General features: G+C 52.2%; 7 protein-coding genes across 16 annotated transcripts; 4 read left to right on the plus strand and 3 right to left on the minus strand.

Annotated features, from left to right (window-relative positions):
* Positions 1-1,092: 1,092 nt before the first annotated feature.
* On the plus strand, positions 1,093-14,376 carry MAP2K2 (mitogen-activated protein kinase kinase 2). Of its 2 annotated transcripts, XM_082331423.1 has the most exons (12): positions 1,093-1,213; positions 2,526-2,736; positions 4,167-4,313; positions 4,982-5,059; positions 5,508-5,559; positions 5,655-5,779; positions 7,172-7,385; positions 8,276-8,340; positions 9,796-9,857; positions 10,545-10,590; positions 12,068-12,199; positions 14,276-14,376. In XM_082331423.1, exons 1-11 carry the CDS (start codon positions 1,128-1,130, stop codon positions 12,176-12,178), a joined length of 1,197 nt encoding a protein of 398 aa, XP_082187549.1. In that variant the 5' UTR covers positions 1,093-1,127; the 3' UTR covers positions 12,179-12,199; positions 14,276-14,376. The 2 variants fall into 2 exon arrangements, with proteins under 2 accessions (XP_082187549.1, XP_082187548.1); XM_082331422.1 differs by lacking the exon at positions 14,276-14,376 and having other exon boundaries at positions 12,068-14,272.
* A 111-nt stretch (positions 14,377-14,487) lies between these two features.
* Positions 14,488-38,655, plus strand: ZBTB7A (zinc finger and BTB domain containing 7A). 8 transcript variants are annotated; one of them, XM_082331421.1, is made up of 4 exons: positions 14,488-14,569; positions 15,786-15,864; positions 31,586-32,790; positions 35,622-36,216. In XM_082331421.1, the coding sequence occupies exons 2-4, from the start codon at positions 15,799-15,801 to the stop codon at positions 35,839-35,841; spliced, it is 1,491 nt and encodes a 496-aa protein (XP_082187547.1). In that variant the 5' UTR covers positions 14,488-14,569; positions 15,786-15,798; the 3' UTR covers positions 35,842-36,216. The 8 variants fall into 8 exon arrangements, with proteins under 8 accessions (XP_082187547.1, XP_082187541.1, XP_082187545.1 ...); XM_082331418.1 differs by lacking the exons at positions 14,488-14,569; positions 15,786-15,864; positions 35,622-36,216 and adding exons at positions 19,843-21,067; positions 21,230-21,464; positions 36,714-38,655; XM_082331415.1 differs by lacking the exons at positions 14,488-14,569; positions 15,786-15,864; positions 35,622-36,216 and adding exons at positions 16,519-16,636; positions 36,714-38,655.
* Positions 38,656-47,230: 8,575 nt separating this feature from the next.
* PIAS4 (protein inhibitor of activated STAT 4) lies at positions 47,231-69,059 on the minus strand. The gene is made up of 11 exons (XM_082331088.1): positions 68,993-69,059; positions 65,228-65,663; positions 59,101-59,185; positions 57,310-57,351; positions 56,803-56,893; positions 56,294-56,422; positions 56,101-56,206; positions 52,634-52,707; positions 52,312-52,472; positions 48,568-48,698; positions 47,231-47,629 (listed from the first exon to the last, which is right to left on the minus strand). The coding sequence occupies exons 1-11, from the start codon at positions 69,017-69,019 to the stop codon at positions 47,424-47,426; spliced, it is 1,488 nt and encodes a 495-aa protein (XP_082187214.1). The 5' UTR covers positions 69,020-69,059; the 3' UTR covers positions 47,231-47,423.
* Positions 69,060-72,005: 2,946 nt separating this feature from the next.
* Positions 72,006-81,518, plus strand: EEF2 (eukaryotic translation elongation factor 2). Its single transcript, XM_082330976.1, has 15 exons — positions 72,006-72,138; positions 72,943-73,157; positions 73,877-74,058; positions 74,146-74,357; positions 75,254-75,432; positions 75,821-75,926; positions 76,242-76,355; positions 76,535-76,673; positions 77,101-77,296; positions 77,496-77,754; positions 78,082-78,189; positions 78,297-78,650; positions 79,587-79,769; positions 79,858-79,990; positions 80,881-81,518. The coding sequence occupies exons 1-15, from the start codon at positions 72,136-72,138 to the stop codon at positions 81,072-81,074; spliced, it is 2,577 nt and encodes an 858-aa protein (XP_082187102.1). The 5' UTR covers positions 72,006-72,135; the 3' UTR covers positions 81,075-81,518.
* A 173-nt stretch (positions 81,519-81,691) lies between these two features.
* Positions 81,692-89,412, plus strand: DAPK3 (death associated protein kinase 3). Of its 2 annotated transcripts, XR_014230286.1 has the most exons (10): positions 81,692-81,758; positions 82,362-82,505; positions 84,094-84,454; positions 84,663-84,792; positions 84,973-85,021; positions 85,179-85,205; positions 85,306-85,458; positions 86,092-86,137; positions 86,360-87,056; positions 88,685-89,412. XR_014230286.1 is itself a non-coding variant. In XM_082331013.1 (9 exons), the coding sequence occupies exons 2-9, from the start codon at positions 82,444-82,446 to the stop codon at positions 86,900-86,902; spliced, it is 1,371 nt and encodes a 456-aa protein (XP_082187139.1). In that variant the 5' UTR covers positions 81,692-81,758; positions 82,362-82,443; the 3' UTR covers positions 86,903-87,499. The 2 variants fall into 2 exon arrangements, 1 of the variants encoding a protein (XP_082187139.1); XM_082331013.1 differs by lacking the exon at positions 88,685-89,412 and having other exon boundaries at positions 86,360-87,499.
* Positions 89,413-93,089: 3,677 nt separating this feature from the next.
* On the minus strand, positions 93,090-100,110 carry NMRK2 (nicotinamide riboside kinase 2; the record flags this gene model as incomplete). The annotated part of the gene is made up of 8 exons (XM_082331015.1): positions 93,090-93,801; positions 93,906-93,991; positions 94,408-94,514; positions 95,040-95,111; positions 96,746-96,917; positions 97,114-97,162; positions 98,553-98,643; positions 100,085-100,110. 7 exons carry the CDS (start codon positions 100,108-100,110, stop codon positions 93,906-93,908), a joined length of 603 nt encoding a protein of 200 aa, XP_082187141.1. The 3' UTR covers positions 93,090-93,801.
* A 17,425-nt stretch (positions 100,111-117,535) lies between these two features.
* On the minus strand, positions 117,536-127,684 carry ATCAY (ATCAY kinesin light chain interacting caytaxin; the record flags this gene model as incomplete). The annotated part of the gene is made up of 11 exons (XM_082331516.1): positions 117,536-117,689; positions 117,867-117,902; positions 118,785-118,820; positions 119,084-119,182; positions 119,677-119,763; positions 120,189-120,320; positions 120,874-120,976; positions 121,639-121,824; positions 122,615-122,836; positions 123,198-123,262; positions 127,608-127,684. 11 exons carry the CDS (start codon positions 127,682-127,684, stop codon positions 117,536-117,538), a joined length of 1,197 nt encoding a protein of 398 aa, XP_082187642.1.
* Between the last annotated feature and the right edge of the window lie 10,155 nt (positions 127,685-137,839).

Below are 137,839 nucleotides of genomic sequence, written 5' to 3' on the forward strand. Positions count from 1 at the left end.
TGTGATTGCCCGTGAACTTTCACCCATTTTTGGGGACAACTTCCCTTTTTTTCAGACGAGTGTATTGGTGTTAATCACATTTTATAGGTATGGAGAACAACATCCGGGGAAGACATTGACTTGGACTCTACCACTTATGGCTTCCTCCACAACAAACCTCGGTCTCCTCTGCTCCCGGCGGCCGGGGCTGTCCCGGACGCCTGGGTTCTGCTGCCTGCCCATCCACTGCCTGCCGGCGGGGCTGCCTGCACCCTCCCTGCCTCAGTCTCCCCCACGGCTGTGCCGAACACGCCACGGTTCGCTGGTCGCTGTGTTCATCCCTCCCCATCGCCCCGCGGCGAGGCCGTCAGCCGCGTCGCCCCTCCAGACCAGATCCCCCGGGATCCCTGCGGATCCCCTTCCCGCAGGGAGGGGACGGCTGGGTGAGGCGGCGTGTGACGGAGGCGCGGCGCGGGGACAAGGCCGTGCCCCGTTATCGGCCGCTCGACGCCCTCTGACCGGGCGCAGCGGCGCAGGCCGCCGCCCGCCCGCCGCTCCCTGCTTTATGGCCCCCGCGGCGGAGACGGGAACCCCTGGAACCGAGCAAAGGGCGCGCGCCCGCCCGGCGCCCCCGGGGCTGCTCGGTAATTGTCCGGCCTCCCCAGGGCCCTCCGGCAGGCCCTGGGCCTGCTGCCGGGGGGCAGGCAGGAGGGCAGCGCGGGCAGGGGTGGCGCGGGCAGGGCAGGCGGGGGCTAATGCTCCTGCTAATGACTGGGTGGCTGGTTACCGACGAGGCAATGAGCGCCCGCTCCCCGGCCCAGCCCAGGGCCGCCCCCGCCCCTCCCGGCCCCGGCCCCGGCCCCGCCATGGCCGCCCCCGCCGCCGCCCTCCCTCTCCCCCTCAGCGACCTCTCGCGAGACTCCGCGGCCCCGCCCCTTCCCGCCCCCCGCCGCTCTCAGGCCACGCCCCTCCCGTCGCCACGCCCCTCATGGCCCCGCCCCCCTCGCGCGTCCCCGCGCCATGCGGCCGCGGCCCCGATAGGCCCCCCTCCGCCCGGCCCCGCCCCCTCTGGCCCCGCCCCCCCCGCGCGCCCCCGCGCCGCGCGGCCGCGCCCCCGCTAGGCCCCGCAGGCGCGGCCCGGCCCGGCCATGCCGGCCAAGAGGAAGCCGGTGCTGCCGGCCCTCAACATCGCCCCCAGCGCTGCCGAGGGGCCGAGCCCCGACGGCTCCGCCGAGTGAGTGAGTGGCGGCGGGGCCCGACCAGCCTGCGCCGCGGACGGGGGGGTACGGGGCAGGGCGGGCACCGGGCCTGAGGGGGCCTGGAAGGGCCTGGGGGACCGGGGCAGGGCGGGCACCGGGCCTGGGGAGTCGGGGGGGGGCCGGGGCAGGGCAGGCACTGGGCCTCCGGGGGACCGGGGCAGGGCGGACGCTGGGCCTGGGGGAGTCTGGGGGGCCTGGGGGAGCCGGGTCGGGCCTGGGGGAGCCGGGTCAGGCCGGGGCTGGGGCTGGATGGGCCCAGCCTGGGGGTGCCTGGGGTGGGTAAGGGGTTGGGGAGCCAGAGCCGGGATGGGGGGGTTAGGTTGGGGGTTAGAGGGACTGGGTGGGCTGGGGCCGGTGGGGATGGGCTGGGGCAGGGCTGGGGACTGGTCTGATCCCAAGGTTTGCTGGGAGGGGTGGCAGGGAAGGCAGAGGAGGCTGGGGAAAGGTGTGGGAGCAGCTGAAGCATGTGGGGACCAGGCCTGGGCACAGGGGTTGGGGCTGGGATGGGGACCTAGGCTTGGCGGGGAGGATTTGGGGCCATAGTCAGGGCTGGGTGGGCAGGCCGTGTGGGGCAAAGGGTGGTGGAGAGGGGGCATGGGCAGTGTTAGGGGACGGCAGAGCATTGCGTGGGGGTGCTGGGTGGAAGGGGTGGGGTGAGACCCTCCCAAGCTATTGCCCTGGGCTGGGGGGATAAGGGGTGGGCAGCAAATGGGAGAGAGCAGCTGGAGCCTGCGCGGGCGATGGGAGCTCGGCAGCAGGTGCTGGGGGAGCACAGACACCCCTTTGTGCTCGGGAGCGGTGGGTTTGGGAGGTGGCGGGGGGGACATAACGGAGCAGGGGGTTGCTGGACACCCTGGAAAGCCCTTCTCGTGTTTCGCAGCAAAACCCAAGCTTGGCTTCCTGTGCTGGGAGAGGGAGAGGTTGCTGGTGCTGCTGTTCTCTCTGGGCTGAGCTGTGCTGCCTCTTTAAGGGTTGAAGGATTTTCCTTACTCCTTGGCTTTCCCAAAACAGCTGACTGCACTAAAGCTCCTCTCCAGAGGAGATGTGCGTGTTGGGCAGATATTGCACCATGGGTCTTGCTGTGTGACCCTGTCAGCACTGGAGCTGAGCCCTGCCTCTCTCCAGAGCTTCGCTTTAGTCTTGCTGCTATATCAGGGGCTGAGTATGTGTCAGACGACAGTTTTCAGTTGTTTCCTTCTGCTTCCCTAAAAAAAAAAAACCCTCTTTCTCTGGCACTGCCCTCAGAGCCTCCTGACCGTCCCTCCTGTCTCCTCCTCCCCTTTCCAGGGCAAATCTGGTGGACCTTCAGAAAAAGCTTGAGGAACTGGAGCTGGACGAGCAGCAAAAGAAGCGCCTGGAAGCTTTCCTCACGCAGAAAGCCAAAGTGGGCGAGCTGAAGGACGATGACTTTGAGCGGATCTCTGAATTGGGGGCTGGCAATGGCGGTGTGGTCACCAAAGTGCAGCACAAACCTTCAGGGCTCATTATGGCACGGAAGGTAATTGAGGGCAGGGGGAGTGGGCTGTGGTGCCGTGCTGGAGCGTCTGGCACTTGCCGCGGTCCTGGGAGAGCTGGCTTTGGTGGGGATCTCTCTGCACTGACCCATCTGCACCCAAACTGCCTCGCCAGGGTCTGGACCGTGGTCCCAGATGGGTTTTAGGTGGAAGCTCTCCTACTTCGTCTCTGTGAGCGACCTGGCTGCTCTGTCTGTCTCCTGAGTCCCCTGGGAGAGGCCATGCTTTCTGCGACAGGTCCCCGAGGTTTGGAGCGCCTTGTGCAAAAACATAAGTTTATTCTTTTTTTCCAGTGAAGCTGTTTTTAATGAACTCGGCTAAACTGGATAGACGCAGATCTCTTGAGGATCCTAGGCTGTGGCTAACAAGGACTGGAAATGGCAGGTGGAGGGACAGGTGGCTGCTCCTGCATAGACAGGAGTTTGATGCACGTGTTCCTCACCCCTCACCACCCACTTAACAGATCTCCAAGGTAGTTCCAAGCAGCCGTGACAGCGATTCATCTCAGACATGTGTTATAGGTGATGCCTTTTACTGTGGTGCTCTATAATAGCAAACTAGGAGATGCTTCGTCTGCCTAGAAAAGGCAAACCGCTCATCTGTAGGACAGCTTCCTGGAAAGTCTCTGGTCTCACCTGCTGTTGGGATGGTTTAGTGAGTCTCCACAAGCAAATCCGCTTCTCTAGGTGGCTTCACTCGGAGCTGAGCTCTCGGAGTCTTCCAGGGCATTTGATTTGGGAGCACTGGGTGTCACTGAGTGGTTTTGAGACTGTTGGGAGCTCCGTGTTCAGAAACTGGAGTGAGGGCAAGCTGCAGCACTGCTGTCCCTGCAGAGACCGGCCTGTGTAGGTCTGCGGGAAGGACAGACGTCCCTGGGGTTGGGTGTCCCGGAGCTTACAGTAACAGCGGCTCTTTTTTTCTGACCTGCCATTGTATTTTCTAGCCTCTGGCTTCCCTACCCACAGCTGTGTTAACTGACTCTACGTGGAGCCCAAGGAATAAAGCAACTGCTCTTTCATGTGCATAATCTTCACCTTTTTTTATTTTTTGTGGTTTCCTTGATATCAGAGCACCTCTTCTTACAACACCTACAGAACTTGTGAAAATGTTCCTGGCTGCTGAGTCAGATCTGCATCAAACTTCTAACTTGTCTTTCCGCTCTCTATCCTGTGCGATCTTGGTGTTACGTGGCCGGCAGTTGCTTCAGTCGCTAACAGGCTGCATGGGGCCCTACCTCTCCCCTACCCTTAATCTTAGTCTGCAAATGGTAAAAAGTCTAAGCCAAAGCAGGGCTTCCCTTGACTTTGTTTCCTTCCAACGCTCAGGGCTTGCTCACATGGTTCCTGTAAGTGTGTTTTTTGTTTTTTTTTTTTCCAGGCATTACACCTTGAATATTTTTTTTCTTTCTTGGCAGCTGATTCATTTAGAAATCAAACCGGCCATCAGGAATCAGATTATCCGAGAGCTGCAGGTGCTGCATGAGTGTAATTCCCCATATATCGTGGGTTTCTATGGAGCCTTCTACAGCGACGGAGAGATCTCCATCTGCATGGAGCACATGGTGAGTCCCTGTTCCTCCTCTGCAAACCGCTGCTCCCTGGACTGTTCTGAATGGCATCACCCTGAGACTTGAAATTGCAGGTGAAATGGGTTGGGGTGCTGGCAGCCGCGGTGGCTCCTTGCTCTGGCTGCAGCAAGGCCGCTGTGCTGCTGGTAGGAGCTGCACGCTCCTGCTTAAGCGTCGAAATAACAGAGAGCTCGACTTTTTGAAAGCGGAAGCAGAGGTTTGGGGGTTGGCCAAACGGAAATGTTGTAAACCTGCCGCTCTACAGAGCTTGCTGTGAAGCACAGTGTGCGTTTTCTGTTGTCTCTGGTGGAGGATAGCATTGTCGCTCCTCCGGATCAGCGCTGACAGCATCATCTTTGCATTTATCACTGGTGGAAAGGAAGCTAAGAACTAATAGCAAGAAGTAGAGCTGATAGAAGATAGCATTAAAATAGTTTTCAGTGAGAAGCTTGAGCTCTGATCACCAGATATCTTCTTTTTTTTTTTTTTCTTCTGTAAAAGGAGTGTGCTTCATGTTGAGTTGTTGCAGACAGCTGAGCTGGGATGCTATGTACTGCTTATATACTGCTTGCCCTCCCTGGGCGTGCTTGCGGGTGCAGCCAGCTGCTCTGTTTTCCTGCCCAGGACTGGCGTGTTGGTCATTTTGATGTTCTTTATTTTAGGATGGTGGCTCTTTGGATCAAGTGTTGAAAGAAGCCAAAAGAATTCCCGAGGAGATCTTGGGGAAAGTCAGTATAGCGGTGAGTTACAGTGGCTCTTCAGGCTTCCAGAAGGGATTTGCTGGGCACGGTTTGGGAATAACGCTTGTGCTGCCTTAGGAAGCGTTCTTCGTTTCCCCATGTGCGCTTTCCTGTCCTGACCGAGGGCGAGAGGCAGTGGCGTGTGCGAGAGGGGAGGGGGAAAGCATATTCCCAGCCACTCTCCGTAACTCCGACCCCTTGCGTTGCACTGGCTGGTGTTGACTTCTCCTGGAGAAGATTTGGGAGAAGCTTTCTCGGGCGGTTAACCCAAGATCTGTGATTGACTTGGTGATAAACTGCAAACCCTGAAACACGTGGACTCTACGGGGCGGCTTTCCTCGCCACGCTGCAGTGTGGCAGCACCCGGAGTTTATGCAACGTGTCCTGCCGAAGGGAAAGCGCTTCCCTTCCCAGCTCTGCTCTCATCCTGTCTTTGGTTTCCTTCTAGGTTCTGAGAGGCTTAGCGTATCTGAGAGAGAAGCACCAAATCATGCACAGAGGTGAGAGGAGGAACCTAAAAATAACTGCCTGTAGTACAAGAGCCCTGTATTTTACCTAGAGTCACGTTTACACTCTTCTCTCTTGCTGTTGTCAGATGTGAAGCCTTCTAACATCCTGGTTAATTCTCGAGGAGAGATTAAGCTGTGTGATTTCGGGGTCAGCGGTCAACTTATTGACTCCATGGCAAACTCTTTTGTGGGAACTCGGTCCTACATGTCTGTAAGTTCCTTTCAACTTTCGGGTGGGTTTTTTTTTTCTTTTTTACAATTTGGCTTCAACTCGGCTCTTACAGATTCAGTGTGTAGCGTCCGATTCGCTCACAGTTTTGTTCTGTTTCCATCCTCATGCGGACTGCCCCGTTCCTGGTTCGTGTTGGGGGTGAGCCCAGTGCTTCGAGGCCCTGTCCTGTGCCGGAGAAGCCGACACCGCCGCATCCTCTTGAGGAGCTGGTGTCCTGTCGGCTCCAGCCTGTGCCCGGCTAGCAGTGGTGCACGTGGAAGTGCAGAGACTTGCAGGGAAAGACGTTTTGAATCCTACAAATACTTCCGTATTTTATTTTGGCGAGTGTTTGTGGGTTCAAAAACATCTTCTCTTTCTGTATGCAAAGCTCTGTCCAAAAAACTGAGTGCAGAGGGGACGCGGATACTGGTACGCGCAGCTCTGCTGCTTTGACCACGTGCACTTGCTGGCAAAATGGGGGTGAAACCAGTTGAGCGCAGCTGGGTTTTGGTACAGGCTAATGGGAAATGAAAGCCAAATTGGAGTCAGCCAGTGAGAGCGAACTGCAGGAAGAGCTGATTGTGCCTCTCCTTTAAATGAGACTCGTAATCAGCATTAGCTCAACTGCAGATAACAGAGCGCCCGTAGCAGTAAAGTCACCTCCTGGCTGGCTCCGAGTCCCCGGGTCCTGGGGCTGAAAGGCAGAGGGGAGGTGGGGGCTTTCTCCCCGCTCCGTCTGTGGCCGTGGCTGGGAAGGAGCGGTGGGCGATTAGGGAAGCCATCGGACTACGCTTCTGTGCTTAGGTCTGAGCTGCTCTCGTATTTTGGGAATGGTTATTCAAGTACAGTTATAGTTAGACAGTGGCTATTTAAAAATAATATCTCCTTTGCACTCAGCCACTGGGTCTGCACAGCTGACTCAAAGCTGCCAGTATGCATGACTTGCATCGATTTATTTATTTTTAATTTTTATTTTTCTCTCAGTGGTAAGAGCCTAGAGGGGATTCTCTGCTCCTCAAATTCCTCTTGGGTATTAACAGGAATGAGCAGGAAAAAAAAATGTTGTTAATAAATTGAGTTCATTAGGTCTCAGCATACAGAGAAACAGATTCCTACTGTGTACTCTGGACTCCGAAGTATAAGCAGCTGTAAATGCTGCTCAACTGTAGCTGTGGATTAGATGCATCCAGGTGCTTTATGTTTGCACATGATCTTTCTTTTGCATCCCCTTTACACACGACCCCTTTGGGACAGTCCTTTCCCTGGAGGGGTGGAGAGCCGAGAGGCTGTCCGGATATCGAGTCTCATCTATTTAATTTCAGTGCGTGATATTTATGACTTTGCGTATTGATACTCCGTGTCAGTGTGTGTTTTTGTGGTCTTTCCTTCCAGCCCGAGCGGTTGCAGGGCACCCACTACTCGGTCCAGTCCGACATCTGGAGCATGGGTCTGTCGTTAGTGGAGCTGTCTATCGGAAGGTACCCAATCCCCCCGCCAGACTCCAAGGAACTGGAAGCAATATTTGGCCGTCCTGTGGTGGACGGGGCAGAGGGAGAGTCTCACAGCATCTCGCCGCGGGCCAGGCCCCCAGGACGCCCCGTCAGTGGTAGGGGCTGTCGTATGCATTGGAAACAACACGCAGACGTGGGGGAGAAGGGGTCGGGTTTTGTTCGGTGTGGCTGGGTTAGCCAAAGGCCGTTTTGGATGAGGTTGTGGTGGGGAGGTGAGTGTTTCTAGGGAGGCCCCTCTCCGCAGAGCAGATGGAGCCGTGTCAATGCTCCAGCAGAATCCACTCTACCATGGAGGTTTGTCTTTCCTAATGAGCGCGGGCGGGAGTCTGGTCTTGCCTGGAGAGGTGAGGAGATTGCTCTCAGGATGCCAACCGGGGTCTATTCAGATTTTGAATAGCTCAGTTTATCTGCCGTTAGACCCTGCTGCGTCCCACGAGAAGGCTCAAGCCACACAGCAAAGCACCCCGTGCTGGGGACCGTGCAGGCTGTTGGGATGTGGACCCCTTGGAGGAGATGCTTTGAGGGACACTGTCACAGCCCATGTTGCTCCTCAGGCTCTGCCCGTGCTGCCGACAGGTTCCTTTCAAGCTAGGGGCAGCTTTTTGGTAACACCTTTGTGGGAGCTCTCGTAGAAGTACCAAACCAGCACGGGTGTTTGAAGGAGGCTCCTCTTGAGCCATTTGCTTGGAAGCAGAAGGCTCTAGAAGCGCTGCCAGCCTGCCGCAGCAGATGGTCTGGTACTCTCCAAATGCTCCAAGCTCGGAAATAAATCTGGACTATAGGCATGGTGAAAGAAATCTGAAATTTCAGAATGCGATTTGGTTTTCTCTTTGTTATTTTTTTAACCACGAGTCAGTTCCCAAGTGGGTTGCCTCTGCCTCTCCCAGCAAAAGTCCCACAGCACACGTGCTTTTCACATGAAATGAGGCCCCTCGCTGTTCCTGAACAGCCTCTCACCACTGTTTTTGTCATCTTAATCACTCAGGCCATGGGATGGACAGCCGGCCTGCGATGGCCATCTTTGAACTGCTGGATTATATAGTTAATGAGGTGGGTATTTCTCTACCGTTGGCTCTGCCGGGCTTCCCTGAGGTACCAGTGCCATGTCCTCTCTGCTGAGTCGAAGTGTGCTCCAAAACCTTTGCTTGAACAGGGGCTTTTCTACAGAGAGCCCCTCTGAGCTGCACTGACGTCTTTTCCTTCTCCCCTGTTCCCTCTTCCCATCTTTTTGTATCGCAAAAGTATCTCTGGTTTTGGAATAAGGCTGTGCAGGGGGAAGTTCAGAATAACCTTGAAAGAGGAGAGCAGTGAGGGGAGCTCTTGGCTGTAATGACCTGCTCCTTCTGCAGCCGGCCGTTCCAAACGCGCTCATCCCTAGATCAGCAAAGGAGGAACGCTCCCTCTGCGCAGATGCTGAGGCGGTACACGTTTTCTCAGATGAAGCCCTTTGAGGGTGTCGTGGTTTAACCCCAGCCAGCAACTAAGCACCACACAGCCGCTCGCTCACTCCCCCCCGGTGGGATGGGGGAGAGAATCGGAAGAGTAAAAGTGAGAAAACTCATGGGTTGAGATAAAGACAGTTTAATAGGTAAAGCAAAAGCTGCGCGCACAAGCAAAGCAAAGCAAGGAATTCATTCCCTCCTTCCCAGCGGCAGGCAGGTGTTCAGCCATCCCCAGGAAAGCAGGGCTCCATCACGTGTAACGGTTACTTGGGAAGACAAACGCCATCACCCCGAACGTCCCCCCCTTCCTTCTTCTTCCCCCAGCTTATATACTGAGCATGACGTCATATGGTATGGAATAGCCCTTTGGCCAGTCTGGGTCAGCTGTCCTAGCTATGCTCCCTCCCAGCTTCTTATGCACCTGGCAGAGCACAAGAAGCTAAAAAGTCCTTGACTAGTGTAAACTCTACTCAGCAAGAACCAAAACATCAGTGTCTTATCAACATTATTCTCATCCTAAATCCAAAACACAGCACTCTACCAGCTACTAAGAAGAAAATTAACTCTATCCCAGCTGAAACCAGGACAGAGGGTGACCAGTGCTAAAATCCCAGACTGAAATGTCCTACCAGACTTGCAAGTTAGGGTCCATCCCACCTGCAAGTGGAAAGAGCAGCTTCCCCTTTCAAGGTGGTAGGAGTTGACCCCCAGTTATCGTTTTTGGAACGGCTTCGTCCGCCGTAGGCGTTGCCAGAGCTGGGATTTGCAAGGTTGGATCCAGAACTGTGACGCTGCAATTTTGGTCTCCCAGCTTTGGCAGTGATTCAGCGTGGGGTCCCCCCAGCTGCCCGTGGTGCTGGGGCAGCGGTTTGCTGCCAGCCCAGCCACGTGCTGCCGGGGTAGGAAATGGCAGGGAGCAGCTCCCTGGTTGTAAAGGGCAGCTGCAGGAGGATGGCTGTAGAGCACAGCTTTTCTGCAGCTCATTAAAGACTGTAGGTGACAGTCTGCTTTTTGACCCATTAACACACAGTGATGCAGAAAACCCTTCTCCTTTTCTCTGCAGCCACCTCCCAAGCTGCCGAACGGAGTTTTCACGCAAGATTTCCAGGAGTTTGTAAATAAATGGTAAGGATTTCATCTTATGGCTGAAGGTGAAGGCCTGTATGTACTCCCTGACAGCTCTGCAGGCTGCCGCTCCACCCAAAACGTTCAGCGCAACGCAGTATTCTCCATGCTCTGTAGGTGATCTCTCCCTGGCTGCAGTGTGATCCCGCATCGTGCTGGGAACTCCTGCTTTGGGAAGGGTTGAAAGAAAAGCAGTTTATTTGTGGTGATGCTTTGCAGTATCCCGGCACCTTCTAAATATGAGCCTGGCAGGGGGATGGTGGAGCAGATTGCTGGGGCTGTGAGTCACCCCACAGCCTTGCAGGCACCAGGCCTACACCATCGACTTCCAGACCTTCTGATGCGGTGGGGGGACACATGAAGATGCTGCCACAGCTCCCATTAAATCACAGAGATTGGGTGTTACAAAAATCACTGATCCCTGCCAAGCGTTAGGTCCTTTTCTCCGTTTGCAGGGCACAGTCCATCCATACAGTCTAGAAGAGATGGATCCTGCAGCTCTCCCTAGGAGCTGGGCTGTTGGAGCTGATGCTTTCTGAGCTGTTTCCATGCTGCTGGGCTCCTGGGGAAAGCAGCCAGGAGGCCAAGGAGCTTTTGGTGAAGCTGGAGACCTCTCCAGCCGGATAACCAGTTTCCCACAAGAAATGTCTCAGCCTTGTTTTTGCTCTGTTGTTCTTCTCATTTCAGCTTAATTAAAAATCCAGCAGAACGGGCAGATCTGAAGATGCTGATGGTAAGTGGGGAGGGCAATTTTCTTTCTACAGTGGGGTGGCACCAGACCTGCAAACTGCTGCCCCGTCCTTCTGTGCCTCTCTTGCTCAAAACTCCCAGGCTGAACTTAAGATGAGCCAAACAGAGGCTGGGAGAGGGAGTGACTCACCTTTGATTCAAAGGCAGTGATGGTATCTGGCCCATGCGGAGCCTGGGATGGGAACCACCCGGCTGTCCTGTGTCTGTGGAGGTGCCCGGGACAAGCCTTCGCCTCCCGAGCTGGGCAGGTGGATAGGAATATGTGGGCCGGCCATGAGCCGGCGACGTGTGCTCACAGCCCGGAAAGCCAACCGTCTCCTGGGCTGCATCGCCAGCAGCGTGGGCAGCAGGGCGAGGGGGGGGATTCTCCCGCTCTGCTCTGCCCTGGGGAGACCCCCCCGGGAGCCCTGCGTCCAGCTCGGGGGTCCCCAGCATGAGAACGACATGGACCTGCTCAAGCTTCGAAGGTGATCAGGGGGCTGGAGCACCTCTCCTCTGAGGGCAGGGTGAGAGAGTTGGGGTTGTTTAGCCTGGAGAAGAGAAGGCTCCGGGGAGACCTTACAGCAGCCCGCCAGTGCTTCAAGGGGGCCTACAGGAAAGACGGGGAGGGACTCTTTATCAGGAAGTGGAGTGATAGGACGAGGGGTAACAGTTTTAAACTGAAAGAGGGTAGATTTAGATTAGATATTAGGAAGAAATTCTAATTTCTTAGAATTCCAGTGAGGCATTGGAACAGGTTGCCCGGAGAAGCTGTGGATGCCCCATCCCTGGAAGTGTTCAAGGCCAGGTTGGACGGGACTTTGAGCAGCCTGGGCTAGTGGAAGGTGTCCCTGCCACAGCAGGGGGGTTGGAACCAGATGGTCTTTAAGGTCCCTTCCAACTCAAACCCTTCTATGAGCCCAGTTTAACCATGTTGACCCTGGCTTTACTCCTCAGCATCGTGCTGAGCCCCTGAGCTACGTCTGGGTGCTCCCGTGTAGCCCTTGCAAAGGCAGTGGCTGGTGTCCTTGTGGCCCCATGCCCTTGTTGCAAGGTTGTCCTGCCCTGCCTGTGCTTCTCTGTTACCTTCAGCCCCCCGGGGAGCAGGGTTTGCTGTCCAGGGGTGAGCGAGGACCATGGGGAGCGCAGGAGCCGCAGCATCTTGCTCTGCCTGCCCATACAGAGCAGCGTTTTGGTCTGCTCGCAGGCAGGGGCCGTGCAGGCTCTGCTCTCCTTTAAATCTTCCTCGCTTCCATGCCTGCGTGTCAACTATGTGGCCAGGACGGATTAAAATCCCAGCCAGAGGGCTGCAAGGAACAAATATTTTCTCAAAATTTGCTTTCACTGCCTGAGAGCAGCCCGAGCTGTCACACCAGCATCTTCTCGACTCCCCAAGATCTTGCCCGCGGCACGGACCTGGGGCTGGGTTTTGGGAACTGGGGAGCAGCGATGCTCCTAACCCTGTTTCCCTTCACTTGCAGAGTCACACCTTCATCAAACGCTCCGAAGTGGAGGAGGTGGATTTCGCCGGCTGGCTGTGCAAAACGCTGCGGTTGAACCAGCCCAGCACGCCCACCCGCGCTGCCATGTGAGGGCCGAGCCGACCGCCTGGTGTCAGTACATCTGCCTCTGTCACCATTTCCTCTCCTTCAGTAAATGACAGAACTGCCCTCCTTCCTTCTCCCCGGCCCCTTCTCGCCTCGCGTCCCAGCGGCAAAGCACCGTCCCCTCGGAAGCGTCTTTATCGGCCGTCCCCCAGCCAAAGCGGGGTTGGTTTCTTTTGATGTGGGGGTGTTCCAGGCCTCTGCTCCAGCTCTGGAGCTCCTGACACTTGGGAAATGTGGTGCTGCTTATGTTGATTTTTCTCTTTTTTTTTTTTTTTTTTTGAAACATGTTCACTTGGGTTAAAAAAAAAAAGAAAATAATCGTGTGTGTGTGTGTGTGTGTGCACGCTTGCATGTGTGTGTGAGATGGTGGCAGGGACGAGGGGCTTCACCTCCTCCCTGGTTTTCACGTGGGCTCCAGGGAGGAGAAATCGGTGGGGCCAGGAATGGACAAACCCTGTTTAGGGTGGCCTGAAACAGTGCCACCGTCCTGCCCGGGGCGGCCGGGGACGAGGTCGGCACCCTGCCGATGTGGGCAGGAGGTCTGCGGGATGATTTATGGCTGAGCTGGAGGAGAGCGTAGCGGTGAGCTCCCTCCCGGCCTGTCTGCGGCCGGAGGAGAGGGGCGATTTGTATTTTCTTTGTTTTCTTTTTAAACCATTGCTTTAAAGCCTGTTCTTGTCACACACTGGATATTTAGTGAAGGGTCTTGATCTGTGGAGCGCAGGCTGAGCCCTCGGCTCGCAGCAGGAGGGGATCTGGTGGGAGCTGCGGGGTGGGTGCGTGAGCGGCTCCCCCGGGACCGCGGCTCCGTGGCAAGCCGTGGCTCGCACCTTTAGGTGCCGAGGCGAGGGGAGAGCACGGGCTCTCCTTCCCTGGCTCATTCCAGCACAGAGAGGCCGGAGGCAGAGCCTGGTTGTCCACTGTGGCCAGGGCAGAGCCGGGCTGGCCAGGGACTGGGGTCCCTCTCCTGACCCTGCCATCTTGGGGGACGGGGAAGGGTGAAACCCCTCCAGGCTGCAGTTTTTCCCCCTCCAGCTGCCTCTTGCTCATCCCACCAGTGGCCTCGGCCATCGTGGCTGTAGCGGAGCCCCGGGGCTCCCTGTCGGAGCCCCCCGGAGCCCCCCGCTCCCCTCGGCCAGGAGGTGCGGAGTGCCTAGGCTGGGTGTTGCAGGGTGGGGATTAAACCCACCCAGCGAGACCCGCGTTGTCCCGAGGCCACGGGGGTTTCCAAAGGCCGCCTTGGCCTGACCGTGGCTCATGGTCCCTCCCTGTCACCTCCCCTCCTGCCCGGGAAGGACCCTGCAAAACCCCCTGGGGCCCGCGGCGGCTGCGAGGGCCGAGCCCCGGCAGAGTGGCCGGATCCATCCCTGCCAGCGCCGGCTGCGCTGTGGGGATGGCGTCTCCCCGCTGTCACCTCGTTTTCCACCACATGGATGTGTTTTTGGGTGACTCGCTCCCCTGCTCCCCCCACGCAGGGCTCTGCGCTCCCCAAGCCCCCCACGAGGAGATGATTTTTGGAAGCTTGGTGGGATTATTTTTGTAGTTTTATTTCCTTTTCGGGCTGTTTTTGTTACCATGTTGGGCTGGCGGCTGACATCCCCTCTGCCTGCGCTCGGGTCCTGCCATGACAGCCCCCCAAAAGTAAGCGCCGGGACTTGGTAACCCCAAACCCCTCCTACCCCTGTCCTTTCCCCTTCCCCAGCAAAGGGGCGAAGTTGCTGCCGTGCTCGGGGCAAGCGTGGGGGGCAGCTGCATCCCCCAGGGGCAAACCTGGGGGGGGACCCCAGATTTGGGGGGGGGGGTCTGTGCTTGCTGGCTCAGCTTGTGCCTGGGCAAGGCACCCCGGAGACGTGGGGGTGCTCGTTGTTATGGTTTTTGCCTCTTAATTTAAGTGGGAGATGGGGAACGGGGACAGTTCATAAAGATTTAGGATATTTTCAGTTGGTTTCGGTGCTGGGTTTTGGAGGAGGAGGAGGAGAAAGCATATTGAGCGTTTTGTTGTTGCAATTTTTTTTTTTTTTTTTTAAACTTGATATTTTCATCATGGAAAAAAAAAAAATAAATGGCACTTTACATTTACAGGCCTTTTCTCTTCTTGGTTGTGCCCCAAGTGGCTTTAACCCCTGCAGAGCCGCAACCCTGGCGGGTCCTCCCTGGACTGGAGCCACGTCGCTGACCGGGCTTGGGGACATGGCCGTGGCGGTGCCGGGATGTGCCGGGAGCTCTCGCCGGGATGTGCCGGTGGCCGCCTCCAGCAGAAGCAGGCGCTGCCGGAATGATCTTGGCATGAGGCAGCTCCAGATGCGGGGTCTGAGGATGGTGCGATGCCCTAAATCCTGCCCCAGGGGAGCCAGGATTGGCTCTGAAATATTTGGGGTGAAATATTTGCGGCTTTTCAATGTTTGGGGTGAAAGGAAGCAGGGGGAGGTGAAGCTGGGCTCTGCCAGCCTGGGGCAGCGCTGGCCAAATCTAAATCAGGCCCAGAACTGAAAAATAACTTTATTTTGCTGAGTTCTTGTGCCCGTAGCGCTGCCAGGGCTCTGGGGAGGCACCGCTGGGCGCCCGCTGTCCCCTCCGTGGGGTCCCTGGTGCGAAGCTCCTGGGGTGGCACTTTGGGGGGTCCCGGTTTTGCTTCTCGCGGTGCTTCGGGGTCCCCCGGGGGTCTGGGCCATCCTGCAGAGAGCGGGATAAGCTCGCTCCGCGGCAGGTTTCCGTGATGTTGGTTGGGAATCTCGGTGGGGGTCCCTAGGCTGGGCGAGAGCATGGCCCCTGCAGCACGGGGGGGGTTTGGGGGTGCAGGGAGGAAGAGGGGGGGTCTGGCTGGGGCTGGAGGAAGGGAACCCCCAACCCTGCTTCTTTTGTAGGACAGGATGGGCGTGTTCGGGGTCCTGGCTCCCCCCAGACCTCCGTGGGTGCCCTCCATATCTGTGTGGCAGGCGTTTTTGGGGTGCCCCCCGAGCAGGGAGGGCTTTTGGGGGGGCTGGGGGGCCACGCTGGGGCTTCGTCTTTGGGCGGGGGGGCTCTGGGCGTGCCCCCGGCCGCGGCGGGGGAAAGCGAAAGCAGCCGGTGAGCGTGCGGCCGCCGGCACGTGGTAGGGCCTGGCCCTGGGGTGCAGCCTGGGGGGCCCCCAGCCCCCTGCACCCCACCCTGCCTCCCCCCCCTCCACGCGTGGTGTCGGAGCCCAGGATCCCCTCAATCGCCGCTTGCAGCCGCGTTTCCCCGTCCTGCCTCAGTTTCCTCACCTGCAGAATGGGGTTAACGATACCAACCCCCCCCAAAAAGCCCCCCCGGATTTCCGCCGGCCGGGGGGCGGTGGGGACGTGGGTGTTGCAGGGTGAGTGTGCGGGTAGAGCCCTCGGGGCCCCTGTGAGGAGCTGAGCGGGGTTATTTAAGGAAAAAAAGGGGAGAAATGGGGAAATTCCAGGGGTACTGGCCTGTGGGGCGGGAGCAGAGGCCCCTGGGAGCCCCGGGAGGGGTCTCTTGATCAAAGCCTTCTCTTTTCTTTCTTTCTCTTCCTTTAATTAATTTTTATAAAAATTATTATTAATTCAAAATCTTCCTTAAAACCTTGCCGGGGCTGGGTGCCCCACAGCAGCTGCTGTGCCATGCGGACGAGCCCAGCAACCTGCAGGAAACCGGCCTTAAGGAGCTGTTCACTCTGGAGCGGAATGGTGGGTATCTGGAAGAGCTCTGGCCCTCTGGTCATGGGTGGGGGCCACCCTTGTTGTTCGTGTGTCCCCTGCCTCGGGGCAGGCCTGGAGGTGGTGGCTCCGGTGGGTTTGTCCTGTCCCCGCTGGGCTGGCTCCCAGCCCACGGCTGACCTTGGGCAGAGCTTCACTCCGTGTCCCCTTCCCAGCGTGGGTGGGGGGGGTCAGGGGACAGTGGGAGGATCCTGAGGGACACGGGGGGGGGGGGGGGGCAGGAGGAGGGGTGACACGCAGGGGGGCTGGGGGCACACAGAGGTGCCCTGTGGGTGACACGGGTGGGTCTGGGGGCGCGGGGAGGGGCCCCGCGGGGGGGTGGCACGGAGGTGCCCCGTGGGGGGGCCCGCGGGGGGCCGGGGCGGTGACACGGGTACCGGGGGCGCCGAGAGCGGCCCACGCAGCGGGGGGCGAGGGGGCCGTGGGGGCTCTTAAAGGACCCCGGCTCCCCCGCCCTCCCCCTGCGTGGAGCCGCGCCCTGCGTGGCCCCCCCCCCTCCCCGGCGGGGAGGCTGCGCCCCGAGGCGGGGGGGGGCGGCGGGCGGGGGGGGGGGGGGGCGGTGCGCGGCCCCTTTAAGAGCGGGGCGGCCCCGGCCGGAGCAGGAAGGAGCCGCATACGGGCCTCGGCGAGCAGCTCCCGCGGGGCGGCCAGAGCCTGCTCCGCCCGCCCGCACGGCTCGGCCCGGCCCGGCTCGGCACGGCGCGGCCCGCTCCGCTCGCTCGGACCGCTCGGCCCCCGCCCGGTACGGGGGGGGGGGGGGGGGGGGGGAGCACCGGGAGGGGGGGGGCGGCGGCGGGCGGGGGTCGGGCCCGGGGCGGGAGGGGGGGGGGGGGGGGGAATGGAGGCCCGACCCCCCCCCCGCCCCCAGGGGCAGCACCGGGGTTGGGGGGGGGGGGAGACGGGGGTCGGGGGGGGCTGCGGGCCGGGGGGGGCTGGGGCGGGCCGGGGCAGCGGCGCCCCCCCCCCCCCGCCTGCATACGTTGTACTTGGCCGGGCCGTGCTGGGGGGGTCGCGGAGGGGGGGAAGGGCCCGGGGGGGGGTGGGGGGGGCGCGGCGCGGGGGCTCCTGGGAGTTGTAGTCCGGCATCGGCGCCGCCCCGCAGGTGCGAGGGAGAGCGCGGACTACGTTTCCCGGGTTGCCCCGCGCGCGCGGCGAGTGGGAGGCGTGTTGATGGGCAGCGGGCGGGGCCAATCGGGGCGCGCCCTCCGCCCCTGCGCGCCCGCCCGCCGCCGCCCGGTCCAATGGCGGGCGGCGCGCGGGGTGCGGGGTGGCCGAGGACAGGCGCGGCGGGGCCTGCGCTGCCTCCCCGGGCGGGCCCGCGCCCCCCGCCCCGGCCCCGGGCCCCCGCCGCGGCCCGGCCCGCCCCGCCCTCCCCTGCCCGGCCCGGGGGAGCCCGGGCGGCGGCCGCGGGGCCGGGACCTCGCCTGGGCGCCCCCTCCCCCGCCCGGCCTCCATTGGCGGCGGCCCGCCCGGGGGAAGGGGTGGGGTCGTGGCGCCCGGCCAAGGCTCCCTGTGGGCCCCGCCGCCAGCGGGCCGCGGGGGGGCGGCTCGGCCCGGCCCGACCCGGCCAGGGGAGAGAGAGAGGAGGGGGGGGCCGGCTGCTGGGTGGGGTCCCCCGGGGCGTGCGTCCTGCCAGCCCGGCCGCGGCTGGGCCGACCCGTGCGGGGGCGCCGGGCCGGGCCGCTCCCTCCCTCCCGTCCCCGCCGGGGCTCCCCCTCCTGTCCCTCAGCACCCCAAGGTCGTCACCGCGGGGAGCCGGCCGGGGGGAGGCCGGCCCGGGCTGCCGGCTGGCCCTGCCTTCGTTCTCTGGGGTTTGTTGTTTCTTGTGTTGGTTTTTTTTTTTTTTTCTCCCACCCCTTCCTTATCTCCCCCCGGCCGGCTCCGCACCCAGCCCCGTGCGCGGAGGGGGGCAGAGGGAGGTCGGGCAGCCGGCGGCGGTTCGCGGTGATAATCCCCCCTCCCTCGGTGGTTGGGGCCCTGAAAGCCGGCGGCTGGGCCCTGCCGAGGGCTGCCCTGCAAGAGCCGTGCAGGATAAGCCTCTCTCCCCGCCGCTGGAGCTGCGCAGCGGCGAAGGCCGGCGAGCTGCTGCGGAGGTTGACATGAGGGGCAGCGTGCCTTGCTCGCAGCAAAGGGGAGGCCTCTCTGCTTGGCCAGGGTTGTGAGGCTTCCCCGTCTTCACCGTCCCCCATCTCAGGGCTCTTGAGTTTGAGGCGGTGGGTCAGGAATCGAGCCTTCAGGTACCCAAAGCTCCGGTGCTGAGCTCCTGAGATAGGGCTCAAGGTTAACGCCGGCTTCCCCGGGAGCGCTGCGGTTGTGAGGCTGATGGCAGGCGACAAAGTCAGGGGCAGATTGCTGCGGTGACCATCGTCTGAAACTGGAGGGGAGCTGGTCGCTGCCCAGGGAAAGGGCTTTGTCGCTTGCGTTATTTCAGCAGTGTGGGAAAAGCCCTCGGACCCGCATGCGGAGCGGGACTCCCGGCACCTGGGCCTTCCTCTTCCCAGAACTTTTAAATCCCAGTGTTTGTGTGTTGAAAACAAGAGTTCCTGTCGTGCATCGGCAAGCGACGTGACTGCTCGTACCTCATGCGGCTCTCCCGTCTGCTCAGCCAGCCTCCCGGAGACCCTCTTGCTTGCAGGGCAGCAGGAGGCTGGGCAGCAAAAGTTTCTCTCGGCTCAAGGACTCTTGGTAAGAGTTTGCTGCTGGTCTGAGTTCAAGATTAGCCACGTTCCCCGTGCTGTTAATTGTCCTGGCTATCGAAACCATAACTTGTTATATAAGTACTTTATAGACACGGGTAGAGAAGGTCTCTGCCTGGAAGAATTTACAACCTAATGAGGGTTGAAGTTGTGCGCAGCATAGCAGCGGAGCTAAAAGGTCATCTCGTCATTTTAAAAAGCGTTGGGTTTTGTGTTGTTTTTTTTTTTTTTTTTTTTCTTTTAAGGAAATGTTTTATTTCTGAATGTTTCTGCTGGTCCTGGTTGGAAATTGCAGTATGTGGGCACTTCTGAAGGCTGATCAGGAAGAGACGGGCTGGCTTAATTCTGATGGTTTGCTGGAGAGGTTGTATTTAAACAACTTTAAAGAAAAAAAAAAAAAAAGACGGAGAGAAACTGAGCAGTTTATTAGAGAGGAGCCGTTCTTGTTTAATATTCATTCTGGCCCCTGTTTAGGCTTGTTCTGGTGAAAGAGGGAGTGAAGAGGCGCAACCCAAACATGGGTGAGATGGTGGGATTTTTCCACCAAGCCTTAATTGCGTTAGTAACTCAGGGGAGAGTTTTGCAAGCAAGAACTCTTAATAAATTTGGTGGTGAATGAAAGCAGTTGTTCATTTTCTGCTGATCTGCAAGTCTTCTTATGCCTTTATTTTTTTTTTAATTTATTTTTTGCTCATATATGCATCTTGTTGCATTGTGGTAGTGGGTCCAATGATGATCTTTAGCCCTGTCGTGGGCTTAATAAGGAGCTCTGCTTTGTGGAGGTGCCGGGCCAGCCGCGGCTGGGTGGAATTAATTTGGCACGGTGAATGCGGTGGGTTTGCTTTGTGTTTTGTGACTTTTAAAGCAGAATTGAAAATTACGGTTGTTTTCCCGGCGTGAGAATCTGGATGTCGGCATGGGACGCAAATCAGGGAAGAAATTTATGCTTATATCAAGGCGCTGCGATGGTTTGGTTGCGCTGCCTGTCCTACAGAGAGCTCGTTTGGCGGATAACGTGCTGCCTGAGCGCCGGGGTTTAACTCCGCAGAATCGAGTCTTCTGCAGGTGTCCAACCTAAAAATTGGGGGGGGGGGGGGGGGCTGTGAAATTCCTGGTCTGCATTTGAGATGGAGCCTAAATGCTTGAGAACTGTGGTTTTATCTTGATTAAAACTGACACTTGAGGGTTTTTTCCCAGTCTCAGGATGCTGCATTTATTGAAGAAGACTTCTGTGGCAAACAATTAGAATCCTACTCGTTATCTTGCATAGTCAAAGCAATAAACAGTTGCTCTTAACTATGCTCTCAACCAGCCTTAACCTCAAATTTGAAGAGACTGGTTTCAATCTGTAATTAAAAGCCTTTTGACAAGCAAAACTCAGGGAAAGGGAGAAAGACAGTCAGTCTCTAGGATGAAGAGAAGCGTTTGTACCCAATCCCATGACCCTTTGATCCAAACTGGCGCATGTTTGTGTTCGGTGCTGCCTCCCGATCGACGTGAGCCGGTTTTCTGTGTGTCCGTCCCAATACCTGTGCCTGGAGCATCCCGCCAGTCCCGGAGGAGCTCCGGTAGGACGTCAGAGCAGGAATAAACGAGGTCAGACAAGCATCGGGATCCTCTGCGAGTATCCAGGGACAATTGTTTCTCGCCCAGCTCCCTGCCCATATCGTCTTCCCTCCGCGCATAGTTTCAGTTTCCGTGCCTCCCCGGTGTCATTGCTGGCTCCTGTAGCAGAGTCCGGACGCGACTTCCCTGGAGCAAAAGTCGCTCTGTGCCTCAAATCGCGGTGGGGCTCCTTCCCCGCCGGAGACTCGGCCGTCTGAGGGACTTGTAAATCTTCCTGCGAGATCTCGGGCTGCAGGTGGAAGGAGACTGTGGGGATCAGCGTCCTCTCTTAATGTGACAAGGTGCGAGAAACTGGAAACGGGTGCGAGCTGCCCCGTGGCTGCAGGTGGGAGCCAAGGCCACGTCGGTGAGATGAGCCGCAGATCCCCTGGCAATCAGCGGCTTTCCGACGCCGTTGCTTCGCTGACCCCTTAAAAAATGCGTACAGCCGGACTGTCAGGAGCGTGATCTCCCTGACGACAGCCTTGCCGTCTCAAATACTTTTCGCCGATCTCTTCAAAGCTGGGCGCAGATCCGTGCGCCCTCCCGGGGTGCAGTGGCCCGGGCAGAAACACAGGGCGCTGGCGCTTGCTGGGTGGTTTCTTTGCCTGTGAAGGGTTAGCACCTTCGGGACCGTTTTCCTCCTGCTTTCCACCCCTGCAGTTCTGTAATACCCATCTGAAACTGCGTGAGATCCTCTCCCTGCTGCGGGGAGGACTGCTGCCCTGCTTTTTTTCACAGCAGAGGATGCTCCCAAGCATCCCAGCGCTGTGTTTTAACTCCCTCTTGCCTGCTGTTAAACTGCAGTTGTGCACGCTGTTTCCTTCCTGGTTCGTGCACCTACTTATTTCCCACCGGCAAACTGGAAACCAGTAAGTAGATTTCTCTTTTTTTTTTTTTTGTTTTGGTTTTGTTTTTTTTTTTTGTTTGTTTGCTTGAGTGCCTACCCAACACGGAGCTGGGCAAGCATCGAAGGTAGGCTTGTAGCTACAGGTTGCTGCTCTCTAGTTACTCGGAGCCTCTTGCCCCAACAGGCAGAGTACATGCGGTACCGGTTCAGCGTTCCCTCCCTTCGTCCCCGTGCTGCCCAGTCGTGCGCCGAGGAGGGAAGGAAAAGAGCTTCATGGCAGGACAGCATTGCCAGGGATGAAGCGTGTGGCATGCTTGCTCTCGGGATTCGCTTTTGCACGTCGCGTGGAGTCGAGAACGGCGAGACGAGCTGTCTGTTTATCCACAAACTAGGAATTACATAAGGGACTGCCCTGCCCGGTACGCTCTGCTTTGTCAGTAAACTCCAATCTTATTCTTTTTTTTTTTTCCTTGTTTTTTCCCCCCCTTCCTGGTGTGGAAAAGACGACCAGTCTTCGAGGTGCCATTTGAAGCAATTAGATTAATGCTAGACCTCTGGCATCGAACGCTGAAGGCAGGGGGAGCGGGGCAGGAAAGGTCAGGCTTGTCGGAGGGGGAGGACGCGGAGGCTGCGAAGGGGAACCTGTGACATGGCTGCGGGGTGGGAGAGGGACGGGTTGATTTTGGGGCTCAGGGGAGCTGGGCTCGAGAGCCGGGCACGCAGGGAGCAGGTCGGGGAACGGACGGGTGTGGGGGAGCTGCGGGAATGGGGGGATTTGGGATTTGAGCAGTTCCTATGGTCCTTTCGGTTTAGGAGATGGAGAGAAGCTGCGGCGTGGGAGGGGGATCAGGGTGCGAAAGGGGCAGGTGCTGTCGGCCTTTCTTGGGGAAAATGCCGAGGTGGTGGTGACTTGGTGGGATTTTGGCCGGAGTGGGGAGTGCAGGATTTGGCCTCTTGCTGATCTGTGATCAGGCCTGGTCTCTGAAGGGGAGGAGGATGTAAAAAATGTGACCCGCAGAAGCTCTCGTTTTCATCCAGCCTTGAGCGGCTGGACGTGCCGGTGGCCCGGCAGCCCCCGCTCAGCCCTCGTGCTTTGCCGAGCAGTGGGTTAATGCTGACGGCGGCTTCGTTTCTTCGTGATGAGTCTTCAGTCGCTCCCTTTGGCGAAGGGGCCGAATGTTGCCTTTTTGAAATATTGGCAGTTTATTTCTGCGTGGATCTCGGTGCCTCCAGGCTTACGGGGCTTTCGAGTTGAAAAAGAAACCTTCCCCTTCCATGCACGCTCTGCTCCTAGGCGAGGGCTGGTCCTTTAGCCAGGATTGAAACAGAAAGTTTCATGTTTTGTATTTTCTTGGGGTTTTTTCCCCTTTGTGTGTAACTTCTGAGGCTTTCTAAAGTATTTAGGAGAACTAGGGACTGAATAGCAAGGGCTTGGTATTCTGCAGGATCTCCCGAAAACCCCGCCGTGGTTTTGCAGGGAGCTGCTCTGTTGCTGTACGGCAGCAGCGCTATGTGGGAGAAAACCCGTCGGAGGGCTGCAGCAACAGGCGTGTGGGCACACTTGGGCTTGGCTTTTGAAGAGTTTGTTTCAGCAGTAAAACAAACAGCTTCCATTAATGCAAGGGTGGCCGGCCCTCCCGGCCCCGTAAACCATGCTTGGACGTTTTCAGCAGGCTGAGGGCTGCGTGCGTAGGCTGGAGCGGCTCGGCTGAGGAGAGGAGGGAGGCCTGGGAGCAATTCGTATGCAGCCTTGCTGGAGCGAAGGTGGGTTTTGTAGCAGGATCTGAGGGTCGCTGGGCAGCTCTCAGCCTCCTTGATGGATGGTGGCTCATTTCTTCTCAGTGTGGAGATATTCGTGCTGCCCACGGACAGCCCCAGCACCAAGACCTCACGTGATGGACTCGGGACCATCATGTTGAGAAAACCCGAGCCAGAGCAGTGGTGCCGGTGATGGGGGGCTTCTGGCACAAAAGTAAACCCCTGCACGCACCGAAGTTCAGGGGACACGCGCGGGCCTTGTGTCTGTGACTACACGGGCTTGAACCAAGGCACATTCCTGCTGGATTAAATACGGTCTCTGATGACAAAGGAGAAAATTGGCAAGGAGGTCTGGGTGGAGTAACCAGTTCAAGCTAACCTTGCAACATAAGAGAAGTTTTAGTACGTCCTGGTTGGTGCTGTCAGCGGTGAAAAGGGCCGCGTGTTGATCTGGCACGGGATGGTTTTGGAGGGGCGGCAGGTTGGGGAGGCTCTGTGCCGCGCCGCGGCCGCCTCTTTCGGATGTGCCATAACAGGTCTGGCGGAGGCTGGGCCGCGGTGCTTCGCCACATGACGTGGCAGGCGGGAGCAGACCACTGCCGTCTGTCGGGGTCTAAGCTGACTTCTGGTTTTTGCCAGTAGTTGATGCTGCAGCGGAAACCAAACTTCCCCGTGCGCCGTGCGAGGCTGTGCTGTGCCCTGGAAGGAAATCCCTTCCCAGTTACAGACATCGGTAGGGATCTGCAGTGTCGCAGAGTGTGACGTTTGGTCATCCGTCATCTGTTTTCTTGATTGTGGAAGTGAGCTGCCAGCATCTTTAGAGATAGAGCTGCACCGTGTGTCTTCTGTGTGCGGTGAATGCCGTTAGGTTTACGTGAAAGCCGTAGACCTTGTCCTGGGAGATGCAGAGTGCTTTCCTCCGTGCCCAAGCATTCAGGAGACGTCGGGAGCGGGCACTGTGCACTGCTGCAGGTGACTTTCGCTTTGCTGTTTTTTGTTTAATTCTCCTGGTCAGCAGCAGTAACACTGTCTGTGTTGCGGTTGTGCTGAGAGATCAGAGTTTGGATCGAAATACGGAGCCTGAATGGGGGCGGCAGGGAGGGGAACAGGGATGGGGTTGCTGAAGGGTCAGTCGGTTGGTCAGACCCTGGATTTGGTGTTAAAGCTGGTAGTTGGGAGCCCTTTTCCTCAGCGGCCCTTGTCCTTTCGCTCTCCATGCAACTAGAAAAAAGCCATATCTGGCATGTCCTTTCTCTTCTGGACCAACACGTGAAAAGCACTTAAATTCAAGCAGTTTTGGAAAACGAAGAGGAACAAGCCCTTTTCTTCCTGGTGCGCTCCGTAGCAGTGTCCCTAATGATTTCCTCTAGTGTGATGAGGAATCCCAGACCTCTACCATCTCATTAACAGCACCACGGAGACCAGCTCCACCTGCGTCCTCATTATCTCCGTGCTCCGTCATGGCCGCACCATCTCTTCTGCTGCTTGCTTTGCAACCTGCCGCTGCCGGCAGGGTTCGGGAGCCTGGTTCCAGTTGCTCTTGCTCCGGTTCTGGCTTGGCACGAGTGCTCGCTGTTACACCACCGACGTGTCTTGGTGAAGTTTTCCTTCGCTTCTTCCCACTGTGTCAGCAGTGGGAAGGGCTGGGAGGGGGGCAGTTCTGAACACTGAAAAGATTATAAATGGGTTGAGGTGTAAAATTTAAATTGGTCTCTTGGGGATGCCTTCAATCAGCTGCCACGGTTTGCCTGAGGTGGCAGGGAGATGGCTGAATTACCCCCAAAACCTGTCTGTCCAGGAGCTGCTCGGCGATGTGTCACCTTGATGAGAGGCTTGGTGGTCGTCCCTTCGTAGCCCGCTTCGATATCCGAGCTGAAGCGTTGGTGTAACATGGGCTTGGGACTTCTTCATCCGAATTCTTCAATGCGGCTCTTCCAGCCCGATTTAGATGCTCTGCCAAATATATCAGACCTACGCAGGCTCCTCTGAATGAGCACAGGATGCAGCCGTTCCTGAGCGAGGAAATGGCTGGCTGGCGTCTGGGGGAGGGTTGTCCTTGCTCCACCAGCTCTGCAGATCTGCCCCTTTTGGCCAGCCCGAGGAGAGGAGAGCACCACGGCAAAGCCAGCGCTTGGCACCGCTCCTACCTCTGAGGTGCTCTGCTGTGGGAGGGGATTATTATTATTATTATTTTTTTAATGCGAAGGAAAATCAAGGTTCTTTATTACTTGTGGTCATTAAAGTTCCCATGATGCTCATTGAGGGTCCGAGGAGCGTTCAATTCCAGCGCTCCGTCCAAACTTCAATGGGAGCAATTACCAGATATTCTTCCTACCAGAGTTCCCTTGGCAGCGGTAGCAGGATGTGGGATTCTCCTTTCCTGCCTGAACTTCGCTGCTGCTAAATCGTTGTGCGTCCTGCCCCAGAGACGGTTGTTTCTGTGCTGTATTAGGTGTTTCCTCCCTGTCGATACATGGCTCGTGGAGTGCTTTGGCTCTTCTAAGATGAGGGATGTGGTGTTGATCCGTGCTGGAGGATCGGAGGTTGAGGTATCTGCTGGTTTTTGGGTGGATTTCCTTTTACCTTGGGCAGCTGCTTGGTATGAAACAGTCTTAGAACGAGGGTTGACTCTGTGCTGGAGCTTCCTATGCTGCCCAGGCATATATTTCTAGACAGTTGGGAGAGGCAAACCTCCCTGGCAGGTCAGACCTGGCAGCGGCAAGGAAAGCCCCAGCTGTTTTGCGTACCTGATAGTGGTGCGAGTTCATCGAGTTGGACTGAAACGAAGGGTTGTTGCTGCAGCTGAGAAGCTCGGGCCACCTTGTCGGGTATTGTCATAGCATCTCGGTTGTTTCTTCCATTTCACATTAAATTTGAGACATTGAAGCGGGATGCTCGGAAAGCTCTGATCTTTGGAAGGATCAGAACAAAACAACCATCCCGCTTTGAGGAAACAGTAGAGCGGTAGTTTGGTCTGGTTGTGTGAACAGCCCAGTGCCTGTTTGGGAGCCGACTGAATCCTCATGATGTGGTCAGTCTCGTTCCTTAGACGAGCCTTCATGTCGTGAATCCAGCGATAAGAGCTGCGGTAACAGAGACCCTGCATTGAGAGCTGTGGCAGAGACGCTGGGGAATAAGATGCTTCCCAGAGCCGGTGCCTTCAGACGGGCATTTGTAGGGGGCTGGAGGGGATGCCCGTTTGCAGAAAACAGAGCCATATTGTCCTCAAAGAGGCCACAGATATGTGCAGGGTGCTCGTCCTGCTCTGATCTCTTCACTTCAATAGCTGCGTGATCTCAGTCATGCCATTCGTGTCCTCTGGTGTTTTATCCCAGATGCAACGACCAGTCAAGATACAAGAAAGCTCGAATTCACTCTTTTTGCTGTTGATGACTTGATTACCTGCTAAACCCAAAAGATTGCTTCCCATTGCGTTATTGAAATGGTGCGGATTTCGATTTTTTTAAAAAAAAAAAAAAAGAGTCAGCATGCTTTTATTTTATCTTATTTTTTCAAACACTGCAGTTTGTTTCGGTTGATGTGCGGGGTCTTCCTCTCAAGAACATGCGTCTGTTTTGCAGGTCCACTTAATTCGGATAGTTTGGCACTATACTGCCAACAGCGCGTTCCTTTTAGAGAGCAGTTGAATTTTAATGGCACCGTAGAGCGGTTGAAATAGTGACTTCTCCCGAGCAGGCAAAACACCCTCCTTCATTTCCTTCTGCCTACCATCTTCCCACCTTTTTGGCTGTATGCTGCTGCGTGCTAGGTGTGTTTCCTGAGGCCTCTGCATAGTTTAGGGTGGATCCTGGGCAGAGGGAGACCTGCTCGGGCTTGTCCTTGGGATGTTGCAGAGCTTGGTGTCAGCAGAGATGATGGCTCATGCTCCGCATGGCCGGAGAGCTGCCTTTTATTTCAAGGGATCCGGGCTTGCAGATGTGTCCATGCAGCTGGAAGAAGGAAGGGGGGAACTGGGATGATCGCTCCCAAAATATAAAGTGAAGAGACAAGGACTTGCATTGTGTGACCTATAATTGGGGTGAGCTATTCATAGGGAAAAAATGCCCATTTCTCCAGTCGGTGGTGAGTGAGGGCTAGGATAATGTTTGGTCCTTGGGCAGCAAACCACTGACTTGGGTTTTCTTTTTTTTATAAAGCAACATTATTTTAATAATTCTTTTCTAGCACGCAGCAGCGCTGCTGCAAAGTCTGCCCTGATACTGTCATACGTGCGTTTTCTCTAAGAAATGGGGCACAGCAACTTGTGATCTCCGTTCCTTGGGTACCTTGAGTGGCAAGAGGCCAGATAACCACGTGCCATAGCCCAAAACGCAGCTATTCCCAGGAAACCTTGCATCGCGGATTGTAGCAGTGCCCTGAAGCCATTCCGCCTCGTGCTTGGTGGAAAAGGCAATGATAATTTTCCCTTTCTACCCGGAGCGGGCACGTAGCGTTGCTCAAGTTTCTCATCCGTGCTGCTGGAGTGGGTGGCACCTCTGCGGGAGAGGCGAGCCCTGCCTTTGTAAAGCGATTTAGGATCTTTTCCGGATGAAGAGCACGTTGAAAACATTCGCTGTTACCGCCTAACCAGATGTGACTTAGCTCTCCCACCTGATACCTGCGTATTTCAGAGCCCTTCTAAGCTGCTCTGGTTCCTCAGTTCGCCCAGCTAAATTTTAAAGCAATGCGAAGAAGCAAAAGCAAAAACCACTGAGGTTATGTGGAAAACTAGTAATTAAGCAGTGTTTTGTCAGCGCTTTTGGTTGTGATCCCATCTTAATGTGGTCGTCTCATTTGAATGTAAATGTCAAATTCCAGAACTCCTGTAGGAAAGCGATAGGGTGACATCCCGCTGGACTCGAGGTGAGTAAAGTGCAAGCTCAGGGGTTTCGGTTAACGCTCTGTTCTGCTCTTTGGCAGTTCGTCTGGTACGGCTGAAAGGGACGAGTTGATAACTTGAGCTTAAGAAAATAACCTTTTAGTGCTGAGGAGCAGCATCAAACAGCAGTCGGCCTCGGTGTGAAACCAATTGGACGTGGAACAGCGGAGACTGCCGCGAGCAGCGTCTCGGGGAGGCGGGGGGCTTCCCTCGCTCGCACGGTGTTCAGCAGCACTCCTTGCACAAAAAAATGCCATTTTTTCCTGCCTGGAGTGGGGCTGTGTTTGTGTCGGGCTGAGCTGGGGAGCCAGGGATAGCCGACGCTCAGCTGCGTTGGTATTTTGGAAATGCAGAGCGGGCTCAGCACCGATGAAAGCAGTTAGCTGAGTAGTTAGGGATGTGCGTCGTGTTACGCCAGGTTTGTAAATAAGGTTTGTAAATAAATTGGAGAGCTCTGGTATTGTTGTAAACTCTCTCTTTCAAACGGACCGTATTTTAAGTTGACGGTGCCCCCTCGGCTGCTGCGAGTTACATGCGAGGGCGATTTCCTAACTTCTCAAACGCAGCCACTTTGGGATGAAATGTGGCATCTTTGCAACCCTGCAGAGACGCGCAGTCTGGGACAACAAGTGTCTAAGGCCTTTTCGGCGGTCGGGGGGTGTAGAGAGAGAAAAGAGCTGCCTGGGAAATTTAGGTCAGTAGTTGAATCTCCCCCTTGGTGGCCCATTCAGACCTTATTCTTGCCAAGGAGGGGACTAGCTGGCGGTCATGCCAGCGGCTTTTGTCGCTTGTCACCTGGCCGTCAGGAGCTGCTTTCCAAGCGGATTTCGCCCAACCCACCGGCACGGCGTTGTTCCCTGTGCCTGCTCCTGGTGGGGTTTTTTTTTCTGAACCCGTAAAGGTGGAAGGCTCCATCTCTCGTTACTAATCCCGTGAGCCACCCAGCTCTGCGCAGGCTTTAATACTCCGGCTGTTCAGCCCCCTGAAGAGGGAACAGGGTGTGATTTTTAAGGGCTGGGCGGCAGCGCTCGGGGAAGGAGCCCGGTGGTCTCTGGCCGTGGCCATTCCCGGGGGGCTCGGGGCAGCCCGTTTGCCCCTCGACGTTCTCGGCCACCGCAGATGAGGGACACAAAGGGCGTGTTGTGCGAGGAGAATGAGTTGCAAAGTTGTACAACTTTCCATGCCAGCCCTCGGCAGTCTCATGACCCTGCAGCCGTTCCCACACTGTCCGGCTGATTGTCCCGGCCCCCCTGCCTGGGGGGGTGACCTTGCCCGCACAGCCTGACTCGCTCCCCCAGGTCCCCTCGGTCCCCGGAGCTGGGCACCACAGCCGACAAAGCCCGGTTGTGTGGGTGACGAAGCTTCGCTGCCCAGAAGACTTGCTTGAAGCTTCAAAATGCTTCACGCAGCTCAAATTCTCTTTAGGGCAGGGGGAAAAGCTTTGTAAAGCATCTAATCTAGAGGGGAAAGGCGGGGGGAAGGCTCTAATGTCATTTTTGGGGCCGGGAGGTGGGGGGTGGGCAGAGGTGTCGGACCCCCTTTTCTGGGAAGCGGTGTGCTGTGGCGGTGGCTCAGACTGGGGGGGTTTGGGAGCTCTGGGGCTGCCCTGGTGGGAGTGGGGCAAGTGATGCTGAGGCAGCGGAGGCCTCCCTGGCTGTAGCCCAACAGCTCGGGAGGCCGGGGGCGTCCCTTGGACCCCCTGCGGATGCAGAGATGCGGTGACCTTGTCCAAGGTCACATCTGAAACCAGTGCCCGAATTCGGAGCAGTGCTGGCTTTCCTGGTCCCCAGGCTGCGCTCAGCCATCAAACAGCCTTTTCCTCCCTAGCGAGGACCTCTTATTTTAAAAAAAACCTGTGAAATACGGCTTCGAGTTCAAATCCTGCCGCTGCAGAAGCCGAGGAGGCGGCTCTGGAGTCGGTGCCCTTGCTCCCAGTGTCTCGGGAAGCCGCCTTGCTTCGGTGCTCGGTCCTCGTGGCAGGACTTGCACCGGCTGCCCTGTGCATCCAGCCTGGCTCCTCTGGTTCTCCCCTCCCACCCCGACCCCCCCATCGCATTTGCGTGATGAGTTTACGCAGTTTATGAGTTTACGGCTGGTTTATGGATTGCTGTTGTTTAATATTGAGGGGTTTGCTTCAGATTGGTGTTTCACGGACTCAGAACTGCCTTCTGTGTTTTCTTTGTAGAAAACAAGAAGGTGCAGAAATTCCCTTTTTTTTTTTTTCCTTGAATCAATGAAGTTTTTTAAAAAGAAGAAACGATGAAGAACTACTGAGAAATGTGCTAGCGAGCCCAGAATGGGGGTGGGGGGGGGGGGTGTGTGTCGGGAAGTGAGCGTTGTTTTGCAACCTGGTTGCTAGATCCCCATGCTACAACGCGGCGCTGGGAGTTCCTTCCTGTATAATTACTTCTGTTCTGGATGTGCTCCTGACTCATCCATCCCCACCGTCACGTGGGGCAGGCCACTTCCCACCGTGCCTCAGTTTCCCCATCTGTAAACGGGGGACTTTGGTACTTAGGCTTGTGCCACGGTATTTTATGAACCACATTCTTTGTGGGTGGATATACTGCTGGTTGTGTTAGCTCCTAATGATCCAGTCCTTGGGGTGAGGGGAGCAAATATATTGATTTATAGGCAGACAGCGTCTCTGCTGCAAGGAGTAGAGGGGTTTACTGCTTGAGACAGAGGGGAGGGAAACATTATTCCCAGTTTAGATGTCAGAAGGCTGGGCCTGGGAGAAGATAAGGGTTTTGCTCTAGACTGCGTTTGGCCTTGGTGCACCTCTCCCGGCGAAGGGGGATCCCTTCCGAACGGAGGCAAACGAGCACTGGGCTGCTCGGTTCGCTCGGGCTTTTTCAGCCTTTGGAGAGAGGATGTATTTAAAGTCGAGTGGATCCGTTTCTGCCATGCTAGCACATCAGGAGTGACTGACTGATTTATTTATCTTTCTCCAAACAAACCCTCGGCACTGGAAAGAACTGCTGCTTCTGCTGAAGCCCTTCTGAGATGCCGGGGGCTGGTGCCAGGTCTGCTGCCGGTGCTCCGTGAGACCAGTCTCCTTTCCTCTCCGGCCACCGCCGAGGCTCCTGTTCCTGGGGAAGGTGCAGTGGGTGCCTTGGGTTTAAGTGTTTAAGCTCGGCTCTTTGTAAAACGCCCCTAGCAGCAGGCTGGGGTGGTTGGAGCTCCCCCGTTCCTGCACACCAGTCCCCTCGAGCACTGAGCTTGCTGCTGTGCCCTTTGCAAAGGATGCTCGGTGCCAGCACCTTGCCCGCATCTCTCTGAGCGTGCGTGCGGACCCTGGGAGCCCAGGGACGAGCGATGGGAGCTGTTTTCCCAGTGATTACATGATTGTATCAGGAGTTCGGCTGGGCAGAGCGAGGCTGAATGAGCAGGGGACCTTTCCAGTAGAAGTGCTGGGTTTGGGAAGTACTCCCAGAGGTGGACTGGGGTCCACTGGTGAGGCTCAAGCCGCTCTAGCCCATCGCCAGGCATGCCTGCCAGCTTGGTCCAGATGCTGTCTGGCTGTATTAACCCTGGTCCTTGCCAAGGCTTGCTAGCCCTGGCCCAGATCCGTGCTAATTCAGCTGTTCTTCCAGACTTTGAGAGCACCTGGGCTGTGTTTCTCCTGCTCCTTCCCAGAGCGAAGGTAAGCGCGGGTCCATCCTCACCTGCTGATGGAGGCATGTCTTAAATGCCAGGCAGGGCGATGGACTCGACGGTGATGCGGAGAGGTGCGGAGGGCACGCAAGCCGATAGCTAGTGCTCGCTGCAGAGCACGCTGGCATCGGCGGCCAGGTACCTGCCAACGGGCAGCTCGGCGCTGGGAGTTTGCCCGTGCGATGCCAATGCCTCCGAGCAGCCGAGGCCCCTGTGACTCACTGCGCTTTCCTTCTTCTCTCATAGCCTTTTGCATCGAAGATGGCGGGTGGCGTGGACGGCCCCATAGGAATCCCGTTCCCCGATCACAGCAGCGACATCCTCAGCAGTCTGAATGAGCAGAGAAACAACGGGCTGTTGTGCGATGTGGTCATCTTGGTGGAAGGCCAGGAGTTCCCCACCCACCGCTCCGTCCTGGCGGCGTGCAGCCAGTACTTCAAGAAGCTCTTCACCTCAGGGTTAGTGGTGGACCAGCAAAACGTGTATGAGATAGACTTTGTGAGTGCGGATGCCTTGTCGGCTCTGCTGGAGTTCGCTTACACCGCGACCCTTACTGTCAGCACTTCAAATGTCAATGACATCCTCAATGCCGCCACACTGCTGGAGATCCCGGCGGTAAGGGATGTTTGCACGGATCTCCTGGACAGGAAGATTCTGGCCAAAAATGACCAGATGGATACAGTAGATCAAATTGATCAAAGGAACCATCTCAGAGCAAAAGAGTACCTGGAGTTCTTCCAGAGCAACCCCGTCAATGGCCACCAAGGCAGCTTTCCGTGGACCAACCCAGAGTTGAGAGACCTTCAGAGACTGAACTTCCGAGGCCAAGAGGAGGAGGAAGAGCCGGACTGCAATGGCATAGACTTCTACTCGCAAGCCCCCCTAAACGAAAGACCAAAGGCGAATGACTGTGATCCTGACAGCAACCCAGCCATGTGGCTGGACAGAGAGGAGGAGGCCACAGCTCCTGGCTCCTTGTTTTCACCTTCTCAGAACGGACATTACAGCGGCCGTGGCCTGGCCACACCGGGAGAAGAGGAGGGGACCCCGGGGGGGCCTCTGGACCAGCAGGAAGCCGGCGACTCCCCCAGCTTCGTTCCTCCTGGAGCGGAGACGGAGGATGATGCGAGGGAGGTGGATGACTTGGCTGCTAGCGCCCTGCTGCAGCAAATGATGAATACCGTGGGGAGACAGCAGCTCGGGGAGGATGACCGAAAGGATGACGATGGGGTCATGGATTATTACTTGAAATATTTCGGCAGTTCGAGCGAGGGCGACGTCTATCCATCCTGGTCCCAGAAGGTGGAGAAGAAAATCAGGGCAAAAGCATTCCAAAAGTGCCCCATCTGTGAGAAGGTGATCCAGGGGGCTGGCAAGCTGCCGCGCCACATCCGCACCCACACCGGGGAGAAGCCCTACGAGTGCAACATCTGCAACGTCCGATTCACCAGGTAAGGAGCAGGCGGACGCTGGAGGAGAGGGGACTATCGCACAAAACCGGCTCTTGCCTTTCACGGGGGGCCATCACAGGGCTCATCTTCTGCAGTTTTATCTTGCCTGCTCAACTAATTTCCATCTCAACAGGCGAGTTGGATATGAAGGCTAGAGTTTTCCAGAGAGACGAGCAATTTGGGTGCCTGACTCTTGAGGTATCTCAAGGGGCCTGTCTTGATAGCCAGTGTCACACCATCCTGGTGTCCTGAATTGCTGAGCTCTGCTGGAAACCTGGCCAGACCCAGGCTTCTGCAGAGGCCAAATAATGTGGTTGATGAAACAGAGCTGCAGCCCTTGGTATTTCCATTGTGGCCGAGGAGCCCGGGGCTGAGGCAGGAGTTGGAGAGTCATTTAGAAATGGCTCCATGGGGTGACTGAAGCGCCAGTGGCGGTTAGTTGGGTTGGGAAGAGACTGAACCCCACATCTCTCGCGTCCTCTCTCGGTGAACCATGATGGGCTGAGCGATGGCCGCCCTGAACAACACGTAAAACCCAGTGCCTTGGTTCGGCTCCCTGGGGGCGTTCGCCTCGGCGCTGTTTCTAATCAGGGTTCCTCTGCTCCTTCCCTCCGCCACGGGAACGCTGAAGAAAGGGGATATTGTTTGGATTCCTCCGGTTCACTCGAGTCCATGCGTTGCAGCGCCGCCTCCTCTCTCTGGTCTCTGCGGCTGTGATGGCCGAGCCGGTGCGGGGGTCCCACCCCGGTCCCCCCTGGCCCTGCCGAGGGACTGTGTGGGCTGTCTGGCAGAGGACCCAGGCTGCCTGCCCTGCCTGCTCTCTGCCTGCTGAAATATTCCCGGCTTCACAAGTGCCGACTGCTTTGCTTCCCAGGAGCCTCTTCCTTGGGGGGGGGAGGGTGGTCCGTGGGGCTGCTCCCCACCGTGGGCAGCCCGTGGACGTGGCAGGTGGCTCTGGCATGGAGCCGGTGGGGCTGGGACGTGGGCAGGAGGCCGTGTCCTGCCCCACAGCGCTGCCTGTCCCGTGGCCGGCGCCCCACCCAGCCCCATGTTGGATAGCTGAGGAATGCAGATAATGGTGGGGGCAGGATGCCAGCCCTCTGCCGCTCCCCCAGCACCCGGCCCTGCGCGGCTGGGCCCTGCGACACCGCACCTCCCTGCCCCGTGCCAGATCTGCCCCGCGTGTGCCAGGGAGCCCCTGGGTGCTGCGCACACACCCCTGTGCAGAATCCGGCCGCCGCACCTGAGCGGTCCAAGGTCCTCACATGGCTGGGAGCCAGCGGATGCGGCAACGCCGTGGGGTCCCTGGCAGCCATCGACACTGGGGGTAGAGGTGAGGGGAGGCATGGCAGTTTTTGGGCGAGGAGGGGGAGGTCGGTGGGGCAGTGCCATCTCATCGCTTTTTGATCTCGCCCTCCTCCTGTGGATTTCGAATGGGGACCTGCTCCCTGCGGGCTCCCGGGAGGGCCTGGCACTGCAGAGAACAGGGTAGAGACTCCATCCTTATCCTAGCCCCTCTAAACAAGGCCATTTCACAATATGCCAAGGCCGTGCTATTTTCCAGCCAAAACACATCCCAGAGAAGCCCAGACGGGACAGGGAGCTGCCATCGGCCTCGCTGCCCACCAGCGCTGTGCCCCATCTTGTGTCTTGCCCCACGGCATCCAGCTCCTGCTCCGACCCACAGCGTTCACACTGGTCATGGAAAATCTCCCTTGAGGCTGCTGCCCAAAATCGCAGCTGGTTCCCAGCTCCCTCGGCCCGTGGCTGGCTCCCCGGGGTGCGCCAGCCTCGTCCCCCCAGCACGGCCTGCCACGGGGTACCGCAGAGCGTGATAAACTCAAGCTGCCGGCCCAGCTCCCCTCTGCTCTGGGTTGTTTTCGGCAGCGGTGTCAGTGAGTTGCTTTTTGCTGCTTCTCCCCTAGCACCTGGGCTGTGCTCGAAGCCTTATCCCAGAGGCTCCCAATGTAAAAATGGATGCAAACCTGACCAAGCCCTCCATCATCCTTATTTTCCCCCTGATTTTATTATTCTTTTGCATTCCTTCCCCATCCTCATCCCATTGGGTGACGGTGCCGTTGCTCAAAAACAAATCTCTTCCCTGTGCCATTAAAAACGCCACGTATCGCGGTGGGCTGGGGAAGCCTGGGCGCGGGGAGCTTGCTCAGAGAGCAGCAGTCCCTGCTCTGGAAGGAGCTTTTGGGCTGAAGGCAGGAGGACGAGCCGGGACTGTTTTGCACGGGGTGTTTCCCTGCCACCCCCTTGCTGGGTGGGGACCAGAGCCCGTCGGTTTACGCTGATTTTTGCTCGCTTGTGCTTCCTGGTTCCTCTGCATTCGCGGGGGCAGGAATGGCGACGGCCCCCTCGTAATCTTCTGGAAAAAAAGGCAGAGTGGATTTATAAAAATTATAAATATTTATAAAATTTTATAAATTACAAAAAAATTTTTAAAAAGCTGGTTTGATGTGGTGCCGCGTACCATGTTGTTTTAAGCAAGGCCCACCTTCCCACCCCCTTTGGGAGCTGCGTTAAAGCCAGAGGTGGACACGTCCTTGGTGTTTTGATCCTTCCCTTAAGGTTTAGGACTTCTTGGGGCCTCGTGCTGCCAGAATTTCCCCCCGTGGGTGAAGGCAGCGGCGGCTGTGCTGCGACAGGGCGTGCAGGGCTGGGGCTTGCCTTTTCCCTGCCGGAGAGCAGAGCGGGATGGGGCCAGATCCGCCTGGCAAGAGGCGAGCGGTTCCCTTGCCCCCCGCCCGGGCAGGGCCGGTGCTCCTCGCTGCCTGCGCTGCCCTGCCACGCGCTTCGTGCCTGATTTTTTTTTTTTCCTCCAGGAAGAAGCAAGACGCAGCGGCTCACGTGGCCTTCTTGGCCCCCGGCCCGGCTGCTGCAACTGCCCTCCCCTGGCTCTGGCAAGCTGCGGCAGCACGGGCCCTGCCGGGAGCCAGCCAGCCCCGTACCGGGCGATGCTCGGCCCCGTACCGACGCTCGGCTCCATACTGTGCAGTGCTCGGCCCTGTAACGATGCTCGGCCCCGTACTGGGCAGTGCTTGACCCTGTACTGATGCTGAGCCCCATACCAGGCGATGCTCAGCCCTGTACCGGGTGATGCTCAGCCCTGTAGCGATGCTCAGCCCTGTACCGGCCGATGCTTGAGCCTGTGCTGATGCTTGACTGCGTACCGATGCTGAGCCCTGTACCGAGCGATGCTTGGCCCTGTACCAATGCTTGACCCCATACCGATGCTCAGCCCCGTACCGGGCGATGCTCGGTCCCGTACCGATGCTCAGCCCCGTACCGGGCGATGCTCGGTCCCGTGGCGATGCTCGGTCCCGTGGTGATGCTCGGTCCCGTACCGATGCTCAGCCCCGTACCGGGCGATGCTTGGTCCCGTGGCGATGCTCAGCCCCGTACCGGGCGATGCTCGGTCCCGTGGCAATGCTCAGCCCTGTACCGGGCGATGCTTGGTCCCGTACTGATGCTCAGCCCTGTACCGGGCGATGCTTGGTCCCGTGGCGATGCTCGGTCCCGTGGTGATGCTCAGCCCCGTACCGGGCGATGCTCGGTCCCGTGGCAATGCTCAGCCCTGTACCGGGCGATGCTCGGTCCCGTACCGATGCTCAGCCCCGTACCGGGCGATGCTCGGTCCCGTGGCGATGCTCAGCCCCGTACCGGGCGATGCTTGGTCCCGTACTGATGCTCAGCCCCGTACCGGGTGATGCTCAGCCCCATACGGGGGAATGCTCGGTCCCATACCAGTGCCAAGTCCCGTACTGGGCAATGCTCGGTCCCGTACCGATGCTTGGCCCTGTACCAGGTGACGCTCAACCCGTACCGGGCGACGCTCAGCCCGGTACCGGGTGCGAGGGACAAAGGCAGACCCCCAGGCTGACCTGCCCCCCTCCTGTCCTTTCTCTCCCGCGCAGGCAGGACAAGCTGAAGGTTCACATGAGGAAACACACGGGGGAGAAGCCGTACTTGTGCCAGCAATGCGGCGCCGCTTTCGCTCACAACTACGACTTGAAGAACCACATGCGCGTCCACACCGGCCTGCGGCCCTACCAGTGCGACAGCTGCTTCAAGACTTTCGTCCGCTCCGACCACTTGCACAGGCACCTTAAAAAAGATGGATGCAACGGTATTCGATCCAGGAGGGGCCGTAAACCCCGGGTGAGAGATGCCGGGGGTCTGCCTACCACCCCTACGGGGAACCCCGAAGATGGAAGTTTTCAAGCCGGTGGGGAGAGTCAAGAATCAGAGGACACCCTGCAGAGGAACGGCGAGGAGCAGCAGCACTTTGAGGATAATTCAAATAATGAAGCATCAGGATTGAATGTAGCAGGAGGGTCGTCTGAGGGTAACACGCAAGGACTCTCCTAAACCAAAAAACAAAGTGTCACAAAATCTAGTTAGTACTTTTCCTCCGATTTTTCTCTTTAAAGATGTTTCTCTCCCTTTTTTTAAAAAAAAAAACAGAAAAAAATATATATATATATTATGTTTCCAATCTTCCCATCGTAAGCAGGGCTCCCCCGAGGATCCCTCAGTAGCCAAGGACCTTTTCTTGGAAAGGCAGATGCTAGGAAGCACGGGGTGGAGATGGAAAGTGGCTCTGTCACATGGAAAAGAGCTTCCATGTAAATCCAAAGCTTTATTTTGTGTCCAAACACACGTTAAAAAAAAAAAAACCTATTGCAGAGAGAGATCTATTTAAGGAAATAAAAAAAAAAAGGCAAAAATAGGAAAAAAAAAATGTGATAGGAGTGGAAGGGCTCTTTCAGGGCGGGCGGTACACGGTGCCTCGGAGGGCCGGGGAGCGGGGCCAGCCTTCCCCCCTCCGCTTTTGGGGAAGGCGAAGCTCCAGCGGCGCGAGATGCTCGGTCGTTGCTGCGTCTCGGGGCAGAGACGGCTCCCTCCAGGGAGATCGGGGTCGGGTTTTTGGGGTAGGGGGTGCGGGTCCTTCCCACCAGCCCCGCTGCGAAGCCGAATTTGCCAGAGAGGGGAGCCGACGGCAGTGGCTGGTTGTAGAAAATTGCCGAAAATTGCCTAAAATTGCCGAAAATTGCCTAATCACGTGAGTGGACAACCAGGATTGTGCAGGGTTGCGGTCGGCAGCGGGTGTCGGACACCCTGGGGCTGGAGACACCCCTGCTTGGGGACACCCAGGGCTGGGGCCGCCGGCCGCCAGCGGATAACGCTGGGTGAGGGAGCGTCCGTCCCAGCGTCCGTCCCCGTGTCCGTCCCCGTCCCGGGGTGCCCAGCTGGTCCCGGGAAGGGGCTGAGCCAGATCCGACACAGCACGGATCCCACCGGCCCCTTCCCGGCACCCGCTGCCCCGGCAGAATTTGGGGCTGGGGGGGTCAAACCCTCCCCCCAGTATATTTTCGGCACTGGGTGGGCGCAGCAGTGCTCCCACACGCCCCGAAAGCGCCTAAAAATGGCAAATTCCTTTTAAAAAAGGTTATTTGAGGTCTCCCTTAAAGGGGCAGGAGGCCTTGGGGCGAGGGGGGGAGGCGAGCTGCGGCGGCCCCAGCTCCCCCAGCCCCGTTCCCAAAATATATATATATATATATAGATGCTATATGGCTCTAAAGGCGGGTATATAACCCTCGGGGTTAGCAGAGGGCGATAAGAAAAGGCACCTTTCAGCTGGTCACCTGTTTTCTAAATGCACATTTTTAAATGACAAAGAGATTTTAAGCCCTTTTATTTTGAAAGCACTTTTTAGATTCTCTTCCTTTTTTTTTTTTTTTTGGGGGGGCTATTTTGGGGTTTTTTTTTTTTGTTCTTTTGTTTTGTTTTTTTTTTTTTCCTTTTTGGTGTTTTGTTTTTACTCTCAAAGCAAGAGCAGGTTTGGCCGAATGTATTTTGGAGAGGGAGTGAGAGGGGAGTGTGTGCTGGGGGGGAGGGCTGAGTGGTGGGGGTGGGGGAGAGATGGATGTTTATTTAATGCAGAAAAAGCAATAAAAAATTAAAAAAAAAAAAACACATGATAAAAAATAAAAAAAAAAACAAACAAAGAAGTCTTAGCACTTTGCGATGGAACGGGTACTTTGAGATCACTTTATCTTAATTTAAAAAGCAAAAGCGAAACATGTTTACAAGTCAAAACCAACTTCTACGGAAAAAAAAAAATATTATTAAAAAAAAAAAAAGCCTAAATTTATTTTTGTAAGAAAAATGTGTATATATATATATATATTTAAAAAAAAAAAAAAACAAAAAACAAACCATAGGCAGAATCCAAGTTATATTTGATGGAGTAATAAAAGCCGGAAGGTGTCCGCTGGGAGGAACGATGCTAATTAGGTTCTGTGACATGCCCCGACGCCAGGCCCTCCGAAGGCGTTGCACTTCACGAGCGAAAAAGAAAAAAAACAAAAAAAAACAAAAAAAACAAAAATAACCCATGGAAGCTTGAATTTTAGGCAGGAATCATGGGGGTTTGGTCTGGTTTTGTGTATTGTTCATTTCTCCCCCCACCTTTTTTTTTTTTTTTTTTTCTTTTTTAAATATTGGGGTTTTTTTTTTCACTGTTTGGGTGCCGGTGCTGCTCCAGACGGCTCTCCCATCTCCCCCGGCCTGGGGGGGCCCTGATGCTCCCCACGGCTGCTGCATCCCTCCCGCTCCCGCCCCGGGCAGGCAAATTCGGATCTGGGCATCGAATCCTCCCGGGAAGGAGCCGGGGGGACCCCGGATCCCGGCGGCCGCGGGGGCTCGGGGCAGGGGGGTGCAGCAGCAACCCCCCCCCCCCCGGCCGAAGCCCCCGCCGGGCTGCGCCTCCGCTTCGCGCCGGCTGCTTCTGGCATATGCAAAAAAAAAAATAATCGAGCGTGGATTTGTAAATAGACACTGACTTGAGGTTCTTCTTTGTAATCGGAGTTGTGGTATCGCTTTTCTAGTTTGTGTTAATTTTTCTTCCCGGTTTTTCCACCCCCCCCAGCTCCTCGCTGCTGCTCTTCGCCCCCCCCCAGCCCCGAAGGAGCCTTGGAAGGGTTGGGGGGCTGCGGGCCGGCGGCCGCTGGTGGCGGGGCAGAACCTGGCAGCTGCCTGCGCCCCGGTGCTGCCTGCGCCCCGGTGGCTGCCTGCACCCCGGTGCTGCCTGCACCCCGGTGCTGCCTGCATCCCAGCGGCTGCCTGCGCCCCGGTGGCTGCCTGCGCCCCGGTGCTGCCTGCACCCCGGCGGCTGCCTGCACCCCGGTGCTGCCTGCACCCCGGTGCTGCCTGCATCCCAGCGGCTGCCTGCGCCCTGGTGGCTGCCTGCACCCCGGTGCTGCCTGCGCCCCGGTGCTGCCTGCACCCCGGCGGCTGCCTGCACCCCGGTGGCTGCCTGCACCCCGGTGCTGCCTGCGCCCCAGCCAGGCCTCGGGCAGCCGGCAGAGAGGGAAAGCAGAGGAAAAGAGGGAAAAAAGAGGAGGGGGGGAAGAGGGGAAAAAAAGGAGGAGGAGGGGAGAAGGGGGGGGGGGAGAGAAAAAAGGGGGGGAGGAAAAAGGGAAAAAAAAAAAAAGAAAAAAGAGAAAATGGCACAAAAAAGGAGAGAAAGACTTAGTCTCAGGATTCCCCGCGGCGAGAGCATCCCCACGCCTGCGACATCCCCGGCCCCCGCCCCGGCCGCTCGCCGGCCCCCGGCCCCGTCCCTTGCTGGCAACACTTTAGCACAAGTTTGAGTTTGCACTAAAAAAAAAAAAAAAAAAAAAAAAACAACAAACAAACACCAAAAAAAAGACAAAAAAAAGGCAACCCCCCCCCCAAGCCCCCGGTTTGCCCCCAGCCCGCAGCCGTCGCCTGCCCGAGGCCCCGCGCAGCCGCTCTCCCCGGTAGCTCAGCAGCGAGATTTGTTGTTGTCGTTCTTATTATTTTATTTTATTTTATTTTATTTTTAATTCAGGTTGTGATAAAGTGTTGCCAAAGATACTGCTGAGTTACACCAGGTTGGAAAAAGAAAGGAAAAAAGACATTAATAATAATGACAGGATGAAACCCAAAGGAGAAGGAGGAGGGAAAAAAAGGAAATATTAAGTTTTTGGGTACAGAAGAGGCGAAAGCGCCCGCGGCGCCAGGGCAGCGGGGCTGGCGCGGGCCCAGGCTCCAGGCAGGGTCGGGCCCCCCCGAGCGCCTGGTGCCGGGGGCGGCTGGGGACACCCCCTGCCCACCTGGGGTCTGAGGGGGGCAACGGGGGGGGGGCAGCTCCTTCCCTCCCCCCGCTGCTTGTAAAGATGCTGCATCCCCCCCCCGGGCTTGTGCCTGCCCCCCACCCCCCAAAACGGGGCTCCGGGGGTGGGGGGGGGGCCTGTCCCCCCCAGCCTGGGCGGGGGGGGGTCGTTCTTCCGCAGGAAAAGGGCTTATTTCTCCCCCCCCCCCCCCAATTCTCCTTCAGCCCCCCCACTTCGTGTCCCCCAGCCCCCCTTGGGGCGAGGGTCCCGCCGGCAGCTGGGACCCCCCCCACCCCCCCCGAGGCCTGATTCGACTATTTAAAAAGAAAAATGAAAAAAGTATATATAGCTATATATATCGTATCTATTTATATTTTCGATTTATTATGAAAAGTTTTATTTAAATAAAGAGGAACACTTTTTAAAAAAAAAAAAAAAAAAAGGCAAATCACCACGGCGTCACAAGACGGAGCTTTCGTGGGGGGGGAGCTGGGGGGCGAGGAGGAAAATGCTGCGTTTAAAGTTGTGTTTTCTAAAAATTATATATATATATATATATACACACACACACACCGAGAGCTTAAACTTCTCCCGGGGCAGGGGGGCACGCGCGAGCCCGAGCTCTGCTGGGGAACCCCGCGAGGATGCTCGAGATGGGGCCACTTCTTTTTATTTTGGGTTTCTCTTTTTCCCCCCCTTCTTTTTTTTTTTTTTTTCTGCATCTTTATATATAATCTATTAAAGAGATTCTCTATCTAAAGCACTCGCAAGGTTTCAGCGGTTTTTATGTGTAAACTACTTTTGTGGTATATCTGGGTAAAGGAGCGAGGCGAGGAAAAAAAAAAAAAGCACAGAAAAGACATTCCATAGATTGTAACTTTGATAGTTCTTTATAAAGTGTGGGAGACGAGGAAAAAAAAAAAAAATTAAAATAATAAAAATTGCACTTTGGGGGGGGGGGGCTTTAAAAAAAAAAAAAAAGAGAAAATAAACTATATATTAAAAATACGCACACAGCCGTTTGGTCTTCTTGGGAGGCGGAGAAGCTTATGGGGGGCGCCGGCCCCGGGGAGGGGGTCCCTCTCGTTCGGGGCTGGCTCCTGGGGGGTCTTTTTTCAATTGTCTGTCTTTATTTTCTTTTTTTTTTTTTGGTGGTTTGCGGGAGCCCCCGGGCGGGGGCCGCGCTGGAGCAGGGCAGGGGCTGGGGGGGGTAGGCCTGGTTTGGGGGTGTCCAGGGCTGCAGGGGGGTGGTTGGGGGGGTTCAGTCCTGGCCTGTCGCCGTGCCTCAGTTTCCCCAAACGGAGCAAACCCCCCTTGCGAAATAACGGCGAAGGGTGGGGGTCCCAGTGCAGAGCCGGGTGCCCCCTCCCAGTCTGCCCAGTACCCCCACGGCCAGATCCGGCCCCGTTAAGCTGCTCGGGGGGGCGCGGGGCCCTAATCCCGTTTGGGCACAGATTAGGGCCGGGGCAAACGCCGGCACCCAGATGGCCGTGGTTTAAGGAGCCTCTGGGTTTGGGGCGTGCACCCCCCGGCACCCCCCAAGGCCGGGACGGGGACCAGCTGCAAACGGGGAAACTGAGGCGGGCGGGGGGGGGAACGCAGGCAGCGAGGGGACCCCACGATCCAGAGCCCCAAAATCCTGCTGCCACCCTGACCCCGAGCGAGACCCAGCCTGGCCCCCACCCCGCCAGCGCTGCCGTCCCCGGAGCCCCCCCAGGCCGCGTCCCCCCCCAAGGGCACGGCCAACTTCAAGGGATTAATTTGTGTCATAAGCTTCCTAGTTTTCGGGAGCGCGAAGAGCTTTGGGGTTTTATCTCCCCGGATTTAGTGGCCGAGTCGTCTTTCTTAGCGAGACGCCCTAATGCCACTTAACACCTGGGAGCCGCGATTTTCATTAGGGGCGTCAGGGACAATTACTAAGAAAATAATTAGGGCAAGGGGCCTGGCGCTGGGGGGGTTAAGCCCCATATGTGCCTGGGGGGGGGTGGGGACCCCCCGCCCATGGGTGACACTGCTGGGGGACACGGGGCAGTGGGTGCCCTCCTGGGGCGCCTGCGAAGGTCGGACCCCGGGGAGATGGGGGGGCCCCGGGGGGTCCCCAGTGGGGCGTGGGGACGCAGGGGGTGTTGGGGGTCCCTCAGGGGGACGTGAACTCCAGGGTCTGGCCCCATCCCGGCACATGGGGGGACGGGGACACAGGCGACCCCTTGGCTTGGCGGGGGGACGCACATTGGTGATGGGGGGACACACCCAGAGCGTCCCCGAGCGGGTCCTGCCTGGAGCTGCCCCCACGTTTTGGGGGGTCCCATCTGTCCCTGAGTGGGGGGGGCTACAGGAAGGGGGGCCGGGGATGGGGAAGGATGGGGAAGGGGCCACGGGGAGCAGGGACCCGTCCCCAGCCCCAGCGCGCCCGCTCGGGCAGGCAGCGGTGGGGGGCCGCGGGCAGGGCGAGGGCAGGCAGCGCAGGCAGGGCGAGGGGGGGGCCGGGGGGCGCCGGGGGGCAGCAGGGGCAGCAGCAGCCCAGGCCGTACAGGGTGTAGGGGTGGTAGTAGCCGACGTTCACCCTGCGAGGGGAAACAGAGCACCCGGGTCAGCCCCGAGCCCCAAACCCCTCTGTGACCCCCCCAGACCCCTCCCAGCCCCGCTCACCTGCGGACGCGCCGCCGGGCCCGCCGGCGATGGTAGTCGCCTTTGGCGAAATCCTCCAGGTTGGCGGGGTGAATGGCCCAGAAGTGGCCTTTGCCGTTGTCGCTGCGGCCGGCTTTGACGAAGCACTCGTTAAGGGAGAGGTTGTGGCGGACGCTGTTGCGCCAGCTCTTCTCCTGGGCCGAGAGGCGCCGTCAGCCAGCCCGAACCCGCCAAGGCCCCGCCGTGCCCGCCCCACACTGCTCTGGGATGTCAGTAGGCACCAGAGTGAACGGCACCCGACCCGCCTGGAGAAACCAGCCCCTTGGCACCACTTGTAGCTGTCCCGAGATCCGGACGCCGGCACACGCATTTTCCCAGTGGATTGGGGTCAGCAGAGATGTGGCGAGTCAAGCCCAGCCCCGGCCCCCACCCGACACCAGCATCCAGGGCTCAGCTCCCAGTTTGCCCACCCCAAACCACCAAACCTATCCCAAAACTAGGGGGAAAAAATCCCAGAAAAGGGGTCCGCTCTGGCATCGCAGCCCCTCACCTTGTTCTTAAAGTAGGGGTAGTTGTCCATGATCCACTGGTAGATGTCGGAGAGCAGCAGCTTCTTCTCGGGGGAGGAGAGGATGGCGGTGGAGATGAGGGCGATGTAGGACTGCGATGGCTTGTCCCCGGGCTCCGGCGGGGGCCGGGGGGCTGGCGAGGGGCTGCGGGGTCCCCCGTCGCCCCGCTCCGACAGCAGGTACTCGATGGTGAAGGAGGCCCCCGGCGGGCGCCGTCCCCCGGCCACCGCGTCCCCCATGGTCCCCGCGCCGCCGCCGGCCGGAGGGGAGACCTCCCGGCCCGGCCCGGTAATTAGTGCAGATTACAGGGTTTGCTAATTGTGTTTTCACAAACGGGCTGCCTTCGCAAAGCAGGCTGTTTATCTGGCAAAGCCCCGGCTTTAGCGGGATTTGGACCTTTAAGCCTCATAAATAAAATGATTAATCCGCTGGAGGTGGAGGAATTCAAAGCGGCACCGAGGCGCCCGCGGGGACGGGGGGCAAGCGGCACCGGCCCTTGTGGCCACCTGGCTCTCGGGGCCGGCTGCCCCCCAGTTCCCAGGGGGAGCCCGTGGGGGACCCCAGGGAGAAATCCCAACAAGCCGACACTGAATTTAAATGTAAATCTTTCTTTTTATTTAACAAACACTATAATTTGAACTTTGAAGAATGTGTACTGAGGGAAAGAAAAATAATTTTCTTTTTGTTTTTTCTCTTCTCTTTACAAAAAAAGAAAAAAACAGGATATAAGAAAAAACATATGTACAGGAAGAGCTGGCCAACTCAAACAGAAAGCAGTAACAGAAGCATGATGTTTCCAAACAGTGGCTTGGCCTGGAAAATTTAAAAGCAATTAAATTAGAATACAAATATTAGAAAAAACTGGACTCTAAAGCTACTGTGCAGCCAGGGATGCGAGCCACAGAACTTTATACAGTAAAACTTAATTTTTGAGCTCTACCCAGGTTTTTTTTGTTTGTTTGTTTTAATCCCGCTTCCCACCCCCGCCCCATTTAAACCTGAAAACATATTGCTTACACGCAAACAGAAAAAGAAGAGAAGGAAAAGAAAAGCCTGTGTCGTACAAATAAAGAGTTTCTCTGTGGGAGCAAGACTGGAAACAGCGGAAGAGCGAGCGAGATGCGGCCGCCTCCCTGCCCGCTGCCCCTGCCCACGGCTGCCGGCCGGGGCACCCTCCCGAGAGGCCTGGGGAGAAAGCGGGGGTATTTTTTTTTTTTTAAACACCCCCCCCTTTTGCCTTCAAGTTGTCATTTGCTAAGACAAAATAGAGATGGGCAGGAAGGGCTGGGAGCGACGGCCGCTCCCTCTGCCAGCGCCCGCAGCCCGGTGCCCTCCCGCGCTGGGTAGGGGATTCGGGGATCCTCCAGCGCAGGCGGGAGAGCCGGGGAGAATTCGGAGAGGAAACCTCCGAACATGGCAGGTCGAAGCTTCCTGCTCAACAGCATTGAGAGGATCATTCTTTGCTTTCTTCCTAGATGCTTTTGGGCAAGTCACTAACAAGGATTTAAAATAGTTCTGGGTGGACCTTGGTGGCTTTTCTGTTGACGCGAGATCGGCCGCGCTCCGCTTTTTCTCAAACAGGACGAGCGCTTTGGAAAGCGCCGTCGCTCCGGTTCTGCCATTTCCCTGCCGTTGCCCCCTCGAGGCGAGGGCCGAAGGGAGGCAGAGGGGTTTTGGGGTGCAGGGACATCCCTGCGACTGGGCTCCGGCGGCGTCCAGTGACGCCAAGCGCCCCTGGCCCGGAGCCTGGGCAGCTTGGACGCTGCTCAGGCGGCCCTGGCTGCAGCGAGCAACGCCCCTCGCGTTGGGCACGGGGGCATTGCTCCCGCTTGCCACCCGTCCCGTGGGCACGGCCAGGGGCAGAGGCACAGGCCAGCTCCCTTCCAAAGTTTTTTCTCATCTACAGATGAGAAAAGTCAGCGAGGTCCAAAGCAAAACAGAGTTCAGAGGCGTTAGTGGGAACAGCAGAGCTGCTTACGCAAAGTTAATTACAAAAATTCTCTAAGACAAAGTCAAAAAGGTTACCATTTGGAAACTCAAAAGCAACAACATTTTGCCATCAAGAGCATAGCAGTAGCTTTGGGTCTGGGACCAAAAGTCTTGAACAGAGAAGTGGAAAGTCCAGAGGCTGTTAACACGTGGTCGCAGGGCTCCACGCATCGTCCCTCGGCTCTGTCCTCAACACCCTGCCAACAGTGCCGCCAGCAGCGCCGGTGCCGGGCCGCACACTGGTTCGTGACTGAAAGAAACCTGAATTGGAGTTTACCGAGGTAGTTGGCTAGAAACTGAGATTCCCCCACCTGGCATTTTCTCGAAGGCCCAAGCATCCCTCTCGCCCCCCGCCCCGCTCCTCCTCACGTGCCAGGTGTCCGGCTGTCCTGCAGGTCACTGCCACCGCCTCCAGAAACAAAGCCTTCTCAAAGAAAAGGGAATGCGCAGCCCTTTTAAGTCTTCAAAAACACCAAGTTATTGCACTTCAAAAATACAACAGATTTGTGGTTCGAGCCCTCCCCACCCTCCCCATGGCTTCTGCTCAACTAAAACGATTCACTACGCACAATTTCTACATTACCTTCGGGTTAGGTTAAAAGATTCAAAACGTGTCTCTTTACATGAGGTGCAGAGCTGCTGGAGCTCCTATCTAGAACAGTGCGATTCCAATCGTACATCTCTTCCCTTTCCCCCCGTGCCCCCCGTCCCCACCCCTAAAAATCCCCTCTATGCTTGCTGGGTTATACAAACCTCCCTCGCCCACCCCCCCCTCCTGTCCCTCTCCCTGCTCCCCCCCCGCCCCGCCCCGGACTCACACGTCCAGCAAAAACTTTAGATTAATTAAGGAATGGTTATTTAACAAGACAATAAAAATGCACACAGCTTTGGAGATGCACGGGAGTTAGGTGTCCTGTAGATCTGCAGGTGAACTCCACCGATTCAAACCGTCCTGGTGAAGGGCAGCAGAGACCAGCGAGCTGTGGATTCTGACTGCCTGGCTTAAGACACTTTCCTTACTTCAGACTCCAGTTCAGGGTCAGGCTTTGAGTGGGGTAGTTTTCCAACCAAGAAGCAGCTCAATGGTTTGTTTTTCCGTTTGTGTTTTGTTTTTGTGGTTTTTTTTTTTTCTTTTTCTTTTTCTCTTGTTTTAACGATTAATTTGGAACAGGAAAGTCAAAGGAGATCAGGGAGGAAGGGAGATGAGGTGGGAGAGGACATTCTCCCCCTCCTCCAGTTTAATAAGCACCAGAGTATTCAAGTCTGTCCATTCTGAGATTCAGAGCTGCTTCCGCAGTCAGCAGGCAGAAACTAAACCTTTCTCGTAAGAGCAGCGTCGTTTTGGTTGGGGTCCCTCATCATCGTCATCTTCTTCCTCATCTTCCTCCTCCTCTTCCTCCGATGATGAGCTGTCCAGTGTTAAATCCACAACGTCAGCAGTGGCCTTGCCGTTCTCACCGTTACCGTTAGGAGTGGGCAACAGCCCGTTCACGTCTGAAGAACCTGGAAGAGGCGGGGGAAGAGAGAGGATTAAGACCCTTCATGCCCAGTTGAGGGGATGCTCCAGTACTCCCGGTCTCTCATGGCTGCGTGGTACTTAGAGCAGAGTATTTCAGTTGGAAGGGACCTACAAGGATCATCTAACCCAGCTGCCCGACTGCTTCAGGGCTGACCAGAAGTTGAAGCACGTTCTTAGGGGCACTGTGCAAATGCCACTTAAACGCTGCCAGGCTTGGGGCACCGACCACCTCTCGGGGAAGCCCGTTGCAGCGTCTGACCACCCTCTCGGTAAAGAAACGCTTCCTGACGTCAAGGCTAAAAGGCAAAGGGGTGCATGAAACAAACTCCATTCAAGCAGCCGCCTAAAGATGAGCCGATGCCACAAGCGTGGTGCTCTCGGTGGGGTCAGAACTTGCTACAGCGCCCAACGGCACCCGCACCACCCGCCTGGAAGGCATCTGCCTGCGAACCAGGAACCGGCTCAGCCAAAGATACAGCAACGCTGCCAACCCCGTCAGACATCGCTGCTAGAGGAGCCGGCCTCGCGCGGGCTGCCCAACAGACAGCCCCTTCTGGTCAAAATCCTCTTTCCCCCACAAAAGCAGCACAGTGCTGTTCCGGGCTGGTCTTGCCGATGACGTCCTAGGGGTCGTTGCATATACTGACAAACTTGTTCAATGCCGCGCTGGCAACAACCCAGCTTTGCTGAAGAATTCCGTTTGGGCTGGGCCCTCCTCCGCAGGGATGCGACGCACCCTGGCAATGCTGTTCATTTCTGGAGGGGCTGAAAATGAAGGGGCTATCCAGAGGAAGCTCTCCGAGACCCAAACTCATGTTAAGGTATCACGCAGCTTTTCCCAAGCCAGGTGGGGAACTCTAGTTTTGCAATTTGTGCACACTTCCTACAGTAATTTAAAGTCTTTAGCCCCAGAGATACTCACCTAGAACTAATATCGGACACTGCGGGCTGCAGCTCCGCTCTTTCTCAGCTCTGATGGGACACCAGGAGCCATCCACCAGGTACTCTATTTCATCCGCATCTTCACATTCTGTCAGGATCTTTGACAGGAGCCTGGACAGAAGAAAAGATGCCATCTATTAAGCTCGAGGCAATCAGCAGAATGCATTTAGTGATGGGTCATCAACCTGGATCTTCACCTTAAACAGCCCTAAATTTAAAAGAAATTTGGTGTTAGCAGAAGGCTGCCAAACGGATAGCCCTTGCAGTCACGGGCTTGTTTTATTTCCCATAAAACAAGTACAGGTTTTGACAGTGCAAACCATCCCAGTCCTTTCTGACAATGTACCTAAACTGTGAACGAACATTTTAATTATGCGCAATTAGAAGACAGTCTTGCCTCTTCACCCAGTTTCCCAAGTCTGTGGTACCGCTTCCAGACAGACGTCTGATGCCCCATCTAGAGCTGTGCCAGGGCTGGAGCAGGTACATTCACACCAAGGCATCAGCAAAAGACAAAATATCCTACGACATAAGGAAATAAGCAATCCAACAAGCAGCACTTCGCTTCCTTCCTATTTTTATTTCCCAAAGCCTCCACAGCAGGCACCAAAACAGCACATGCAGCCTCCTGCAACAGAAAACCCCCCCCATGTTCACCACTGAAAATACACCCAGTGCAGACACCTCGATGTCAGCCATCTCTCGCTGCAGAGACACTAACCAGAAAGAGGCCCTTACTCTGGCTCGCTGTGCCTCAGAAACTGGGTGCTTGCTTTATCCCGATACGTCCCACCATTTGCCTGCGATGTTTATTTGGACACAGTATTGGAACCACTGTTCTGCAAGGCCTTATTCACTTCTGGATTTGAGCATTTCCCTTCAGTATAAAGGAGAGCTAACAGCAAAATCTTACAAGCTCACGAAAACTATTTGTGGCACACTAGTGGGAGAAAGTTTCTGCTTTCTCCCAGCTCACGTAGGAAATGCGTTTCCACAGACGGTCCTGTCATCCAGCAGAGCAACCGCCAAGGCTGCAATTCCAAAAAAGCTGACAAGGCCCAGAGGATCTTAGACTCAACCAACCAACTACCTTCTCAGGAGCCTACGCCCCTTTTTTGACTAACAACATCCAGCTGTGACTGCCAGGTTCCCTCTAGCTTACTTTCAGGGAGGTCTGAAGACTACCTTCATCCAACAGATCTGGCACTGAAACCCAGTCTTGAGCGCTGCAGAGCAGGGACAAAGAAATCTGCTGAGCCTTCACCAGTGACGACCTCCTCCTCCTCCTCCTCCTCATCCAGGAGGGACACGTGCATTGCTGACCTGTGGAGGTTCCACAATCCAGCCCCTCATACTTTCCCCTTCAGTCTCAGCAGCCTTGTTAGAGCTCTCGAAGGAACTGGATTTTCCTGTCGGTGTTGGCCAGAGGACAAAGCAAACAGGTTATCTATGCCTAGGCTGCTTCAGACTGCCTAAAAAGCCACAACTCCTGGATCAAATCAGTACCTACAAACACAGCAATGCTCAGAATATGATCAGCCTGGCCCTGGGAATATACCACCCAGGCGGAGACTCGTCTGCTCACTTCCTTGCCTCGTGTGCCAAGGGAGCTGGATGCACCTGAACAATTTCTCTCTAAACTCTCCCTACTTTTGAGGGAATCTGCGTTAGAGGCCAATTATACAAGCCACAAGGGTGGAGACCATTTTCCAGAAGCCAAGAACCACGCGTCTTGCTCCTCCAGTCCTCAGGGTTGCTCTCGGCTTGGCTAGCACCACTACGGATGTCAGTGGTCCCAGCCCATAAAACAGGCTCCCTGCCTTTTGAGGCTGTTGCCTCAAAGCCTCATCTGGGGGGTGGGTGGAGATTACCGTTCGCATTAATTCACTCCTTGTTCCTTCCTTTACTCCTGGAAAAAAGCCAGGCAATTTATTGTGCTCTTCTCCAGAGATAGCCTCTGGAACCCGTATTTCTGGAGCTGACAAGCATCGTCGCCAGCTTTCTGGCTTGCCTCAGGTGGCCCCTGCTGTCAGCTTAGTTCGTTCTGCAGTTTGCATGTAGGACTCCGCCTGCCAGGTCTGCAACAAGGAGAGGGAGATCGCCTGTTTTTTAGAGTAATCCTCTTGGCGCACAACTGCATTTTTAAGCTTTCCAGTATCAAACCTCACTCAGACATATGAGCATCACCTCCAACATGTTCTTGTACTGCTGAACTGTAGCACTCCTGCTCTCTTAGCTTGTGGTGAGCCCTCTGCTCTGCTCTTTGGTAAAAAGACAGAGCAACCAAACTCTAGCCCAGAGATATGGGAAACACCATTCCTATATGGACTTAAAACCAGATGACAAGTTCAGTGCCAAGTCTAAAGCAACCTTTCCCCAATTCATGGCTGGAGAACTCTTGGCAGGGCTCAGGGCATGCATTTCTTGCCTTACCCTTTTCTAAATGCTGTTTGGAATTTGCTTTGGTTTAATTCCCTCCTGTGCTTTTACAGCACTACTCCAACTATGCCACATTCAAAATGAGACAGTAGAAAGAGAACATCCCTCGTGCAGAAGAGACAGGGGCTGCCTCACTGGGAACACCGGGAATGGGGATGCTGGCGTGGCTCTGCCCTTCTGGCCCACTACAGGGCAGGCAGCAGCCCCAGGACAGAAGCCAGACCCAAACGCATGGCTGGGGCAAAACTTCGTGCTCTGCTCTTCACAAACCCACTCTAAAAGTGCTGTATCAAAAGCCCGTTCTCTCCCAGCATACCTCATTTGCCTCACAAGTGCACCAGTGTCCCCTCCCACACCAAGGGGGCTGGTGACCCCCAGCAGGGAGCCCCTGGGGCCCACTGAGCACCCCAAGGTCCTGCTGCACAGGCTCAGCCTGCTGGCAGGGACCAGCCACCACTGGGTGTCCCCAGAGGAACCAGGGTGGGAGGCCCAAGGGGCCGGGGCAGACCCACAAAACCTCCAGCCTGGACAATATATCCAAAGCATTTTAATTCTGCCCCTCCAGTGGATTTGAACCTCCTGCTTTTTCCCCCTACAGGCATGCAAAACTCAGAAATAGTCCCTACTGAGGCATCCTTCCCATCCCTGACGCTAAGGCATCCTTCCCATCCCTGACGCTAAGGCATCCTTCCCATCCCTGACGCTAAGGCATTCACAATGGCCACAGAAATTGTACTGGAACAGTCACACAGACTGTACAAAAATCTTTCCAAATACTGCATTTGTACCTCTACCTCAGGGGCTATGTTGCACGACGTTCAGTTTAACAGCTGGCAGAGAAGATCCCCCAATCAAATTTACAGCACGCCAAGAATTGCTTGTGAGCTGATGAGCACCTCACACCAACAAGAAAACAGGAACATGTTTCCTATCAAAAAAATCACCTTATCGGGTGCTTATAAAGTGGTTTATTCCATGCAGCATGATATCAGTCAACCAAGGTGGCTAGTTGCGCAGGTTCATCAGCCTGATGAAAAGAGTGAGGCAGTAAATGCGTGATTCTCAAAACGCTTTAGTGTAATCCAAAAATTAAGAATGGCAGACAAGCAGTCAGCCCTTGCTCTAACACTCCAAGACAATTAAGTCGGAATATTATGCACCAGCAGAATAAGCTTCCAGCTTTGTTTCGAGGTGAACTTCAACCAGATGCACAGACCAAAAGACGAGATGCCGCACCCAGCGGAGAAAAGAAAAGGGTTGAGGACAGAGAAGTGTATGTACTCACCCATCAATTATTAGCTGGTCATAGGGTGCTGGTTTGTCACACACAGGGCACATCCATGTGGGCTTTTTCTCATTCATCTGTAGGTAGAAGACTGCATCAAAGCACTGCAGATGTGCACACGTCTCCGCCCGGCACGGGACAGACAGCCGCATCTTCACTAGCTGTTGAACCAAAGAGCAGAAGATCAGTGATAAAACCCACCCAAGCTATCACCAGACAGTTCTGCTCCTAAGCAAAAAGGTTCGTTAGCTTGCAAAGCTGGTCTGGCAATAGAATAGGATTTCTTGACAAAAACAGACTAAAATATACTGCAAACACTTACCGGACAGATAAGAGAGACACGAACACCGGTAGTAGCAATTTCACTGTCTGGATCCAAGCGTAGCTTCTCTTTTACTGCAGTAAGAGTAGAGGGCACAAAATTTAACAGATGCAAACAAACCTCGGACACAACGTGTAGCACAGGTCAAGCAGCTCGCTGACAGCCCCTGGCTGCGCACGAGTCATTTTCCCCACAGATGACAACCTCTGCCAGTCAGGGACAGAGGACACAAACAGAAAGCTGTTGCATTGGACCAGGCTTGCGCAACCTGCAGAGCTCAGTAGAGACGCTGCTTGGCTAGCCAAAAACCTTGTGCATGATGAGGCAGTTCACGGTCTACAGGCCAGCTGGAGTAGTTATCGGCCGAGGAAGCTCACGTTTTCTTACAGATCCCCCTTCCCAATGACCCAGGTCTCCCAGCCAAATAGCACGTGCTGCCTCTCATGCAGGCAGACCAAATGAAGGAGCCGGGATGGACTCAGGTGTTGGGATGAGGGCAACTGGCTGCATACTAACTGCCAGCTACGCTGTTGATGCTCTCTTAGCAACCCTTCCGCCTCTTATTTACAAACTACAGGCTGGGCGGCTGGGGTACACAGAGGAAATCACACTGCTGACCAGCTTTTTCATGTTAATATTATACCAAGGCAGCCAACTGGGAGTTAACTTTGTCCCCCTTCGGAGGGGCCTAAGACACCCACATACCTGGACTTCCCGCAGGGGGGGAGAGAGTGGACGGATAGAGCTCTAGCACATGGCAAGACTTCTGGAACGAAGTCAGTTTAGGCTTATCTGGTCATTAGCAAAAGCACGATGGATTTTATTCCCTCCAGAGATCAGTGGCAAGAGGACAGGGTTAACTGCCTCCCCCTGCCCCTTGAAATTCAGAGAACGTCCCCCCAGAAGTGAGCAAACACAAACACCGGCTACAGTCAAATCGACGGGAAACCACATCCCATCATTTCCCCATCAAATAAACAAGCCTCCTCTTAGCGCTCCTGGGCTGTAACTCTTCAGCTTATATGCTGGCCAGCTCATTTATTCCAGCAGACTGTTTCACAGGAACCGCAAACAGACCCAGAGGTACCAGGGCGGACAGCTCAAAGAGCAAGGCAGCCATGCAAAAACAGTCACAAGCAGCGATCCAGCATATATTTGGAAAGAGACGTTAGGAAAGGAGGTAGAGAATCCTGCCCCCACTGCTGCATCCTGAAAGGAAAACCCAGAGGAGCTGCAGGCAAATCAAGAAGAGCAGCAGACGTGCAGGTCCCGCATCAAGGTGCGGAATCAACATAGAAAATTAGCTTTAAACTACTACCCAACTCCTAAAGAGTAGCTGCTGCTAACGCTGCTGTCTGCAAAGGCCTCTGACACTTCCATCACCATTTTTCTTTGGAGCAAGTCAACCATTTATTTTGACCTTTTCAGATCATAACAAGACGTCTCCAGACAATGAGGCTACATGCTGTTTTGCAACACACAGCTCTAATTAGAGAGTGACTTCTCAGATGTGAAATTCCCACAAGAATACAAGATTTGGTGTTGTTTTCTTCACATTAGGAGACTTTTCATCCAAGCTCAATTTTTCATAAAGTTCTTTGTAAGAGCAGTCTCTGCACATCAATTACTATGATGCATGGCAAGGAGAAATGGGCATTTTCTAGGACCTCCTGATTAGAATCAAGCTGGTTTAAGACTGTTTTTGGATCCACAGCCATGTATGTGAGCATATCTGTTTTCAGACAATGTTCCTATACTAAAGTCACAGAAACATACGCAAAGGAAGATGAGTCAGCCCCGAGATGCAACCGAAGTCAAAGGGTAGCTTTAGTGAGTACTGAGGGATATTGCAAGGAACATGAAATGGAATCCTTTGCAGAACAGACCAGAGCTATAAAAGCAAAGTTTACAAGCTACTTGTGCTTGCCAGTTTCAGGTGTCCAAACAACTTCCAAGCAGTAACAGGCCAGAGGAACTCAAACAAGACAACGTTCCTATTTGGTTAAATTTAAGGTCACCAAAAGCAACTCATCTCTGCCCCAAAGCCCAGCCAAAGCCGTTAGTTACCTCAGTAGAACTGGAGGCATGCACTTGTTACCAAGTGGAAAAGGCAAGAAAGCTGCTTTCAGAACCTCTGCCTGCCACTCTTGGATGGAGAGGCCATCCTGCAAGTGCTCGCTTCAAAGGGAACAGCACACACTGCTGAGCCTGGTTTCCAGAAGTGCCAGAGAAGAACGAGAGGATCCTCTGCAGTTTAGGGCAACTCAAAAACCAGCCTCTGCTCAATTCATTTAAGGTTCTGGTGAACAGCAAAAAAGGGAGCAGAGCCAGTGCCTCGGGCTTCTGCGCATGGTGGACATTTAACAAATGGAAATTTTAATTTCTTATGTCAACAGGTAAGTGCTGGCTGTCAGAGTGGTCTAATACGATCAAGACTGCCATGGACACTATTCAGTGTGGCACACAGATAGAGAAGCGTTCAGCATCTGCCACAGAAATGCTGCACTTAACATGAAGATCAAAAAAGCCTGGCTGAAGCAGCAGCGTGTCCCACAATGCACACGAGGCATCTGAAGACCGGACATACCTGAAATCATCGTCTCCCCTATGAAATACAATCTATCTTCAAGATTATGTTTCTTATACTCAGTAAGAGTTGTCTATGATCTGAATAGTATGTTTTAAAGACCATCGCGATCCATGGTGTTAGATCTCCCGTGCAGAACTAAATAGTAAGAATGCTCTCTCCGGTAACATTAAATAACTGGAAATCCTCCAGACTCTCATGAGCTGCAGGTCAGACTCTGCCTTGGAAAGGTAACTTCCCCTCATTTTCAATAATGTTTTGCATTTGCCTCATACCATGATGATTTACCTGAGCGGTCTAGGATAAGCATCTCTTGGGATCATCTCTTCTCTGAAGCTCTCAACGCATATGAAAGTGCTGGTGGTGAAATCCCACTGCCAGCCCCTAGGACTCACGGGGGGTTGGGGCAGCAGGACATTTTCACCAGGATCCCTTGCTCCAGAAATCTCCTTTGGAAATAGTGCGGGTCAAGGCCGAGGTGCTGTGGTAATGTTCGTCAACTCATAATTACTCAGGTGAAGGCATGAAGCCATTCGCATCAGAACGACACTGGCCCTCAGCGGCACTCACCACGATACGACCTGGGGACAAATTCTAAATCCAACTAAAGTGATTCAGAGCTTCTGCAGAGCCACGAGAAACGCGCGCTGCAGAAGTGCTGCACTTGCACACAGATTTGGGGCAATTTCACACGACTGACATACAGCTTAGCAAGTCTGTTCAAATAAAAAGTGTTTTTATACAACTGGAGGAAAGAAATTGTATAAAACCTGGCAGCTGTTCCCAAGCATATTTCTAGCAGCCTGGCTATTAGGAATGCTGCGGTCTGACAGGCATACAGCGCACCTCCCCGAGCCACCTCACGAGCAGACATACTCACCAAGTGCTTTGCAGAGTTCTGGATGTTTGATCCCAATGGTTTTCAACCTCTGCAGCAGCTCTGCTGAGGTCATCTGCCGCACTAAGTACAGCCCCACGGAATAGCTCTAACGAGGGAAGGAAGGGAAAGAATGAGCGAGGCTGCTCTTTTGCACTCGTTTGCGCAGTCCCGCGCGATTTCCTTTGGCACATACCTTCCCGTAATTCCCCCAGGTAATGGTGATGCGATTGGTCGCTGCAGACAAGTACATGAGATGGGTGAGGTTGATGGGACGACAGGGCCTTTTAGGTTCCACTCCAGGTTTGTTTGATGGATAGTAGCCCTAAGGCAGAAAGATTAAATATATATATATATATATACACACACATAGTTGTGTGTGGGTTTTTTTTTTCTCAAGGTGCCTCTATGTGGGTACATCTGTTCATCAGCTTCATCAAATTCAACTCACCCACAGTTTTCAAGGAGGGGGGTAGAAGGGAGCTGAACAGCAGACCAAGCACAAAGTAAAAAGGATTGAGTCTTTTTGCAAGAACAGTTTATTAACAACACAGCTAATCCATTAAAAAATTAGCTTTAAACTAAGCTGTGCACTTTTATATACTCTGGCTTCTTGTCTGCATTCATTGGGAAACCAATTTCCTTCTAAATTACACAAGTCCTTCCAAAGTGGCAACGTCACGCCTCCTGGCTGGGCTGACTTACCGGCACTGAGCAGTAACTATGATTCACTTTCACTGCAATGTTCGGAGGGTACTGATCCTCCTGAGGAGAACTAGTGTCTGTGTAACAGATTCTGTAAAGAAACGACACGTCTCTCAATATCCCCATGCTGTTTGCACGTTCAAAGCTCTCTGCACATCCAACAGCTACCAGCAGCCAACCATCACCACACCAACCCATGCTCCCTCATCTGGCCAAAGCAAAGCCAATTCCACTCGGCTCTCCCAGATCGGATGCAGGCTTGATACCTAGGCAGCAAAACCTGACACACTGCTCTTTTCTACTGCAGCACTAACTCAAGCAGCACATGCAGGAAGAGGTTAGAAAGTAGAGTTTAAGATGCTTGTATTAGGCATGTGAACAAACAATTTACAGTAAGTTATCTTTGTAGTCATGAAAACCACATTGAAAGTTAATATATTTTGGTAGTCCATTCCCTCCTCCCCTGTTCTGCACCTGATGTTAAATCAACCCCATGCTCAGACATACCTTAGCACAACCTGAACCGATTTCACACCGGGTTGCAATTCCCTAGTAAATTAAAGAAACAGAAACATCAGATTAATTATGTAAAAAAACAAAACAAACAAAAACCCAAGACACAACCCTCCCCATATCAACCGAAGTCACCTGTCACTTTTGCCAGACTCAAGAGTTTTAGTTCTTTTTTTTCATAGACCTTTAAAGAATTACTTTACAGAATTTTATTTAAATTGTGCAATTCTCTCTGCAAATATCAGTGGTCCTGTATTTTTTTTTTCCCCCCTAATGCACCATCCTACAGCCTTTCTCTGGGTTTTCAAAACCGTAGAAGTGTTGGGTGGAAGACATCAATTTGCTTGGCATCCTTTTGCTGATTTGTAAGCATTTACAAAAACTAGGTTTTAAGGTCAAGTCTACCTGACAGTGTTCTTTGAAGATTCTCTTTGTTCAATTATTCAGCTAAAGCTGTTCATGCAAACCAAGGAACCAAGTATTATGGCACCAGCAGAACAACTGTTAGCATTGCTAACTTCAGCAGCGCTATTCATAACAGGATTTCGGCTGGTATCAGGAAAGCAACGTATCCCAGAACAAGGGAATTATTTTATTAAGTCTTTATACACAGGTGTAAAACATACTCTAATTTCTGCACAGGATGCAAGGTGTTAGATAAGATCCCCAAATTAGTCTTGATTTGCCTCTGAAAGTGTTTGACATTCCAATTCAGTGTTTTAGTATAAATGTTTTGATTTTGGGGGTGGAAGGGATGGAACCTCAGCTCAGCTGACAGGCAGGAGCGGACGTGGCAGTTTTAGATCTGGGGGAAACACATCTGGTACCACCCACAAGCAGTGGAAGAAGATGGACCTGCACTGAGTGATCATTCTGGACTCCCACTGAAACCCCTGCTATGAAATATTCACGTTGTGTTACTGACAGAGGAAGTTTTCTCACACATCTGAATATATGGAGAAAAGAGCGTCAAGAATCAGCTACAACACGTGTAGTCTTTTATCACCCTTAAAGACTTCTGTGGTGTATCATTTCCTTTCTGTTAAGTCTTCAAACAGCTTCCCCTGCACTGCTGCTGTTGACCTACTGGGATCACAACAGTAATCAAGCACTGGATATTCAAGAAACGTCATCTTTCTCCGACTCTATGATAACAGTATGATTTTACTGTAAAGAGAAATATTTAAAGGTTTTACACTTCGTTTTGGAGGACCTCTTCTGCACTGCTGTCCTTCCGCAGCAGCAAGGACCAAGGGAGCAGGTCAGCAGAAGAGGAAGCTTTACCGTCTGCACTGACATCTCTTAGGCATTTCATTATTTGAATCAAAAATTGCATCACGACAGAGGTCAGGGTGAACCCGAATTGGTGCAAGATGTTTTCTTACGCAGTTACTATAGTATCCTTTACAACAAGGAAGCTTGCTTTCAGATGCAAACGGCATTACACATATAGCTTTTGAACTTTTGATGCAAAGAGAAATCTGCAAATATTCACAACACAAGCTCAACAGAGAATTTATGTCATCAACAATTTCATACTGCTTTTCCTGCCCAAATATACTATTCAAAAGCAAGATTAGAGGAGCAGAAGTGAAACTTAGATCGGTAAAATTGTACCTCCCACCTCCCCCAAAGCTATTTGCTTTACATGAGAAGCGGCCTGTCTGCTAATGACCTCAAACAAACTGTGTTTCCTTGCAGAGGACAAAAGCTTCCACAGAGAGGGAACGCAGAGGAATTATACAGCTACATCTTCTTGAACTGTTAATACCCAATGAGAAGTACCTGGAATTTCTGATCAACTCCACTTGTCTTGGTGTTAATGCAAAAATGCACGGACTTTCCTGAAGCTTCTCATTATTCTGTGGAACTGAAGAGGAAAAAAAAGACTGTACATCAAACTGATAATATCTAGCTCTTCTTACATTGCTAAGCACACGGTGATTTTTTATGTTCTGAGCTATGCTTACTTCTAAGTCTCGTTTTTTCCCATACAAGAACTCCAGCCATCACGCATTTTGGTAAATGTACTGTTGATAACAGCTTTGCTCATTTATTGCTTGCCTGTTTTGCTAGTTAGCACACTAATAGTACACAGTGGATTTGGGCCTGCTTTTTCATTTTGTCCTCCCCTCAAATAATCAATGAGCCAACAATCATGCGTTCATACAAGAACAAACCATAAGTGGCATCACAGTGTGGAGACTAGAATTCAAAGAAGCATAAGAGACCTATGCATGACATCAAAGCACAAAACCACCAGACTGATCAGACTGATTCTGGAAAAGAAAGGAAACAACAGCAGCAAAGATCAGCTTAGATAATAAAAAAGCATCACAAAAACCAGCTGTAAGAGACAAAACATGACTTACAAACACATGACCTTGAGGGTGCATTTATAGGTAGGGTGTTGCAGCAGACCACTTCCAGAAACACTTAACCGCGAACCCAGCATTAATTGTGGCCTTTTATCTATTGACAATTTTAAGATCAAATGCATTTAACACGGTTAAAATGAAGCTTGAGATACGGAAAACTTACGTTACGAGTTCCGCTTAGTCCCTTTCATTAAATTCAAACAGGTTAAATTTTATTGTCAGTACACGTTTCCAACTGAAGCCAAGGCCCTGGGCTGCTGAAAGTCACAGGATAAACGCAAAGAACGGGAAGTGATAAAACAGCTTTTATTTTTTCTTTTTAGCATGAATTGTTTTTTTTTTTCTTTGCATCACTTCAATTGCTAGTTTATTCAAAGCCAGTATACCAGAATCTGAGAAGTAGAAAAGTGTGCTTTACTGTCTATGAGTAAGATGAGATGAAGGAAGGAAGGATAAAACCTCAGCACCTCTGAGATCATGGAAGACCCGGTGACAATCTGATTCACTAACTACAGATACTTCCCTCTGGTAATTCAGCTTTAAAAATGCAAAAAGGGCTTTCAGAAATAATTAAAAAAATTAAGGTACCTTTATGGACTTTTAGTTTAATTCCAGTTTCCATCCAAATGTGTCTTGACCAAAACAACCATCGAGAAGTAAAGCGTTTCGTAAGGACTGTTATTTTTAGAAAGTGATGAATGGTAAGAACACCACCAACAACTCATCGTTTTAATATTATTGCTTAAATAACTGTCTATAGACACACTGTCCCTCGATTGTTGACCTACATGAAGACAAAGCAAACCTGATTAGGAAAACGGAGAAGTTGTTCATGTTTTATTTTGCATTTATATCAGCTCACTCTTATTCCACAAAAAAAGCGCCTGGCTGCTGAAAGCAGGCTGCCCGCAGCGCTGACCGGCACCGTCAGCGGATGCCATCAGGGATGGAAGTCAAACCCTGTGAAGTATCCAACAAATTTGCTGTCCCCTCTCCAGCAAAATATTCTAGCATTAAACCCAGCACTATTGAGTTTCAAAACAGGTAATTTGCTCATTTCTGTGACACAACAAATAGCTGCTCATCACACCAGGAGCGAGTACCGCTCCGGGGCCGAGGCTGAAAGACCACCGCTAGCTACCACGTATGGTGCACGCGGGTGAGTTTGCACAGCAGTCCTGGCTGCAAAGCACGGGCTATCGATGGGCTACACAGTTTGACTGTGCAACCACCGTTACAGAAAATAAAAAATAGTCAGGTGCCTATGTTCCTCTACAGCTACTTAGTTAACAACTCTCCTCTTTGCGTGTGAAGTAAGAGGGGTGAGCAGCAGCAGCATATGCTCCCCATTTTCTCTATTTCTCGCTGTGAGAGACCCTTCTTCGGGCAAGAATTGCGAGGTACTTCTCAACTGCGCTCACAGAAAGCTGCTGGAGAGTCACACAAAGCACTCCAGTGTTACCTGGACAAAAAAAAGAGCTGAAGGGAAAGCAAAAATCAAGAAGATAGACTGCTAAACAGACTCAGGATGTGCCCATGCATACCTTGTTGCCAAGAGCAATCAGAACTGGATGCTTTGGAATCAAGTGCAAGAGAACTTTCCCCAAAAGACTGGAAGAAAAAATGCTCCAAGACAGACCTGCATAGAGACCCAATTCTCCTTCAAAATCTTAATGCTGGAAAATAAGCCCAAACTCCAGGAGGTACACTTTTAGGGTACCTAATCAGCTATTCATTTCTTTGCTGAGCAGCCAGAAAAAAAATTACAGTTTTTTAAAACTAAATATTTTAAGGTAACTGAGTTTCATCCTTTCTCCAGGACAGATGCCTCAGCATACAACTCAGCTCCTTGACTTGTAAAACAGCTGCTGGGATCAATTTATTTTAACAGTTGACAATAGCAGGAAATCAATTTTTAAGACAGCTCGATCAGCAATTCTCAGAATCAGTCAAGGCATAAAACTTCCAAAACCCAAAAGGACTTGGCAAACCACAGTCAAGACTTCAGCCCAACGTAATTGCAATGGATTCCCATTCTGAGAAGCCAACCTCATCCGCAGCTCTCGATCTGGCAGGCTAGACCATGCCATACAAGATACGGACTACATCAATTTCAGGGTTTTAGGGTTTCCCTGCACCAAGGGGATTTTTGTTTTATTTCATTTTTTTTAAAGGTAACATCCTCACTATGACACTCGTCGGTCAAACTCACTAAAGGCATTATATACCTGCAGGGAAGAGAGATTGTATTGTCATCACCATGACTGGAGATCCAAAAGCCAGAGATGAGCTGCTGGCAGGAGGCTTCTGTAGGGCTGAGGAGCTTGTGGCAAGTCCTCAGTCACATCCCTACACCACCTCAGGGCACAATACAATATATAGGTGGTTTTTTTTTTTTTTCCTCCTCGGCTACTGGAACTACTCTGACTAGACTGAAGGTCATTTGTGTTCATGCGGGCGCCTGGGGAGGCAGGGCAAGTTGACTGTATGACATCTTTTATTTTTCTAAGCAGCGGAAGCACTCATTTTAATGCATACCACAGTTTGTTTAGGTGGATATAGCAACAGTTTGAGCACGTGCTTTTGCTAGGATTCCTTGGAGATCGCCCAACGCAGCGGTGTTTGCTCTGCAGTCGGGGAAGGCAGTTGCCTTTCCCACAAAATTGGTGGCCCTGTTTACAGCGACTAAAGTCCGGCTTCGGAGGAGGGGGTTGGAGCAGCAGCAGCTTTACTACTTCCACACGACAGAAGAGCAAGGCAGGTATTATCAAAAGGGCAAAACCAAACAAATCCTGTTTACATTGACAGTGGCAGGACCTCCCAGTCTACACGGCCTTCTGCTCCCACAGCTGCACCGCAAGATCTCTTTTGGCCTGTCTCCAGGAGAAGACCAGAAGCCTCAGTATCTGCAGTGAGTACAGGCTGTCACAGCTAACAGTCAGAACAAAAAAATCATTCAGAATTCCTTACAGCACACTATTATTGTCAAGAACTATATTCACACTGCTTTACCCAAAAAGGTGCCAGAGGATAAGTACACTCATCAGGGAGGTGCTCAGATACCAGAGCTCACATAAATACTCCGCTTGTTAGCTACTTAAAATACAACGCAGGAAAGATATTAGTATTCACTCCCTCTAAAAAGGTATCCGATCAATCTTAATTTTAAGCCTTATCTACCCAAGAGAATTGCAGCGATTTCAGTAAATTAGAAGAATTCTTTCATGTTGACATCCTCAGACTAAACCAGAAAGCTGCAGCAGAAGCTGTTTTTGTGTAGATAACTCAGATGCTAAACTCAATACTTAAATTGACTGAAATTGTGTGTGCAGTTACCAAACATGAGATATTAGCTGGTTTGCAATGGACCCAATCTATCTGCTTTTAGCTGAAGCCACCTTTGTCTACAAGTCTAACAGTAATTTGATAGTTCTTCAGGGAATCTGCTTGCCTACAGACTAAATTAGGCATCGCCCACCTCACCTTTGATCTCAAGGCAATCATCTCAAAGAGGCAAGAGAGCCTTTTCACTAATAAAGGTAATTCCAATTGAAGCCCGGAATGTATAAATTAAGCTTCCCCTACTCCCACCATGGCTATATGCTTAAAATACCTCTTTTGTAGCCTAGGGAAATGGGGTACTACAACAGCAACTGGGTGCTTCTAAATGGATCCAAGATCTTAAATCACTTCCAGGTACTTCCATGTTACGAGTTTCTGAGGTTGACAAGGAGCTTACGCTTGGTCCAAACACAGAATGTGAAATCTGGGCAACAAAGCATGAACTGGTGTAGCTTCCATATGGAAAACCACTCCATTTTCCTCAGAGTGCTTTGTTTTATCATCCTTCCACACTAAGCAGAGCCCCATACAAGCATAACTTCTAATGTCGAAGTTATTCCAGCACCTGGCTGTTCCAGGTAGCGATGGGGAGCAGCCGATACCTATGCAGTGTTGAAATAACCCCAGTTTTACAGAGAAACAAATACTTCTTTATTCACATCAGCACAGGCAGAAGGAATTATAGTTGCAGGTCACCAGGTTGGGAAAATTAAGCAAGTGTCTAGAAGACGTCGTTAGGTTCTGAACGGCTGACCGGGACAATGAAGGCTGAACATCTGTTCGTACCCAGCTACTCACCACCAATCCCCCAGCGTTATGCAGAAAACACTCTCATCAAAAGGGAAAATTAGTCAAATATGCTTTAGGGAACAAGCTGACCCAAGGGAGGTGTCAGCTAACAGAGGTGAGACACTACATTTAATGAGACCTCAGTTCTGATCTGACGTAGAAGATTTAATGTCAACTTTTAACGAAATCTGTTAATCACGGTAAGTATACCCAGGCTCTTCTCCTCTCTCCGGATGTTTCCACCTTTTGAAAATTTGTTTTCCTTCAAAATGCTACATTTGCGTTCCTGACTAACAAATGCCACCCCACATTTCAGACTGAACTAACCCATTCCCCAAAGAACATTTAAAATATTTTAGCTTTACACTGGCAGTCACCCCTCAACTATTTAAATGGTCACAGCATTAACATATTTAGTGCCTCCAAACGAAGATGAAAATTACATAAAGTCTGATGAATTAGTCCTTTTTTTTGTACCTGCACAAATCATATCTTCATCTATTTTTTTCTCCTCCAATCCACACGCACATCAAACATTTGTTTCAGCAAAGAAAGACCAGCTTGCCAAGTTCTAGGTTCATTTAGTAGTGAACCCTGATATTACCACGCTGACTTTATGAGACACCGATGCTCAGCAGACTACAATGATATTTCTCCTCTGTATACACCGTCTTTGCTACAAGAACATTCTATTTAACAACAGTGACAATACTCTTTGTTTCTCAGAATTAAAATAAAGAAAAGTCAGTCTCCTAGGCCCACGGTGGGAAAAAGCACTTCTTCCAGTTTCCCTAGTTGCCCCTCAAAATACATTAGCATCATGCACAGATAACTATGACGAGCGCAAAAAACAAGTCAGAAATACTGTTTGATGTGTGTACCACCCTCTGTCATCCATAGGAGGCTTTAGGTCAGGTAGTTCAAGCACTGAAAAATAGCATTAGCGGAGAATACGCCCGCATACTTGCTTAGCACAGGTGCGACACCAACACAGAAAGATTTTCATCAATATACTGCCAAATTACGGAGCTGGAAGACAGATTATGATTCACAGCAAAAGACTGCAACATGCCACACAGCAGCATTTCCAACGAAGGATGCGAAAGCTACAGCCAAACAAGACAGGCTTTCAAATCACATCTCAAAGTGATCACATTCCTGTTCTAAGCCAAGGGAAAAAAAACCCATATAAATACTCATCTCTAAATTCTAAGTAGGAGGGGAGAGAGGGGGGAGAGGAGGGCATCCACCACCATATTCATCAGTCTCTCCTCTGCCACATGACTTCACAAACCCTTGAAAACACCATCACCTTTTTGACAAACTTCTCACTTTTCAAACTTCTTCACTTTTCCTTCTCAGACCGAGGCCATCAAACACACATCAGCATATCGAAAACTCACCTAATTCTGTTGGCTTCAACAGTTCATCCAGGGTCGTATAGAAGGGAAGTTTCACCAGCCGAACTTCAGGCTTCGCGACTTTGGGCGGCAACCTTCCCAGTCCGTTAAGGTATTTCCCATAGAGCGCAGGATAGTCAATATTAGTAGTGGAGATAGAAGTCCGAGCAACGGTGCTCCCACGGTCGTACGATGAATGGATGGAGAGTGCCTCGGGAGACCGGTGCTGCTGCGGCTGAGGCTGCGCAACTTCAGAGCTCTTCTTGGCATAGCGAGTCTCATAGAGCTCCTTAATTTTCTTGAACACTTCAGGGCTGCAGTCAAATTGGACCAATTGCAATGCTCTGGTGACTAGTTCATGTTTAAGTCCGCTTTTACTCCTGCCAACAAAACCCAGCAACATCTGAAGATCTGAGACTCGGAAACTCATCACCATGTTCTAGGGGATAAAAAATTAAAAACGTTCTTACAGTTATAAAAATGCAAAGTGTCAGTTCTTACCATACGCTATAACTGGAATCCAAAATACTAAAAAAATCCCTTATAAGAAAGACCCCAAACCTTCTGTTCAAACCAGCTGTTATTCACCTGATTAGCATCCCATTTCTTAGGTACTTGTTTGAGCAAAGCAAATACAGAGAAGACCATCAACCGAAATATCACCAAAATCACAGAAACAACATGATAGTCATCAAATCACTCAAAAGTCATTTGTGATAAATGCTAAGCATCCTCAAGACAGTTTGACTGGAAGAGTCACACAAGAGTGACCGCAAAGGAAAGTATCTCAGACAGCAGGCCCCACACACAGAAGAGCGCATTAACTCCTCTACCACAGAGGCTCAAAGCATCCAAACTTCCCAGGTACCTTTGGGTAAGAGAGCTCCATTAAAAAACTTCATCTAAAATGGTATGGCCATAAGGTAAAGGAAGAAAAGGAATGAGAACTGGAAGGCAGATGACATTTAAGTAAACCAGGGCCACCAATCCTTTCATACTGTATTTCAGTGTACCTGTATATTATCTGTACAGGGAAAAAGAAAAACAACTCCGGAGTCCTCCCTACATATACAGGATCTTTAAAAAATATAATGTATCTTAGACTATGGAAAGATATTACAAGACTATTAAAGAGAGCAGTATGTTCCCATGAGAACAATGCCTCCAAACTCTATTTGGGTGCTTTGTCAAGCACTCCCCCATGATCACAGCCAGTAGCTGCCTTTGCTGTTGCACTGGTACTATTGATTTCAGTGTTTCGATAAGCAGTAAAAAACTATCTCCGTCTTCAAAAATTTACTCTCTTGCTGCTGTGGAAACTCAGAAGGTCTGTGACTGTCAGCAGACCATACTATACCATACGGCAACTTCCCATCAGACCAAGAACTAGAAATTATTTCTGTTAAAACTACTGCTAGAGTCTGGCGAGATTGACGTTTCAGTTCTCTCTCATGACAAAGCAGCCTTATGAACGCGCAAGACAAGCTTATCAAGTAAATGTTTCTGAAAATTCAAGCTGCCCTGAAAATATCCTTGACAGGTACCCACACGTAGTCACTCAATATCCTTCCTGGTTTGCAGAAAACACAGGAATTCAAGAAGAAACCCCAGCTGTCCCACAGTAAAAAGAAACAGAAGCAGACACCCAGCAGGTCTCTTTTCCCCAATCTATATTCCACTCTTGTTTGTGAATTAAAAAAAAAAAAAAAGCATAAAAGACAGATTTCTGTGGAAGTTAACAGTAGCCTTGTAATTTCCTGCAATAAAACAGATACAGATTTTTTTTTTTTTAAATTAAGAAAGCTACTACTGACTCCAGAAACATTTAACAACCACTTTTGCGTGTGTGGGAATTAGACTATAGAGAAAATGTCATTTTATTTTCTCCTTTTTCCATGAAATCTGTCATTTAATTTGGAAGCCCAAGAGATGTTACACAAACGTCACCAGTTGTAGTTAAAATTTCTGGCAGCGTGATGTGTCCCAAAATACCTTTGATGAGAGGAAAAAAGGCAGATAACTTTAAAGAAGAGAGAAAGGATGTTTAATTGTCAGAAAGTCAGAATTCAAGAGATCTGGATTCATGTCACTGCTTCACTAGATACCACCTGTGTGATCTTGGAGAAATCTAGTGTCTGTTTTCTCCAAAATGGAGAGCGTATTGTACTCTCTGAGGCACTTTGAGGATAAATAGCATATTTGCAAAGATAAATACATCAAGGCAGTACAAATACTTCAACAGTGCGGTACCAGGGAAGTCACAGGAGCACAGCAGACAGGTATTCCTGCACTCACTGCTCCTACACCACCGGTCACTTGGGACTGCCGGTGCACAAAGTGGAGTTTGAGCTGACAGTCTTCTGCAGTTTACATTTAGAAGGATTTAAGACGCAGAAGGATGACCAGATTTGAGCAGTAACAGAAGAACAAGCTTCAGACAAAGAAAACCTCAGTGACAGAGGCTTGGACCTGCATGATGGTACGAGCAGTAGAGAGATCACATTAACTACCGAGGTCGTTAATGCTAAAGCCTATTCCTCCCTGCGAGGAAGCCTTGCATGTGAGTGGCACTGAGCCTGCCAAACACAGGGGCAACCATGACGACTTGAAGCACATCTCCTCCTCCAGAGTCCTGGGCTCAGCTCACAACACCAAGAGGGACACAACAGTAGGGAGAGGGCCCTGCCTCCTAAAACAAGACTCTTCCAAATCTTATTTTTGCAAGCATCTAGCCACATCCTCACTGATGAGCTGATCCTGCAGGTGCTAAACACTTTCCATCCATTAGTGTCCCTCAGAAAGCACCCTCAGCACCAGCTTCCCCATGACACTGTTGGGTAAAGCCTGCTCAAAAGCTGCCTGCTGGTCCTCTGCGCTGCCATGCACCAATAGAGGGATGTGGAGAACTCCCAGCTCCTAGAGAAGTGCCAGTGAACGGGGACCCAGAGGGAAAAGGGGAAACCTGCAGCAGAACAGGGGCTCTTTCCCCCAGAAGGCTCGATGGGGTGCACGAGCCACCTTGGAAGCACAATGCAACTTCAGGCACCTTTGCTGTGAAGACACTTCACCTCACCCCACTGCGGAGGAGCCTCAGAGGCTGCCCCAAGCCTCCCCACTACCGAGAGCCGGGGGCTCTGCCCCAACACCCCCCACGCCGGGCACTGCCCGTCCCACTGCCATCCCCTCAGCCACGGCGAGGCGGGCAAAGCCGGGCCGGGGCCGCTGCGAGGGCTGCCCAGCCCCCCGCCCGCCCGGCTGGACAGCTCCGCTCCGCGCCCCCAAACCGGCCACTGGGAGCCCAGGGCAGGCCGCGGGGGGGTGGCTGGGCACCGGGCACGGCTGGCCCCCGGGGCTCCGCGGGGAAGAGGCGAGGGGCCCGGGGAGCAGGGGAAGGAGCTCTGCCGGGCGGCGGGGGAAGCCACCTGCGCTAATTAATCACTAGGAATTATCTGCGGGGGAGGCCAGGGCCCGGCCCGGCGGCCCCGGCACAGGCCCACGGGCGGGCGACTCCCCGGGGCTGCGAGCCGGGCCGGGTACCAGGCCTGGGGTCCGGCAGGGGCTGCGGCCGTGCCCGGAGGCCGGGGCGGGGCAGCCCCTGAGGTAAAAGGGCGGGGGGGGGGCGGTCCCGGGGCGCCGCCCCCCGGCTCTCACCGTCGGGGCCAGAGCCAAGGCCCTGCCGCCCGCCCACGGTCCCCGCACCGGGAGGCACCCGGCCCTACCCGGCCCGGCCGAGGCCCCGCCGGCGGGGCAGGGGCACGGCTGACTCACTTTCGCCTCCACCAGCTCCGCCGCCATCTTGGCCTCCAGCGTCCACCGCGCCGGGAGCCGCCGCCGAGTCACGTGACGCTCGCGGCGACGGGGAGGGGCCGCGAGAGGCGCGCGCCGCCCAATCCGCGCGCGCGTTCTTTTCCCCGCGGGCCGCGGCCTCGCCGCGCAGGCGCAGTGGCCCCGCCCCGCCCGGCCCTGCCTTCCCGGGTGCCTTAAAGGGACAGCGCCCCGCGAACCGGGGGGGGCGTTGGGGGGGAGCAGCCGCCCCTGGGGCCGCAGCCCGGGGGAGCGGGGCTGGAGACGTCCCCTGCAGCGAGCAAGAGATTGAGAGCAAGCGGGCGGGTGGCAGCGCAGCCCCCCGGGGAGCGATGTGTGGTGCCCCCAAAATGGCGGCAGGTGGATGCCCCAGGCCAGGCCTTCCTGCACCCGGTGTCGGCCCGGGTCAGCCCCGGGGCCCGGTGGGCTTGTCCCGGGGTCCCGTTTCCTTACACCAGCCCCTCTGCCACCCTGGAGCGTGGCCGGGCCCTGCTCACCCTCCCCGCTGAGGAGGGCAGCGCTGGGGCCAACCTGGAGGAACCGGGCCGAGGCTGCGGGCCCCGGGAGGGGAGGGCCGGGAAGGGGCTCCCCCTGCACCCCAGCCCCTGACCAAACACCGAGGTGCTTCGTTTTGCCCCAGGGTGTCTTTGGCACTGATGCCTGGGGGCAGTTGTGTCCTGAAAGCTGGAAGCACCAGATCCGATCACTTGTGGTTTGGCTGGGAAACGCTTTTGAAAAGCAGGCGGCTGTTGTAGGCTTTTCTGAAGAGAAAACACTCTGGAGAAAAAAACAAGAAAAGGGTGCTTTTGGATGTGTGCTTTCATCAGAGAAACGCAAAGGACACCGGCCTAACCATCCTCCTCCTCATCCTGTGGCAGCCTCCGCTTGAACTTGAACTTGCAAATCTCAGATTTTCCTGTTGGATCTCAGACCTCGGAGCTGCCAGACGCTCCGACATCCTCCGCTAGCGAGGGATGCCACTCACCCCTGCGTGTCTGCTTCAGGGGCCTCAAGAGCCTCCCGCCATGCCTCCCCCTCAGACACGCTCCCTGCCGGGGCACACGTGGCACCTCGTGGCCAAAACCAGCCTGCTCCGCGGCGATGGCGTCCCAGAGATCCCCCGCCCTCTGCACAGGTCAGCGTTTGTGCCCCCCGTGGGCAATTGGGGAAAAAATACCCTCTATGTAGGCAAAAATTATTTCTCCTAAGCCCGATACTGTTCCCCCTGGGATCTGGTTGCTCCATTTCTAAGCAGCAAGGGCACAGTGGTGCCCTCTCCAGCTCCAGGCTGAGTTACCAGGAGGTAACCCCAGTAGTCAGGGTGAAACGCTGCACTGGGAGAGGTTTTCCAGCACTTTCCCCTCCTTGTCATCAGCCCCACAAGCTAATTAAACAAAAAGGCAATTAGCCGGTTTCCTAGGCAGGCTGATATGTTAATCAGGCTCCCCAGTGTTCCCTTAGAGTCTGGCAAAAGCCAGTATTGGTGCTAAAAATTCAAAGGATTGCTATGGTAACCCCAACAGCTGATAACTCATCCTGTCACACCCGGAGAGACAGGGGCCAAATCCATCTTGGGTGTAGCTTTGCCTCTGTCCTGCCGGTCCCTGCCTGTGACTGGTGGAGGGGACAGACCGGGAATTTAGCAGCTGTGCCAGGAATTTAGCAGCAACTGTAGCTGCTGGGTGAGGTGGCGTGGGGACGGAGCAGCTTGGATTTGAGTGAGCGTTCTTATGCTGCAGCTGAGGGAGGTGGAGCGATGGCCTCCCGCAGTGCTGAAGAGAAGGAAGAAGCAGCAAAATATTTATGCTGTGGAGATGGAGTTACGTTCCCCCCTGCCTGGAGTCCCTCTTGCCCGCATGTGTAACCTCCCTTTAATCTGTTCCTAACTCAGGTAATGCTCTTCACTGCGTAGAGCTTCAGCTTCCCAACTCGCTGGGAGAAACCCAGGGGATTTTGGCCCTTCCTTCCTGCGCTGGGTTGGAAGGAATCCCCCCAAATCGCGCCCGGGGCCTTCCCTGGCACTGCGCAGTTGTTCTGCATCCTTCGGCCGGGTTAAACCGGCGCCGCCGGAGCACAAGGAATCACGGCACCGCCCAGGGAGGAGCGGGGCCGCTGGGCTCCCCGGAGGGACCTCGATGGCCCCCGGCGTCCCAGCCGGAGCCCGTCAGCCCAGCAGCACGGCCCGGGGCTGCAGGGGGAGGCCTCGTCCCCGGTGCACAGCGTGCAGCCCACCGGGACCCGCGGGAGGCGGTGCAGGGGTGACGAGGGCTCGGCCAGGGGACACCGCGCTGCCCCGGCCCCGCCGCGGGGTGAGGGGGCCCCGCCGGTTCCCCCCGCCCCGGCCCCGCCGCGCTCCTCCCCGCCCGCAGGGGGCGCTGCAGCGCCGGCGCCCCCCTCTGAGGCTCGGGCCGGCCGGCGCATGCGCAGCGCGGGGACCCTGCGGGGCCGGGGCGCACCGGGCCACGGCAATGCCCGACCGGGCGGGGCGGAGGGCGGCGGGGCGGGCAGGGCCCAACGGAGGCCGGTGCCCGGGCTGACACCGGGCTCTGCCCTACCGCCTCTTCCTGGGAGCAGAGATCCCGGGCTGGCCTGCCGCTCTGGTGGGGCCGGCGGCGGGGGCCCTCCCCGCTCCGACAGCACCGGCGGCGCCGCTGCCCCCGGGGATCACCGCCCGCAGGGGCCGTACCGACTCCGCCCACCCCCGGGCCGGTTCCCCACCCGAGTTACCGGCAGCGGGTGGGGAGGGCTTTCCCCCCGCTGCGGCCCGGGCAGAGCCGCGGCAGGGCGGGGCGGGAGCTGCCGGTCCCGGCTCCCCCGCAGGCCCCGGTGCAGCCCCGGTGAGCGGCCACGTGGTCCCGCCCCGGCGGAACAGCCCTCCCAACCATAGAGGGTGCCGGCCGCTGCGGGCCAGAGAGGCGCGGCTGCGCATGCGCCTTGGGTGCCGGGTGCGCAGTTCCCGCCCCCCGGCCGGCGCCGTCGTATAAGAAGGGGGCGGTTGACGTCAGCGTTCTCTTCCGCCCGCTCTGCGCTCGCCAGCGAGACAGGGCTGTTGCCGCCGCCATTGCTGTAACCCCCCCGCCCCGGAGAATCCACCGCCATCCGCCACCATGGTGAGGCCTCGCGTTCTGCCGCCGCCGCGGCGGGCCGAGCGGGCACCGCGCTCGCTGCGGCAGGAGAGATGGCTGCCCCGGGAGGGCCCGCGGGCCTGCGGCGGAGGCAGCGGCCTGTCGTGCCGGGCTGGGCCGCTGCTGAGAGGAGAGGGGTGGGGCTGGAAAGCCTACCCGGGGGGAGGGGACTGTCCCCGGGGAGACTCGGGGCCCTTGCCCGGCGCGTGGGGCTCGGTGGCCCTGGGGGCCTGTGTCAGCCCGCGTAGGGTCTTCCCCTCCCGGTGCCGGGGCTGCCGCGGCCGTGCCGGTGGGGCCCGGTGGTGCTACGGCTGCCCCGCGGGAAGGGGGAACGGCAGCGGTGATGATGTGGCGCCGGGACGGTGTTGATGCCGAGGACGGGGCCTTTGCGGTGGCTGGCGCCTGCCTTACGTAACGCTGCGGCCCGGGCGGGGGAGAAACCGACCGGGCTGTCAGCCGCCCGCCGCGGAGCAGCGACCGACCGGGGCTCCGCTTTTAGCGGGGGTTTGCCTCAAGGAGCCGTTGACGCTGCTGCAGTTTGCAGGATGCTGAGGCAGGGAGGGAGCACGCTGGGTGCTCTTGCTGCAGGCCCAGGCCCCTCTGCTTGTAACACCCGTGTCTGCAGTGCCCTTGCTGTGGGTTGTCTTGTAACGCAGGCTGCACGGGCAGAATCGATGTCAGTGTGACTATGGCAGGTATTTGTGGTGGTGGTTGGGCTTCTTAGAATTACCAAAGCCGTTTCTATATACCCTGTGTTTTTCTCTTCCCCTCCCTCTCTCATTCTTCAAGGTGAACTTCACAGTAGACCAGATACGGGCCATCATGGACAAAAAGGCCAACATCAGAAACATGTCTGTCATTGCTCACGTTGATCACGGCAAATCAACCTTGACTGATTCTCTGGTATGCAAAGCTGGTATCATTGCCTCTGCCCGCGCGGGGGAGACCCGTTTCACTGACACAAGGAAGGATGAGCAGGAACGGTGCATCACCATCAAATCAACGTGAGTTCCCTCCCTTCAGGCACCTCAGTGCTCCCGCTGCGTGGTCTGAGCTCAGGGGGGCTTTGTGTCCTCCACTGGTTTGATCGCGAGATGGAAGAAGACGGCGTCAGGCTTTCTCTAGGCTAGTTCAGAAGCTCATCTCTTGCTCGTGAGGATTGCTTAAATGAAAGAGCAAGTATTGATTGGGCTTGTGGTGAATCATAGAGCACTACCTTGGTGGCCACTGAGAAACAGATGTGCAGCAAGAGCTTCAGCCTTCCATTTTAGCCCTGGGGCTGCTGGATGTGGCTGATGTCCGCTGGATTCATGCGGATGCGGTGTGGAGACTCTTGGGAGCATCTCTGGTGGTGTACCTGGTGGCTGTGTCACCGTGGGCGGTTTGAGGACCCTGAGGGGTGTGAAAAGGGATCAAAAAGGAGGTTGGGCCTAGTAGAAGAAGCATAAATCCTTGATTGGAAGAAATGGAAGCCTCTTTGGGTACTTAAATGGCATGGAGTCAGAAGATGTTATGATTTCCGAAGAGGTTATGGTTTCAGAAAAGCGTAGGAGGGGCAGATTTTAGCCTGCACTCCTGGTTATCTCCCACACTGGCCTCCCGGGAAGATGCTTCAGGAAATCCTTAAGCCCAGGCACAGCTGTCTGTGTGGGATAAAAAGCTGTTTCTAAGCCTTGGGGAGGGGTGATGTGTAAATAATTTCAATAGCTTTCCTTTTTTTCAGAGCTATTTCCCTGTTTTACGAGCTCTCTGAAAATGATTTGGCCTTCATCAAGCAGAGCAAGGATGGTTCTGGTTTCTTGATCAACCTGATTGACTCTCCTGGGCATGTGGACTTCTCTTCAGAGGTCACTGCTGCTCTTCGTGTCACTGATGGTGCCCTGGTTGTTGTAGACTGCGTATCTGGTAAGGTTTTCTGCAGCCGTATGTAACTGGAGTGTATGTTGGGCAAGTTGGAAGACAAGGATAACTTAATTCCCCTGTGTTTGGCAGGTGTGTGCGTACAGACAGAGACTGTGCTGCGTCAGGCCATTGCTGAGAGGATCAAGCCTGTCCTGATGATGAACAAGATGGACCGAGCGCTGCTGGAGCTGCAGCTGGAGCCAGAAGAGCTGTACCAGACCTTCCAGCGCATCGTGGAAAACGTGAACGTCATTATTTCCACGTACGGAGAAGGAGAAAGTGGCCCCATGGGAAATATCATGGTAAGTGGAAGGCTGTGTTTGAAATGAGTGAGAGGGAGCAGTTGTGGCTCTTTCCAATCTCAAGTGGAGAAGTGAGAGTAGAATAACGAAGGCACCCGTACTGCCCAGGCTTGCGCTGGTTTGGAGCTCTCCTTAGCTTCCCTTCCAAATTTTCTGTTAGCTCAAGGCCTGAGTAAATAAAGACTATAAATACAAAAAAGTATTTTCTCCCTTTACAAAGGGTGCCCTTGTTTTGTAGGACACTTTCTTGCCCACGTCACATCTGTGATGTCGGGTGATGCGAGATCCTAGGCTCCTACGCAAGCGTCATTCCCCCAGCTGTCTTCTGAAATGGAAGGCCAGTAGGTGTCTGCCAGTCCCTGCGCTGCGAGCGCTCCCCGCCGGGTTCCTGGGTAGCAAGCAGGGCTGTCGGCTCTGACAGAAAGCTTGCGCTTTGTTCCCGTTGAGCACTCTCCTGCATGCTGCAGGTTTTTATGTATTGCTGATACTCCCCGTGAAAGACTGGAATCTTACCTGCACTCAAATCTACGTAGCTGTTGAGTGTCTAAATACATAGTTGGTCAAAGTGATGAAAAACGGATCTAGTTCTGCGGTACAAAGCTAAAATGGTGGGTGTGTGGCCAGGCTGTCCCAGACCTCGGAGATGGCCGCTGTCACAGAACTGCTCAAGGGTCCCATAGTCACAGAATCGTTAAGGTTGGAGAGGACCTCTGAGATCGAGTCCAACCTGTTAACCTAACGGCCTGGTCCGCTTCTAGACCATGTCCCTAAGCAAGTCCTGAAGCTCCATCTTGAAACTCTTTTCATACTTGAGCGTTGTTTGGGACTGAGTAGGCTGACTGCTGTAACGTGCCGCGGCTGTTCCTCTGTAACCCGGCTCTCCTGTTCCCTTTCAGATTGACCCTGTGCTTGGTACCGTCGGCTTTGGTTCTGGCCTGCACGGCTGGGCTTTCACTCTGAAACAGTTTGCTGAAATGTATGTTGCAAAGTTTGCTGCCAAGGGTGATGCCCAGCTGAATCCATCTGAGCGTGCCAAGAAAGTAGAAGACATGATGAAGAAGCTGTGGGGAGACAGGTGAGGAATTGGGGCTGTTGATTTTAATTCCGGATCAGCTCTGTGTGGCTGCAGCCTGACGCTGTAGAAGATCAGTAAGGAGGGAGGATGTGGTTGTGCCTGCTTACAGCCCTGTCTCAGTGACTTAGTGCATATGGTAGCAAAAGAACTGTTTCCCATGAAATCTTTACAGAATAGGAAACACGCGGATAAATGGGGAGGGGGTGGTGAGTTGGCAACATGGGTTAAATGCATTTTGGCCAGCTCTGAAAACCTGAGAGTGATGGGGGAAGGTATGAAGACTGTTCTTACTCGGCAGCTCTCGCCTCTGGCCTGAGCAGGCAGAGCAAGCCACGCTTCCGTAGCTGAACTGAGCATTGATACTTGTCTGACTTGATTCTTTCTCCAGATATTTTGATCCTGCTACCGGCAAGTTCAGCAAATCTGCTACCAGCCCCGATGGAAATAAACTGCCCAGGACCTTCTGCCAGCTCATCCTCGACCCCATCTTCAAGGTGAGCTCCTTGGTGTTCAGCCCTTGCTGCTGCCTTATGCTCTGGTTCAGTTACAGTGCGTGATGATGGAAAATTTCTTCACTTTGACCTGACTTGTCTGATTGAAGAAATTTAAATATCTGACACAAGCCTAGCTCGTTACTCTGTGCAGGCAGGGAAGCTGGTAGTGGATACTGTGCAGGCAAGTATGTGTCTGAGCCTCCAGATGGATTCAGCTGGGTGATGGGCAAGAACAGAGATTCTCTTTAGAGACATTTGTGCTGCTTCTTCAAACTGGGTCACTGGCGATGTTCATAACTGCTGCTGTTGTTCCAGGTTTTCAATGCAATCATGGCCTTCAAGAAAGAGGAGGCGGCTAAACTGATTGAGAAACTGGACATCAAGCTTGACAGTGAAGATAAGGACAAGGAGGGCAAACCCCTGCTGAAGGTGAGACTGGTCTGAATTGTTTGTGGGGAGGAGATGAGCAGTTGTGCTGCTCCAACGATAAAAACCCTGCTTGGGTGGGAAGGTGCTGTGGGCAGCTTGGAGGCTGGGGAAGCGAGGGCAGGTTAACTGCCAGGTTGTGAACAATCTGACGGGGTCTTGCTCCTCTGATCTCTGCTCAGGCCGTGATGAGGCGCTGGCTGCCTGCCGGAGATGCCCTGCTGCAGATGATCACCATTCACCTGCCTTCTCCTGTCACAGCCCAGAAGTACCGCTGTGAGCTGCTCTACGAGGGACCCCCTGATGATGAGGCTGCCATAGGTATGGTGAGCCGCTGCTTTGCTGCCAGCCATCTCCTCACTTAAGCGCTCAGTGCTCCAACACGCCCGCAGCCATCTTGTTCTCCAAGTACACAGCTTGGTAGCTACTGTAATTCTTGAGTCTGTAGCTTTTCTAGTATGGATCAAACAAGCTTATGAGCTTTACTCCGGAGGACTGAGCTAGCTGAGTAACTGGAGAGTAGCCAGGGTGTGTGCTGAAGGCTCAGGCTGAGCCTGTGTTCGTTTAAAACATCCCTTGGCAATGTGATCTGTGGTTGGGCTGTCCAGCTGTCCGGACAGAAGCAAGTGGGCTGGGACAATGGTGGGCACAGGTCTTGTGTGGGGATTTGGGGTGAGTGGGGGACAGGGCACATGTACCAAATGCGAGAAATGATACTGAACTAGTTGCTCTCTCTCCCTCCTCCCAGGTATTAAGAACTGTGACCCCAAAGGCCCCCTGATGATGTACATCTCTAAAATGGTGCCAACCTCTGACAAGGGACGTTTCTACGCTTTTGGACGTGTCTTCTCTGGTCTCGTCTCAACTGGCTTGAAAGTCAGAATCATGGGACCAAACTACACACCTGGCAAGAAGGAGGATCTGTACCTGAAGCCAATTCAAAGGTCAGTCCTGGCTGGGTGGAGTGTGCTCGGAGCCATGGTTCAGATTTGTGGTTCTAGAACTGTCTTAGGGCTCTTCTCATCTCTGAGGCCAGGCGAGACACTTGGCCGTGGACTTCAAGTCTGCTGCCACAACTCCAGGATACTGTCTGGTGGGACCGCCTCTTTCAAACTTCATTAAAACAACTTTCTCTTTCACCAGGACCATTCTCATGATGGGCCGCTACGTTGAACCCATCGAGGACGTGCCTTGTGGAAACATTGTTGGTCTGGTTGGTGTCGACCAGTTCCTTGTGAAGACTGGAACCATCACCACCTTCGAGCACGCTCACAACATGAGAGTCATGAAGTTCAGCGTCAGCCCCGTTGTGCGCGTGGCTGTGGAAGCCAAGAACCCAGCTGACCTCCCCAAGCTGGTGGAGGGACTGAAGCGTCTTGCCAAGTCTGACCCTATGGTGCAGGTGAATGTCCAAAATGGTTTTGGGGACAGGAGAAATCCTGGTCCTGCTGGCACAGGAGGCTTCTGCCTTTAATTGTGGTTGTACTGGGGATGCTGGCAGAAAAGTCTTGAGTTGAGTATTGGTCCCAGTCCTAGCAGAGTGGGAAGGAATACTGCATTTCACCTTGGGGTTGGTGCTGAGTCATCCCCAGATCAGTGGAAAGAGCATCTAAAAGTAGCTCTGTGAGTCAAAGGCTCATCGGAGACAGTCCCTAGTATTTTCTGTGCGAGAGCTTTTGTTGCATTGCAGTCAAAAACCTCACCGGTTGTGTAAATGGTTTTTTTTCAGTGCATCATTGAGGAGTCTGGGGAGCACATCATCGCTGGCGCGGGGGAGCTGCACTTGGAGATCTGCCTGAAGGATCTGGAAGAGGACCACGCGTGCATTCCTATTAAGGTAGAGGGGCTGCAGTGGCAGAGCTGCTGGTGAGCTCTGAGCAGGTATCTGGTGAGCTGCCGTTTGGTTGGTGGCTCACTGCTCTTCTCTGCTCTTTGTCACCGCAGAAATCGGATCCTGTTGTGTCCTACCGTGAGACGGTCAGCGAGGAATCCAACGTGATGTGCCTTTCCAAGTCCCCCAACAAACACAACAGGCTGTACATGAAGGCCCGGCCCTTCCCAGATGGCTTGGCTGAAGACATCGACAAGGGCGAGGTCTCTGCCCGTCAGGAGCTGAAGCAGCGCGCTCGTTACCTGGCTGAGAAGTACGAGTGGGACGTCACTGAAGCCAGGAAAATCTGGTGCTTTGGTCCCGATGGCACTGGCCCCAACATCCTGACCGACATCACCAAGGGAGTGCAGTACCTGAACGAGATCAAGGACAGCGTGGTGGCCGGCTTCCAGTGGGCGACGAAGGAGGTAAGGGGCAGCGCCTGGCTCTGGTCGCGGCGGGGCTGGGATCGCTCCGGGGCAGGCGGTGTGCGGCGTTACAAATGGCTACTGCACGTCTTCTCAAAGAAGTTTTGGAAAAACCGTCGCATACAGTGCAATGTATTTATAATTCAGAAGTATCTTTTAGGGTAAGTGAAACTCGCTGACAGCTGGAAGGGAGATGTCCTACCAGTTCAGCCACACACAAACCTCAAGACAAAAAGCTTTCTCCCAGCACTGCAGAAAAATTCATCATGGCAGCATGTACTTAAAATTTTAAAAAGCTTTTCAGAGGGCAAAATGCAACAGCAGGGATGGAAATTATTAAGATGAATAACACAACTGGGGTCAAAAGAAAATGAAAGGAACTCGGCAAAGATCTGGCCTTGTTTACCAATTATTTTTTTCAGGACTAGACAGGAGATGACTTGAGAATAACGAGTTGACAGGTAGACTGGGAACAACAACAGGAGAGGTTTTTTTCGTGTTTACTTTTTTTAAGTTAGTCTCAGTCTGAAGAAGACGATACCATGCCAACAGCTTTTTTTTTTGTCCCAGTAGTGTGAAAAACTACTTTTCCTGGCCAAACGCTTGAGTTGCAGCATCATAAATGTGTGTCAGCACTTCCGCTGCTGATGCGAACCTCGGAGCTGTTGTGTGAAGATATTGGTAAATGGTTTCGGTGCCCGAAGCCGCCTCTGAGGAGCTGTGGTGGTGGAGGCAGGAGTCGCTGCTCCTTCGGTCCTAGGCAAGGAAGGTGACTTGCCAAATGGCTCCTTGCTGTGCCAAGTGGGCTCTTGTGCTTCCCGCTCTAGGACCCACTTCCAGGGAATGCCCGTAAGCCGGGGGACCGGAGCCTTTTGGCAGGGAGCGCCAGCTGTCGCCTGACACGGCGTTGCTTGACCCCCTGCTCTGCTTTTCCAGGGGGTCCTGTGCGAGGAGAACATGCGTGGCGTGCGTTTTGATGTGCACGATGTCACCCTGCACGCCGATGCCATCCACCGCGGAGGCGGGCAGATCATTCCCACTGCCAGGAGATGCCTGTACGCCTGCGTGCTCACCGCTCAGCCCAGGCTCATGGAGCCCATCTACCTTGTGGAAATCCAGGTGAGGAACCTCTGCTCAGCCCAGAAGATGCTGTGTGAAGAGAACGTGAGCAGGCGGTTTGTGGTCCTGACACCTCTCTCTCTTGCAGTGCCCGGAGCAGGTGGTCGGTGGCATCTATGGGGTGCTGAACAGGAAGCGTGGCCACGTGTTTGAGGAGACCCAGGTGGCCGGCACCCCCATGTTCGTGGTGAAGGCCTACCTGCCTGTCAACGAGTCCTTTGGTGAGTGTCCTGGTCCTGGGCATGCGGCAGCTCCCGCGAGCTTGATACCAGCCCTGGGAAGGAAGGAGATCCTTTGTGGCCGGCTGTCTGATGGCAACGGTTGTAGAATCATTAAGGTTGGAAAAGACCCTTAAGATCATGGAGTCCAACCGTTAGCCCAGCACTGCCAAGGCCACCACTAACCCATGTCCCCAAGCACCACATCTCCCCGGCTGTTAAATCCCCCCAGGGATGGGGACTCAGCCCCTGCCCTGGGCAGCCTGGGCCAGGCCCTGGCAGCCCTTTGGGGGAAGAAGCTTTTCCCAATACCCAACCCAAACCTGCCCTGGCGCAGCTTGATGGGACCTTTCCTCCTATCGCTTGTTACTTGGGAGAAGAGACCAACATCACAGAATGGTTTGGGTTGGAAGGGACCTTTCAAGCCCATCCAGTCCAACCCCCTGCCATGGGCAGGGACATCTTCAACCAGATCAGGGTGCTCACAGCCCGGTCCAACCTGGCCTTGAGTGTTTCCAGAGATGGGGCATCCACCACCTCTCTGGGCAACCTGGGCCAGTGCTTCACCACCCTCTTAAAGAGTTTATTCCTTACATCCAGTCTGAATCTCCCCTCTTTTAATTTAAAACCATTCCCCCTTGTCCTATCGCTGCAAGCTCTACTAAAAAGTCTGTCCCCGTCTGTCTTGGAAGTCCCCTTGAAGTCCTGAGAGGCCACAGCGAGGTCTTCCTGGAGCCTCCCCGCCCTTCCTCACAGCCGAGGGGCGCGGTGGTCGCCATCTCTGGAGGCTTTTGGGTTCCTTGGCTCTAGCCACGCCGGTGGTGACCCGGAGCGCAGGTTGACACCAAATTACGCCCGTTCTTCCACCTCACCCCCTCTCTTCTTCCTCACAGGTTTTACGGCGGATTTGCGGTCCAACACGGGGGGCCAGGCTTTCCCCCAGTGCGTCTTTGACCACTGGCAGATCCTGCCCGGGGATCCCTTCGACAGCGCCAGCCGGCCCTGCCAGGTGGTGGCCGAGACCCGCAAACGCAAAGGGCTGAAGGAAGGCATCCCCGCCCTCGACAACTTCCTCGACAAACTCTAATTAAACTCGTTGGACTCTTGGGAAAGGGGGGGGGAAATTAATTAATTAGCGTTAACGCCCGTGCGAAGGGGTAGATGCCCGTGACCACCATCTCTTTGCATTGTTAATTAATCGGTTTCATAGCGATTTGAGACTTTGAATGAGGAGGAGAGAAAAAAAAAAAAAAGGCCTTATAGGTTTCTGTGTTGCACATGCCTCATCTTTGCCATTGTAACTAAAACATTTCCACTAGATTTGCCCAATTCTGTATTTATTTCACTCGAAAGCGTTTCTGCGGAAGGTGAGAAGGAGGAAACGCCCTCCTTCATTTCTCCCAAAATAAAACCGGGGTTAAAAAAAAAAAAAAAAATCGATGCAAAACGAGGAAAGGGTGTGACTTGTCCGTCGTGACCATCGCCGCCTGTGTTAGTGCCACTGGAATTAATAAAATTGGATAATGGTGAACGATGGTGCTTTGGGTGCTTTTCCCAAGCGGGAAGGGGGCGCCCCCTTGCGGGCGGGAGGACCTGGTGGCGGGGCGGGGGCAACACCAGCGCGCCCACTCTTGGCTCCGCCCACCCTCGGCGCGACGCCCCGCCCCTCGCGGGGCGGGGCGTCGCGCCGAGGGTGGGCGGAGCCTAAGGTGGGCGGGGCCGACAGCAGTGGTGGAATGCGGCGGCGGCGACGCGGGCGGCGGCGGCCCAGGTGGGGCCGGGGGGGGACCCTGTGGGGCAGGGAAGGGGCTGCGGGGTGGGGTTATGGGGCGAGGAGGGGGTTTGGGGGCCTGCGGGAGCGGGAGAGGGGCGATGAGTTGAATTTGGGGCGGGGGGGAGAGGTGGGGGGGGGCGCTGTGGGGCAGGGAGGGGCTGTGGGGCCTGTGAGGCGGGAAGGGGCTGTGAGGCGGGAAGGGGCTATGAGGGATCGGGGGGGGGGGAGCTGGGGCGGTGCTGGGTGTGGGTAGGGTTTGGGGGTCCCTTCACCACAGCTGGGTGTCGCTGGCTGCGGTGACAAGGGGTTTGGGGCCCACGCAGCCACGGCCCCTGTTCCCTCATCTCTCCCTCCAGGGCATCCCCGCCGCGGGCAGGGGGTTCCCGCAGGCCTTGGGGTGTGATGAGACATGGGGGGGGCAGGAATAATCTGCGGCTTGGCCCCAGCCACCCCATGGCATTCGGGGGCTCCCTGCCCTCTGTCCCCCCGCGGGGGATGGGGTCCCTGGGCTGGGTCCTGGCCCCAAGCTGCCGCAGTGGGTCCATTGCTGGTGTCGATGTGCGGCTCCCGGAGCATAAACCCCCTTTTCTGGTGCTGCAGGTGCTGATCCCCGGCTGCTCCCCCACGTCCTCCTCCACTGGCAGAGTCACGGTGGCTTCAGCTCTGCCAGGGCCCTGCAGCCATGTCCACCTTCCGGCAGGAGAACGTGGAGGACTTCTATGAGATGGGGGAAGAGCTGGGCAGGTGAGTGACACCTCGTATGCTTGGGGGGGCTTCCATGGCTGCACCCCCTGCCCGAGCACCGGGCCGAGAGCTTCACCCGGCTGCTGCAGCCCTCATGGTGTCTCTGTGCCAGTGGCATCCTGCTACCTCTGTGCTACCTGCAGGCGGTGGGTCTGGGGGCAGGGGGCTGTGCTGAGAGCCAGGCACCTCTAGCAGCTATATATTAAAATAAAAAGGTGTTAATTAATATTAAACTCACTCCTATATCTGGGCAGGCCTAGCAGCTCCCTGCAGAGCTCCCATCCTGTCCGTCTTTGGCCAGGGCTGCCGGGCCGGTGCTGGCAGCTTCCGGCCCTTCTCCGCCCGGCTCTGCGCCTGCGGGACAGATCTGGGGTGAATCACTGCATGCAAATGGGATTTAATCATCCGGGATGCAAAGGCGATGGCGGTGGGGGGGGTGTGGGCTGGGTTTGGATCCTCCAGCGCTGCCTCGGCCATTCCAGCCCCGTGACGGCACTGCCGGGACTTGGGGTCTGCCGCAGCCATGGCTGCCTGGGCACGGGGCTTCTCGGGCACTGGGAAATAATTGTGCCGTGGAAACATTTGGGGTGGCTTCAGCATTTTTTTTAAAAGGGGGGGAGCTTCCAGGGGCTTGCTCCGGGTCCTTTCGGGGCTGTACTGTAGCTGTGGTCTGGTGTGAGCCGTGGGGACTGAGGTGGTGCCCGGGGGCCAGATGCTGCCTGGGCAAGGCTGGTCCCTGCCCTGGGTGGGGCTGTGGGTTGCCCCGGCCATGATCGGGGACGTATAAAGGAGCGTTGGGTCCGGGCACGCGCGGAGGCCAGTGACGGGGACCGCACGTCACCGGGAGGGAGCAGCCTGGGGCCGCAGGCTGGATCTCGTCCTCAGGGGAAAGCGTTGAGGGGCCCTTGTGCATCCTGGCAGAGGGGCTGCGGGGGGCTCGGCTGGGGCGGGGAGGGACAAGGGTCAGGGTCCTGCCGTAGCAGTGATGCTGGTGTTGGCAGGACCCGGCTCCTTGAAGTGCCTGTCGATGCCCAGAGCCCTGCCTCTTCCCGGCCCCTGACCACAGCGCGCTTTGAACTAAGCTGTCGACTGCGGTTACTCTTACTTCAGGCATTTCCCCGCCCTGCCCACCTTCCCCATCAGAGCTTTGCAGTCGCCCAGGGCCGCTGGGCTTTGGGGTTTGCTCCCGGGAGCAGCCCGGGGGCTCCTGGCTGGAAATGGGGGCTGATGGACACCTCCCACCCTGGGCAATCACTGCAGCACCCGAACAGCCCGGGGAGGGTCAGCAGCTGCTGCATCCCTGGGAGGAATTCCCTTCCTCCGTCTCGGGCAGCGCTGGGCTTTCCATGCTTGCTCTGGTGGTGCCAGGGTGTGTAAACCCCAGGAGCAGGCAGGCGTCGTTGGCTGCGTGCCAGGAAGACCCCAATTCCCGACAGACCCTGGGGAAACCGTGTGTCCTCCTGTGTAGCACAACATCCCTGCCCACAGCGTCCCCCATCCTCCTGCCCGTGCTGACCCCACTGCCAAGCACATGCTGGTACGTGCGATGCAGGAGGTCCTTTCCTCACCTCCTCCCCGCATCCCGCAGCGGTCAGTTTGCCATTGTACGAAAATGCCGGGAGAGGAAAACGGGTCTGGAATATGCTGCCAAATTCATCAAGAAGCGTCGGCTGTCGTCCAGCCGTCGGGGCGTGAGCCGGGAGGAGATCGAGAGGGAGGTGGACATCCTGCGGGAGATCCAGCACCCCAACATCATCACGCTGCATGACATCTTCGAGAACAAGACGGATGTGGTGCTGATCCTGGAGCTGGTCTCGGGTGGCGAGCTCTTTGATTTCCTGGCTGAGAAGGAGTCCCTGACGGAGGAGGAGGCCACCCAGTTCCTCAAGCAGATCCTGGACGGGGTGCACTACCTGCACTCCAAGCGCATTGCCCACTTCGACTTGAAGGTGAGGTCTGGGAGGTTCAAACACCCCGTGCTCGGCAGCTGGGGAGCGGGGACAAGCATCCCGGCTCCTGCGGAGCAGTGGGGCTGGCTCTGGGATCTCTCCCTACTTGAGGGACGTGTCCTCTCCTCCGGGGAGAGGAGCCCAGGGCAGCACAAGGCTCCCACGGGCAAGTGCGTGGGGGTAAACGCCGGCTCCTCTCCCCCCGCAGCCAGAGAACATCATGCTGCTGGACAAGAACGTGCCAAACCCTCGCATCAAACTCATCGACTTTGGGATCGCCCACAAGATTGAAGCTGGGAATGAATTCAAGAATATATTTGGGACCCCGGAGTTTGTAGGTGAGAGCCGGCTGGCGGTGTTCCTGTGGGGCTGCTCTGGGCTCTGAAAGCTTTGGCTTAATCCCGGAGAGATGCCCGAAGCCCTGGTGCGGCAGGCTGGGCAGCTGCCGGGATGTGTCCATGGGGACAGGCTTCTTTCCCCCTGAATAAGCCTGTTTTCTCCCCTGTTTCCTTCTAAAGCCCCGGAAATCGTGAACTACGAACCCCTGGGGCTGGAGGCCGATATGTGGTGAGTGAGTCCCCTCCCAAGCACCTTCCAGTGGCACCAGTGGCTGGCCCCCAGCACTGGCGTCGTGCCAGTGTATGTCCCCTCTTGCTGAAAGCGCAGGGAGAGGGGATCGATGGCGCTCTGCGGGGCTTCAGTCTCATCTTCCTCTCTCTTCCAGGAGCATCGGGGTCATCACTTACATCCTGTGAGTATAAGGGGAGTCTGGGGGAGACGGGCTCTGCAGGGCGAGTCCCCCGCCTCGGGCTGTCGCCTTTTTGGGGTGTCACAGCCTGCTCTCGCTGCAGGCTGAGCGGAGCCTCCCCCTTCCTGGGGGAAACGAAGCAGGAGACCCTGACCAACATATCCGCCGTCAACTACGACTTCGACGAGGAGTATTTCAGCAACACCAGTGAGCTGGCCAAGGACTTCATCCGCCGCCTGCTCGTCAAGGACCCCAAGTGAGAGACAGGGAGCAGAGCTGGGGATTACCCTGGGAGAGGGGACGGTTCCTCCTGCCCCGACCCCCTGCGTACAGGCAGCTCCCACGTCTCCTGCCCACGCTAGGGTTTAGCTCTGAGCCTGCCTGCTGCCAGCCCATCCTTTGTCCGTCCCTGTTGTGCTGGTTGTTTATCAATCCCATTTATTCCCCCATGCCCCTCCTGCTGTTTGTAGGATTTGGTGTTGCAAAACATCTTGAAACCAAAGTCTCTCCCCCACGTCAGGCATGGGGTGAATTCTGGGACCACCCTGAGGGTGCAGCAGCTCAGCTGAAAAGGAGGGAACGGGGTTTGGAAGGGATCAAGGGCTGACTGGAGCACCCAGGACCCTGGGCTGGGGCGGGAGCAGTGGTGCTGTGCCTCGGTCGGGAGGTTTGTGCGGGCTCTTCTGCACGTATTTGCTCTTGGGAGGCTGGCTGAGGGTGTGGGAGCTGGGTGCGGGCCCTGTCTGGGGTGGCCCCTGAGTGCAGTGAGTTTGTCTGGGCTCATCCATGCCCCAAAGGTGGTAGGATCTGAGCTGCTCTCCCAGGAGTTTAACTGGGACAGAGGCAGCAAAGCCTCTGCCCCTCGGTCACAGCCTTGCTGTCGTTGCAGGAAGCGGATGACCATCGCTCAGAGCCTGGAACACCCTTGGATTAAGGTGAGAAGTTAAAGAATTGGCACCTTTTGGGTGTCAGGCATCCAAGAGGTTGAGGGTGGGTGCTGATGCACGGCAGCTCTCCACGGCTCTTCCAGCCCCTAGTTGGGGCTGGCTTGGTGCCGCTGGTGGCCGCGCTCCCGGGAGACCGTGGGTGGGTGCCGAAGCTGTCCGGCTCCCGCTGTCCCGGCTGCGCCCCACGCCTGCGGCTGTCCCTCTCCGCAGGTCATCAAGAGGAGGAACGTCCGCAATGAAGACAACTGCAAGAAGCCCGAGCGTCGCCGGCTAAAGACCACGCGCCTGAAGGAGTACACCATCAAGTCCCACTCCAGCATGCCGCCAAACAATACGTACATCAACTTTGAGCGCTTCTCCAAGGTCATGGAGGAGGTGGCTGCAGCCGAGGAGAGCCTCCGAGAGCTGGAGAGGAACAAGAAGTCCTTCCAGGAGGACATCGAGGCCCTGCTGTCCATCTATGAAGAGAAGGAGTCATGGTACAAGGAGGAGAACGAGAGCATCAGCCAGGACCTCCGCCAGATCCGGCAGGAGCTGCAGAAGACGGAGGCCCTGAAGAAGCAGGCTCAGGAGGAGACCAAGAGCGTGGTGCAGGTGGCCAACGGCCTCAAGAGGCGTTACCGAAAGCTGGAGAACCACTACGAGGCGTTGGCCAAGCAGGTGGCTTCGGAGATGAAGTTTGTCCAGGAGCTGGTGTGGTCCATCGAGCGGGAGAAGCTGCAGAGCGGCGAGGGAGACGGCAGCATCCGCTAGCTCGGCCGGTGCCAGCGTCGGCTTCCCTCAGGCTGAGGTTGGGTTGTCCTTCCCGATTCCCCCCCCGCTGAGCCACAGCGGCCGGCAGCGCCGAAGGGACCTTGGTGGCTCTGCCCCTTGCTCGCCTGAGGAGCTGCTCCACCGACAGCCTTCGGTAAATGTCCCCAGGCTCTGCTGGGCTCGCGGTGGCGTGCCGGGGGCTTGCGCCTTCCTGGAGACCCCCGCCTCAGGGGGCTCGAGTTGTGCTCCCCTGGGTTTTGGCTTCCTGCGTGCGGCTCTTGCTTGGCTTGCTGTCCGCGTGCTCCCGGCTGCTCCTCCCCTCGCTGCCGAAGGGCTCAGGGACCAGTCCCCCCTCCCTGCCCCCCCCCGGGTCTCAGAGCTGCCGCAGCGCCCTGCCTGGGGGGGTCTTGGTGGGAAGACCCCTCCTCTAAACCCTGGCGGCAGCTCAGCGTCTGCCACGCGTGAGCTGTGACCGAGGACCAATTCCTGCGTGGCCCAAGGTGCCGCAGCCCCATGGGTGACCCCGGCTGTCCCCTGCTCCCCCCGGGGCGTTGCACCCCTGCTGCACCCACCCCAGCCCTCGGTCCCACCGGGCGCTCCCCCTTTTAACAAAATAAAGGTTTCCGTGCACCGGGGCGGCCGCCTTGGCTCCTGCCATGGGAGGATGGGTGATGGGAAGGGGGCAAGGATGCGCCGTGGGGTGACAGCTCCTCCGCTGTGCCCCCAAATGCTGTTCGTGCTCCCGTCCCAGAGGGATTTCCTTAATTTGGGAGGGGAAAGGCTTTTTTTTTGCCTTATCAGCCCCAGTGCTGGTGGACGAGCTCCCTGTGGGCTCGGAAGGGGCGCTGGGGCTGGGGCTGGGCTGCAGGATGCTCCCAGGCTGGGGGAGCCCCCAGCTCCTCTTGCCTCAGACCGCGGGGGAGGTCTGGGGGGCTCAGGGAAAGCTGGGGGCTGGTTGTGGGAATCGAAGAAGGTCTGTGGGGTTTGGGGAGGTCCCTGGGGCTCGGGAAAGGCCCTTGGGTGCGGGGAGGGTCCCAGGGTTTCTGTGGGGTCCCTACCCTTTTCCCTAGGGATCCCCCTTTTGCAGGGAACCAGCCAGATCCCGTTTTGCATGGGAACAGAGTGGACAAGGAATTAGCCCCAATATTTTTGGGGCCGGGAAGGGCTGCTGGGCTTTGGCATCACCAGGAGATGCGCCGGTGAGCGCAGGAGAGCAGCTGGTGGCTGGGGCCGAGGGGCCACCATGGGCTGGACCCTGTCCCCTCACCCCTAGCCTCCGGGGGATGGGGGGGATGAGGTCCCGAATCGTGGCTGTCCGCAGAGCGTGCGTGAGAGCCCAGGGCCGTGTTTCCGCCGGGAGCACCGAGGGGTTTCCGGCTGCCTACAGCCCCATGGCGATGGAGCCAAGATCCAGCAGAATTTGACCCGGGGGAATCACCAGCCAAATCCCAGTGGATGGCAGGCATCCCCCTGGCTCACCAGCACCCGTGGTGGGGGGGGCAGTGGCGGGTTTTCCTCCGGCTGAGCTCCGGGACAAGGGGATTTGCTCAGTTCAGGCTTTATTTGCCACCCCAGTGTGCCCCCTGCCAGCTCCCCGGGGGTCTGGGGTGGCGGTGAGACGGGCACAGCCCGGGCAGAGGGGACGTGCCCCGTGCCCCCGTCTGTGCCAGCCATCGGGCAGCCCCGCGTGCCGCCCGCTGACGTCCCGCGGGGTGTAGGTTTCATCCCAACCCGCGGGGCATGCAGGCCCGGGGTTAATTTTAGTCTGTCCCGTCTTTCCAGGCCAAGGCACTTGGCATCCAGGGGTGACAGCGTGACGGCCCGGCTGGCAGCAGCATCCCAGGGCAGAGCAGGACCCGTGCCGCGGCCCCAGCGTGCTGGAGGTGGGCTCCGGCCATGGTGGGGGACCCTGGAGCCTGGCTGGGGGGGCTTGGGACCGTTGTCCTCCCTCTGGCCGCTGCGTCCTGGGGGCTGGGGTTCGGGGAGAGGCTTTGGGGTTCGGATTCAGCTGGAGTCCCGGGCATTTGATCCGCTCTCGCGGAGCTGATTCGTCACCAGAGCCAGCGTGTGAAGGGATGTATGGAAATCCTATAGCAACAGTTGTTCCTGAGCTGTGCAAAGTTCACATAGTGCTAAGGCTTCCCAGATGCTCCTCGCGCCACGGGTTCCTGTTTCAAGGCTCTTGGAAGTTGCTGGCCATTCACCCTGGCCGGCGCGGCCGTCTCCTCCCCAGCCGCCCGGCAGGTACGCCGCTCCGGAGGGGATGGTAGCAGGAGATCTCATCCTGGTGGATGCACAAGATAGCACCAAAACATTTTTTAAAAAGCAGAATTTTGGGTGGGTTTTGTTGCCGCGTGCTCAGGGTGACCTGCTTTAGAGGGTTTTAAATTGCAGAGTACTGGCATGGGTTCAGCGGGCTGCACGACGTACCACGTACAGCTGCAAAGAAGGGGGACGATACCCACCGCTCACCGTGGAGGAGGATTTACTGGGGAGAAGGTGTCCAGGAGGTAAATACTATAGGGACTCGGCTGGTCCTAAACACCATAGGAGCTAGGATGGTGCTCAGAAATGAGGGGGTGTGCTGGTCCCCAGGAGATTTCGGTGATACCAGGACATTCTGCCTCGGTTCCCCTCTTTGCAACCAGAGCTAACGCTGCCCTGGGGCATTTTATAGTCTCTGCCCGCAGAGAATATCAAAGTGCCTTTTTTAGGCTTCGATTTTTGCTTCCTAGAGGCTGGCTTGAAGCAAGCGCGATGTCTTTTCCCTTATATGTCTTCATGAAAGCAAAATGGTTTTGCAGGGCTTATCAGCTGAGGGTTACACCTATCCGTTAACCCGGGGGAAACCCCGATGGAAGTTACATGCCAGATCCCGCTGGCGAGCTGAGGCTGCTTTTTTTTCTGCCGGCGAGCAGAGCTGCAACTAATCTGCGGGACGCGCTCCATGTAACGCTGTCGAATGGACTTACAAGGTATCGGTGACAAGTCGCAGCACACTGTCCCTGGCCCAGGCGTTCCTCGGCTTTGCCATTGCCGAGCGCCCGGCCGCGTAACGGTGTAATTATAGTTTTGTGGGTCTCTCCAGGCGCGCACGGGGTTGCACACAAGGAAATATGCCTTTTTATAGCTTGTGGAAGTGCGGGTGATGCCATCAGTATTCGCGTCTCGTTTCTGGCTGCGGCGGCCCCGTTCCGGCCAGACAATCGGAAAATATTGGTGTAACATGAGGACAAGGTGGTGGATCTGACTTGCTGCTGTCTGCTTCACCAGGCTGTTTAAAACACCCCGTGAAACAGGCTTGGTGGTTTTTTGGGTGACTTCTCGTTAATCTGTGGCAGCTGCTTTTCTGGAGCAATGTTTCTAATTAAGGCATGCCCAAAAATCTTCTGAAGTGAGCTGTGCTGACACCACAGCCAAGTTATTTTAGTGCCCAAAAGATCACCACACTCATCCCACGTGAGAGGTTTTGTACTTTAACATGGCGAACCTTTTATGCGTGGTGCGCCGCATGTGCTTTAGTACATCAGTTTAATGGCACTTCCTATCTTTAGCCGGTGTATTTCGATAGCGGGTTGACAGATCTCCACACGCTCACCTATCTCACCACAGTATTTAAGCTCAATGAGTTACCAGGCACAGAGCGGTGTGGAGAGTTTATTATTAGCTTGGAGCTAGCCACTAGCCAAGGACAGCGGTGCAACCGGGTCTTCGTCGTGCGTGCAGAGCTACGGTTCTGGGACCCATCCTTTGAGAAGGATGTGAAGGTCCTTGAATGCCTCGAGGAGGGCAACGGGGCTGGAAGGCATGGCCTCCGAGGAGCGGCTGAGCGCTCTCTTTGGAGAAAAGGCGGCTGAGGGGCGACCTCATGGCTCTCTGCGGCTCCCTGAGGAGGGGACGTGGAGAGGGAGGTGCTGAGCTCTTCTCCCTGTTGATCCAGGGACAGGAGGCCTGGGAATGGCTCAGAGCTGTGCCCGGGGAGGTTCAGACTTGGCATCAGGAAGCGTTTCTTTACCCAGAGGGTGGTCAAACACTGGAACAGGCTTCCCGAGAGGTGGTCGATGCCCCAAGCCTGGCAGTGTTGGAGGCATTTGGCCAATGCACTCAACAACATGCTTTACCTTCTGGTCAGCCCTGAAGTGGTCAGGCAGCTGGACGAGATGATCCTTGTAGGTCCCTTCCAACTGAACTGGTCTGGACTGGTCTGGTCTGGTCTACGGCAAGCTGCCGTTGTCCCCAGCACACGCAAGTGCAGACGTTGCCCCAGGCGTGGCTGGTGGCAGCACAGACCTGGCCGAGCGGATGGGGCAGAGGGGAGATGGACGGGGCAGAGGGGAGATGGACGGGCAGAGGGGAGATGGATGAGGCAGAGGGGAGATGGACGGGGCAGAGAGGAGATGGACGGGGCAGAGGAGATGGACGGGACAGAGGGGAGGTGGACGGGGCAGAGGAGATGGACGGGGCAGAGGAGATGGACGGGGCAGAGGGGAGATGGACGGGGCAGAGGAGATGGACGGCTCAGAGGGGAGATGGATGGGCAGAGGAGATGGACGGGGCAGAGGGGAGGTGGACGGGGCAGAGGAGATGGACGGGGCAGAGGGGAGGTGGACGGGGCAGAGGAGATGGACGGGGCAGAGGGGAGATGGACGGGGCAGAGGGGAGATGGATGGGCAGAGGGGAGATGGACGGGGAAGAGAGGAGATGGACGGGGCAGAGGGGAGATGGACGGGGCAGAGGGGAGATGGATGGGCAGAGGAGATGGACGGGGCAGAGGGGAGGTGGACGGGGCAGAGGAGATGGACGGGGCAGAGGAGATGGACGGGGCAGAGGGGAGGTGGACGGGGCAGAGGGGAGATGGACGGGGCAGAGGAGATGGACGGGGCAGAGGGGAGGTGGACGGGGCAGAGAGGAGATGGACGGGGCAGAGGAGATGGACGGGGCAGAGGAGATGGACGGGGCAGAGGGGAGATGGACGGGGCAGAGGAGATGGACGGGGCAGAGGAGATGGATGGGCAGAGGGGAGGTGGACGGGCAGAGGAGATGGACGGGGCAGAGGAGATGGACGGGGCAGAGGGGAGATGGACGGGGCAGAGGGGAGATGGACGGGGCAGAGGGGAGATGGATGGGCAGAGGGGAGATGGATGGGCAGAGGGGAGATGCTGTTTTCCGGAGCACTCCCCGTTGTGCTACTGGTGCTTCCTGCGGGGCTGCCCGGGGAAGGTCAAGGTCAGCCTTTGGCTCAGGGGCGGGGGTTCTGCCTAAAAGCCTGGTGAAGAGCAGGCCTCGCGCTATTCATAGCGGAGGAAACTCGGGCAGAACGCTGTTCTCAAAGAAAGGACGCGATAAGCAGGAAAATGAAGGGCTACCGCTCCGTTTTGCTTCAGGAACAATATCCCCGCTCCTTTCTCAAGCATGTTATGCTCCGTGTTATGGTTTATTTCAATATTCCAATCGTTTATTTCAATGTTCCAATTACTTCTTTTGTGCTGTCTTGCTTGGAGCAGGAAGCTTTTTTTCCTCTCCCTGAAATACTGAGAAGCAGCCGATCAACAGAAAAATCAGTAAAACCATTGCCACTGATATTTTATTTAGTTTTGCTAGAAAGGGAGGACATGGATGAATAAGAAACCTGTAGACTTTCTACAGATTACTGGAAGCATTTGAAAAGCAGAGCCTGCTGTTCCTAGGGGTTAGAGTTGTACTCTGCTATAGGGCACTGTAAGGCAGGATTTTGCCGAAAGCGTAGAACCCGTTTGGGTGCAAGCTCCTCTGCGGGACAGGCGTTGAAGGCAGATTACCCGGGGCACAAAGGGCTGCGCCCTACAGCATGGGGTCCTCACAACACGGTAACGAACACTCTGTTGGTAAATAGACTGCAGGACACGTTTAAATGCCGTTTGTTTCAAACTGGAAGGAGGATGGCATTTTCAGTACTAATTCCCGAGAAGAGTTTCCTAAGGTAGTGCAATTTGAATACAAGGCTGCTACTCTTGTTTCCCATTTTCCTTCTGGAATTTAAATTCAGAAACCTAACCATTTCCACCTCTTGAGGTTCAGCTAGCTGGAGAATTTAGGACCAAACAATGGGCTTGTTTGGATTGCAAAAGGCAGAAGTAGAGGCTTCTGTCCAAACTTCCCACCTCGGGAGCACTCGGTGTTGTGTGAAACAGGCCGTAGTATCCTTATGTGCCAATTTGCTTGGAGTAGGAAGTGAGAAAGGCCACGAAGCTGAGGCTGACACAAAACTGGTTTCATACCAGCACTTTAAAAAATATCTGAAGTGCTGTTCACCCCCCATAATCGCCTCCGAGACTCTCGTGCTGGTTGGGATGGCTGAACTGGGTTTCCAGGGCGGTGGCGTCACCGAAACCAAAGCAGCGACGCGCGAAGGAGGTTTGAGGCTGCACAGGTAAGGATTTCCAAATGCCATCTGAAAAAGCAGGGGCTGCTGTTGTGTTTTGGGGGAGTTTTGTGCCTATTTCTACTCCAGTAAAGGTGACTGACATTAAAACAGGATGTCAAAAGAGATTTTATATTGATTTTTACTGAATTTAAGAGATGCCATTACAAACAAGCCGTTACATAAAGACTTAGTATCTGCAGAGGCACATAAGCAGAAGAGTCAGTTGTTTTCCAAACGCAGGTCTACTTGTTCCATTATAAAAATGCATTTTCAACTGATGTTTAAGCCAGTGGAATACAAAATAAGAAAATTTAAAAAAAAAAAAATCCTGTCCGTCACAGAGTTGTGAATAAGTTATCTTCATTTTTTCAATTATATACAAAAGATACTTTCCAAAGGACAGCATAAGACGAGTTTACACAAATAAACCCTCATTCCGACTTCTAAGTACTATTTACATCATTCTGTACATGGGTCTTTCAGCTCTTCTGAGACCCTGAAAAGCAAGAAGGGAACGTGTGACTATTGAAGCGTAGGAGCGGTTGTTTCCAGCAGTCAGTCCCTCACGTTTCGCCCCCTCAGAAGCAGGGACGTATTTACCTATAAGCAATTTAAAAGCTTGTTCTGAATATCTTCAAAGACTTGATTGTAAAGTTCATCTCTGGACTTCAGTCCATCTAAATAAACTGAAAGAAAACGATGGAGATTTCAGGCTGTAGGCTTCTGATCAGAACAAAATTTCTGTAGATTAAAATATTTCATGCTCTGTTGACCCAAATAATAACTTGTTTTCCAACTGGAAAAAACAGAACCATCCTGAAAAAAACTATAGCCCACAAAATCTCTTATCCTATGAATGTAGTTGTTCCTTTCCCCCCCCTTCTTTCCTCGCCTGTAAGTGCTTGTAATATGAAACAAAGGGAAGAAGGTCTTCACTATAAAACTGCATATATTTATCTGGACAGAAAGTAGGCCAGGGTTACAACTTAGCAGTAAAAATAGTGCCTTGCATCATGACAGTTAAAGTTTCCTTGAATTAAATTACTGACTTCCTTAAAATCCCAAGTACAATGCCAGAGGATTTGTAGGGAGGGAGGCTTACCGACATCCACACCGCTGTCCTCCATTTCTTTCCTGTGCTTTAAGTACATGGGCCAGACGTGTCCGTCAAAGAGACCCGGGGGGTCAGGAACAGTGTAGTTACGTGTACTGCAAATTGCAAAACGGAAAAGAACTTCAGGACTACCAGGATCGCACGGCCTCTTGTGCATTGCTAAAGCCTGAAGTTACCTGACAGCTGCTCAGTTGCATTTATGGAAAAGCCGATTGTCACAGTCCGATTTCTCATCGATATTAGTCTATGTTTTGCAACAAGTTTATTTAAGCACCCAAGGTGAATACAGAAGCTACAGGTAGCCGATGACGGCAGAGCAAGCAGTCTGAGGGTTCACCGGTGCTCACGGGGGAAGCACGCAAGGACTCTCTGCCTTTTGCACTGATGTGCTGATCTTCATAACCCCCCCGCAAAGGCCACTCCCAGATCTGAAGTTTCAGAAAATGCCACGTGCAAGTCTTTTTCTCCAATTAAATTAAAATTTTTAACTGTAATTCCAATTTGTAAGCAACACCAACGTATCCCATTAATAGCAACACGAAGGTAGCCCGAAGGCTTGCCTCTAGTAGGAACTCTTTATTGGAAGGAAGGATTAGACATGCATCAAAGAATCTTCTTACCTTCTCCTCCTTTTGCATTCATCGTATGGGACTGCCAAGTAGTAGCGTATGTCAAACAGGTCTATCAGTGGTCTAGGGTAGGGTAGAAAGAAAGAACGTGTCTATTTATTTTTTTTCTGACAGAGAGAAGTGTTAAATCACCCTGAAAGCCATAAAAATCTTTCTGCCTCTCTCATATTTATGTCTGTTGTAGACAACAGAAGAGTAAGTGTTTTCATTAAGACACAAGCTAACGTACAGTAGGTTTATTAGTAGCTATAAAACATGGAGAATGCTGGTTTTTGTAGGTCAGAATGGTACGGCAGGTGCTTTTCCCACCCAAATACCTGCTGCTAGTTACTATGGAGGATCAGACACTGGGCTGGGAAGACCTGACTCTTTCTAGATCATTTCAAATTCTGCTTGCAGTAGACCAAAGCTGCGATTCATCGATCTGATATCAACTGACTTATCAAACCGTCTGGCCTGTTGTGCAGAAGCAAGCTGTCAAAACGTGCATGGGCACACAGATTTGGGAGAAGGCAACTCATCGACTCGTGTTCTTTTCCAGAAATACAGGCAGTTAGCTCTACCGCGGCTTACTGCGTTGCATTCCTATTAGGCTGAAGAAAATAAACCCAGAAAAATCCTTAAAGCAAATCTAGTTCGAACCTGGTGGGACTGAGACTTCTAAAAGCCTGCTGAGGGTTGCATAAATGCTTAATATAGTATGAACTGAGCAAGCTCCAGGTCCGTGGATGAAATATTCCCTCTGGACTAAGGAAAGGCTCCCGTTAACAAGACGAAGAGCTTCAGAGGTATTTGTAACCTTCAGGAGAGATATCGAGAGTTACCTCCCCGGCGACAGGCCAAGAACACCGGGCAGCCTGCCAGCGCAGTCTCCAGTTGGCCATTCTCGGTATGGATAGTCCGAGACTGCCATTTTACATTTTCCATTCAGTTTGGAAAGCCGGAATAGTGCCGCTTGTCTTATGGTACAGCTCGTAAACAACTCCGTTTTTGCTAAGTGTCACGCACAGCTTGTTCTCTTGAAAGAGTTTTGTAAACAAAACTATAGTTTGGAGCCAAGAATCTTTAGCTCAGCATGTTTATAGCATGCAATTTTCTGAAGTTTATATATTTAGTTACTGGAATTTTTCTCTCTTCACTGCTAGTTTAGTCTCCCCATCTTCCTGCCAAGCATTTCCCCCCCATATAAAAAGCTAGAGTAGTTGATCTTTGCTCCAATGTACAATTAATCACTAAGCTCACTTTAGTCAGTATTAAACAAGCATGTGTATCACATGAGAGAACTATTCCTAAATTCCAGGAGAGATTCCAAGTAGTGAATGCAGAATGGATTATCTCCTCGTTCTCATCACCGGCCTTGTCAGGTCAAGGTTTAGGCACCGTGGTCAGCCTCTGCCTTCACTGCTGTCTCAGTATTTACAAGTTCTGGTCTAAAGCTCCCTGGCCTAAAGCTCCCTGTGCCCTAGAGTTCAAGGGTGAGCCCTAAATGAGAACTTCCTATGTTACCCGGAGAAAGTCACCTTGTGCACCTCGCTTTTACCAGCATTTACTGGTGAATTTTACATGAGAAAAATTCTTACACGTGGCACGTCAGAACAAGGCAGGAGGGGTATATTAGTAAAAAGGAGGTTTTAGCCCTGGCACTAGTGATCTAGTTTTCTTCCCTGGCAAACCATTAATAGTTCCCCAAACCTTACTTGTAATTATAAAGCAGGAAGCCTTCAATGACCAATATATGGATATCTTTGGAGGCTGGCTTTTTAGAGCCAGGCGTAACATTCACCCCGTGGGAACGGGCAAACTTCACTGGGTTCTCAATCCACGCACGCACAGTGCTCACCATTGCCTCCATATCCAAGGAGTCCAACACTAGTTAGAAGAAAGGGGGTGGGTGGGAAAAAGGTATACAATCAAATACCACAAACCACATCGGTTTGAAAGTATAATATAGAATGAACTTGTAAAATTGAAATTACATAAATTTACTATTAAATCTTTAATAATTAAAAAGAAATACTTAGGAAAAATATACATTACTGCATCCTATAGCGAACACTGCTCTTACCATCCCATTGTTTAAAGCCGTCTTCCCCGACTTCTATTTGATCTTGTGGCTGAAATATAGTGAGCAATAAAACATTGCTGCAAACTCAGCGTGATCAGTTACCTAAGATCCGATCACAACCTGGACACTACTGCAATACACAACAAAGCAAGTGTTCACTTAACAAAACAATTACAGACCCTAAAATTTAAGTTCCCATCTTTCACCAACCCCAAGAACTTTGAAAAGTTTTCTTGGCTCAGTCAAGCCACTTTGGACAAAGAGTTCTAGGTTAATAACTTGATACGGTGTTATTAGCCAAAATACTACAGGCCCCTGTTTATAAGTCAACATATAAGAACTTAAAATGCAAATACAGTGTTAAGTAACTGCTAAAATTTACATGTTCAGTAATAGCTATTTTAACTCCTAATGGCTCTAATAAAAATGCAGGTCAGCATAGCACGACTTTGGATCACTTATAGCTTTATTTGCATTACCATTTGCGAGCTAAGCACACTAGTGAGAAGTTACAGATCTTTATGGAAAATTCCTCCTCTACCTTAAGGGCTCATATCTGACCAAATTTGTGCATGAGGCTCCTGGCAAAGAGGTGTTTCCAAATGAGTCTCATTCTGTTTCGTATCGCACGTGCTCCTGCAAAGGCAGGACAAATGGACCACGCGATGCTGGAGCAATTCACGTGTCAGGCAACGCTGTACAACTACTTCGAGCGCGTTGCCACATCTCTTGGACTTCCACAGATGGTGGGGTCCAGCTATATTGTAATTCCTGTGAAATGGCTGCAGCCGACAGGGTTTAGTAACGCGGTTCTGATGCGACCGCTTCCCCTGCCGCTCTCCCAGGCTTGGTGCCGAAGGCCCCAAGTCAGCACAGGTCTTCTGTATTCATCTTTAGCAATCTTTGAATTGGGTTTCTGATACGGAGCGGTCAAAGCTCCCCAAGACAACTGTCCTTCTGCATTTAAAGCAGCGTAGGGGTGCTTAAATCCTAAAGCATTATTTACAAGCAACATTCTTGTTTAAATAAAATAAGGAGGAAAACCCAACATGGAGAAAATTATTTGTGCAGAGTACAGTAAATAACCTCTAACTTCCATCAGTCGTTTGACCTAAAGTTAGACCTGTCGCTAAAACTAAAGGAAGCTTTTGCTGCAACTGTTCTGTGCTCGGCTGTGCCAAGCTCCACTTCTGTGGAAACTGGCAGATACTGACACTTGTAAAGGTCAGTATCTCCTCACGGGACCAAAGCAATTTAACAAATTAAATATATATATTTAAAAAAATAAATGTATCAGAAAATGTGTTACTCCTACACCGTCAAAACTTACTTGGAAAGCACGCACAAGTATATATAGTTTTCAGGGGGACCTGCTACAACTATCACTACATATACAAGCAGCAGCTGATATTTTAAACAAGGGGGGGAGCTCAGCTTACCTTGAAGAAGTCATCCTGATGGACCACGCAGCAGTTGGGGAGCGCCTTGATGATCCTGTTGGTCAAGGTGGTTTTGCCACCGTTGGTGACACTGCACGGAGAGGTGAGACAGAGGCGGGAGAACCGCGTTAGAGCCGCTGGGACCCCGCGGCCCTCAGCGGGACCCTCTGAGGAGAGGCGAACCCCGGCGGCGCCCCGCGCGTTTGAATTTCCCGCCTCGCCGGCGCCACGGCGCGCGCTGGCCGCCGATTGGCTGTGACCGCCTCCCCGCCCGGCCCCTTCCGCGCGGGCAACTGGCTGTGGCCGGGGCGCGCGCGGGCCCCGTGGCGCCTCGCGCCGCTCCTAACGGCCGCGCCGCTTCCCGCGCGCTCAACGGCCGCGCTGAGGGAGCGCGGGGCCGCGCCGCCATCTCCGCTCCCCTCAGAGCGGCCTCCCGGGCGGGAGGGCTGGCGGGGCTCCCCCGGCCTTGCTCTCCCCGAATCTGCCCGAGCTGGGGCAGGGGGAGCGCGGCGGGCGCTTCCTGAAGATGGAGGAGGCTGCGCGGCTCCAGCCGCTGAGCTGCCCTCCCGCCGGGCGCCCTGTCGGCCCCCGCGGGGGCTTCGGTGGCCGCTGGCGCCTTCCCCGCCGGGGCCCGGCAGGGCCGCCCCCGCGCAGGGAGCTGGCAGCTTCCGAGGTAGATTTAAAACGCGCCCTTGCCGGCATTCGTTGCCCTAAAACACCCTCGCTCGTTAGGAGGCTTAGGTTCATCAGCTTAAGAAGCCACCCCGTGAAAGTCAGGCTTGCAAAAAGCGCTTTTTAAAAATGCCTTAAATGAATTACAAATGAGGTAAGCTTGCTCTTTTCTCAGAGAATGATTCAGGCTTTCCTGTGCCTGCAAAGCCTGTTTTAATATAAAAGGCCTGAATAACTTTTCTCTCCAAAGGAGAGAGTTGTCAAGTTTGAATGTGCTTATTCCTAATTTTTTCTTCAAAGCCTGTAGAAATCTGACACTGGCTGTAACCCGTGCCATAAATCCAGGTCTTGCCCGCGTCAGTTCTGCAAGCGCTTCTGCAGCCGGCGGGGCTGCGCCAGGCTCTGTCGCCCTGTCCCGAGCACACACCCGGGCTTGCTTCTAAACCCTACTTTGCTGGAGAAAAGAAAAGCTCTCTTCACGCCGCCCCCATCTTATTTGAAGCAGGATTTTTTCCTCTTTGTCTTTCAGAGAAGCTTTTAAAAGCCTAACAACGTTGAAAACCTCCTTTTTCATAGCTGAGGCACACCACTCCCTTCGTCTGACCTATACAATTAATGGCAATACTTCTTTCTACTTCAGCATACCTCCTGTTAACGTTATAAAAGTTTGGTGTATGCCACCCTGCAGAGCCCTCTGTATTAAGTAAATGCAGCACAAATTCAGAGTCAGAAGTTGCATCTTTCGTAGAATCCTGTAATATTATTTTATAGTCAGATATATAATTTCTGAGTCTTACATCATCTTACATGCAATTAAATGGGAAGAAAAAGCAGTATATATGTAGGCGACAGGAACTTACCCTCCGATGCCTATGATGTATTTCATCTTTGTAGAGTTGCCTCCTTGAGAGGAATGTGGTGAGAAAAAACAAATTTAGAAATGCTGAAATGACTTTCAGCAGAACAAAATCCTTTTTCCCTTTATTTTCCCCCACTCGGCTCTGCCTCACCTTACTATTTCATTGAAGGAAAAGGCGGGCTTGCCTCTAATTTATAGGGCCCCGCTGCAGTGCCCTTCCCTCCCTCCCCGCCGTTTCCCCGCCCCGCCTGCTGATGGAAAAGCCCTGTGACTATCATGAGCCAAGATGTCATATTTTCGAGCCGGGATTAGCCAATCCTCACCTCGGCGGCTGGGGTCATGCGCGCTGCCGCTGCACCTGTTTCTGCACCCCTCGCGGACCCCCACTCCGCCACCCCTGCTGGCTTCGCTATAAATAGCTTTTTGGCAAGCTCTTCCTTTGCCTAAATTAGTAATGGGGTAGGTGGAAATGTCACCCCTTTTTACAATTCCTTTGGGAGTTCTGGGGAAGGCACGGAAGTGTGCAAGGATATAATTAAATGTCTTTTTTTCCCTTGAAGTCAGACAAGCTAGCTCTTTGCATTCCCCTTCATTTTTCCCAATTCCTGTTTGATTATTTGAAATGCATCCAGGAGGAATTTTTTTTGTTTCTCTAAACTTCTGATAGGGGAGGCAAGGGAACTCAATTTTAATTTTTTTTTTACTCCTTTCAGTGAAGCTGTTCAGAGAAAGGAATATCCAGAGGCTGATGAGTGAATCCATCTGGACCATTATCTCCTGAACCTTTAGGAGGAACATTTTGAACAGCTTATTCTTTATATGTAGACACAAAGTCATAACATGATATTAGCTTTCCAGAGGGCCTCCTTCTCTACGGTTTACTCATGTAAGGTAGCGCTTTTTAAGGTAAGTTAACTCTAGGTGGACCGCTTCCTCGAGTAAATACCTCTCACCATGTGTACACATTGTGGAACCTGCGCTTTAATTTTGTTTCAGATGCTTCTAAAATCAGGGCTGTCTTGAGAGATGTTAGGTAAAGGTAGAGTTCAGAATGTTTTTTTCAGGTGAACATGATGTGAAGTATACAGTATGCATTTTTAAATAATATCTTGTCTAGTTGAGCTTCAATCATCCAAACCATTGTGTCCCTTTGTTCTTCCTTTCTATAAAAACAGCCTGTGGAAGCATTAAAAGGCATACTTAAAGATGCCTTGTCCTACAGTGGTTTGTAAAGGAATTGTAAAAAGCTTTGTAACACAGACATCTAGGGGTGTGGCGTCCTGGTCATTTTCTTTACAGCTTTGGAGTCTGCAGAGCCGATTCTTGCATGGTGATCTCGAGCTGCTAGACACGCGTGCAGCACGCAGCGAGCGCTGGTGCGGGGCTTGACCCCCGGCTGAAGGTGAATGCAGAAGCTGTTGCTACAGTGGGGTGATTTTCATCGTGCTCAAAGGAGTAGATGGACGCTGTTTCTATTCGAGTTTTTTTGTAGCGCCTCCATCATTTCCTCGCTGGCTACAAGGTTTTGTCTCTTGAGCTTTTCAGCTGTTACAGCGTAAAACCCACATATCTAGAATTTAACCACCAAGAATCTGAGGAAAGCATTTTTGAGGGAGTATTCCTCCAAGTCCCTCCCGAGGGGAGGGTGGGGTGCAGCTCCAGCATCCCAGGCAGCCGCTGATCCAGGCTATGGAGCTGCACCGCAGGGCTCACAGCTGCCCAGCTGTGCAGGGTTACGTTTTGTGGAGCTCTCCCATATACAGTGGTTTTGGAGCTATATAGGCAGGGTGTTCCCTAAGTAATACCATGTCTATAGGAGCCTATAGACTATTTTAGTTCTGGCAGTTAATGGCATCTCTTTTGGCCCACGTGGTGTCCTATGGCTTAATCATCTCACACCTTATTAATATCCCCAGTATTTTGCGGATACCTTTTCTTCAAATTGGGTAATTGTTTGGAACAACTGCTCCCAAGCTGTATTTAACCTGAATTTTTCTGCCCCTATTTCAGTCCTGAAGAAGGGTTTTGTGGCCTGATATCTTGTTTGTCCCACCCCGGCTATGTCTGTTGATCTAATAAAAGACATTACTTTTCCCTACAAAGCTATTTTATGCTCATCAGCCTTAAAGTCAAGGCCCAGTGCTTTGATAAAACGAGCTGATCATGAATAAACATGGTCTGCAAATTAGAAGATTATTAACCGTCAGAGGTGTCAGATTCTGGAAGTCTTGCAGTGAAGATATTGGAGGCAAGAAAAGAAATTTGGTTTAAGATAAAGCCTGGTAAATATATGAATGGGATTATAGCAAATGATCTTTTCCAGTCTATTATGCTGTCTTAACTGTGTCTTTAATGAATAGACCTCAGCCAGTGTTTCCACTGTAATTATTATTTATCAGTGCACTATTTTGATTGTTCCTGGAGACATCACTTGCAAGTTACACTTTCATCATCATTTCCTAGGTAGCTGCGTAAAATGATTGCTCCGGAGAAACGTGGAGCTCAAATCCTTGAATACGAATGAGACCTGACTCTCAGAGAAGTTTGATTTCCAGCAGCTGCCCATCACTTTAAGCACAGCATTTGCAGTGGAGAGTCACCAAGTCAGCCTCTCAGCTGGGGTAAATTGTCATGGTGCACTGAAGTGGAGCAATGCTAATTTACACCAACTGAAAATTTGGCCTAAGATTAGCTCTCTGCTCAAATTTTTTGTGCCCTTCATTGCGTTTGTCTTCTGCCCATGAGCTAGGAAGATGTCTTGGCTAAGAAAGCAAACAGTGTGTTACTTCAGTATTTATTTTACCACATTTGACCTTACCTGCTAGGCAAAAACAGGGAGGCTCGGAAGTTGTGTACGAGTTAGGAGGGGACGCTGGTCTCAGCTACCCCTGATCCCATCCTCTTTACATTGGGGTCATGCTAATCCCGATATTTTTGGAATGTGCCATCCTCAAGGTGAATGAAAATTGTATTCTGCCCTGTTGGATTTACTAATATGAATGTGCTTCAGAAATACAGGTCGGGTTTTTGCACTGAAAAATTGAGTATTTGGCCTGAGATATATCAAAAGAAACAATACATTTCTAGTATAGATAGCAAACAAAAAATAATTGTGGCGGTAGCAGCAGCAGCAGTTCCAAATACTAACGTATTTGGCTGAGTTGTTTGGGATCAGTGAGTTCCAGAACAGTGAAGTCCCACTATCTCTATAAAGAATGTTGAAACTCTGTTTCTTCTGAAAACCAGAGGAATGAAGGACAGAAAGCATGGTTTTTTGTTTGTTTGTTTGTTTTTAAGCTCACGGTTGCAAATCTCGTTCATGTAGCCCTCACTGTAAAAGCTCGTTTTTTAAACCTTTTCTTCATGATCCCTCAGTTCTCCTGTGGACGTGTCTGGCTTTTCCTGAGTTTGTCTTTAAGCTACTTGACATGGTTTTTCTATCACCCGTATTCATACTCATGCACTAAACATCCAGTGAAATCATATTCACCCACATAGCTCAAATTCTCAGATTCCTGAATGGCCTCAGCCTTGCTGTTCCTTTAGGTGGTGGCATGTGCCTGCCTGTATTTGGAGATCTCCGGCATTTCAGCTGTCGGCTAAGAACAAAAAAGACCTCGTACAAAAATCTGTCTGAAATGAATGGTGACAGTTACGCTTACCAGCTACAACAAACTTTACCCAACCTGTAAAAATATGTCTATGCAAATGCCAAGTGTTCATAAATGCTTTTTTTAGCAAGTTATTTTAGCCACATTTCTCAGTGAGTTATGTGCTGGTCATCTGAAACTTCCTTTTTTTTGGGGCTTGTTTATCCTGCAGATACGTTATCTACTTGACACTTTACTAATACAAATACCATTCAACAGTGTGTTTCAATCAAAGACAGAAAATGTTCCCCCTCTTTACATTATTTTTAGAATACTAATGTTTACTAAAAGTTTAATATTAATCTTCTTTGTTAAAACTAAGATAAATTTGGCAGAAGCCCGTTTAATATTCATGGAGCCATCATGGTATGATTTTCCGGGGACAGTTTAGTTTCTGTGCGTCCACTGACCTTTCTGTTGCAGAATATGACTCATTTACTCTAAAGCTTTAATTCAGAATTTAAATCCTGCACTAATCACAAGACGTTGTTTATGGTGTGAGCAAGGTTATGCCAAGGTTCCTTCCGCTAGAGACCTGGGGGAGGGGGCTGGATGAGACGGCGTGCCAGCTAGTGGGAGAACAGGCAAAGGAATGAGAGTAATTTTCACTTGTGAATTTTTAAATCGTGGGTTTATTTCTTCTTTCCAGAGAGAGTCTTTCTCCAAGGCTTTGGAAGCTGCTCGTGTCTCGACAATGCAAAAACTGTCATGTCCCCTCTGGAGGAAGGTCGGCTTTTATTTTAAAGGAAAATGAGGGAGAGAACATCAACGGAACAGAACTTCACTGTTGATGGCCAGGAACTAGAACAGCTAATAGTAAGGAAAATTAGGCTAGTAGAATAACAAGCTTAAATAGTATAATGCTTAACTAGCTGGCATCTTGTCACAGTGATACGCAGAGTGGCTGGCAGCCAGGAGCTGCCACCAGCAGTGGTGACATTTTCTGCCACTGCTGCAGCTGATCCCACGGCTGCCGTTGGTGGCAGAGGGTCTGTGGTCCACGGAGGAGGCAGAGAGGGAGTAGCAGACAGGTCACGCTCTGAGAATTTAGACAAGATGGGATCAGGCAGAAGCAGCTGTGCACACAAGAAAAGTGCGATGAAAACCTTTCAGTATATCATTACTTTGGGGATGTGGGATTAACCTGGAAAAAATATTCTGGAGGGAAGGAAAAGCGATGGGGCCTGAATGAAAGGCCAGGAGGGTAAGTGTGAAAGGAACAGATTAAGAGGTAAACTGAAGTGAAGACTGAGGGGAGGGAAAACTGGAGCCCAAAGGCAGCCAGCTCATAACTGAAGAACTCCAATCGGAGATGCAGAAATTATTATAAATTCTCAGTTTCCAAAGTATCAGGTTCTGCAGTAGTTTCACTCTCCACGCTGCACTTCCCAAACTTTTCCTGATTGGAGCCCTTTGGAGCTGTTGACCACGAGGCTGCAAGAAAGGATCCTCTTTGGATTTCAGTGGTCTACATGAGGAATTTGTTTCATGGGACTAGTGGATATAGAGGCAAAGAGGAATAAGATACACAAGGAATGCTTCTCTTTTGTATCTGTGTGGTGCCAGGTAACAATTGCAGTAATTCCAGGGATACATTTTTAAAAAGATGCCAGACATTTCTAGTGTCATTGGACAGCTGGCATCTGTTTGTAGATGTGTGACATTGTTAAATTAGTTAGTCCTGATCTGTGTGTTGCTATAAATTGCATAGTCAGTAGCAACAAATTAGAAGCATTTTTAAAAAGTAATAGAATCCCAGTTTTTAACTCTGGGTTATACTCTAGGAGAGAGAATGTCTAATCTTGCTCCCCACTCAGTTGAATCTTTTGGCCAATGTAGATGGTACTGAGGGATGAGAAGAGAGAAGTATGCAAAACTTGAAGGTAGTTTGGAAAATGAAGAAGGATGGAGAATGAATAAGGCATGAAATAAGTGTTCAAGCTTTTTGCAGCAAACACAGAGTGAAGAAGCTGAGCTGTAAGGCATGTCGTTAATGTGTGATGATTCATCCAGCGCTCCAAAATATTCCGACAGTTTTTCAGGTATGTTTGACAGACTCTTCACAATCAGTCTGAATAGGTAATATACAGACACCAGAGGGAGGTTTTCCTTTTGCTGTTAAAAGCTCATCCTTGCTCACGCTGCTTCATTCTGAGGTTGGTAGGGCTGAGCCAGCTCCCAGGTTTGGAGGCTTCCCCATGCTGTGGCCCTTGCTGCTCTGGCATCTATGAAATTCCCAGGCTACAATCCTCCCCTCCACCACGCTCCACCTGCCTGTTGGAGAATCTCTCTGTCCCAACAGCATTTCACAGGGGGAAATAGAGAAGCTCTTTGCGTTGGTATAGCTGATAAAAAGGTGCCTCGAGACAGCAAAGAATTCAGCTGGCGTTGGGGAGAGGAGAGAGAAAAGCAACCAGAGGGTTCCTGTTTTTCTCTTCAGCTTTAGTGTGTCGTTTGTCCCACCAAGCCACCTCTGTGGGGTGCATTTCTGGGTAAACTCTCTCTTTGAAACGTTTCTACCAATTCTAAATGTAACCAAAGATTTTTCTGCTCTTTTCTGCATTCTTAGCATTCCTTCACAGCTTCTTCCTGACCCTTTGTCGCTGGTTCCGCCTGCACCATCCCAGTTCCTGAATGACTGGTTCCTGCAAGAGGCTTCGGTGCAGTCCCTGTCAGAACATCCTGGTGCACTTTAATGCCCCGTGTCGCTCAGACGTACGGGGCTAAGCACATTCTGGGCTGCAGCCTTTCAGCCTGAGCCTTGAAAGCCACTTGCCATAGAGTTTACAATGGGTAACTCGTCTTCTGAATTATTTTGGCTTCAATTTGGGTTATTTTGAGTTCTGTTTTAAAGAAACAGAGAATATCAGTTCTGATCCTCATAGAGGAGATGGAGAGAGAGATGTATATATGGTGTAAGCTCTAGTATACACTCTTTCTGATAACACTTAGGAAAAGTCAGGGTGCTTCAGTGTGTTGTAGTTGCTTATCCAGATATAATCCTGGGGTCAAAAGCAATGGAGTACACTCAGCAGGGTGCGCAGGGCTTACGTTTTAAATGTATTTTAGAAAGGAAATGCTGTAAATAGAAGACAAGTTAATGAATGCACATTTCTCTTCCTCCATTCTTTGTGGTTGTCTCCTGTTCAATGCTGTTAATACCTGTGTTGCTACTCTTCGCTTCCAGCCATGCTAAGTGTGTTCAGTGCTGTGCTAAGAACGGAGCCCACGCTGCCTTTTTGTGCTCCCCTTGCCTGCCTTGGCTAGAGGTAGCTGAAAAAAAGAACAAAATTCTCCCTTCACTAGGAGCGAACTGCTTGCCTTCTCGGTCCCTCTGACATGTGGGTATGGGATCCAAATCGGACGGCAGAACAATTACCTCCTGTTTTTTGGAATCGGTGTGCTCTCCTTGTATATTTGATCTCATTTCAAGGACACGGAGGTGCCTGGGGCTGAGCTGCTTCTCCCACAGCTGCGAGATGCCAGGAGGAGCTTACGGACCAGTTCTGCCCCCACGGGGAGTGTCGTTCCAGCGATATAGGAAGATCATTTCTTACCTCCACTCGAGTCAACCTGAGGATGGGGTTCGTTCTGCTCAGCCATCTCAGCGTTCAAGGACTGGAGCCATCCACAGCTGGCGGCGGGACGGATGGGCTGAGTCACCCTCCGGAGGTGCCTCCACGTACCCATCGACCATGGGCCGCTACGCTGACCGCGCAAACCAGGACTATGTACGTGTAACTCAAAGACGGCCAAAGGTGGCTAGGATCTGGGGAGGGAGATCCTGCGCAGGGAGATGATCTTCACTGAATAAATAAAGTTGCTGCGGAGGCATTTTATATAAAAATTGAGTTCTCTTGGTACATTTACTGATGTGACTAATATTTTGTAGGACTATTTTTGTTGTTAAAGGCAAACAGACAGAAAAAGGATGCCGATCTTCAAGTTTAGTCAAAACTTTTGGCAGCAACACCGTGCACAGACCAGTCATTTTCATTACCAGGTTTGTTGGGTTTTTATGGTTTTGGTTTTGTTTGGTTTTTTTTTTTTTTTTTTTGTAATAGATTAAAACTTGATCGCACACACTGTGTTCGTATTGAAATTTCCCATGCTGAGTGACTGCCTCAGGCTAATAGTTTTTGGTAAGTTTTTGCTAAAATAAGTTGGGTGCTTGATATAATGAATTTAGCAAAAACTCACTGTTTTGATTATAGTTCTATACAATTCATTTATTTTTAGTTTGCTTTGGAAAAAGAATTCCACAAAAATAGACATACACAACAAGCTACATATAAGAACTTTAACACTGCAGAATGAACATAGCTATGAGCTAGGTGCCCTGTGTAAAAGAATATTTTCCATTTATCATCTAATTAACAACTGTGTTGTAACACACAAACAGAAAGGGTTGATAGCCTTTAAATTCTTAAAATGGATTTTAAGAAATGTTCCTTCAAATGGATTTTTATGGATGTAATCTTTTCAAAGAGGCTATACTTGGAATTTAGAACATTGTTCACGGTGGTAGAATTATTAATCATTAACCTTGATTTATTTGACTGCAGTATGATGTACTAATAACAATCAAACCACAAGAAATAAGGGAGTAGAAATTTTGGGCATTTAAAGAATGAAAAAAATGTTAAAATGGAGTAACGTGGTGCGAGAATACTGACTGTCCTTTGCGTGATGTGAGGAGTTATCCAGATTTGGGAGACTGTAGGTTGTTTGGGGCAGGGTGGGGGGCACCGAGAACAGAATTGAGTTTATTTTGGTGCAGTGCTGCTTGCTGACGATAGCAGGAGGAGTCAAGGCCTTCACGTTCAAGCCCCGTCAGTCTGTAGCTCAAGTGCTCTCACAATTAGTTTTTCTCAAAGCTATGCTCTGAGCATGATTAGCAATATTGTCCAATCCCTACCTGTAATTTCTCTTTTCTTTCCATTCCAGGTATGAAATCTTATTCTTACAACTCTCATTTGGGCATTATTAACTTTTATCTAGAGGCTGAGTTTTCCATTGTGGCTGTTCTCTGATGGACTAAAACAACTACAACCGATCTAAAATGAATTTTAACTGGAATGTATTGGCTTTCTCTCCTGCTTCAAATCTCTTCTCAAAACTCAGCTCTTCAGCTAGCATTCCCTTGTTAATCTCCAGTCTTCTGTTAGGGAAACTGACTGCTTTTGATCATATTAGATAGTTAAACAAAAGGTCAAGTACACAAAAAGTCTCAAACATCCTCAGAAGTTAACCCGAGGCGACAAGTTGAATGATCAAAGTACTAACCTCCCCTGGGCTAAAAAAGGAAGGAATGTTCTGTTGCTTTCTCTCTTTTTCACTTGCATTATCGCTTCATTTTCCTCCCCTAGGTTGTGATTCATTCAACTGGCAGTCGAAAAGATACGTGCGTAGTGTAAAGCTAGCTAGTTAGCTACATCTCGTATCAGCGGAGAGAGGCATCACCACAGAGTGATTCATCCCATCCTAAGATAGGTGAAATCACTCTCTCTTTTCATCAACTATCTAATTTTTAGGTTGATAAAGTTAGGTGAGATGAATCTCATCCCTAGTGTTGAGGTTAATTGTTTGAAGATTCTAATTGTTTTAAGCTGGGGATCTTGGCTTCTATCTGTGGCACATCGTGATTAGCAATGATGGCAAACGCCTCGGAATAGTCTATGCTGTAATTAGCATGTTCTTGAATATTGCTTCATTCAGGAAATTCAGTCGTTTTGAAAGGAAGAACAGTCGCATAATGCACATATGGGAGAAGAGATTTCCACTTGGGTGACAGCTTAGTTCACAGCTCTTGTGACAGAAGAGGTTTCAGTACTGAGAAGGAGTGGGAAAATACTGACTTTTCATTCAAACTGCTAAAGTGAGGTCTAGGTGGAAAGTGATTTTATGTTTTGGAGGAAAGACAAGCTTTTTAAATATTTTTAAATCACGCAATATGGTGATGTTATGTTTTTTTCTGCCTTAAAATTAGAGCTGATTGTGGAGTAAATGTGAGATTCATAAAGGCAGCATGCAATGTAGGTGGGTTTTAGGCACCTAATTCAAAGAAAATGAGCCCTGAAAACTAACTGTGCAGTTGATGTAGAGTTTATAATGCCTAAACTTTCATTAGAAAAATTTCCAGAAAATTTACCTCATGTTCTGCTATTGATCTTAACCACAGGTGCCACCATCTTGGTTAAAAGGAATATAAATAAATATAAGGTCCAATCAAAAAAAGTGAAGTAAGTGTCGGATTCTGCCGTCCACTGAAAGGCCTTCTCTGGTGTCTTCCGAGCAGCCCCAGTCCACAGGAGCAGCAATACATCCAACACAGAGTGCTGCAGCAGAGGTTTGCAGATACGCGCTTAAGAAAAACATAGCACAGGTAAATTAAGTGATGATGAGAGCAGTTAACAGTTAATCTTTAACTCTTCTCTCCCATTCTGCCAAAAACCCTCAAACCAACAATGTGATCTTAATATATTTACAAGATTCTGGGGTTTTTTTGAGTGCCTCTCTTCTTTATCTTTTAAACAGCAGCCAGTTTGCTGCAGAGGTCTTTTAAAATGTCTCTTCTAGGGAATATTCTTAGCTTTTAAAGACTGCTAAATGAAAATAATAATATAAAATTGCAATCAGGCAAATAGAGGAATATAATGTGCCTACTGGAAAACTACAGTGAAGGGTGATTAAAGGGTATGTTTTCATTTGAGGAAGGACATCTTGTCTTCTGATTGGGAAACTTTGTTGCTTTGGTAGGGTAGCAGCTAATCCTATCTCTTGTGGCAGGGTGTAGTCATAACACCATGAGCTTTTCAACTTTGTCTGCTGTATTGGTTGCATTCTTTGTGCTTCGAGCTGGGGTTTGGCATACCTCAACCAAGACTCCCTCTCTCCTTTTTGTCATCGTTGACCAGATTCCTTCGTGACACACCACTGATGCTAGTGGCCTTTTGCTGCAAGGCCACTTGAAATGTTTTAGAACTGCTTCATTCATAACCTAAAAACATGTGCCTGCATCAGAGGCGCTGCAAGAGCAAGTAAATACAGGATTTTACAGTACGCTGCCTGGAGTTAGCAGCACGGTACTGTTACACCCCTGGAACAACAGGTTCCTACATTGTTATTGTCCACACAAATTTAATATTTGAGAAATAGCATTGCAATTCCTTCTACAATTTTGTATATAAATTTAAGAAAAAATCAGAGAGGATGAGCAGAAAAAATGTTGTCGATACCAATATGATTGGGGTATAGGTTTTTTAGTGAAAATAAAATCATAGCAAAAAATCTGCTTTCATACATACATACAGCCAAAGTGTAGCCCCATAAATATTTACTCATTTAAACTGATATGCATTTCCTGATTGAATTATTTCACAGCATGAATACAGTAATGCTTGTTATAGGATTAGACTTGTATGTATACACACTTCCAATTCATTAACTGAAATGTGTTAATAACCTAACAAAAACCCACTCAAAGCAGACATCTCAGGCATTTTCCCATCAATACTTGTTTATAAGGGTTGGGTTATTTTTTTCCTGTTTAAGCGGCTTTGGTTTGGGGTTTTTTGTTTCTGTTTGTTTTTACAATTTAATTCCCAATCATTTATCAATTTGAGTATAAAAAAGATATGTAAAAATAATGTGAGATTAAAAAACCTGAGACAAGTATGGTTCTGTACAGGTTGATAGAAACCCGAGGGAAGCAATTTTTCCATGACTCGCTTCTAAAGCATAACACCGAGGAAAACTTGGAAAGATCATATGCCCTGTTGGTAGAATAGAAGTTATTTTAGTAAAAACATTCAGAGAGGTTCATTTTGCAGTATGATAATTGCCAGGGAGGACTTTGACTTGCTTTATTCAAGGGAATAGCATCCCAACAAAAATTTGGATCGTATTTTCCGTATGGAGCCAAAGTCTAAATAAAAGATACTGACAAAAAGAGGGGTATGCATTTTTGCTTAAGGATTAGTCTCATTTTAATTGAATATCCACAGATTCTTATGGAATAATACAAAGCAAAAATAATAATACATACTTAACAGCAATCTATGTCTTCTAACATAAACCACCTAATTACAAACACTTTAGAAAAATGACAGTTCACACATTTTTACATGTAGGTTTGGGTTAAAAAGGCCCACTACAAAGGAAAAAAAAACTGAGATAGATTATGTTATATTGTCATGGTGACTTTTTAAAATTCACTTTACCAGTAGCATGCTGTATTTTTGACTGCCAGTAAATATGGAAATACAAAAGAGAAAACATGTGCTTTTGTATTTATAGCAATTTTGCCTGTACATTTCACCTGCTGTCAGGCCAATCTGAGCTTATTGCCACCAGCATTTCATTAACTCTTTTGTTTTTTCATCCCTAGATATGTAAAACTGAAGATGTGTTGTTTTTAAAACCTTTACCACTTAGGTTTTCTCATACCTGTGTATGCACATCTGTAAGCAAATAATCTTTGGAAAAAATAGATGGGAAACTTGCAATGAGGTATGCTCTAAATATCCACTCACACACAGTACTGTACAGAAGAAATTGTATTCATTATCCAACTTGAATATACAGCAGCATCTCAGTTTTATTTCCTGTGTCTTCCTTGTGAATCAAAATGAAAATTACTGGACAGTCCCAAATCTGGATGATTCCTACATGTACCAAAACAAAGTAGTTTAACTGTATAAATCTGATGGTTGCTGCATAATGCAGTGACAAGTGCCTGCATTTCCGAAGGCTAGGTCAAGTCCTGCGACTACCTTAAAGAGATGGGAAGGTATTTATTTCCTAGTCTGTCATCGACTGCGCAGGAAGGGATCTGATTTTTCAGTTTGTAGGCTGATGCTGGGTGAATGTTGAAATTCAGCCATTAATTCGACTGTGAGTAAGAATACCATGATTCTTGCGAATACGCTATCATGGCTGTAAATAATTTTTTCTGCAGCTAAAATGTGGCTATCCATGGATTCACCATTAGAAAATCTCATGAAAGGTAGAATCCAAGACCAGAAAAATGTTGTTGATAATACCTGCTGTTTGATGTAATACAGTGCATTCATAAGTCAAAATATTTATCCTTCGGAGACGTTTTTATGAGGCAGAAACAAGGCCTGGTGTACATTTGGAACATTGACCAGTATAGCAGTATTGCTAAAAGGATGTAGTTTATTTCATTTTATTTTTTAAACATATGTATATATACTGGCAAAAGTCCTAATGTAAATGCACTTTTACTAGCAACATTTTTTTTTTTTTTTTTGCTGGTATAGCATATTTCTCTTATAAACTGCATCTCCAGTGGAAATGTAGAGCTCAGCCGGTAAACCCTTTCGCAAATAGGCTTTGAGAGCAGCTCTCTTTAAGGAACTGGCAAAGAAATTTGTAAAATGGCTTCAGTCACCTCAGATTTCTGTTTGGTCTATTGTCACTGCTTGACTTTGGCCTAAGGTAAGTCCTTGGGTTTAAGCCACTGGTTGACAACTCCCCACCAATGCAATTATATCACGTCTGCAGTCTCCGAAACTTTCATCAGCTGTCCTTGAGAGTCACTGTCAATCTCCGGCCTCCACTGCGAGGCGGATCCAAATTTGTAACGATCTTCTAAAGATGAATGCAGCATATTTGGTGTTGTGTTTATTACAGCGCGTAGATCTGATTTTGTTTGAAGCCTGTGCAGGTCTATCAACCTCACGCTTAGATATGTTGCTCTGGATTTGGTAAGGGGAAACTGCCAACTTGATTGGTTCTGCGTTTGTCAAAGAATTGGTAGCTACTTTGGTTTTAAGTAGCATCTAAAATCACTGTCTGAAAGAAGTTAATGATACTTTTTGTTGTTGTTGCTATAAAAATGCACTTTTTACATTTAGCTATAGTTTATCCATTATGGGTTGCAGGTTCTTTTCTGTGTTGAAAAGACATATAGACATCCATCCATCCACCCAGGAACATAACATTTATACACTCATAAAATTTTGTTAAAAATTAAAATATAGTGCATTCTACTTAGAGTGCTCTATCAGAAAGTGCACTTTTTGAAAAATTGTTTCAAAGAAGTTACAAATTGACTTTTGTATTCAAACAAATGACTTCCTTCGTATCTTGAAATGACATCGGTAATCAGTCATTTCACAGCTGAGCTCTTAACCTTGCCCTGAAGGAATGACTTGAAAAAATATGAAGTTTCATCCTCAGGTCTGCTCATTCTGTAGTTTTTCTGAAAATGTAGACACAGTGTCTTTTCTTTGGAAAAAAAAAAACAAAACAAAACAACAAAACAACTGAAAAACACATTCTTCTGGTATGGTTACTGCTGAGGATCAAGAAGCAGGCTATTTCTTCAGGTCCCAAAACTAAACATAATCAAGGTTTCTTATCTTCCGTGTCCATGTGTTCTGTAACAGCAGTATTTTCCATGATGTTGTGAACATTTTTCACTGAAGTGTTTAGTAATTACAGATGCATAAAAGGTTTCTAGAGTTGTACTTTTAAAACATTATTAAACATTCTATCCATTTTGTTCATTATATAATTGTAAACTTCCCTTTCAGTGTCCAACTGCGTTGCATTCTTTTGTGGAAAGCATAGCAGATGATTTTTTATCTCAATGCATAAAAAACAGTCTCAAAAGAAAAAAGGAAAATCTAGGTTTAAGCATTATCAGTGGGAGACAGTGAATTCACATACTCTTATACTACAAGATTTGTGATTGTTTATAGTCTGAGCTAAAATTAATTTGATCAGAAGAGTCCTTTCTTAATTTCAGTGGGTTCGTTCCGTCCATCTGACAGACCATGTGTGAAAAAGGATACCCAGCTTTGCAGCTCGGGTTAACACATTAATATTTGAAAATTTCTGACTGCTGCTTCTGTCTTGAAACAGATGTCTGCTGACTGTTTGGAAAGCTGAGGACAGAACGCCTTTTGCGAGGAGGTGTTACTGGCATAAAACCTAAACTCCAAAAAAACTGAAGGGCTGTTTTTTCCCTTGTAGCACAGAATTCACTTTGTCAATAACTGGCTCATAATGAAATTTCTAGAAAGCCGTGGAGATCGATGCTTGCTTGGTGCTTATTATTAACATGCCAGTGAGACAGAATATGGAGTTTTTACCATCTTCGGCTTCTGGGGTTAACGCTGTGGATGCAGTGCTCTATTTTTCATGCAAAGGTCTGGTTGGTAAATACATCCATAATGGAAGTGCATGAGAAAAACATACATAGAATGAGAAGTAAGGTTAGAAAGCATATTCGGTGCTCCTTTGTAGCATTCAGGAAAATAAAGATCTCATCTGTAGCAGCTTTATGCACTGAAAGGAAAAAAGAGAAGCTTTACGTATACAGAGGAGACATCCCTATCTTGAGGAAAATCTTGCTTTGCCAGAATTGTCCTCCAGGGGATTTCAGAGCCGAGTGAAGTGGTGGTGATTTCAGATAGCCATGGGTTGGGGTTGCCAGGCTTGAAATATTCCTTAAGTGGTGAAATATGTAGGTAATTCTTCATCTGCAGTTGTCTGCAAGGGGTTTCACCTGATGCATGTGAGACAGTTTGCGTAAGCTGGCTCTGGTGAAATCAGGAGCTTCCAAATGATTTTGGCCAGATAGTTGTTTCTTAAGTTTTCTTCCCTCCTTTGCTCACAGAATACTCATGAGTCCAAAATACAAATTTCAAGAGTCTCAATATCACGTCTGCATCTCTTGGCTAACGAGAAGCTGAACCCAGCTACAGTGTCCTGCCTCCACATCTGCAGCATTTTCCACCGGGGCTTTTCCCAGGCAGGTATGATTATAGATGAGACCCTCATTACCCAGGGACGGCAAGTAGGAAATTTCAAACATTTAGCAGCTTGTCTCCGCAACAGGAGGTATTAATAGTGAATGATTGTCCAGTGTCATGAAATCAACACAAAGACAAGGCGTGAAACACTTTCCTGTCTGTAAGGCTCCTTCTTAAAACCAGACCTTTTTGGTGTGTGCGCGTTGATATGAGAAGATGCTCATAAGAAGGTTCTGTGGAGGCTGCCGTGCCATTTGGGACCCTCTTTCAAAGTGATCAGAGTGCGTTACAAACTGAGACAACAAATCAGGAAAAAAACACGGCATTTACTCATGGGAATGGTTCGGTGTGAGTTAATAAGAGGAACCGGCAATGAATTAACGGAGGCGGTCAAGGCTGGAAGAGGTGCCTAGACCGGTGGGCACTTGGTATTTTCAGGAAGAAACACACTGACTATAGAAGGGATGAAAATGCACTCTTTTCTTTGCCTGCATTAGTTATTCCCTGGGGCACTGGCTGTTGTAATGTCTCTATGGAGGAAACTGGCTGTGCAGTTTAAAGTAAAATGTCTCGGTGCTGGCCAGCAGCAAGTTAGGGGAAGGGATTATAATTTAAACAAAAAATATATCTCTTTCTGGGCTTGTGACTAATGGACTACAGGATGCTCTTCACTTACTAAGAGGAAACATGGTATCTATTTGCACTACTTAATAGCTCTCCACAGACCATTATTGAAACACACTGGAACTTGTCCTGAAAAGTGCTATTCTTGGCTTGTTTTGTGGATTTTTTTTTTTTTTAAGTGAAATGTTTCCAAAAAGTTTAGAGGGCTTTGCATCTTGGAGACAGGGGAGGCAGGCTCCGTGATCTTACAGAACTCGGAATAAGATGGCGGCAAGGTCTTATACCAAAAGGTCATTTACGTGGGTGACTGCCAGGCTGCGTCATTCTTCTACTCCATTCATTCCACTCTACTTCGATTCATGACATACTGAGAAGGAACAGAAAGACAGAGTTATTTTTAGAAAGCAAATTGTAGTATAAATTTTATTATTCCCACTATGTCAAAAAATATGAGTATGTTTGGGTGTAATCCTCTGCAAAAGTGTACCGGGGCCAAAGATAATGTCATTCATAGCTTTAATGGGCTTTCTTCTTCTCTAAGGACTTCTCCTGAGTGTACAGGACCATGAAAAAGGATAAAGGCAGCTCTGCAGTTACCGTCCCGTGTGCACACCTTCACCAAGTGGCAAATGCCAGGTAATTTATCGAGGGGCAGCTTTTCTCAAGTGACTCCATAGCAGCTGCAGTTGTGACCGATCCGTGCTTTGGGACGAGCTGCAGCGGTTGCGACTGCAGCCACAGTGCAGCGGGGTGAAGGTGTCAACAGCTTCCCGGTTTCGTACCCCGCTGCTGCAAAGTGGCTGATGCCTCTTTGGAGCTAGGTGAGCGGCAGCGGGCTAAAGAGGTCCTGGGTCTAACCCAGTCTTGCCTTTCCTGTTAGTGGATTACAAACACAATGAAATCGATCACAGAGAGACGAATGAGAGAGTGAGGTACAAATCAAACCTGGTTTCTTGATCCTCTGCTGGGGGCACAGGCCTGCTTGGAAGAGAACCAGCAAAACAATAAGTGAATCTCCAGCACAAACTAACCGCCCTCTCTTTTGGCCCTGAGGTCCCATTTGTTTCTTGGAACAATTCAGACTCATCCAATAGACCTTGGCAATTTCAATCAAAGCTCCTTTTTCTCTGGGAAAAGAATAGCAGAAATATGCACTCTTCCCCCGCAGGAGCTAGTTAGATAGAATAAAAAAAAAAGAGAGGCTATATCACTCTGAAGCAGAGCCAAAACCAGGCCAAATTAACCTAGCATAGGATTTTGACACTGTCTTCCAAACCTCCCTAGAATTTTCCGTCCCATCTAATGTTACAGCCTCCTATCTTGCTTTTATGCACACCCAAGATGTGCCTGACAGCAGTACTTGGCCCTCTGCATTGCACCATCATGCAAATGCTACAACTGAATGTCAGGAGAACGTTCCCCGGTGCCTCTGGCTCTGGTCCATGACCAAATGGGTTTGCTAGCTTTACAGAGGTAAAAAGCAGCATCAGGAATCCATTCGCATAGGTGAAGGTCAATAGCAGCACAAAAGCGATGGCACGGGGAGCTGTTAGGGCGAGGAGGGGCTTTATCAGTTCCCAGCCACTTGAGAAACGTCCTGGTGGGTCCAAACATTTGAGAGTGGTTCCCCAGGGGGTGCTACCAAGCAATAGGGCCATTCTCCTCCCCAAAGACTCTTTAAGCTATTTTGTGAGTGAAGGATAAATAAAAAAAGAGTAGTTACCTTTCCTTCTCAGCCATGTCTTGTTTCTCTTCTGCCCTGCAAATGCAAATCACATTTGAAATCTATCATCTAGTGGTGAGCAGTGTGAAAGAGTAGAGTATCTAAGGCCTTTCTAAGGAGATAGCTGGACCTCGGACAGAGGTTACAGGTCTGATCAGAATGACCATTAGCTCCTTGTCCCTGTGAGACACCGCCTTGATAATCCGAATGCTCTCAGGATGCCTGTGTTGGCCCTAGAGGGAGGCAGCTGACTAACTTGGGCCGGACAACTGGCTTTTCAGCAGCTAATGAACTGAATCCTCCCGAACGGGCATCTCCCATTCAGTTCCCTGCACGAGGAGGTGTTATTATAGCGCATCGCTCTTGTGCTGACCCAGCTGGTATTTCCTCTGTCCGTGATTGCCTTTTGCTTTTAGCCCAGCCGACTGTTATCGCTGTTTATGGCCAGCGCTTCTAACCTAAATCAGGTCTAGAAAATGAAACAAAACAAACTGTAAAATAATAGCCCTCTTTATGCCACTCTAGCAGAACGAAGTGGCTTTTAAAACAAGCGCTAGCTCTCACTTTAAGGTCGGTTTGCATGGTCATATGGGGAAAACGTGTTGGTTTTATACACAGAGTCATTTCTGATGATCTTTGCTAGCACATACGTTGCATGTTCAGGGTGTGTGCACTCGTGGGGTTAAGAGGAACGGTTCTATGGATAAATAACCTTTTAATCAAGCTTCTCTTCCCTCCTGTAGCTTTTGCTTATTTTGAGAAAATCAGTAGAAAGTAAGTGTAGGCTGTGTGGGATATCAGGGTAGGAGGAACAGAGAATTGACTGGTTATAACATAAATAATGATGAGAGAGAGCAACAACATCCCAAGAAAATGAACCCCCCCTCCATCCCCCCCCCCCCCCGAAGTTAATTTTACCTTTCTTTTCTAGCCTTGATCCTCTCTTCCTCAAATCTGCAACAAACAGGAAACATTCTTTAAATGTTACCCAGTCAGGACTCTTCACTCTTAGTAAAATGCAATGTTTGCTCTGAAGGTGACAGAAACTGCAAACTAGCACAGTGCTTGGCACCAGTATACGAGTAAGAAAAGGTTTGCCCCAGGCTCTGTGTTTCCCCGTACGTGGGTTTTGACTCAGCACAATATCCTGCTACAGAGGATTTTTGTCCTGCACCTCCTCAGAGCTATGTGTGCCCCAGGGTCCCTCTGATACTCACTGTAAGACGCAGTCTGGAATCTGTACGTGCTCCATTGGGATAAGTTGCTCCAGTTCCTCCAGGCTGTGAACATACTGGATCTTATTGATGAACTTCACACTGGCAGAGAGAGAGAAAGAGTGTGTGCTTGAGGTCTTGCTTTGGTGTTCTCTCCATAGGAAGTCAGAATTTTCCTGGTGGAAATGGGGAGTTCTGCATCTCTGTATGCTCTGCAGTTTGAGTGTACCCATCTCCTCCCAGTGCTAATATGCTGATGCCTAAAAATTGTGGTGAGATGCCGCGTTACTGTACCTCGCTTTCCTTTGACCCCCACCTCTCAATATCTGTAGGAGGGAAAAAGGACCACCATTCCTGCGCCTCCCAGTAAATCGTTATGCGCTACCCAGTGGGACAAGCTTTGACCTGGATCCAAACCACCACAGTGTCTCCTAAAACCACCTCTAGAGTTGTCCTTGGAAGTATCAGAGAGATGTAGGACAAATGATGAACAGTCTCACCTTGGTTGCTACTAGTTAGGGTGAGCTTAAGGTCTGATTCATGAGATTAAACTTCCACTCCAAAACCAGCCCAGTTTGGGAACACGTTGCATTTACCTGATGAAGGGTCTGGATATAGCCAGCACTGTCCGGATGAACCATGAAGGATGCACGATTATCAATGCTTTGAGGTTTTTACGCAGCCTGCGGAAAAGCCATAGGACAGAAAGTCAGATTTAAACTACCTTTTCTTAAATTCACCTGTAATGTGTCAGGGCACTAATAAGTGTGATGATGCTCACCAGCCTCAGCTGGGTGTCTCCAGGAAAAAGCCCTGCCCATGGCTTTAGGAACCCTATTTAAGCTCAGACCTGGCATGCTGCAAGAGTATTGTTTTGCTTGGATGCTGTGGTAGCCTGGTCTTTGTGAAGGTGCTTGTGAGGGAAGGAGGGAGAAGAGGTGATGAAGAGAGCCTGGAGTAAGTGAGAAAGCTGTGACAGAGGAAGGCATTACAGAATGCGGGGAGCGAGGAAGGAGGGGTGGCTGGGAAAGCTGTGAGGAAGTGTAATGGAAGAGATGTGGGAAGAGGACCGGGAAGAATCAAGAGGAAAAACCAAGAGGATTCTCACCTTCTGTCTATCATCTGATAGCATTTCTTCAGCCAGCCAAGGCCTGGCATCCTCCTCCGGGGCGTTGCTCCGTTTAGGTACACGATCATATAGTCCTCAGCCACCAGCAGCTCCAAACTACTGATCACGTATCTGTTGGATGGTGATCAAAAGCAATGGGGACATGAGACTCAAAAAAGGTCCCCTGAGGTTTCTTTAAGTGCCTGTGTGTCATCCCAAAAGGCCTCGAGACCCTTTCTTTGTAGACCTTGGAATAGGTTTCAGATTCTCCTGGTGCCTCTGCAGGATGCCTAGAGGTATTCCTCAGGGATTGCTGGTACGTGTTAGCATAGTGCGTACACTGAGGGACATCCCTGCGCCATTCTTCTGCCTAGCAGTAGCATCTACCAGCTGTTCAGCGTTGTATACGGATGCTCTAGCCTGGTTGTGAGTCCATCACTAGCATCATTAACACTGAATGCTTGAATGCTTTGACTTACTGGACTTGGATGCAAATGCTGTGGACAGTGTCTCACCCAGTGATGCTCACTCCAGTCTGCAGCTGCACACTGGGTACATTTGGCCTGGATTCAACCTATTTCTAGCTGAGGTTCCTGATGCAATGAATACATGGAAACTGTTTCCCCAGAGCCCGAGTTACCTTCCTTGCCCTCCTCTCCCTCCTAGGCTTTGACCAGTCACTTACAGGAAGAGATTCTCCATGATGTAGTGGTAATCAGCCAGGTTACTGTCTGGGAGATAGCAGGCAGCGAAGACAATGATGGCATTGAGACCTTCTCCATAGTATCCTGGGAAAGACAGACACAGGCAGCATCAGTGACTCTTTCCAGGGGGAGACGCAAGAGTTGAAGGAAAAACAGCGGTGAAGATGAATTGCCAAATTTGGGCCTGGGTTGGTTTTTGTGCCTCTGGTCAGCTCTAGGTAAGTGTTTGTCCCTCTCGCGGACCTCTTTCACAATTAGATTTGCCTCCGATTCTGGTCTTGGCTATCACATGCAGGTGGGGTTCAGGGAAGGAATTTGTGTGTGTCAAAGCACAGAGCCGAGAGCTTTGTCCTGGGTCGTTGCTTGGCTTTGCTCAGCTTTCAGCACTGGTCACTAACTGTGTGTATGGGCCTTTAGCTGTGGCTACAGAGGGGTTAAGCACCTGCAGTCCCTTCACCACTGGCAATGCTGCCCACACCCAGGGCTGAGGGGCGGGGTATATTCAGTCTTGCTCAGAGCCAGCTTTATCCCTATTTTTGTTAGTCAAACATTGCTACAGTGGTGATATGTTTTTAGCATGAGCTCAGTGCGTTTGTGCATATGTGCCACATAGCGGTACAAAACAAATAGCAATTTTTCCCTAAAGACAATCAGTCAAACCAATCAGTCATGGCATCCACTCCAGCTTGACAAAGATGGACTGAAAGAAATCCACCAAGCCAGGATTAGGTCGCCCTCTCCCTCACCTCCGTGTGTCACCACTCTCATGTAGGGTTTGATCATCTGGAGGTCGATGCGGTGCTCCTGCTCTCCGATGATGACAGTCCTCCAGAGCCGTCCATTAGTAGCACTCCCATCTTCTGTCCCACCATCCCCAAACAGGTCTGCGCTGTCCCCAGGCATGTTCTTGGCTGTGGCTACCGGAGTGTCATCTGGAAAAGGGACAAACATTTCTGCCTTTACTATCATGCACAAAGAGGCTCTGCGAGAGCTTGGGTGTGCACTAAGAGACAGTAACAACCCCAGACTGAGGATCATCTGTTTCATCTGCAGCTTTGATATGTGTAAGTTTGTGGTTCTTGATAATCTTACTTCATTGCTGAATTGTAATAGAAATAAGCTTAACATCTCATGCTGCTTATAGTACCTGCAGTCACAGGTCGGGTACTGGACTTGTTGCTGGATCTTCCCTCAGATCCATCTATAGGGGCTGAAGAGGGCACCGCCTGTGCCGGTTGTCTTCTGATCTGCCAGCAGAGCTGCTTGCATGAGACCTTCTTAGCTCGATTCAGTCAAAATCAGCCAGGTTAGCAAAGACCATGTTATTCAAGATGTTTGAATGTTTGCGTGACAGCTCTACTGGCAGAGCCTAGCAGGCAGGACCTTCCAGCCTGGGGTGGCGGCCCAGCTGCAGCTGGAAGGGCCTGCGTGTCCGCAGCCTTACGCCTTGTCCTGAATTATGGCTAGGCTGGTGTTTGCAAGTCCCTGAACTACTTCTGCCCACGCTATCCTCAGATGGAAGTGCTGAGACTCCTGGGCTATAACTGGGGTCCTGCTGGGGCAGATGTTGTGTGCAAGATGGGGCTTGGTTGTGTGTGCTGTGCTTCACTGCTGAGGAAGTTGGTCCTCAGCTGCTGATGGTGAGTGGTGTCAAAAGTGGTTAAAATGAGGCTAAAAAAAGTCCCAACCCCTGCAGACATTCACCCCAAACCGGCCTTTTACCTTCCCATTCCAGTTCGTTCCCATTCCCCAGGAATTCGAGGGAATCTGTCTCATCAGGAGTTTCAATATCGTCCACATTAATGTCCAGGTCATCTGGTGTGTCCAGGAAGTCATCGGAGAGAATGGAGCCTTCGCTCTGGTCCAGGGAAATGTTGATTTCAGGTGCAACAAGTGTCTTCCGCTTACGATGCGCCCCATTAAAGTTTAATGTATTTGGGGGAGCTGGAGTTAAAAGGAAAATAACGGACAGGTTGCCCTCATCCTGTATCCTTAGTGCAAGACATGGTGCTTTCATTATGCGTGTTTCAGGCTACGGTCTTGGAAGCTAAGGGTGGTGGATCATAGCTGGGAGGTACTGGACGCCCGCAGGTATGGCTGGGTAAAAGTGCCCACACTTCTGAGATACCTATTTCCTCCCCCAGCTTCTTGTGAGATTAGGAAATTCAAATCTCTGCTGGTTTCCTCTCCCGCATGGGAATTTTTGTGGATACTCCAAGGGAACTGGCTTTCGCCCTAACTGCAAGCTGCTGTTCCCATAGGCTTGCTTTCCTTTGAACTCCTGATAAGGCAGGCTGGTACTTACAGGATGTAGTCTCGTCTTCTGTAGGGCTGCCCAGCGACTCCATCCCCGTCTCTTCTGGGAGAGGTCTGCAGGCAAGCCAAGATACGGAGGTAAAAAACCAGGAGACAACAGGTGATGTTTAGGAGAAAGTCACTCCATGGCAGACAGTGGAGAGAACTGGGGACATCATGGAAAACCACGCAACCCCATGTGCGTGCTGCTCTTTCCCTTTTGCCTGTGAGCTCAGCCTGAGGGATACCCTCGGGTGATTTGCCCAAGAGCAACCCAGCAGCTGTGCTTTCTTACTGGAGCACTGTGCAACCCCTAGTAACCCCCAAACTATCCCAGCATTTACCCCCAGCCTCCCCCCCTCCCAATACATCTCTCATGCTGCCATTCAGCCAAGAAGCTGGAAAATCCAGCCAGGGACACGGGAACAAATCCTGTCCCCAGAAAAGCCTAGTAACATCCTCACTCTCTCCATATTATCCCCATTTTTATCTTCATCAGAAGTTTGAGAGGCAGTGCCAAGCTCTAGGGCTCCTTATCAAGGGTACCAGGGAACAACATCTGCAGTTGCCTTCTGCCACAGGCCCTGGCTGCAGCAGAGCAGAACTTGATCCAAAGAATCTGCCACAACCACTTTGCTCTAAGGCAGTCAACGTTCAAGGCAAGGATCAAACCTTAGGTGTCATCCCAGAATTGTCACCCCATCCTCACCTCAGCCCCCATTTGGCAAAAACTGACAGTGATACCCAAACCCTGCTGAGGTTTGGAAGCAGATTCATTCTGAGCTAAGATCCAGGCACAGGCACTCAACCCATATTTTGGAGCCGAAGGCTGACCCACCCTCCCTTCCTGGGGCTCCATGGCAGAGGTCAGGATTTGCAGCTTCTCGTGCTTGGCTCCTACACCCTCTCGGTATAAGTCACGATGCCTCCAGCTGGAGGCTGGAAGCATCAATTGATTTAAAAATTGGCTTTCCTGTACAGATGCTAATGCCAAATCTCATTATGTGGCTGTTGCCCTTTGGAAGTTGCTGGAGTTGTTCCTGACCCATACTGGGGTAAGCGAAGCCAGAATCTGGCCCCCAGTACTGCGGAGAGGAACCCTAGCTGGTGACTGAGCAGCACACTGCCCACCCCGAGCTGGACCCTTTCTGAACGCTTTTCCCCTTAATTTGAGCTGGGACTTGTGCCTGTCTTCTGGCATTAGCTGGGTTTGAAACTTCTTGCGCAGCATGACCAAACCCCACCAACCCCAGGATAAGTTCATGATGTCAAAGGTCTGTTTAAAAGCGACCTTCTGAGCCAGACTCGTTTCACCTGCCCCTTGCTGGAAGCTTCCCCTCAACAGGGGGGAGAGCTCATGCCTCCAGGTGTAAAATCCTGGGTGCAGGGAGAGCCCTGGGGTGAAACGTGGGGGAAAACCCACCGGTTTGAAGGCAGTGCTGTAAGAACGGGGATGGGACTGTGCGTGGGGCTGGTGGCCAGCAGCTGCTGGCCCTACAGTCCAGCGACGGCAGGGAGGGAGATGATTGGGACTGCTACCTCCGAGTCCGCAGGAGGATACAGCCTAGCTGTGCCCTACAAAGGCTCCTCTTCGTGCTGCCATGGCACCAGAGCCACCAGCCAAATTAAACCCTATAAATATTTAGATTAAGGGATAATCCTCTCCTAGCTGGTTGTTGTATATTTATGAGAGTTGAAGACCTGATCAAAGGCGCTTGCCCCTTGCTCGCTTGCGCAGCACCCGGATCCTGTGGGCTGCCACAATATTCCTGAGCAGTCAGAAAGATCCCTGTGCCCCCCTCCTGCCTCTCCTCCTCCCTTTTGCTTTTGTCTTAAACGGGGCCTGGCTGGTTGTTTATCTGACTGTGAGCTGGCGCCTGGCACAACTTGGTGATACAGCATCAAAAGGGGGGGGGGGGAAGGCCCAGCTGTACCCGAGTACGTGCTGCAGTCAGGCACTCTGTTCTCTGATGCTAGGATTCATTTAAGAAAAGCAATTCAAAAGTCAGGGGTGGAGAAAAGGGCTTTCTTACCTTCCCAAGGGATGCTCGAATCACTGCCTCCCAGTCTCCCGTGTAAATCTTCCTTCCCAAACGCGGCTAGCCCCAGATGCCAAATTTTCTGAATGAAGCAGGTTTTCTAAGGGTCGGGTGCCACCATTTTGCTTTCTGCTGATAGCATGCTGCCCAGTTTCCCTCTACAAGCCCCTTCTCTCGGGCCCCAACCAGCCCGAGCCTTTACCAACCGTGATCCGATGGATGCGTGACGGAGTGAGCATGCTCCTGCATCCGCCCCGCGGCACCGCTACAGCATCATTGCAGGACAGCACTTGCACAAACAGCCGAGACAGACTGTCGACAGGAGGCTAAACCTTCAGGGAGCAGCAGGAGGGGGAACCCTTTCCTTGCTGCTTGCTCACTGCCTTGGCATTGCACCTTTGCAGCCTGCAAGGCAGGAGCTTGTTCTGCAAATCAGCTTCTCGGGGAGGGATGGGAATGTTGCCTTGTGTCCTTAATGAGCAGCTGAATTCAGTTTCCCCAGCCCAGATCTTTGTCTAGGATATCGGTTTTTTGTGGCAAGATTGGTTAATCACAGCTAAGCAAAAATAGCTCTGCAGCAAATCATCTGCTAGAGAGCTACTGTCCCACATGCAGCAGCTTCTGCCCTATTATTTTAATGCTTCTAGGGGGAAGTGTCTTGAAAATTATTATTTATTTATTTTTAATGCCAGTTAAACACAGCTAGCATTCACTCATTTGCTTAGTGGCTGTTTGGGCTCTATTTCACTTGCATCATTCCTGATTTAATCCCTCTGCAGCAGTCTATCAGCAGGCTGGGGAGCTTGTTCACAGGGCTCTGGCCTTGTCCCTGCCACTGCCTTGCCACCCAGCCAGGGTCACATCCCTTTGCCTCTCCCTGTGCTTCGTTTGCTAGGCAGGAGCGATGATGCCGGTGTTAGGTGGTCCGAGGGCTCTGATGAAGAAATGCTCCTTGACTGTGTCTGGGGTAAGTTTGCCGCTTGCATGGCAAGCGTGAAACGGAGCCTGGCAGCTCCTGCTCTGACATGATGGTGCGGGTTAATGCACAGGTGTCCAGGTGCTAGCACAGCTTTGTCCCCACGTTTTCTAGGGAGCCTTGCGTCAATGCTTTCCTCTCTATACCTCGCTTTCCTCTCTAAGGTCCCTTCCATCCCAAAGCATTCTATGATTCTATACCTCGCTCTCCTCTCTATACCTCGCTTTCCTTTCTACTCAGTTAAAAGCTTGTCAGCACAGAGCTCTGGAGGAGCCTTAGGCTGGCAGAGGTCCATCAGCCCAAAGCTCTGCCCAGCTTTCCTCTCGGGAAAGAAAAATCCATCCTAGAAACCCAAGGGCTTGGCCGAGCCCACCTCTGGGGCCAGCGGAAGGACAAGCCGTGTCCTGTGAGCCAGGTGCTGGGCAGGCAGACAGAGGTGCTTAGATTAGCGATGCAGCTGGACCCGTGGTAAACAGAGCTAAGCTCATCCGCCGGTGCCGAGGGAAACAGGAGACCCTTTCTAGCGTTGCAGGGGCTGTGCATGCCCACCCGCGCAGCACACTGCGCCACTGTCTGTGAATACAGGGGCTCTGTGGGCTGCCTGGGGGAACTCAGCTGCAGCTGGCACAGAGCGAGACAGCCCTGAAAAGCCCCTCAGCAGCCCGGGGGGCCAACCTTGGGGCTGGCCATGCTGTGTGTGCCCCAGTGAGCTGCTGCTGGGCTATGGGCTTTAGTGCTGCGTGTGTGGGGCAGTGCTGGGGCGGGGATGAGGGTGGGTGCACCCTTTGGGTGGCTGCAGGGAGTTCAGTGCACACTGAGCTTACAGGGTTTTTTTCAGCATTCTGTGCAGTTAATAAAGTGTCTGTGAAGGTGAAAGCTGCCACTTTGGCACCCTCTGTCATCCACACATCGTTTCTGACAAGGTTTGCAACCATTCAGATTCTGCGTGTCAGTGCCAGCTGTCATTGCATCCCAATGGCTCTGCTTCCTGTGGCAAATTCCTGGCAAAGCAGCGTTGCTCTGTTTGGGGAGACACTGCTTGATTCAGAGACTGGGAAGGAGTCAATCCGTCCATCCCTATATGCATCCATCCATCCCTATATGCATGCATCCATCCATCCCTATATGCATCCATCCATCCATGCTGATCTGCCTGTCCTCTGCACCCAGCTCCTTACCCTCTCCTTGGTATGCTCACACAGGGTTGCCAGAAGCCTCCCAAAATCTTCTAAGCATTCAGAGCAGCCTTGCTACAAAAGCTCTGTTCTCTGGCCAGAATTGCCCCGTTGGAGTTAAGACTCCTGCTGCATCCAGGGCCGGTGGGAGGGACCCGCATGCTCCATGCCCTGCTGGTTTCTTACAGGAAGAAATAAAATTCTCCCTGGGTTTTTTTCAGGGAACAAACCTGGGGAAGTCCTCGTCTTGCCACTCCTCCTTCACATCCACGTTCTCCATCCGCAAAGTGGCTTCTGTGGTTCCCATCGTGCTCAGAGAAGGGCTGACTGCACAGCGGTTCCCTTGAGGAAGGGCGCAGGCTGGAAGGAGGAAGGTAGAGAGGTTGGCATTGAGCATCACCACTGGGGAGCATTTAATCCGAAATGTTCAGAGCAGGTATGCCGATACCATGCTCTACAGAGAAGCAGTGTGATAGCTGCTTGATGTGCAAAAGGAACAAGGCAAGGACATGGGGTTTTGTGGCTACTTGACACGCTTTGGACAAGAAAGAGGAGGTGAGGTGGCCCTGGATCAAAGCAACAGGTATCTCTCTGCTCTGTGGTGACCTTAGCTCTTCTCCCTGAGGATCAACACTATCGGAGCTGATGCCCACCCATTTTCCCCTTGCTACTTCTCTTCCAATACTAATCTCAACATTAACAAACAGCTCTGCTGAGGGAAATGAAATGTGGCTGAAAGGGAAGAGAAGAAAGAGCTCCTCCCCAGCTGGTTTCAGGTTGGTTTGGCAGTAGCACCGGTTTCCATTTTGCTGGCCTGGGCAGAAGTTAATGGCTTTGGTTTTGTAGAGAAATCCCTGACTGCTGCTGCCTGGTCTGTGCTCCATCCCCACGCTTGTCCCTGCACCCAGAGAGAAACGGAGGAGGGCAAGGAGGCCTTCACAGGGATGTTGAATGTCCTTCCACACCCCTGAAGAATTAACGTCTCTGCCTTGCTCCCAGGTAAACCAAAGCAGATGCCAAAAAACTGGAGCACCTCAAATGGAGGCAAGGTGGGTGTGCTGTTCCCAGTCTGGGCTTTCTCCTGCACTGGTGTAAACAGGAGAAGTGCAAATCCAGCGAGCCTTGTTTTCATTTGTGCTAGCACCCCAGCAGCGCGAGGGGCTCTTAGGATCGTATATGTTGTTTGCCTTCACTAGAAGGTTCCTACGCTGCCAGCCAGCAAAAACCAGGCCTTTGTACCTGTTTCCCAGGGACTGCACCTGCAGCTCCTAACAAAGTCTGGCTGAGGGCTCAGGACCATTCCTAGCAGGACCAGCTCTGGTTGGAGAGGGCAGATATGCTGCTCTCAGCTGGATGCTGCTGCAGCTGAGCTTAGTAGCACCTAAGTCTGGAGGGGACAAGGTCAGGCCTTATCTTATATAGAACATGTTCAAGTGAAATCAGCTCGTATGTTGGGTGCATGCATTAACCCATCCACTGCAGGGCAGTTTTGAATGTTCTTCCTGAGCTCAGCCTTTACGCTGTAAATGTACCCAGGCACTGGCTGGATAGTAACGTCTTTTTTTAGGATAAGAGACCTAGGGCGATTTCCGAAGGGAATGGGGCTACTCTGTCTGTCCCCTGGTGTCAGGGAAATCAGCATCTAGCAGAGTCTGACCCATTGCTATACGGCTCTTCTAGACACCCAGTGCTTTTTCTGCTTCCTTTGGAGGCTGGTATTTACAGAGGGTGTTGCTGGTGATGATCTGGAGGGAGATAAATCTGTCTGCGTGTATCTGCGTTAAAGGAATGAAGCTACGTAGAGGCCTGAGTAAATCCAGCATCCGTCTTTATTACAGGCGCTGGCAGAGATAGGAATCGGAGCAAATTGCTGGCTGTGAGCATTGCAGGGCTCTCTCCCTGCCCGGTGTCTCTCAGCCTTTCCTCCCAGCACGCATATTATGCATTCTGTCCTCACCCCGACGCCTGGCTGCATGCGATGCCCATGACACTGTCACACATGTCTCCATTTTTGATTTCCCTACATGCAGGCAAAGAAGATACCTTGGGGCTCAGAGAGACCCCACCTTCCCTCCCTCCTCCCCACCGCTGTCATCTGCTTTCTGCTAACCCTGAAGGCATCATGGAGGGAGGAAGAGAAAGGAAGGATATTGAAGCAAATCCCAGGCTGGACCCTGATGTTTCTTAATATCAAGCGTTGCCCAGCAGTATGGAAGCCCAGATGATGCTGTACTCACCGATGCTTGTGGCTAAAGAGGAACAAAGAAGATTCTGCCTGTATCCCAGCTAGGCATTCCTCCCGACGGAGACGGGCTGCTCAGGAGGTCCAGTGCCTGGATTCGGATGCAGATGTGTGTGGCTTTCTCAGCGGAGGAGTGTGGGGATGCATCTAGGTCGGCCTTTCTCACAGCAGTCGTTGCTTCGTGATTTGGATTTTGTTGGGGGGGGGCGGAAATTGAGGGCAGCTATTTGTATTCTTCCATGGCTGCTGCTTCCTCTGCTGCCTCCCTCCCCTCCAAAGTATTTTATTATTATTTTCCGCTTGCAGCTGGCTAAGCCTCAGCTCTCTTAAGTCAGCTAATTGCACTGCTTTTGTGTGTGAGGAGGATGGCGGTGGTGGTGGTGACAGGGAGGGGGGTGTTATGGAGGATGGGTGGAGAGAGGAGCTGAGAGCACCCCCCTTTCGGTGTCACCTCTCCTCCAATTGGCTGCGAGGTACCAAATATCTCCCTACACTCTTCCTCCGGATGAATGATGCTGCCAGGGGCTGAGTGCACCGTCTCCTTGCTGCTTTCAGTGGGAGCGAGATGTGCCCATCATCCAGCAGGATCTGGTCCTAGAGGAGGGGTGGGTGGGAAGGGGAGGGCTCTTTAATACAGCACATCATTCACTGAGAAAGTAAAAGGTGGCCTCAGCGTGTGCTGGGGTGCAGGATTCAGGGGAGCCCTCATCGCTCTCTGCAACTGCCTGAAAGGAGGCTGGAGCCGGGGGGGTCGATCTCTTCTCCCCAGGAACGAGCGATGGGACGAGAGGGAACGGCCTCAAGCTGCGCCAGGGCAGGTTTGGGTTGGGTGTTGGCAAAAACTTCTTCCCCCAAAGGGCTGTCAGGCCCTGGCCCAGGCTGCCCAGGGCAGGGGCTGAGTCCCCATCCCTGGGGGGATTTAAAAGCCGGGGAGATGTGGTGCTTGGGGACATGGGTTAGTGGCGGCCTTGGCAGTGCTGGGTTAACGGTTGGACTTGATGATCTTAAGGGTCTTTTCCAACCTAAACAATTCTCTGATTTAATGGTCCATCTTGCTTTGCACATGCAAAGCTGATTTGTACCTAAAGCTCAGGCACTGGTCTCGCTTCTGGTGCCAGGGGCTGTACAGACAGACTCGACAGACGGTCCTCCTTGTGCTGGGGGATCAGCTCCTGTTCCTCGCTTCCAGGATGTCTGTAACTGCATTAGAGCCTGAGACCTTTGCTGGTTCCTTTGCAAACATAAAAGTGAATGAAGAAGGAGTGATTTTCACCTGCTCCAGACTTGGGCTCACATCTCTGCCTTCTGGTTCCTGGCCTTCGGCAAACAGCCTTCCCTCCAGCTCGGGCCAAAGCCTCCACCCAGCTGCTGGTGGAGGCAGGGTTAGTTTGATGATGTCTGCTGTCAAAAATCCCCCCCATGTTTGCATCATGCAGCCAATGTGCTTGGTGCTGTGCAAAGATGAAGGTAGCTCTAGCTTTAGTAGTGGCCCCCTAGTGAAGGAAGTGGAAGGGCTTGTCTTCTGAGTCTTAGCAGAAATGGTCTGAGAGAGGACATCTCTTTTATTATATCAACTGATAGAGCAGGACTGTGAAGTCTGCCTCTGCCTGCTGCCCTGGGATTTTCCTGTTACTATCTGCTAACGATGCATGTGATTTTTTTTCAGGACTGTTCAGTGGGCAGAGGGGCTGCGGTGATCTGGAGATCAGGGCATGGTGGAGAGATGGAGGAGTGCTGTGTGGTGGAAGCAGGAGCCTACCTATTGCACCTCTTTTTCCGTTACGGTAAGGAGTCCTGTCTCGGTCCCGGCTCTCACGCAGCCCTCCCATGCAGTCTCAGCGCAGTGCTGGGGCTCTCCAGTGGCACCAGCCGAGGTCTGCAGGCTCAGGAGAAGGGCTGAGGTGCTGTGCTGCAGGTAAAGTCACAGTCTCACAAAGCCCGGCTCTGGCACGCTCCTGGGCTGCCCATCTAGGACACACCATGCCTCTCCCATCACGTCACCCATTCCATCCTCCTCTTGTAACCGCGTGTCCCTGCTGGGTGCTCACATCTCCCACGTGGTGGGAACGGGAGCCTTGGTACCTCAGCAGGGAGGTGGCTGTTTCCAGCCCTTACAAACACAAGTGGCGTAGCTCCACGCAGACATCATTGTTCTCCTAGGATGAGTGGCTCCTGCAGGACAGTATTTCCTCAATCCAGTGGATGTCCCCGTAAAGAAAGCACCACACATCAGTGCTAGCCAAATGCTGGCAGCTCCTAGCCACGTGCATGGTCAGCCTGGTAGATCCTGGGTCAGACCTCAGAGGGATGGTGGGGTACCCCTCACTCGCACCTCACGGTTTGGGCATCCCTGTGGTCCAGGATACACAAGATACTCACGGATGCTTTAGGGATGCATCATATTTCTTCAAGGCATAAGAAGCAGACAGAAGATCCATGGGGACAGAAAGAGATGCCAGGAAGTCCGTAACACTTGATGGCTCCAAAGTTAATTGCCCAAGTCTGCAGGGTCATCTCCAGCTAAGGTGAATATTTGCCTTTTACCTTCATTCTTATATGAAAAATGCTGCTCTTGTGTTTTCTGAGGCAGTTTAAACCTGATAGCATACGATAGCATACGTATGCATGCGATAGCATATGAATGCCATCTACTGGCTGCAGTCCCGGGACTTGGAGCAAGTGTACTTTTTCCAAACCCCATCCGTCTGGTGACGGAGGTATTTCACTGAGCACAGACTGATGGGCTGAGTTAGCCCATCGCTGCTTGCCAGGCCAACTGGTTTTGTTGGGATTCCATTTTCTTTAGGTATGCTGGGATGGATAAAGTGAACGCTGCACCAAGCGGGTTGCACAAGTTTCTTTCTCACTTTTACCCTTCTGATTCTCCCCCCACCCCGCTGTCGGGGAGCGAGCAAGCAGCTGTGTGGTGCTTAGTTGCCGACTGGGGTTAAATCAGAACATCGATATAATCAATTTGCCATCTAGACCATAAAGTTTTCCCTTCATTGATAGGTGAAGGTGGTGCTTTAGCAGGACAATCTGCTAATAATTTCACTCTACGCTGGGGACATTCACTAAGATGAGTTTCACAAGTTTTTCTGTTTATAGGCCAGCCTTTACTCTGCGCGGCAAAGTAAAGTGCTGCTTTACCTGTGTGGCCTAGGTTTTGATGTAACCATTCTCCCAGTTGATACCACTTGGGATTTAAGGTGATTTTCCTAATTTTAGTTAGCTCATTTACCTTTTGATTCCACTTTGTGGCTGGTTGATTATCCTTAGCATGACCTTTTACCCATCCCATCTTGAAAGGTGTTTTCCTGGCTATATCTAGGAACAATTGCCTTTGTTTCTGTTTACTTCCCACTTCAAGGTTTCCCATCGACAGAGCCACTGTGTGGCACCAGCCCACACAGCGTAAGAGTCTACATATATGATTTTTGCTCCATTTTGTGCTGCTCAAACAGCTGCTCTTATTTCTTGTACTTGTGCACTGCCTTTACCTCTATTACTTGTTTGCCGGTGGTAATATCTAATGCAACGACCTTACATTGCCATTTACCATTGACCTTTTTTGCTGAAGCATCTGTAAACCAAATGTTTTCTGTTGGTGTACCCTCAGTGTACCCCTTCTCTTGCCTCTCACTCTGTCCAGCTAGGCTGGAAAGTACGGTTGTTGCAGAAACTGCTACACCCTGTGACTCTTTCTCGGGTTGTTTTAGCTTGGCCCTGTGTACAGGCTGCTGAGGTCATTGACTCTGCCCGGGCCACGCGCAGCCTGGGGAGCTTTACCCCGAGCCATGCCTTTCCCCGCTGGGCAGCAGCGGTTCTGCCGCTGCTACAGGCAGGCGCTTTCTGGACGGGCGAGGGGCTGGGACAACCGGAGGCTGCTGCATGCTCCAGTCTGACCGAGACGCTGTTCCCTGGGGACCTGGCGCAGGGAAAGGCGCGGGACTCTCTGCACTGCCGGTGGCTCTTCAGAAGGGAACCGCGCTCTGGTTTTAGCAGAAAAAGGTGTCACAGGCAGCCGTGTAGCACTGTGCTCAGCGATGTGGCAGGCGTCTGACTTGCTCAAGTAGAGGTGTATTTCTTGCCTTGCAGTCTTGATGCCAAAACTATCAGGGGATTCAAGGTACAAAAGCCTTTTACTATCAAAGCAAGAGGACAGCTAGATTTCTACCAGCACTGGATTGCAGCTGTGTTGCTTGCTGGAAATGGCTTGCAGGCCAGGAGGTATTTAGAGGGGTCTGAAATAAAGAAACTGAGTGTTGAAGTGATTGTTTTAAGGCGGCAAATTAGGCAGCCAAAGGAACGGAGCAGCTCACCCGACACATCGCAGAGCAGCCCCCCCAGCCTACCAAGCATTGCCTGTTCCAGGCGGCAAAGCGCAGCCGCCGCGCTTGCTGGCGGGAGTGGCAGGGAGTGCAGAGCTACGCTCCTGCACACAGCAACGATCGAACCTCCAGGGCTCTACAGCCCCACAAAGCTGCTTTCAGTCTCTTCTCGCCTGCCTTCAGGATGCCATTTGTGTTGCCTTTTTTTTTTTAAATTTGTCTCCAGCATCTGTTGACTCGCTGCTGTCACTCTCACAACCCTGATGTCACACGCAGACCAATACAGCAATTCCGGGGGCTTACTCTGGGGGGAAAAACACCCTGTTCCACAGGATCCCTGTGCTGCTTCTCCCCCCGAGGGAATGGGGTGGGGGGCACGGACAGAAACAACCACCAGCCTTTTAAAGCAGACAAATGCAAAGGACTGAAATGCTCGAGCCACTGGGATGCTTTTTGGTACAGAGGCAACGAGTATTGCTGCCTGGGCTGCGAGGGGGAAAAGGGCAGAGAAATATAAGCCCTGTACCCCCAGTAAGTAGTTACGGCCCTTGGATGGGATAAACTGGGCTGAGGTAGCAGCCGTTGCTCATCATACTGATCAGAAAACAATAATTAAGATGCTGCTGCCGCCCGGCGACCAGCGGTCGGTACTGCTGCGGTTCAGGGCTCTCTGCTTCCCTGGGTCGTGGTTATCGTTATGGGTGAGGATCGTGACATTACAGCTCGGACGATTAGACTCTTGATACATCCAAAAATTACACAAACTACTACAATCAGTATTACGATCATAATAAAAGTTTGACGTAAGCTCTGTAACCAACCTGTTAAAGAACATCCCATCCCATAAAACTAGATTAGTATTACTAACGGGTAAACATAGTGAAATTAAGATTGCTCTCATTAATGGTCTTATTGATATTGTGATTTAGTTTGAAAAGGTCCGTGCTCCTACAAACAAATATCATAACTCTAGGTAGTATATTGTCAACCCGCTACAAAATAGTAGCAGTCCTTGTGGACGCTCTGGCTCAGCACAGGCAAGCTCGGCATTCCCAGTGCAATTCATAACCCGTATAGTTCCTAGAAGCCTTAGCTTTAGGGCTCCCGTTGGTACCGATGCCCACTGCCCTCTCAGGGGCTCCCTTTACTCTCGTGTAGTGGATCCAGGTGCTGAGCCCTTTTACTTTTACTGCAGCGTATGTGGCCAGGAGCACGAGGTAAGGTCCCTTCCATTTCTCTTTTAGTGGTTCCTCCTTCCAGGTCTGGATATAAACCAGATCTCCGGGCTTGAAGTTACGTACTGGAGAGTCCAAAGGAAGCAGACCTCGCTGGTTGAGATACCTGTGTAAGGAGGATAATACCTGCAAGAGAGAGAACAAATAATCTTTCAAAATTCCTTCACCTTTAACATGCATCTGATCACTCCAATTTCCTACCTCATTAATGGGATACGGTTTTCCATATAATATTTCAAAGGGAGTTATCCCTTCCCTCACTCAAGGAGTGATCCTAATTCTCATCAGAGCAATTGGTAGAATATCTACCCACTTACACTGGCTTTCTTGACATAATTTAGAAATATGTCTTTTAAGGGTCTGATTCATCCTTTCTAGCATCCCACTAGAGTGGTCTCCAAGGGGCATGCAGATCTCACTCCATCCGGAGGAATTTAGATAAGCCCTGAACAATTTCTGAAAGAAAGTGAGGTCCTTTGCCCGAGGATACACCCTCAGGACCTCCCAACCTGGGGATTATTTCTTTCAATAAAAATCCTAATTACTTCCCTAGCCCTGTTCTTGTGACACGGGAAAGCCTCAGGCCATCCAGAAAACGTATCCACTAAAACAAGGAGATACTTATATTGTCCGCCTTTTGGTAATTCAGAGAAAGCTATTTGCCAGTATTCCCCAGGGGTTATTCCCCTTCTTACTTCACCTATTGGAGGTTTCTTCTGGATTTTTAGGGTTGTTCGCACAGCAAGTTTGACATCTCTCTACTATTATATCTGCAGTTGTCTGCATTTTTGGCCCTATAGCGTATCTCTCGATACTGCCCATCATAGCATCTGACCCCACAGGTGTTTCTTCATGCAATTTTTTAAGGAGGGCCTCCAACATTTTAGATGTGGTTAACACTTGTTGATTTGGGGTCACCCACCATCCTTCTTCACTTTTTGTGCCCTTCAATTTTTCTGCCAATTGATTCTCTTTTTCTGAATATTGTGGAGGTTCCGTATCGGGTTTCCTGCGAGGTATGAGGGCTCCTATTACCGGTTCATATACAGCAGCTCTTTTTGCAGCCTGGTCTGCCAACCCGTTACCTTGAGTTATTTCCCCTTGTCCCTTTTGGTGGGCTCTGCAGTGGATTACTGCCACCTCCTTTGGTTCTAGTACGGCTTGAAGTAGTTTTAAAATCTCTTGCCCATATTTTCTACGACTCCCCTGGGAGTTCAATAGCCCGCGTTCCTTCCAGATAGCTCTGTGAGCATGCACAACTCCGAAGGCGTATTTAGAGTCAGTATATATATGTTGATTCTTTGATCCTTCCCAATTTCCAGTGCTCTTGTTAGATTATTTCAGCTTTCTGCGCCGAGGTATTTGGAGGCAAAGGTTTAGCCTCTATTTCTGCCCATAAGGTAACTACTGCATATCCAGCCTGCCTTTCTCCATTCTGCATAAAACTGCTGCCATCTGTAAATAGTTCCAAATCCACATCTCTCAATGGCCAATCTCTCAAATCTGGCCTGCTGGCAGAGACCCGTTCAATAGCTGTCAAACAGTCATGTCGTAAAGGTCCTTGCTCTGCCGTCAGCAATAAGGTGGCAGGGTTAGGCTTGATACTACACTTAAAGTAACATCTTCTTGGTCTATTAGTGTGGCTTGGTATTTGGCCACTCGGTTTGGAGAAAGCCAGTGGTGCCCTTTTGGGTTTAAAGTAGCCACCACTGCGGGTGGGACTAGTACCGTTCTTGGTTGTCCCCGGGTGAGCTTTCCGACTCCTGGATTAACAAAGCAGTGGCGGCTACGGCTCGGAGACACGCCGGCCGTCCTTTGCCCACTTCACCCAATTGCTTTGAGAAACAGGCTGCTGGCCTTTTCCAGCTTCCAAGCGCTTGAGTCATTACCCCAGAGGCCACTTGTTGTCTCCCTTGTACATACAACTGAGAAGGTTTTGTCAGATCAGGGAGGCCCAAGGCTGGGCCTTCCAATAATTTTCTTTTAATTTCATCAAAACTGTTTTGACATTCTGGAGTCCATTCCAACAGCTCCCCTGGGCCCGTTGTGGCTGTATACAAGGGTTTGGCTGTAAGTCCAAAATCGGGAATCCATATACGGCAGAACCCGGCCATTCCCAGAAACCTCTTTAGTTGTTTTTTTTGGTTTTGGTACAGCTATTCGGCATATAGCCTCCTTCCTTCCTCCCCCAGCGCTCATTGTCCTTTTGATATATTAAAACCAAGATACCAGACTTCCTCCCTCACAATTTGGGCCTTCTTTTTCAAGACCCGGTATCCAGCCAGTCCCAGAAAGTTCAGCAGGCGTACTGTGGCTTCCGTACAAGCCTGTTCAGTATCAGCTCCAGTTAAGATATCGTCCATGTATGTAAAAGACTAACACCATCATTGTTAGTTCCCCACTGTTCTAATTCTTTGGCTAACACTTCACCAACCAATGTGAGTCTATGCTTAAATCCCAGGGGAAGAACAGTCCAACACAGTTGTCCTTTTCTTCCAGTAGTCGGATTTTCCCATTTGAAAGCGAAGAGTGCCTGACCTTCTTCGTCCACTGGAATACAAAGGCGTCCTTTAAGTCTAACACTGTAAAACAGGCATTGCTTTCGGGTACAGACGTTAACAGGGTGTAAGGGTTAGACACTGCAGGATGTATGC

The sequence above is a fragment of the Platalea leucorodia genome (genome assembly GCF_965183815.1).
Source record: "Platalea leucorodia genome assembly, chromosome: 21".
NCBI lineage: Eukaryota > Metazoa > Chordata > Aves > Pelecaniformes > Threskiornithidae > Platalea > Platalea leucorodia.

What these genes read in the sequence shown, in the direction of transcription:
- MAP2K2 (XM_082331423.1), top strand. Translation starts at nt 1,128, where the DNA reads ATGCCGGCCAAGAGGAAGCCGGTGCTGCCGGCCCTCAACATCGCCCCC. An exon ending in CCCAGGACGCCCCGTCAGTG is followed by an intron (nt 7,386 to 8,275) that starts GTAGGGGCTGTC and finishes TTAATCACTCAG; the next exon opens with GCCATGGGATGGACAGCCGG. An exon ending in TGGATTATATAGTTAATGAG is followed by an intron (nt 8,341 to 9,795) that starts GTGGGTATTTCT and finishes TTTTCTCTGCAG; the next exon opens with CCACCTCCCAAGCTGCCGAA.
- EEF2 (XM_082330976.1), top strand. An exon ending in TCCTCGACCCCATCTTCAAG is followed by an intron (nt 75,927 to 76,241) that starts GTGAGCTCCTTG and finishes CTGTTGTTCCAG; the next exon opens with GTTTTCAATGCAATCATGGC. An exon ending in TACCTGAAGCCAATTCAAAG is followed by an intron (nt 77,297 to 77,495) that starts GTCAGTCCTGGC and finishes CTCTTTCACCAG; the next exon opens with GACCATTCTCATGATGGGCC.
- PIAS4 (XM_082331088.1), bottom strand. Translation starts at nt 69,019, where the DNA reads ATGGCGGCGGAGCTGGTGGAGGCGAAA. An exon ending in AGAACTCTGCAAAGCACTTG is followed by an intron (nt 52,708 to 56,100) that starts GTGAGTATGTCT and finishes CTCTTACTGCAG; the next exon opens with TAAAAGAGAAGCTACGCTTG. An exon ending in GACCAGCTAATAATTGATGG is followed by an intron (nt 48,699 to 52,311) that starts GTGAGTACATAC and finishes TCTTCTGTCCAG; the next exon opens with GCTCCTGTCAAAGATCCTGA.
- ZBTB7A (XM_082331415.1), top strand. Translation starts at nt 31,601, where the DNA reads ATGGCGGGTGGCGTGGACGGCCCCATAGGAATCCCGTTCCCCGATCAC. An exon ending in TGCAACGTCCGATTCACCAG is followed by an intron (nt 32,791 to 36,713) that starts GTAAGGAGCAGG and finishes TCTCCCGCGCAG; the next exon opens with GCAGGACAAGCTGAAGGTTC.
- DAPK3 (XM_082331013.1), top strand. Translation starts at nt 82,444, where the DNA reads ATGTCCACCTTCCGGCAGGAGAACGTGGAGGACTTCTATGAGATGGGG. An exon ending in CTGCTCGTCAAGGACCCCAA is followed by an intron (nt 85,459 to 86,091) that starts GTGAGAGACAGG and finishes CTGTCGTTGCAG; the next exon opens with GAAGCGGATGACCATCGCTC. An exon ending in TGGAACACCCTTGGATTAAG is followed by an intron (nt 86,138 to 86,359) that starts GTGAGAAGTTAA and finishes CCCTCTCCGCAG; the next exon opens with GTCATCAAGAGGAGGAACGT.